General features: G+C 50.1%; 1 protein-coding gene across 1 annotated transcript; it reads right to left on the reverse strand.

Moving 5' to 3' along the window:
- Window positions 1-10,018: 10,018 nt before the first annotated feature.
- Window positions 10,019-94,134, reverse strand: septin3 (septin 3). Its single transcript, XM_060849233.1, has 9 exons — window positions 93,962-94,134; window positions 87,035-87,163; window positions 25,880-25,961; window positions 24,858-24,995; window positions 21,817-21,934; window positions 15,827-15,922; window positions 13,384-13,480; window positions 11,748-11,799; window positions 10,019-10,145 (listed from the first exon to the last, which is right to left on the reverse strand). Exons 1-9 carry the CDS (start codon window positions 94,122-94,124, stop codon window positions 10,019-10,021), a joined length of 1,002 nt encoding a protein of 333 aa, XP_060705216.1. The 5' UTR covers window positions 94,125-94,134.
- Between the last annotated feature and the right edge of the window lie 50,045 nt (window positions 94,135-144,179).

Below are 144,179 nucleotides of genomic sequence, written 5' to 3' on the forward strand. Positions count from 1 at the left end.
ACCATTTCATTACATCTTAATTTCCAAAACACCTCAAACTGGAAATTCTCCCCTCAACCCTCTTCACCTCCACCACCTTCTGTAATACTGTTCTTAAAACATTTTAGTCAGCCTTTCTAACAGCTCCTTTTTGGTTTGTTGTTGACTTGTCTGATTATAATTTTTCCAAAATACCTTATTTTTCAAAGATAACTTGCCACGTCCACATCACTTAATTCCACCAAGCCTCGAGTGTAAGCCCACCCCCATAATCTCTCATCTCTAACTCTTCACTTCATCTGGTTAACAGCTCAGTCTACATGATATCATTTCTATGCTGAGTTAGAATTGCCACAGTGCAGATAGAGGTCATTTGGCCCATCGAGTCTGCAATTAGCCTCCAAAGAGTATCTCACCCAGACTTATCTCATCCCCGTAACCCCATATATACTGTGGCTAGTCCACCTAACATGCACATTCCTGGACACTATGGGACGACTTTAGCTGGGTCAATCCACCGATGGACTGTGGGAGGAAACTGGAGCACCTGGCAGAAACCTCCACAGACATGGGAACATGCAAACTCCACACAATTGCCTGAGGCTGGAATCGAACCCAGGTGCCTGGCGTTGTGAGGTAGCAGTGCTAACCACTGAGCCACCGTGCCACCTGGATTTACCCTTCTTCTCCTTACTACTTAGCCCTACCTTCATATTTCCATCAATTTGTGATAATTATGTCTAGCCGCCATTATGAATGTCATCCATATTTAGTGAAGAAAATGGCCAGGTTTGGCTAATTTGTTGTCAGTCTCTTACCCAGTCACAGGAGCTTATCATTGCCCTCTGATTCTGGATTGCTAACAACTCAGAATAGTGAGTTATTCCCATTGCTCTGATTTAAGCTCGGGAAATCGCTCCCTACTCGTGCCTCCTTTGAGAGGCTCCTTAAAACCTACCACTTTGGCACAAGCTTTCAGTCATCGATATAACCTCACATAGTTTGCCAATGCATTTTGCTTAATAACACATAGTGAGGTGCTGTTTCTGGTTGAATCGCTGATGGCTATTAAGTCAGTGATACAGTAACTCCTGATAACCTCTAGTCTTAGTCAAGTCATTGACGAGTTTTTTGAGATTGCTAATGACTGGATGGAGCACTTCACAATATTGAAGTGTGTGTGTGTGTGTGTGTGTGTGTGTGTGTGTTTTCAGTGCAAGAATGAACAAGTTAATATCACTGATGGATGCATAGGATAAATTCCCAGAGAATAGCAGTCAAACATAGAATAATTAATTAGAGTCATCCAGCACAGAAACAGACCCTTTGGCCCAACCAGTCCATGCCGACCATAATCCCAAACTAAACTAGTCCCAGCTGCCTGCTCCTGGCCCATGTCCCTCCAAACTTTTCCTATTCACGAACTTTACCAAATGTCCTTTAAACACTGTAACTGTACCCACATCCACCACTTCCTCAGGAAGTCCATTCCGCACACAAACCACCCTCTGGGTAATAAAATTGCTGCTCATGTCCTTTTCAAATCTTACTCCTCTCACCTTAAAAATATGCCCCCGGTCTTGAAATAGTCCACCCTAGGGAAAACACACCTAACCTTCACCTTATCTTTACCTCTTTATTTTATAAACCATGATAAGATCACCCACAACCTCCTACATTCCAGTGAAGACAGTCCCAGCCCATTCAGCCTCTCCTTCTAACTTGGACCCTTCATTCTCAGCAACATCCTGCAAATCTCTTCTGAACCCTCTGCAGTTTAATAATATCCTTGCTATAACAAGGAGACCAGAACTGGGCACAGTGCCCCAGAAGAGGCCTCACCAATGTCCTGTACAACCTCAACATGACGTCCCAATCTTGTACTCAGAGGTGTGAGCAATGATGGCTTGTGTGTTAAATGCTTTCTTAACCACCCTGTCTATATATGAATGCAAACTATTTACAAGGGAGACTAGCTGAGGTGGACGACCTGAGAAAAGCAAAATTTAAGATAGGGGAAATAATCAATAAATTGCGCAAACTCATTTGCATACACAAGTATTGAAAGGTGGGACACCCTTAATTATAGAACACATTGCTGGGAAAAGGAACATTACTAAGACTGAGAAACATTAATTCCTACATTTGAAAAGACAGCAATATTAAACCCCACGTACAATAGAGTAGTTAGCTTAATGGCAGATAGGGAAGATGACAAAACCTTTATTGAAAGTATAACATCGAGAAGTGAAATATGATGCAGTCAGCACAGATTTCAAAAGGGAAGGTCATAGAATCATAGAGATGTACAGCATGGAAACAGACCCTTCAGTCCAACTTGTCCATGCCGACCAGATATCCTTATCTCGTCCCATTTGCGAACAATTGGCCCATATCCCTCCAAACCCTTCCTATTCATATACCCATCCAGATACCTTTTAAATGTTGTCATTGTACCAGCCTCCACCCACTTCCTCTGGCAGCTCATTCCATTCACGTACCACCCTCTAGTCCTTTGGTCACTTTTAAATCTTTCCCCTTCTCACCTTAAACCAGTGCCCTCTAGTTTTGGACTCCCCTACGCTAGGGAAAGGACCCTATCTGAACGCTCTGAGCAGGCAGCCGAAGAAGTGGACAGTTGTAATATTGTGATTTGAATCTTCAGTTGCACTGTGGATCAGTTGCTGCATTGCAGACTCAGGACTAAGGGCGGTAGATGTTGAGTCAGGGCAGAAGAGGCAAAGCCGAGATCAAGCTGGCTACAATGCTGATTAACAAGCAAAAAAAGTTTCAAGTAAAAGAGACTCCAGGAAGGTATGAAGTGCTGAAAGCAAAAAAGTTGCCAGAGATCACAGTGGCTCAGACAACTTCCATGGAGAGAGAGCAAGCTAACGTTTCGAATCGAGATGACTCTTCATCAGAGCTGATGTGAAGTGTGGGAGGGGGCAGCATTTATACAATGAGGGGGGAGGGGGGAGTGATAAAGTGCTGAGGGAGAAAGAGTGGTGACATGTTGTTCATGGGAAATCCTCTGACACTCGCGATTCATGTAAACGGTTCAGACTTGGGAACCCCAAGGGTGATTCCAAACCTTTGCAGGGAGAACGCCAAATTTGTGGGGGCAACGAACATTGAAGAAGACTATAACAAAATGCAGGAAGATATTGAATAATCTTACTGAATGGATGTGGAATTGAGGGTTTCTATGCTGAGAGTAATAGGGTGGGGCACATTGGTGCAAAGAACGAAGAGTCACAAACGCTTTGGAAAATAAGCAGCAAAATGGGTCACAAATCTGATGCATCTATGGATGCAGATGCTAACTTTAATATAAGTAGTAATGTCAGTGAATAGAACCATTAAATGTAAAAAAAAACCAATAGGGTTCTTCTCTAAATGGTTTGAATTGAAATAACAGTGCAGTTAGGTTGAACTTGTAGAGATCTTAGTTAGACCCCATTTGGAACACTGTGCAATAAGTCTTTGTTTTATAATAGTTAAGGTGCTGGAGGTTTTGTGGGAGGTTTCTCTATCTCTGACGGCCAAGGGATGTACGTTTCTCATGGGGCCAAACAGGTTGGCCAACAACTGCCTGCCATTGCTTCTAACACGTGCCAACAGTGGGGTGGTGGGAGTGGGAGAGACTCATTCATGGGATGAGGGTGGCACTGGCTAGGCTAACAGTTATTACCCATCTCTAATTAACCAGAGGGCAGTTCAGAGACAAGCTGAAAATGTGTTGCTGAAAAAGCGCAGCAGGTCAGGCAGCATCCAGGGAACAGGAGTTTTGACGCTTCAGGCATAAGCCCTTCTTCAGGAATCAGAGACAAGGTCAAGATTAGGGTGTTGCTGGAAAAGCACAGCAGGTCAGGCAGCATCCGAGGAGTAGGAGAGTCAACGTTTCGGGCAAAATCCCTTCATTCCTGATGAAGGGCTTTTGCCTGAAATGTCAATTTTCCTGCTCCTCGGATGCTGCCTGACCTGCTGCATTTTCCCAGCACCACTCTAATCTTGACCCTGATCTCCAGTATCTGCAATCCTCACTTTCGCCTAATTCAGAGTCAACCCCATTGCTGTGGGTCTAGAGTCACATGCCAGTCAGACCCCAGTAAGGATGGCAGTTTCCTTCCCTAAGGGGTATTAGTGAACCAGATGGGTTTTTCCCCAACAACTGACAATTGTTTTGTGGTCACCATTACACTCTCAACTTTCTGCTGAATTCAATCTCTGTCACCAGTTGTGGCGGGATTTGAACTCGGGTTCTCAGCACATTAGCTGGGGTTCTGGATTAAGCGTCTAGCAATAAAACCATTAGGTCATCACTTCCTCTGAATGGGGAGTATCAATAGAATGATGGAATTGACTTGATTTTGATTTGATTTATCGCCAGGTGCTGGCAGGTGGGACTAGATTGGGTTGGGATATCTGGTCAGCATGGAGAGGTTGGACCGAAGGGTCTGTTTCCATGCTGTACATCTCTATGACTCTATGTACCCAGATACTGTGTAAAGTATTGTTTTGCATGCTATCCAGGCAAATCACACCTGACATAACTCCAACAGATTAACAGAACAGAATGCAGAATATGGTTTTGCAGCTGTAGAGGACTGACCCAGATTTGAATCCTGCCTCCTTGCCTGACCCACAGTGGATGCCATGGAGCTGTGGGTCATCCCTGGGGTGAACTCTGGAAGAAGGATGGAGGCATCGGCAGAGGGTACGAGAGAGTTTTACAAAGCATCGCAACTGGGAAAGGAAGGAAGACAAGGGGATGACTCCATTACCGCCTCTACAATTATGAAGAGATTTGACAGGGTGGATGTAAAGATGGTTCCACTAATTGGGAGGAACAGAATTAGGGACCATAAATACAGGATCGCCACCAATCAATCCAAGTGGAAATCTGTGAATTTGCTCTGCAAAGGTAGAATCCGGTACCACATTGGCGTGAATTACCTTGTGGCCTTTAAGGGGTTCCTAGTTAAGACATAATTGGAAATAAATGCAAGGACATGTTAAGGTTGGGTGAAACTAGATGGGAGCAGGCTAGTGCAAAGCTTCAGTATTAGCATAAGCCAGTTGGGCCAAATGGCCTGTTTCTTTGCTAAAGTTCTACTTAATTTTCCGCGACATGACATTTACAATCCACAGGGTACAGAGGTTTTTCAACAAAAGTTCAACCTAGTTTATCTTGCGTGTTGAACGGCTTGCAGGTAAAGTGCAGTACATAATCTTAAACAAACCAAATCTGCTTTCTCAATGAGACCGTACGCAAAACATTGATTATCAATCCGAAACTCCCGAGCGAAGAACGAAACAGCAGTGATATCATAACAAACCATGACATGCAAACAATCCTCAGCAACTGCCTACGTTTTAACAAAAATGAAGAAAAACTCAGCAGGGCCTGGCAACACTTTAAAGAAAAGGGGGATGCAGCCATTGCTGACTAAGCCCAGCATTTACTGCCCATCCCTAATTGCCCAGAGGGCAGTTAAGATGCAACCACATTGCTGTGGGTTCGGAGTCACATGCAGACCAGACCAGGTAAGGATGGCAGATTTCCCTCCCAATGGGACCTTTGTGAACTAGATGGGTTTTCTTGTTCACAAATTATCAACGGTTACTCAGACCTTCTTTTAAACAAAAATGCAGGTGTTATTGGATTAAAGATTTCCCCAAACACCAGGCGGAGGACTGAAACCCAGCTCACGGAAACATTGAAGCCCCCAATTCCCGTTGCCGGGCGATGAGAGAAACGGAATTAACGTTTCAAGGGAAACATGATCCTCCCTCGGAACCGAAGTTCAAACTTTGAAACATTAGCTCTGTTTCTCTCTCCACGGGATGCTGCCAGACCTGCTGAGTTTCTCCAGCACCTTCCTGTTTTTATTTCCGATCTCCAGCAAACGGAGATCCCAAACTTTCGATTTCTACAGGCGGCAATCCGGGACTGCGGGAGTGAGAATTTCTTCCACAGCCGCAAGTTGGTCAAGACTTTTTGGTCACATGGTGACACTGTTCTGAGTAGACATTTGGGTTCAGACCCCTCACCTTGTGACGATGGGGCCGTGGGGGAGGGGGGGGGGAAGGGGGGAGAGGTTTAAACTTGTCCCCAATTTAGAAATTGCAGACACCAGCCATATTGCAACCAGTGGGATGCCTGGGCGTGACATAGAGTCATCCAGCATAGAAACAGATCCTTAGTCCAACCAGTGCATGCTGATCATAATTCCAAACAAACTAGTCCCACAGCCTGCGCTTTGGTCATATCCCTCCGAACCTTTCTCATTCATGTACTCGTCTAAGTGTTTTTTAAATGTTGTAACTGAACCCACGTCCACTACTTCCTCTGAAAGTTCATTCCACACACGAACCACTCTCTGTGCAAAAAAACTTTGCTCATGTCTTTTTTAGATTAGATTAGATTCAAGGTTTGTGCGAAGATTTGTAGCTCGGGTGCTCGTTGTTGTGGTTCTGTTCGCCGAGCTGGAAGTTTTTGTTGCAAACGTTTTGTCCCCTGGCTAGGAGACATCATCAGTGATGATGTCTCCTAGCCAGGGGACGAAACGTTTGCAAAAAAAACTTCCAGCTCGGCGAACAGAACCACAACAATTAGATTAGATTCCCTTCAGTGTGGAAACAGGCCCTTCAGCCCAACCAGCCCACACTGACCCTCCAAAGAGTAACCCACCCAGACCCATTTCCCTCTGACTAATGCACTTAACACTATGGGCAAATTTTAGCATGGCCAGTTCACCCTAACCTGCACATCTTTGGACTGTGGGAGGAAACCGGAGCACCCGGAGGACACCCACGCAGGTATCTCTCTCCTCTCACCTTAAAAGTATGCCCCAAGTCTTAAAATCCACCACCCTAGGAAAAAAAGCCATCTGCCATTCACCCTGCCTATACCTCTCATGACTTTATAATCTCTGTAAGGCCAAGTCTCAACCAGTCAGAAAAGCCCCAGCCTATCCAGTCTCTACTTATAACTCAAACCCTCCATTCCTGGCAATATCCTGGTAAATCTCTTCTGAACCCTCTCCAGTTTAATAATATCCTTCCTATGACAGGGCGACCAGAATTGGATACAGTACTTCAGAAGAGGCCTCACCTCACCTGGTTGACCTTGTTGACCCATCTCCCAAATGCCAATGGAGATTACTCAGAAACTCTGCTGTGGGCTCTCTAATAGGGAGCTCAGAGCTAAATACACCTAATTTGTCACCGGCAACAGTACCATTGTAAAGAGGAATGTGTGGCGGATATCCTTCTACCTGTCACTCATCAGGACACATGCAAATCCCAAATGATTACAACAATTTATACTACAGGAAAAACGGGCACTGATTGGTGGACAAATGGACTCTCAATTGATCAAGGTGTTGCTGTATATAAAGCTATGGAGACCAATGGTACAATGAGGTGATCTCATGTAAGAGTCTGCTGTCCAAAATCTCTGTGTGCACTGGTGAGTTCCCGGTATTGTCTCTGGGGAGCTGGTGTTCTGAGGGAATTTGAGTTCTGCTCGGTTTGAGATGGGGATAGGAGAATGAGGAGCCAAATCCCTCGATTGTCATCGAATCAATCCACACGAGGCCCTCATCCCGCAGTGTGTTCCCATGACAGTGGCAACGTCTGGTAACGAGCTAAGGAGAACGCGGAGATTCTCACACATTGTGGGGGTCAGTGAGTTTTTAACCAGTTCAGCGATCAAAGTGGGTAATGGGTAGCAGGTGTGTTTTTAACCAATGATTTGTTACCATTGGTTATCGAAACACAAAGAGCTGGTTTCTTATGGTCTTTTTAAAACTAAAGCTGGATTTTAAAGGAAACAGCTATGTTCATTTTTGAAAGGGAAAGCTGATGAGGGTTTTGTAATTCCTGACTGTCGGGCCTCTCTCCTGAGGTGATGTTATTTTTAGGCTGTCCTGGAGAGGGAGCTCACGCTCTCCATCAATGCCCTCGAAGGTTTTGAGTCCGGTTTCTGGTCAAGCGTCCAGATGGGAAATGTGGAAATCGGCATTTGTGTTAAATTATAGATTTACAATAAAATCCTTCTAAATCCCAGAGAGTGTTTTCTTTTCATTCTCAGGATGAGGGTGCTGCTGCCTGGTGCAGCATTTATTACCCATCCCTTAGAGAGCCAACCAATGGGTCTGGAGTTACGTGTAGGCCAGATTTCCTTCCCTGAGGAACATTAGTGAACCAGGTGGATTTTCCCCCAACAAATCCTTTCATAGTCATCATTAGACTCTTAATTCCACCAAATACCATGGTGGGATTTGAACCCAGGTGGGTCACGGATTAAGGATCCAGCAATAACACCATTAGGCTGTCACCTCCTTTGGCTAACTAACTCAACAGATGGCTATTGGTGTCAGCTTGGGTACTAGGAGACAGCTCTACCCTGCACTGGGGAGGAAGATTAAACAGAGTCCTAATAAGCATCCTGGACTTTGGATGGCACGGTGGCTCAGTGGATAACACTGCTGCCGTACAGTGCCAGGGATCTGGGTTTAATTCCAGCCTCGGGTGACTCTCTGTGTGACTCTCAGGTGACATTGTCCCCATGTCTGCATGGGTCTCCTCCCCCAGTCCAAAGAGATGCAGGTCAGGGTGGATTGGCCATGCTGTGTCCAGTGATGTGTGGGTTAGGGTGGGTTTAAAAATCCCATGCAGGTTAGGGGATGTGGTAGGATAATCTGCACATCCACTAATACCATTTATTGCATCTGTTGCTCCTAATGCAGTCTCCTCTACATTGGGGAGACTGGATACCTCCTAGCAGAGCGCTTTAGGGAACATCTCTGGGACACCCGCACCAATCAACCACACCGCCCCATGGCCCAACATTTTAACTCCCCCTCCCACTCTGCCGAGGACATGGAGGTCCTGGGCCTCCTTCACCACCGCTCCCTCACCACCAGACGCCTGGAGGAAGAACGCCTCATCTTCCGTCTCGGAACACTTCAACCCCAGGGCATCAATGTGGACTTCAACAGTTTCCTCATTTCCCCTTCCCCCACCTCACCCCAGCTCAGCACCATCCCCATGACTTGTCCAGACTTGTCCTACCTGCCTATCTCCTTTTCCACCTATCCACTCCACCCTCTCCTCCCTGACCTATCACCTTCATCCCCTCCCCCACTCACCCGTTGTACTCTATGCTACTTTCTCCCCACCCCCACCCTCCTCTACCTTATCTCTCCACCCTTCAGGCTCTCTGCCTTTATTCCTGATGAAGGGCTTTTGCCCGAAATGTCGATTTCGCTGCACTTTGGATGCTGCCTGAACTGCTGTGCTCTTCCAGCACCACTGATCCAGAATCTGGTTTCCAGCATCTGCAGTCATTGTTTTTACCTAGTTAATCTTCAGGAGGGTCAGTGCAGACTCGATAGGCTGAATGGCCTACTGCATTCCAATGTGTTAAAAGTGAATCATTCTTTCTCAGGATATGGGTATCATTGATGTCTGTTGTCCAGCCACTGTCCAGAGGCCAGTTAAGCAGAAACACATCACTGTGTGTCTGGAGTCACGAGCAGGCCAGTCTGGGGAAGGACAGCAGATAGCCTTCCCTATCGGTGTCAGCGGGCCAGGCAGACTTTCACCAAACCCAATGCTGGTTTCACCGTGATTGAGATGACGCCTCAGTTTCAGATTTACTCATTGACTGGTTTTAAATTCCAGCCATGGTGGGATTTGAACCCAGATCCCCAGAACATTAGCCAATCCTGTGGCGTGACCAACCCTCTGACAGAGTCGTATTACCGACTATGATAAAGTTGAGGTGCAATGTGGGAAAAGGAGCAAAGAATTTACCGAGATTCGAAGGTTCACAGAAACGGTGTTCAGGTGCTGAAACATAAACGTGACATAAACGCGATGTCGTGTTATATCGATGGACGTCTGACGTGAGTGAGTGGCTGACCACTCCACTCCAGCAGAGTGAGAGATCTGTGTTTGCTTTGTGTCACTTTTACAAAAATGAGATTTTACAGAAGATTGCAGGGACAGAGGGTTCCATCCGGCCAGTTCAGAGGTTACTCTCGTGCGCTTCGTCTGTGTCATGGGCAAGATTCCCATTTTCATTCAGCCTCTTGGCCCGATAGGTCTCGTAGAAAATGTTGTGTGTCACCTCCTTCAGGTCCTGGAGGTGAGTCCTGTGGAGTGACAGAGAGAGCCACAGGGAGAGTGGGCGGGGGAGAGAGGGACACAGAGAGAGGAGGCAGGGGAGAGAGGGACACAGGGAGAGGAGGCAGGGGAGAGAGGGACACAGAGAGAGGGGGCAGGGGAGTGAGGGACACAGAGAGAGGGGGCAGGGGAGAGAGGGACACAGGGAGAGGAGGCAGGGGAGAGAGGGACACAGAGAGAGGGGGCAGGGGAGAGAGGGACACAGGGAGAGGGGGCAGGGGAGTGAGGGACACAGGGAGAGAGGGGGCAGGGGAGAGAGGGACACAGAGAGAGGGGGCAGGGGAGAGAGGGACACAGGGAGAGGGGGCAGGGGAGAGAGGGACACAGAGAGAGGGGGCAGGGGAGAGAGGGACACAGGGAGAGGAGGCAGGGGAGAGAGGGACACAGAGAGAGGGGGCAGGGGAGAGAGGGACACAGGGAGAGGGGGCAGGGGAGAGAGGGACACAGAGAGAGGGGGCAGGGGAAAGAGGGACACAGAGAGAGGGGGCAGGGGAGAGAGGGACACAGGGAGAGGGGGCAGGGGAGAGAGGGACACAGAGAGAGGAGGCAGGGGAGAGAGGGACACAGAGAGAGGAGGCAGGGGAGAGAGGGACACAGAGAGAGGGGGCAGGGGAGAGAGGGACACAGGGAGAGGGGGCAGGGGAGAGAGGGGCACAGAGAGAGGGGGCAGGGGAGAGAGGACAGGGCGAGGGGGCAGGGGAGAGAGGGACACAGAGAGAGGAGGCAGGGGAGAGAGGGACACAGGGAGAGGGGGCAGGGGAAAGAGGGACACAGAGAGAGGGACAGGGGAGAGAGGGACACAGAGAGAGGAGGCAGGGGAGAGAGGGACACAGGGAGAGGGGGCAGGGGAGAGAGGGACACAGAGAGAGGGACAGGGGAGTGAGGGACACAGGGAGAGGGGGCAGGGGAGAGAGGGACACAGAGAGAGGGGGCAGGGGAGTGAGGGACACAGGGAGAGGGGGCAGGGGAGTGAGGGACACAGGGAGAGGGGGCAGGGGAGAGAGGGACACAGAGAGAGGAATTAGGTTGGAAATAGAGAAATGCAGTAGGGCAAGAGGAAAGGAGGCGGATTGGGAGGTTTGACAGAAGGGGGGAGGGAAAGGCAATTAAAAGAGAGATATAGTGACAGAAAGAGAACAAAGGAGGGAAAGGGAGTCATCACAGGAGGAGAAATCGCTTGACCAGAGAGAAGGGAGGAAAAGAGGGCTCAGAAAAAAATACAAAGTGGGAGGTTTCAATAAATGTGGACGGGAAACAGAAAAGGTGGACGATAAAAAGGAAAGGAAGATAATTAAGGAGAGACAGAGAGAGAGAGAGAGATAAAGAGGAAAACAGGAAAGAACCAGCAGAACATTGTACAAAATAGCAAGAAGATGGAGAACAGGAGGGTGAAAACATGACCAAGATAAATGTGAAAAATGTAAGATGAAACAGGGCAGAGAGGGGACGGGAACAGAGATGGAGAAGGGAATACGTGGCACAGGGTAAATAGAAAGATGTGGAGGGGGATAAAGAAAGAGGTTCATTTTCTATAATAATAATAACAAGCCAAGTGTGGGATATATCCTTACCTAACGATGAGGTCCCGGAGAAGTGGGAACTCACAATGAGTCACATTCTCAACTAGAAAGGAACAGAAAGAAACACAAATTCAGAAACAGCATGCCCTTGTTCTGGAACCTAATCTGATTTGATTTGAATTGTTATTGTCACATGCATCTGAGTACAGTGAAAAGTTTGGTTTTGAGTGCAGTACAAGCAGATCATAACATACAAAGATCACAGGGTGTTAGACCAGAGCGAGGAATGCAGTGTTACAGCTGCAAATAAGGTCCACAAACAGCGAGATCAATCTTCCTTTATTGGTCAGTGTATTGAGTACACGAGTTGGAAGATCATCTTGCGGCTGTACAGGACATTGGTTAGGCCACTTTTAAAATATTACGTCCAATTCTGGTCTCCTTCCTATTGGAAGGATGTTGTGAAACTTGAAAGGGTTCAGAAAAGATTTACAAGGATATTGCCAGGGTTGGAGGATTTGAGCTACAGGGAGAGGCCGAACAGGCTGGGGCATTTATCCCTGAGGTGTCAGAGGCTGAGGAGTGACTTTATAGAGGTTTATAAAAACATGAGGGGCACGGATAGGGTAAATAGACAAGGTCTCCTTCCCAGGGTAGGGGAGTCCAGAACTAGAGGGCACAGGTTTAAGGTGAGAGGTGCAAGATTTTAAAGGGACGTGAGGGGCAACTTTTTCATACGTGTGTATGGAATAAGCTGCCAGAGGAAATGACCATCATAACATTTAAAAGGTATTTGGATGGGTATATGAATAGGAAGGGTTTGGAGAGATATGGGCCAAGTGCTGGCAAATGGGGCTAAATTAATTTAGGATTTCTGGTCAGCATGGATGAGTTGGACTGAAGGTCTACTTCCATGCTGTACATCTCTATGACTCCATGACTCTAAGTCCTGAGGATGTGGACAACTGCGTGTCCCTCCATCCCAATGAAGGATTTGAAGCTGTTTCCCTGTGTTAGTGCTGCCTGACCAACTAAATCATTCCTCCATTACTTGTTTCCAAATTCAAGAGAAAGTAGATGTATTCGGTCTCATGGCTGTATTATAAAGAGCATTGGCATCAATTTATTTCCAGGGCGTTTGAGAGATTGATCTGTCGAGTAATTTGGGGATTGGTCAACAAACATCGGGACATTTACAACTCAATTGTGAAAGAGATTACTCTGCCTAGTCACCCTGGAAATGTATTATCCATCTCAACTCAGTGAAGATCTGTAGCAAATGAGGAACTTCAGTTCTGAGTTAGATCGGGGATGCTGGGTTTATTCTTCCATTGGGGAAGAGAAGGTTGAGAGAAGATTTGAATGAGGAGGAGTCTGGTTCAAGTCGACAGAGAGAAACTGTTTCCATGGGAGAGTGTACTGAAGGCAAAGGTCGAAGGCGATTGTCAGGAGAGGTGTATGTGAGGTGACCAGTAGCATTTTCATGTGGTGAATGGTTATAGAGGGACGAGGTCTGCCCTGTCCAGGGATGTGCAGGTTAGGAGGATTGGCCGTGGGAAAAGCAGGGTTACTGGGATCGGGTATTAGGGGGAGGTACCTACGGAGAGAGATTGGTGGAAGGGGCAGAGGTGGGGAGGGTCAATCTCTCTGACCCAACCACAGCAGGTTTGTAAGCCGCAGGACTCACCCTCAATGATGCCCCATGGGGTTTTCCTTCCTAACACCCTCTTCCCGTTGATCTGATATTCCGTGTCACTGCCAATGATGGCAAACGGCATAGTCTCCTGGGGAAAGGGCACAACTCAATCCATCAGCACAAAGATCATCGCTCCCCTCACCCTCACCCTCGCCCTCACCCTCACCCTCGCCCTCACCCTCGCCCTCACCCTCGCCCTCACCCTCACCCTCGCCCTCACCCTCACCCTCACCCTCGCCCTCACCCTCACCCTCGCCCTCACCCTCACCCTCGCCCTCACCCTCGCCCTCACCCTCACCCTCGCCCTCACCCTCACCCTCGCCCTCACCCTCGCCCTCACCCTCACCCTCGCCCTCACCCTCGCCCTCACCCTCACCCTCGCCCTCACCCTCGCCATCACCCTCGCCCTCACTCTCGCCCTCACCCTCACCCTCGCCCTCACCCTAACCCTCGCCCTCACCCTCGCCCTCGCCCTCGCCCTCACCCTCACCCTCGCCCTCACCCTCACCCTCGCCCTCACCCTCGCCATCACCCTCGCCCTCACCCTCGCCCTCACCCTCACCCTCGCCATCACCCTCGCCCTCACCCTCGCCCTCACCCTCGCCCTCACCCTCGCCCTCACCCTCACCCTCGCCATCACCCTCGCCCTCACCCTCACCCTCGCCCTCACCCTCGCCCTCACCCTCGCCCTCACCCTCACCCTCGCCCTCACCCTCGCCCTCGCCCTCGCCCTCGCCCTCACCCTCACCCTCGCCCTCACCCTCACCATCACACTCACCCTCGCCCTCACCCTCACCCTCGCCCTCGCCCTCGCCCTTGCCTCACCCTTGCCATCACCCTCGCCCTCACCCTCACCCTCGCCCTCGCCCTCACCCTCACCCTCACCCTCGCCCTCACCCTCACCCTTGCCCTCACCCTCACCCTCGCCCTCACCCTCACTCTCACTCTCACCCTCGCCCTCACCATCACCCTCGCCCTCACCCTCGTTCTCGCCCTCACCCTCACCCTCACCCTCACCCTCGCCCTCACCCTCACCCTCGCCCTCACCCTCGCCCTCACCCTCGCCCTCACCCTCGCCGTCGCCTCACCCTCGCCATAACCCTCGTCCTCGCCCTCGCCATCACCCTCACCCTCACCCTCGCCCTCACCCTCGCCCTCACCATCACCCTCGCCCTCGCCCTCGCCCTCACCCTCGCCCTCACCCTCGCCCTCACCCTCGCCCTCACCCTCACCCTCACCCTCGCCCTCGCCTCACCCTCGCCATCACCCTCGCCCTCGCCCTCGCCATCACCCTCGCCATCACCCTCGCCCTCACCCTCGCCTTCACCCTCACCCTCACTCTCACCCTCGCCCTCACCATCACCCTGTCCCTCACCCTCGTTCTCGCCCTCACCCTCGCCCTCACCCTCACCCTCGCCCTCACCCTCATCCTCACCCTCGCCCTCGCTCTCACCCTCACCCTCACCCTCGCCCTCGCCCTCACCCTCACCCTCACCAGTCCCGCCCTTGCCCTCGCCCTCACCCTCACCCTCGCCCTCACCAGTCTCTCCCTCGCCCTCACCCTCGCCCTCACCCTCGCCCGCACCAGTCCCTCCCTCGCCCTCACCCTCAACCTCATCCTCACCCTCACCCTCACCCTTAGCCTCGCCTTCGCCCTCACCCTCGCCCTCACCCTTAGCCTCGCCTTCGCCCTCACCCTCGCCCTCACCCTCGCCCTCATCCTCGGCCTCACCCTCACCTTCACCCTCCCCAGTCCCTCCCTCGTCCTCACCCTCGCCCTCACCCTCACCCTCGCCCTCACCAGTCCCTCCCTCGCCCTCACCAGTCTCTCCCTCGCCCTCACCCTCACCCACGCCCTCAGCCTTGCCCTCACCCTCACCCTCGCCAGTCCCACCCTCGCCCTTGCCCTCACCCTTGCCAGTCCCTCCCTCACCCTCCCCTCTCAGCAGCCCCTCACTCACCTTCCCCAGCCCCTCACTCACATCCCGTTCCTCACCAACTCCCCCCCTTCCAACGCACACTCGCATTGTCCCCCCCGCTGACCAGACCCATCCCTCGAGGAATGGGGAAGCGAGTGAAATGGTAGATCAGGCCTAGAGGGGTCTCTCTGGAGAACTTCCTCGTTTGGGGTGGGGTGTGGGTGGGGGGCGGTGAACAGATAAGTGCACACTTTCTGAGTGGGAGATTTATCAAAGCAATGGAGGCAGATTAATTGAAACACTCTGAGGGAGTGATATGCCGGGGGTGGGTGGGATGCTCCGATAAATCTGGATTGACCAGGAAACATGGTCGGATGCAAGAACAGCTGCCTGGGGAAGGGGTTCCTGTGCAGTGGGAACTGACACAGCCTTGTTACGCGTACATACCCAGACCCAGACCTGCCAACACTACCTCCACACGTACCCACACAGAGCTCCGACTGCATCCCACTTACCCTGATCTTGTCGTTTTCCATCTTGTCTTCCATGTCCTCATCAAACTCCCTCTGTGGGTAGAACTCAATGCCATTGCTCTCCAGCTCCTTCCGCACCTGGCAGGTCAGAGCAGAGAGCTTATAAAAAGCACACACCGGTAGCCAAGCCCCCCTCAATCGCACTGAGTCACTGACAGGAACAAAGCCGCAAAACTCAGTTTGCTAAAGAAACAGGGAGTCATGACAAACAATATTCCCCACTCTCTAGAGGGACAATTGCAGAATCAGGCAGAGACCGTTCAGCCCATCCTGTCGGTTCCAGCCCTCTGACTGAGCAATGCACCCAAGTCACACTCTCTAGCCTTCTCCCCATGTCTCCTGTCTACATTTGAGTTTAATTACCTTTTCACAACCTTGATTCAATCAGCCTCCAACACACTCCCAGGGAACGTCTCCAAGCCTGAACCACACTTCATCCTCTTTAACAATCATTTTAGATCCGTGCACTCTGATTCTCAATCCTATTGTGAACTGGAATGGTTTCTCCCCATCCCCTCTGTCCAGAGCTTCATGAGTCGGACACCTCACGAAATCTCCTCTCAGCTCATCTTTTTCTTCAAAGAGAACATTCCTAACTTTTCCAATCAATCTTCAAAACTGAAACTCCTCGCTGTTTGAACCATTCTCGGAATCAAGATGGCGCCAACTCAGGATGACTCTCTGCGAGGTCTCTACAGCAGAACTTATTCTCACATTTCTTACAACGGTTTTGCACCTCAATTCTGTTAAAATTTACGAGCACTGCTCTCTTAAATCTACTTGTAGATTTACTTAAATCTACTGTAGGGATTCTATGACTCTCTAAGTCTAATGATGTGGCATCTTCAGAAGATGCCACATCATTAGACTTAGAGAGTCATAGAATCCCTACAGTGTGGGAACAGGCCCTTTGGCCCAACAAGTCCGCACTGACCCTCCAAAGAGTATCCCACCCAGACTCATTCCCCTACCCCATTACTCTACACTTACCCCAATGCACCTAACCTACACATCCCTGAACACAACGGGCAATTTAGCATGGCCAATTCACCTGACCTGCACATCTTTGGATTGTGGGAGGAAACTAGAGCACCCGGAGGAAACCCACACAGACACGGGGGAGAATGTAGGTAAAAACAATGACTGCAGATGCTGGAAACCAGAGTCTAGATTAGAGTGGTGCTGGAAAAGTACAGCAGGTCAGGCAGCATCCGAGGAGCAGTAAAATTGACGTTTCGGGCAAAAGCCCTTCATCAGGAATACAGGCAGAGTGCCTGAAGGATGGAGACGTCGATTTTACTGCTCCTCGGATGCTGCAGTTTTCCAGCACCACTTTAATCTAGACATGGGGAGAATGTGCAAACTCCACACAGACAGTCGCCCGAGGCTGGAATCGAACCCAGGTCCCCGGTGCTGCAAGGCAGCAGTGCTAACCACTGAGCCACCGTGCTGCCCAACCTCTGCATGGACCTCTCAAATTTCAAATCTAATGTTGATCTTTCTTTCTTTTAGTGCAGATGTAACACTGTGTTCCTCACTCTGATCTATCATCCTGTGATCTTTGCCTGTACTGCACGCAAAACCAAACTTTTCACTGTGCTCAGGTACACGTGACAATAATAAATTAACTCAAATCAAACCTCATCTGCACCTCTCCAATACCTTTAAATCCTTCTCGATGTGTAGCACCGAGAGCAGGACACAGTCTTCCTGCCGAGGCTGAGAGTCTTATACAGGTGAATCAATAATGTCCTTGCTCTCATACTCAATGACCTGATTTTAAAAAAGCCCAGAATAACTAATTGAAAGAGTCCAGAGACAGTACATTCCTGTCAGGGTGAAAGGCAAGGCTAGTAGGTGTCGGGAATACTGGATGACTAGAGAAACTGAGCTTTTGATTAAGAAAAAGAAGGAAGCAGATGCCAGGTAGAGACAGCAGAGATCGAGTGAATCCTTAGAAGAGTATAAAGGCAGTAGGAGTCAACTTATGAGGGCAAAAAGGGAACATGAGATAGCTTTCGCAAACAGGGTTAAGGAGAATCCAAAGGGATTTTATAAATACATTAAGGACAAAAGGGTAACTAGGGAGAGAATAGGACCCCTCAAAGTTCAGCAAGGCAGCCTTTGTGTGGAGCTGCAGGAGATGAGGGAGATACTAAACGAATATTTTGTATCAGTATTTACTGGGGAGATGACCTGGAAGATATAGAATGTGGGGAAATAGATGGTGATATCTTGAAAATTATTTATATTACAGAGGAGGAAGTGCTGGATGTCTTGACGTGCATAAAAGTGGATAAATCCTCACGACCTGATCAGGTATACCCTAGAACTCTGTGGGAAGCTAGGGAAGTGACTTCTGGGCACTTGCTGAGATATTTGTATCATCGATAGTCACAGGTGAGGTGCCAGAAGACTGGAGATTGGCAAATGTGGTGCCACTGTTTAAGAAGGGTGGTAAGGACAGGCCAGAGAACTATAGACCGGTGAGCCTGACCTCAGTGGTGGGCAAATTGTTGGAGGGAACCCTGAGGGACAGGATGTACATGTATTTGGAAAGACAAGGACTGATTGAGGATACTCAACATGGCTTTGTGCTTGGGAAATCAGTAAGGCGTTCAACAAGGTTCCCCGTGGGAGACTGATTAGCAAGGTTAGATCTCATGGAACACAGGGAGAACTAGCCATTTGGATAAAGAACTGGCTCAAAGGTAGAAGACAGAGGTTGGTGGTGGAGGGTTGTTTTTCAGACTGGAGGCCTGTGACCAGTGGAGTGCCACAAGGATCAGTGCTTTGGATGTGAACATAGGAGGTATAGTTAGTAAGTTTGCAGATGACACCAAAATTGGAGGTGTAGTGGACAGAGAAGAGGGTTACTTCAGATTACAATGGGATCTTGATGAGATGGGCCAATGGGCTGAGAAGTGGCAGATGGAGTTTAATTCAGATAAATGCGGGGTGCTGCATTTTGGAAAGGCAAATCAGGGGAGGACTTATACACTTAATGGTAAGGTCCTGGGGAGTGTTGCTGAACAAAGAAACCTTGGAGTGCAGGTTCATAGCTCTTTGAAAGTGGTGTCACAGGTAGATAGGATAGATTTCCCATGGTATGGAAACCAGCCCTTTGCCCCAACAGGTCCACACTGACCGTCCAAAGAGAAACCCACACAGATCCATTCCCTTACCCTGACCAATGCACCTAACATACTGGGCAATTTAGCATGGCCAATTCACCTGGCCTGCACACCTTTGGACTGTGGGAGGAAACCCACGCAGACACGGGGAGAATGTGCAAACTCCACACAGACAGTTGCCCGAGGTTGGAATCAAACCCATGACCCTGGCACTGTGAGACAGCAATGCTAACCATTGAGCCAATATGCCCCCCAATAGTCAAGGATAGTGAAGAAGGCGTTTGGTATGCTTTCCTTTATTGGTCAGAGTATTGAGTACAGGAGTTGGGAGGTCATGTTGCGGCTGTACAGGACATTGGTATGCCACTTTTGGAATATTTTGTGCAATCCTCATCTTCTTCCTATCGGAAAGATGTTGTGAAACTTGAAAGGGTTCAGGAAAGATTTACAAGGATGTTGCCAGGGTTGGAGCTATAAGGAGAGGCTGAACAGGATGGGGTTGTTTTCCCTGGAGCGTCGGAGGCTGAGGGGTTACTTATATTAGATTAGACTTACAGTGTGGAAACAGGCCCTTCGGCCCAACAAGTCCACACCGACCCGCCGAAGCGCAACCCACCCATACCCCTACATTTACCCCTTACCTAACACTATGGGCAATTTAGCATGGCCAATTCACCTGACCCGCACATCTTTGTGACTGTGGGAGGAAACCGGAGCACCCGGAGGAAACCCACGCAGACACAGGGAGAACGTGCAAACTCCACACAGTCAGTCGCCTGAGGCGGGAATTGAACCCGGGTCTACAGGCGCTGTGAGGCAGCAGTGCTAACCACTGTGCCACCGTGCCACCCACAAACCTTATGTTACCTTATAGGGGTTTATAAAATCATGAGGGGCATGGATAGGGTAAATAGACAAGGTCTTTTCCCTGGAGTGGGGGTGAGGGAATAGGTTTCGGGTGAGAAGGGAAATGTTTAAAAGGGACCTAAGGGTAACCTTTTCATGCAGAAGGTGGTGCTTGTATGGAATGAGCTGCCAGAGGAAGTGATAGAGGCTTGCTCTGTCTCCATGGATACTTCCTGACTCACTGGGATCTCCAGCATTGCTGTTTTCAGTACAGATCCCAGCATCTGCAGTAAGTTGCTCCTTTCATTGGAATAATGCCCTTTATTTTATTATATCATGTTGCTGTTGTCTTGTGACCAATTTGAAATTGTTCCACACCGGACTCCACACCTGTCCGCTGACTGCACCAACACGGTTACATCTTGGAGCAATCTTCACACCAGAATTGTTTATGTGGAACGTCTTGCAAACAGGTTTGGGATATTATTAAGGGTTCCGAAGAGATTTACCAGGATGTTGCCGGGACTAGAGGGTTTGAGTTATAAGGAGAAGCTGAATATGCTGGGACTTTTATCACTGGATCGGAGGAGGTTAGGGGCTGACCTTATAGAGGTTTATAAAATCATGAGGGGTGTAGATGTGATGAATGGCAGGTGTCTTTTCCCTGGGGTGGGGGAGTTCAAGACTCTAGGGGGGATACTTTTAAGGTGAGAGGTGAAAGATTTAAAAAATACACAAGGGGCAACATTTTTAAACAGTGAGTTGTTAGCATGTGGAATGAATTTGCCGAGGAAGTGGTGGATGCGGGTACAGTTAAAACATTTAAAAGACATTTGGATAAGTATACGAATGGGAAAGGTTTGGAGGGATATGGGCCAGGAGCAGGCAGGTGGGAATAGTTTGGGATTGTGATCAGTTTGGGACAAAAGGTCTATTTCTGTGCTGTATGACTCTCTGACTCCCCTGAGTGTAACCGTGACCGATTCTGATCATGGGTTGGGTGTCAGCACGTTGATTAGAAACAATGATTAAACTAGCAGAAGTGTTAAGAGATAAGGGGTGAATATTCTGTGATCATTAACACCTGGGTCTGGGCAGATTGTTGGTAGATCGTGCATTGATACAAAACAGAAAGTTCCGCAAACACTCAGCAAATTCATTAGCCTCTGCACAGAGAGGGGAACAGAGTTCACGCTTCACACCAGAGACCTTACCTCAGATCTGGAGGATCTCAAAACTTATTGACAGGTTTGAAACGAGTGGAAAGGCAGGGAAAAGAGAGGGAAAAAGCAAAAGGAAAGCGCTGTTAAAGAACTAAAGGGTTTATAATCAGCTGAAGTTGTCATGGTAACAGGACAGATGAAGTAATTGAAGATAGTATTAGAGGCGGTGGGCGGCACGGTGGCACAGTGGTTAGCACTGCTGCCTCACAGCGCCTGAGACCCAGGTTCAATTCCCAACTCAGGCAACTGACTGTGTGGAGTTTGCACGTTCTCCCTGTGTCTGCGTGGGTTTCCTCCGGGTGCTCCGGTTTCCTCCCACAGTCCAAAGACCTGCAGGTCAGGTGAATTGGCCATGCTAAATTGCCCGTAAGGGGTAAACATAGGGGTATGTGTGGGTTGCGCTTCGGCGGGTCGGTGTGGACTTGTTGGGCCGAAGGGCCTGTTTCCACATTATAAGTAATCTAATCTAAAAAAAAAGGTGTAAATGGCAACAGCAGAATCATTAATAACAGTTGGAACTCAAAGTAAATGAGGATGGAGACCATGATCTTAAATTGTTGAACTCAGTGTTGAATCTGGAATATTTCTGTCAAGTAACAATCTCCGCGCCTCAGCCTTGTTGTGTTGAGTTTCCCCACTTTCTTTTTGAAGTGAACACCTCAATTCCCTTGAAAGGACCTCACCTCACTGCTCCATGTCTGCACTGACAGACAGATGGATGTAGGTGGGGTGGAGTGGGGGTGGGGGTGGGGGATAAGGAGTCACTCACCCTCAGTTTAAACTCATGTCTCTCCTCCAGGGTCATCGTATCGGCCTTCGCGATGACAGGAATGATGTTCATTATTTTTCCCAGGCGCTTCATAAACTCGACGTCCAGGGGGCGCAAGCTGCAAGGAGAGACACATTGGTCAGGTGGTCGTGGGGGGAGGGGTAGAGAAGGCTGTGGGGTGGTGGAGTGGGGGAGCAGGGTAATGTTTGAGGCAGGGATACGAGAGCCTTTTGGACCTCAATCTGAAGGCCATGCCAGCCTAGACAGTGACTGCCTGAAGGCCCGACACCCCTCTCTCCCCCCACCCCCCCCCCAACCCCCCCAAACACACACACAATGGAAACCTCCCCTTCGCACTTCAGCGGCGGAGGGAGAAATTTATTCTGGTCCCCTTTGGTTCTGAGGTCAGTCACCTTGACCTAGTCATGGACAGTTAGGTTCCCACCTCTCTTCTGTTCTTTTGACATTGCCCATTTGAGTTGGGGATTACCACAAGGCAGGTTGCTCAGCCTTCACCATCTCCTCCTGTCCTCACCCCAGCCACCATCCCCATTCATCTTCCAACCCTGCTGTATCATTCCATTAGACTTTAGGCCTCCCTTCATCCAAGCATCCCAATTCCATCACTCATATCACTACATTCCTCCTCTCTCTCTCTCTCTCTTCACCAAATGGGGTGGCATGGTGGCTCAGTGGTTAGCACTGCTGCCTCATGGGTGACAGTCTGTGTGGGGTTTGCACATTCTCCCCACGTTTGCGTGGGTTTCCTCCGGGTGCTCCAGTTTCCTTCCACAGTCCAAAGATGTGTAGGTTAAGGTGGACTGATCATCCCTACAGTATGGAAGCAGCGTGAGTCCATTGCTGACCCTCTGAAGAGCGACCCACACCCCTACCCCCTACCCTATCCCTGTAACCCTGCATTTCTCATGGCTAACCCACTTAACCTGCACCCTCTTTGGACTGGTTGGAAGGAAATGTTAAACTAAAATCCGTGTTTACTCTCAGGGAGAGATCAGGAGAAGAACAAGGAATTTCTCCCCAGTATTTCTCATGGAAAAAAGACACTGGAATGGGAAACTAGCCATGAAGTGTCAGAACAGGTCCTATTGGCTGACACTGCCTATCTTGCTCCCATGTTCCTAAAGTGTCCCAGGCAATAAATAACTCCTGAATGAGCATCATTAATAGAGTCATTACCTCACTGTTGTTGGCAGCTTGCTATGTCCAAGTTGGGTGCTGTGATACAGCGGCCACTGTACTTTACTAGCTGCAAAAGATCTGTGGACGTCCTAAAGTCTCAAAAGGCTTTATAATAATTGCAACTTGTTTAGTTTAGCTGTGACAGTGAGGGTGTGAACTGAGCTGGCTGCTCTCTGACCTTAGTTAGAGACTGTACGCATTAAGTTAGCATCCAATACTTCATAACTGGCAATGTATATCAACTTGCCTGTGAGGATTATACCCAGAGGAAGGGATTTCATCACAAGCCATGTGTAATTCCTGGGGGGAGAGTCAATAGGCTACGCTGTAACTAGAGTCAAGATTAGAGTGGTGCTGGAAAAGTACAGCAGGTCAGTCAGCATCTGAGGAGCAGGAAAATCGACATTTCGGGCAAAAACCCTTCATCAGGAATCTTGACTCTAATCTCCAGCATCTGCTGTACCCACTTTCGCCTCCACTGTAACTAGTAATGAACGCTGGTGGTTATGTAGGACTCTTGCTAACTTCAAGAGTGTGAATGGTTCATGGGAAATTGAATTAAAAAGTCATCTCCATGTGATCTCGAGTCTGGTAGCCCATTGTAAGTAACGTCTAACTCCCCACCTCCTCCAAAAATTGCCACCGCAAAAACAGATTATGACCACTGGCACACACCAGGTGATATTGAGTCAGGGCTAAACCGGAATGATGTGGCACGGTGGCTCACAGCACCAGGGTCCTAGGTTCAATTCCACCCTCGGGTGACAGTCTGTGTGGAACGTTAAAAATCACACAACACCAGGTTATAGTTCAACAGGTCTAATTGGAAGCACTTCCAAATTTAACCTGGTGTTGTGTGATCTTTAACTTGGCACACCCCAGACCAACACCGGCGTCTCCAAATCATGTCCATGTGGAGTTTGCACATTCTCCCCGTGTCTGCATGGGTTTCCTCCCACAGTCCAAAGATGGGCAGCTTAGGGGGGGATTGGCCATTGGGAAATTGCCCATAGTGCTCAGAGATGTGCAGGTCAGGGTGGATTGGCCATTGGGAAATGCAGGGACAGGCTAGGAGGATGGCCGTGGCTGGGATGCCCTTCAGAGGTCAGTGTGGACTCGATGGGCTGAATGGCCTGCTTCCACATGTAGATGATTCTATGACAGGTTCACTCCGTGTTGTAGACAAACGTGAGGACTGCAGATGCTGGAAACCAGAGTTTAGATCAGAGTGATGCTGGAAAAGCACAGCAGTTCAGGCAGCATCCGAGGAGCAGGAAAATCGATGTTTCGGGCAAAAGCCCTTCATCAGGAATAGAGGCAGGGAGCCTCCAGGGTGGAGAAATAATGCTCCTCGGATGCTGCCTGACCTGCTGCGCTTGTCCAGCACCACTCCGATCTAAACTCTGGTTTCCAGCACTCCCTGTTTTAGGCAGGACCTGGTGGATGAGCTGAGCATCCAGTGACACAGTACTCTGACTGAGGCCCTTTGTTTCAATATGGCACCATCACCACCTCACGCCTTGCACGTTTTCTCTCACTCTGTGGTGAAGTTAGGCGAGAGAGAGAGAGAAGGCTCTGATTGGCCATACAGAGAGTGGCGTATGACCATAAGTGGGCCATTTGGCCCATCCAGTCTGTTCCACCATTAAATGGCTGATCTGATAATACCCAACTCCAATCTCCTACCATTAACCTGGTTTCCCTTGCCTGGTTAAAAATCTGTCTCAGACTTCCTGACACCTTGTGACCCGGCCTAGAATTCCACAGATTCACTGCCCCCAGGGAAAGAGGAAATTCCTGCTCTTCTCTGTGCGGAACATTCTGGAATGCAAAATACGTACGAGTGGCCGGTGGGTGAGATGAAGTACAGGCAGCAATGCACCCGGGTGTCTGGAATCCGCTTCTTCCGAGCAATGTTCGCCTCTTCCTTCAGGAATTTTTCATATTGTTCACTGATGTATTTCTCAATGGGCTCCCAGCTGCAACAGACCAAGGGGACGTGAGAGACTGCAGCTCAGAGATTCAAGACCCACCTCACCCCTGACGCCAACCCTCTCCCCCTCCCCAATCCATGGAGTGGGGGGCGGTTATGGGGTCCGTGTATTTGGTATATCCCAACCCAAAAACCTTTCGCATTTTTAACAGACGGGTTCATCGAGGTCAACACTTTAGCCACAATTGCGGCGAGGAATTTCAGGTAACGGGCAATAAAGGTTTGTATCTTTGTGTCCCACTCTATACAGTCAGAATATTAGTCACCTGAGAGGGCTACTCTCGGAATAATGGGAGCTGTCCCTGGGAGGGAGTCACATTCGGAATAATGGGAGCTGTCCCTGGGAGGGAGTCACATTCGGAATAATGGGAGCTGTCTCTGGGAGGGAGTCACTCTCAGAATAACGGGAGCTGTCCCTGGAAGGGAGTCACTCTCGGAATAACGGGAGCTGTCCCTGGGAGGGAGTCACTCTCTGAATAACGGGAGCTGTCCCTGGGAGGCAGTCATTCTTGAAATAATGGGACCTGTCCCTGGGAGGAAGATACACTCGGAATGACGGGAGCTGTCCCTGGGAGGGAGTCACACTCGGAATAATGGGAGCTGTCTCTGGGAGGGAGTCACTCTCAGAATAACGGGAGCTGTACCTGGGAGGGAGTCACTCTTGGAATAATGGGAGCTGTTGCTGGGAGGGAGTCACACTCGGAATAATTGGAGCTGTCCCTGGGAGGGAGTTGCAATGTGAATGTAGATATTGTCCCGACCATATTCCGGGTGTACACCACAGACCTTTCCCCACAGCCGTCTGCAATTGCCAAACAGATTTCCCACTTGCCATTCCAAGAGGGGCCAGCCCTTTCGACTGTTACATACCAGTTATCATTGTTGATCTGGTCTCCGAAACCGGGCGTGTCGATAACCGTCAACTTCATCTTCACCCCCTTCTCCTCAATAACTGCAACAGAGGGAGATTATCAGGGAACACCGGGATAGGGAACGCTGTGGTTAATAACCAGGGAGATTATCAGGGCACACCGGGATAGGGAACGCTGTGGTTAATAACCAGGGAGATTATCAGGGCACACCGGGATAGGGAACGCCGTGGTTAATAACCAGGGAGATTATCAGTGCACACCGGGATAGGGAACGCTGAGGTTAATAACCAGGGAGATTATCAGTGCACACCGGGATAGGAACGCCATGGTTAATCACCAGGAGGATAATCAGTGCACACCGGGATAGGGAACGCTGTGGAAAATAACCAGGGAGATTATCAGTGCACACCGCGATAGGGAACGCTGTGGTTAATAACCAGGGAGATTATCCGTGCACACCGGGATAGGGAACGCTGTGGTTAATGAATAGGGAGATTATCAGGGCACACCGGGATAGGGAACACTGTGGTAATTAACCAGGGACATTATCAGTGCACACCGGGATAGGGAATGCTGTGGTAAATAACCAGGGAGATTATCAGTGCACACTGGGATAGGGAACGCTGTGGTTAATAACCAGGGAGATTATCAGTGCACACCGGGATAGGGAACGCTGTGGTAAATAACCAGGGAGATTATCAGGGCACACCGGGATAGGGAACGCTGTGGTAAATAACCAGGGAGATTATCAGGGCACACCGGGATAGGGAACGCTGTGGTTAATAACCAGGGAGATTGTCAGTGCACACCGCGATAGGGAACGCTGTGGTTAATAACCAGGAAGATTATCCGTGCGCACCGGGATAGGGAACGCTGTGGTTAATATACAGGGAGATTATCAGGGCACACCGGGATAAGGAACGCTGTAGTTAATAACCAGGGAGATTATCAATGCGCACCGGGATAGGGAATGCTGTGGTTAATCACCAGGGAGATTATCAGGGTACACCGGGATAGGGAACTCTGTGGCTAATAACCAGGGAGATTATCAGTACACACCGGGATAGGGAATGCTGTGGTAAATAACCAGATAGATTATCAATGCGCACCGGGATAGGGAACGCTGTGGTTAATAATCAGGTAGATTATCAGGGTACACCGGGATAGGGAACGTTGTGGTTAATAACCAGGGAGATTATCAGTGCACACCGGGATAGGGAACGCTGTGGTTAATAACCAGGGAGATTATCAGTGCGCACCGGGATAGGGAACGCTGTGGTTAATAACCAGGGAGATTATCAGTGCGCACCGGGATAGGGAACGTTGTGGTTAATAACCAGGGAGATTATCAGTGCTCACCGGGATAGGGAACGCTGTGGTTAATAATCAGGGAGATTATCAGGGTACACCGGGATAGGGAACGTTGTGGTTAATAACCAGGGAGATTATCAGTGCACACCGGGATAGGGAACGCTGTGCAAAATAACCAGGGAGATTATCAGTGCGCACCGGGATAGGGAACGCTGTGGTAAATAACCAGGGAGATTATCAGTGCGCACCGGGATAGGGAACGCTGTGGTTAATAGCCTGGGAGGTTAACAGGGTACACCGGGATAGGGAACGCTGTGGTTAATAACCACGGAGATTATCAGGGCACACTGGGATAGGGAACGCTGTGGTTAATCACCAGGGAGATTATCAGGGCACACCGGGATAGGGAACGCTGTGGTAAATAACCAGGGAGATTATCAGGGCACACCGGGATAGGGAACGCTGTGGTTAATAACCAGGGAGATTATCAGTGCACACCGGGATAGGGAACGCTGTGGAAAATAACCAGGGAGATTATCAGGGTACACCGGGATAGGGAACGCTGTGGTTAATAAACAGGGAGATTATCAGTGCACACCGGGATAGGGAACGCTGTGGTTAATAACCAGGGAGATTATCAGTGCGCACCGGGATAGGGAATGCTGTGGTTAATAACCAGGGAGATTATCAGGGCACACCGGGATAGGGAACGCTGTGGAAAATAACCAGGGAGATTATCAGTGCACACCGGGATAGGGAACGCTGTGGTGAATAACCAGGGAGGTTAACAGGGTACACCGGGATAGGGAACGCTGTGGTTAATAACCAGGGAGATTATCAGGGCACACTGGGATAGGGAACGCTGTGGTTAATCACCAGGGAGATTATCAGGGCACACCGGGATAGGGAACGCTGTGGTAAATAACCAGGGAGATTATCAGGGCACACCGGGATAGGGAACGCTGTGGTTAATAACCAGGGACATTATCAGGGCACACTGGGATAGGGAACGCTGCGGTTAATAACCAGGGAGATTATCAGTGCACACCGGGATAGGGAACGCTGTGGTTAATAACCAGGGAGATTATCAGGGTACACCGGGATAGGGAACGCTGTGGTTAATAAACAGGGAGATTATCAGTGCACACTGGGATAGGGAACGCTGTGGTTAATAACCAGGGAGATTATCAGTGCACACCGGGATAGGGAACGCTGTGGTTAATAACCAGGGAGATTATCAGGGTACACCAGGATAGGGAACGCTGTGGTTAATAAACAGGGAGATTATCAGTGCACACCGGGATAGGGAACGCTGTGGTTAATAACCAGGGAGATTATCAGGGCACACCGGGATAGGGAACGCTGTGGTTAATAAACAGGGAGATAATCAGTGCACACTGGGAAAGGGAACGCTGTGGTTAATAACCAGGGAGATTATCAGTGCACACCGGGATAGGGAACGCTGTGGTTAATAACCAGGGAGATTATCAGGGTACACCGGGATAGGGAACGCTGTGGTTAATAAACAGGGAGATTATCAGTGCACACCGGGATAGGGAACGCTGTGGTTAATAACCAGGGAGATTATCAGTGCGCACCGGGATAGGGAATGCTGTGGTTAATAACCAGGGAGATTATCAGGGCACACCGGGATAGGGAACGCTGTGGAAAATAACCAGGGAGATTATCAGTGCACACCGGGATAGGGAACGCTGTGGTTAATAACCAGGGAGATTATCAGTGCACACCGGGATAGGAACGCCGTGGTTAATCACCAGGAGGATTATCAGTGCACACCGGGATAGGGAACGCTGTGGAAAATAACCAGGGAGATTATCAGGGCACACCGCGATAGGGAACGCTGTGGAAAATACCAGGGAGATTATCAGGGAACACCGGGATAGGGAACGCTGTGGTTAATAACCAGGGAGATTATCAGGGCACACCGGGATAGGGAACGCTGTGGTTAATAACCAGGGACATTATCAGTGCACACCGGGATAGGGAACGCTGTGGTAAATAACCAGGGAGATTATCAGGGTACACCGGGATAGGGAACGCAGTGGTTAATAATCAGGGAGATTATCAGTGCACACCGGGATAGGGAACGCCGTGGTTAATAACCAGGGAGATTATCAGGGCATACCGGGATAGGGAACGCCGTGGTTAATAACCAGGGAGATTATCAGGGCACACTGGGATAGGGAACACTGTGGTTAATCACCAGGGAGATTATCAGTGCACACCGGGATAGGGAACGCTGTGGATAATCACCAGGGAGATTATCAGGGTACACCGGGATAGGGAACGCCATGGTTAATAACCAGGGAGATTATCAGGGCACACCGGGATAGGGAACGCTGTGGTTAATAACCAGGGAGATTATCAGTGCACACAGAGATTGGGAACGCTGTGGTTAATAACCAGGGACATTATCAGTGCACACCGGGATAGGGAACGCCATGGTTAATAACCAGGGAGATTATCAGGGCACACCGGGATAGGGAACGCTGTGGTAAATAACCAGGGAGATTATCAGGGCACACCGCGACAGGGAACGCTGTGGTTAATAAACAGGGAGATTATCCATGCACACCGGGATAGGGAACGCTGTGGTGAATCACCAGGGAGATTATCAGGGCACACCGGGATAGGGAACGCTGAGGTTAATAACCAGGGAGATTATCAGGGCACACCGTGACAGGGAACGCTGTGGTTAATAACCAGGGAGATTATCAGGGCACACAGAGATTGGGAACGCTGTGGTTAATAACCAGGGAGATTATTAGGGCACACCGGGATAGGGAATGCTGTGGTTAATAACCAGGGATATTATCAGGGCACACCATGACAGGGAACGCTGAGGTTAATAACCAGGGAGAATATCAGTGCACACCGGGATAGGGAACGCTGTGGTTAATAACCAGGGAGATTATCAGGGCACACCGGGATAGGGAATGCTGTGGTTAATAAACAGGGAGATTATCAGGGCACACCGGGATAGGGAACGCTGAGGTTAATAACCAGAGAGATTATCCGTGCACACCGGGATAGGGAACGCTGTGGTTAATAACCAGGGAGATTATCCGTGTACACCGGGATAGGGAATGCTGTGGTTAATAACCAGGGAGATTATCAGGGCACACCGGGATAGGGAATGCTGTGGTTAATAACCAGGGAGATTATCAGTGCGCACCGTGATAGGGAACGCCGTGGCTAATAACCAGGGAGATTATCAGGGTACACCGGGATAGGGAACGCTGAGGTTAATCACCAGGGAGATTATCAGGGTACACCGGGATAGGGAACGCTGTGGCTAATAACCAGGGAGATTATCAGGGTACACCGGGATAGGGAACGCGTGGCTAATAACCAGGGAGATTATCAGGGTACACCGGGATAGGGAACGCTGTGGTAAATAACCAGGGAGATTATCAGGGAACAACAGGATAGGGAATGCTGTGGTTAATCACCAGTGTGATTATCATTGCACACCGGGATAGGGAACGCTGTGGTTAATAACCAGGGAGATTATCTGTGCACACCGGGATAGGGAACACTGTGGTTAATTACCAGGGAGATTATCAGGGCACACCGGGATAGGGAACGCTGTGTTTAATAAACAGGGAGATTATCAGTGCACACCGGGATAGGGAACGCTGTGGTTAATAACCAGGGAGATTATCAGGGCACACCGGGATAGGGAACGCTGTGGTTAATAAACAGGGAGATTATCAGTGCACACCGGGATAGGGAACGCTGTGGTTAATCACCAGGAGGATTAACAGGGCACACCGGGATAGGGAACGCTGTGGTTAATAACCAGGGAGATTATCAGGGCACACTGGGATAGGGAACGCTGTGGTTAATAACCAGTGAGATTATCAGTGCACACCGGGATAGGGAACGCTGTGGTAAATAACCAGGGAGGTTATCAGGGCACACTAGGATAGGGAACGCTGTGGTTAATAACCAGGGACATTATCAGGGCACACTGGGATAGGGAACGCTGTGGCTAATAACCAGGGAGATTATCAGTGCACATCGGAATAGGGAACGCTGTGGTTAATCACCAGGGAGATTATCAGTGCACACCGGGATAGGGAACGCTGTGGCTAATAACCAGCAGATTATCAGGGTACACCGGGATAGGGAACGCTGAGGTTAATCACCAGGGAGATTATCAGGGTACACCGGGATAGGGAACACTGTGGCTAATAACCAGGGAGATTATCAGGGTACACCGGGATAGGGAACGCGTGGCTAATAATCAGGGAGATTATCAGGGTACACCGGGATAGGGAACGCTGAGGTAAATAACCAGGGAGATTATCAGGGAACAACAGGACAGGGAATGCTGTGGTTAATCACCAGTGTGATTATCATTGCACACCGGGATAGGGAATGCTGTGGTTAATAACCAGGGAGATTATCAGTGCACAACGGGATAGGGAACACTGTGGTTAATAACCAGAGAGATTATCAGTGCACTCCGGGATAGGGAACGCTGTGGTTAATAACCAGGGAGATTATCTGTGCACACCGGGATAGGGAACGCTGTGGTTAATAACCAGGGAGATTATCAGGGCACACCGGGATAGGGAACACTGTGGAAAATAACCAGGGAGATTATCAGGGCACACCGCGACAGGGAACACTGTGGTTAATAAACAGGGACATTATCAGTGCACACCGGGACAGGGAACGCTGTGGTTAATAACCAGGGAGATTATCAGGTCACACCGGGATAGGGAACGCCATGGTTAATAACCAGGGAGATTATCCGTGCACACCGGGATAGGGAACGCTGTGGTTAATCACCAGGGAGATTATCCGTGCACACCGGGATAGGGAATGCTGTGGTAAATAACCAGGGAGATTATCAGGGCACACCGCGACAGGGAACGCTGTGGTTAATAACCAGGGACATTATCAGTGCACACCGGGATAGGGAACGCTGTGGTTAATAACCAGGGAGATTATCAGGGCACACCGGGATAGGGAACGCTGTGGTTAATAAACAGGGAGATTATCAGGGCACACCGGGATAGGGAACGCTGTGGAAAATAACCAGGGAGATTATCAGGGCACACCGCGACAGGGAACGCTGTGGTTAATAACCAGGGACATTATCAGTGCACACCGGGATAGGGAACGCCGTGGTTAATAACCAGGGAGATTATCAGGGCACACCGGGATAGGGTACGCTGTGGTTAATAACCAGGGAGATTATCAGGGCACACCGGGATAGGGAACACTGTGGTTAATAACCAGGGAGATTATCCGTGCACACCGGGATAGGGAACACTGTGGTTAATAAACAGGGAGATTATCCGTGCACACCGGGATAGGGAACACTGTGGTTAATAACCAGGGAGATTATCAGGGCACACCGGGATAGGGAATGCTGTGGTTAATAACCAGGGAGATTATCAGTGCGCACCGGGATAGGGAACGCTGTGGTTAATCACCAGGGAGATTATCAGGGCACACTGGGATAGGGAACACTGTGGTTAATAACCAGGGAGATTATCCGTGCACACCGGGATAGGGAACACTGTGGTTAATAAACAGGGAGATTATCCGTGCACACCGGGATAGGGAACGCTGTGGTTAATAACCAGGGAGATTATCCGTGCACACCGGGATAGGGAACGCTGTGGTTAATAAACAGGGAGATTATCAGGGCACACCGGGATAGGGAACGCTGTGGTTAATAACCAGGGAGATTATCCGTGCACACCGGGATAGGGAACGCTGTGGTTAATAAACAGGGAGATTATCAGTGCACACCGGGATAGGGAACACTGTGGTTAATAAACAGGGAGATTATCCGTGCACACCGGGATAGGGAACGCTGTGGTTAATAAACAGGGAGATTATCAGGGCACACCGGGATAGGGAACGCTGTGGTTAGTAACCAGGGAGATTATCCGTGCACACCGGGATAGGGAACGCTGTGGTTAATAAACAGGGAGATTATCAGTGCACACCGGGATAGGGAACGCTGTGGTTAATAAACAGGGAGATTATCAGGGCACACCGGGATAGGGAACGCTGTGGTTAGTAACCAGGGAGATTATCCGTGCACACCGGGATCGGGAATGCTGTGGTTAATCACCAGGGAGATTACCAGGGCACACTGGGATAGGGAACACTGTTGTTAATAACCAGGGAGATTATCCGTGCACACCGGGATAGGGAACGCTGTGTTTAATAAACAGGGAGATTATCAGTGCACACCGGGATAGGGAACGCTGTGGTTAATAACCAGGGAGATTATCAGGGCACACCGGGATAGGGAACGCTGTCGAAAATAACCAGGGAGATTATCAGGGCACACAGCGACAGGGAACGCTGTGGTTAATAACCAGGGACATTATCAGTGCACACCGGGATAGGGAACGCTGTGGTTAATAACCAGGGAGATTATCAGGGCACACCGGGATAGGGAACGCTGTGGTTAATAACCAGGGAGATTATCAGTGCGCACCGGGATGGGAACGCTGTGGTTAATCACCAGGGAGATTATCAGGGCACACTGGGATAGGGAACACTGTGGTTAATAACCAGGGAGATTATCCGTGCACACCGGGATAGGGAACACTGTGGTTAATAAACAGGGAGATTATCCGTGCACACCGGGATAGGGAACGCTGTGGTTAATAACCAGGGAGATTATCAGGGCACACCGGGATAGGGAACGCTGTGGTTAATAACCAGGGAGATTTTCAGGGCACACCGGGATAGGGAACGCTGTGGTTAATAACCAGGGAGATTATCAGTGCGCACCGGGATAGGGAACGCTGTGGTTAATAACCAGGGAGATTATCAGGGCACACTGGGATAGGGAACACTGTGGTTAATAACCAGGGAGATTATCCGTGCACACCGGGATAGGGAACACTGTGGTTAATAAACAGGGAGATTATCCGTGCACACCGGGATAGGGAACGCTGTGGTTAATAACCAGGGAGATTATCAGGGCACACCGGGATAGGGAACGCTGTGGTTAGTAACCAGGGAGATTATCAGGGCACACCGGGATAGGGAACGCTGTGGTTAATAAACAGGGAGATTATCAGTGCACACCGGGATAGGGAATGCTGTGGTTAATAAACAGGGAGATTATCAGGGCACACCGGGATAGGGAACGCTCTGGTTAGTAACCAGGGAGATTATCCGTGCACACCGGGATAGGGAACGCTGTGGTGAACCACCAGGGAGATTATCAGGGCACACTGGGATAGGGAACACTGTGGTTAATAACCAGGGAGATTATCCGTGCACACCGGGATAGGGAATGCTGTGGTTAATCACCAGGGAGATTACCAGGGCACACTGGGATAGGGAACACTGTTGTTAATAAACAGGGAGATTATCCGTGCACACCGGGATAGGGAACGCTGTGTTTAATAAACAGGGAGATTATCAGTGCACACCGGGATACGGAACGCTGTGGTTAATAACCAGGGAGATTATCAGGGCACACCGGGATAGGGAACGCTGTGGTTAATAAACAGGGAGATTATCAGTGCACACCGGGATAGGGAACGCTGTGGTTAATCACCAGGAGGATTATAGGGCACACCGGGATAGGGAACGCTGTGGTTAATAACCAGGGAGATTATCAGGGCACACTGGGATAGGGAACGCTGTGGTTAATAACCAGTGAGATTATCAGTGCACACCGGGATAGGGAACGCTGTGGTAAATAACCAGGGAGGTTATCAGGGCACACTAGGATAGGGAACGCTGTGGTTAATAACCAGGGACATTATCAGGGCACACTGGGATAGGGAACGCTGTGGTTAATAACCAGGGAGATTATCAGTGCACATCGGAATAGGGAACGCTGTGGTTAATCACCAGGGAGATTATCAGTGCACACCGGGATAGGGAACGCTGTGGCTAATAACCAGGGAGATTATCAGGGTACACCGGGATAGGGAACGCTGAGGTTAATCACCAGGGAGATTATCAGGGTACACCGGGATAGGGAACGCTGTGGCTAATAACCAGGGAGATTATCAGGGTACACCGGGATATGGAACGCGTGGATAATAACCAGGGAGATTATCAGGGTACACCGGGATAGGGAACGCTGTGGAAAATAACCAGGGAGATTATCAGGGAACAACAGGATAGGGAATGCTGTGGTTAATCACCAGTGTGATTATCATTGCACACCGGGATAGGGAATGCTGTGGTTAATAACCAGGGAGATTATCTGTGCACACCGGGATAGGGAACGCTGTGGTAAATAACCAGGGAGATTATCAGGGAACAACAGGATAGGGAATGCTGTGGTTAATCACCAGTGTGATTATCATTGCACACCGGGATAGGGAATGCTGTGGTTAATAACCAGGGAGATTATCAGTGCACACCGGGATAGGGAACACTGTGGTTAATTACCAGGGAGATTATCAGGGCACACCGGGATAGGGAACGCTGTGTTTAATAAACAGGGAGATTATCAGTGCACACCGGGATAGGGAACGCTGTGGTTAATAACCAGGGAGATTATCAGGGCACACCGGGATAGGGAACGCTGTGGTTAATAACCAGGGAGATTATCAGTGCACACCGGGATAGGGAACGCTGTGGTTAATCACCAGGAGGATTAACAGGGCACACCGGGATAGGGAACGCTGTGGTTAATAACCAGGGAGATTATCAGGGCACACTGGGATAGGGAACGCTGTGGTTAATAACCAGTGAGATTATCAGTGCACACCGGGATAGGGAACGCTGTGGTAAATAACCAGGGAGGTTATCAGGGCACACTAGGATAGGGAACGCTGTGGTTAATAACCAGGGACATTATCAGGGCACACTGGGATAGGGAACGCTGTGGCTAATAACCAGGGAGATTATCAGTGCACATCGGAATAGGGAACGCTGTGGTTAATCACCAGGGAGATTATCAGTGCACACCGGGATAGGGAACGCTGTGGCTAATAACCAGCAGATTATCAGGGTACACCGGGATAGGGAACGCTGAGGTTAATCACCAGGGAGATTATCAGGGTACACCGGGATAGGGAACGCTGTGGCTAATAACCAGGGAGATTATCAGGGTACACCGGGATAGGGAACGCGTGGCTAATAATCAGGGAGATTATCAGGGTACACCGGGATAGGGAACGCTGTGGTAAATAACCAGGGAGATTATCAGGGAACAACAGGACAGGGAATGCTGTGGTTAATCACCAGTGTGATTATCATTGCACACCGGGATAGGGAATGCTGTGGTTAATAACCAGGGAGATTATCTGTGCACACCGGGATAGGGAACGCTGTGGTTAATAACCAGGGAGATTATCAGGGCACACCGCGACAGGGAACACTGTGGTTAATAAACAGGGACATTATCAGTGCACACCGGGACAGGGAACGCTGTGGTTAATAACCAGGGAGATTATCAGGTCACACCGGGATAGGGAACGCCATGGTTAATAACCAGGGAGATTATCCGTGCACACCGGGATAGGGAACGCTGTGGTTAATCACCAGGGAGATTATCCGTGCACACCGGGATAGGGAATGCTGTGGTAAATAACCAGGGAGATTATCAGGGCACACCGCGACAGGGAACGCTGTGGTTAATAACCAGGGAGATTATCAGTGCACACCGGGATAGGGAACGCTGTGGTTAATAACCAGGGAGATTATCAGGGCACACCGGGATAGGGAACGCTGTGGTTAATAAACAGGGAGATTATCAGGGCACACCGGGATAGGGAACGCTGTGGAAAATAACCAGGGAGATTATCAGGGCACACCGCGACAGGGAACGCTGTGGTTAATAACCAGGGACATTATCAGTGCACACCGGGATAGGGAACGCCGTGGTTAATAACCAGGGAGATTATCAGGGCACACCGGGATAGGGTACGCTGTGGTTAATAACCAGGGAGATTATCAGGGCACAGCGGGATAGGGAACACTGTGGTTAATAACCAGGGAGATTATCAGGGCACACCGGGATAGGGAACACTGTGGTTAATAAACAGGGAGATTATCCGTGCACACCGGGATAGGGAACGCTGTGGTTAATAACCAGGGAGATTATCAGGGCACACCGGGATAGGGAACGCTGTGGTTAATAACCAGGGAGATTATCAGTGCGCACCGGGATAGGGAACGCTGTGGTTAATCACCAGGGAGATTATCAGGGCACACTGGGATAGGGAACACTGTGGTTAATAACCAGGGAGATTATCCGTGCACACCGGGATAGGGAACACTGTGGTTAATAAACAGGGAGATTATCCGTGCACACCGGGATAGGGAACGCTGTGGTTAATAAACAGGGAGATTATCAGGGCACACCGGGATAGGGAACGCTGTGGTTAGTAACCAGGGAGATTATCCGAGCACACCGGGATAGGGAACGCTGTGGTTAATAAACAGGGAGATTATCAGTGCACACCGGGATAGGGAACACTGTGGTTAATAAACAGGGAGATTATCCGTGCACACCGGGATAGGGAACGCTGTGGTTAATAAACAGGGAGATTATCAGGGCACACCGGGATAGGGAACGCTGTGGTTAGTAACCAGGGAGATTATCCGTGCACACCGGGATAGGGAACGCTGTGGTTAATAAACAGGGAGATTATCAGTGCACACCGGGATAGGGAACGCTGTGGTTAATAACCAGGGAGATTATCAGTGCACACCGGGATAGGGAACGCTGTGGTTAATAACCAGGGAGATTATCAGGGCACACCGGGATAGGGAACGCTGTGGTTAATAACCAGGGAGATTATCAGTGCGCACCGGGATGGGAACGCTGTGGTTAATCACCAGGGAGATTATCAGGGCACACTGGGATAGGGAACACTGTGGTTAATAACCAGGGAGATTATCCGTGCACACCGGGATAGGGAACACTGTGGTTAATAAACAGGGAGATTATCCGTGCACACCGGGATAGGGAACGCTGTGGTTAATAACCAGGGAGATTATCAGGGCACACCGGGATAGGGAACGCTGTGGTTAATAACCAGGGAGATTTTCAGGGCACACCGCGACAGGGAACACTGTGGTTAATAACCAGGGAGATTATCAGTGCGCACCGGGATAGGGAACGCTGTGGTTAATAACCAGGGAGATTATCAGGGCACACTGGGATAGGGAACACTGTGGTTAATAACCAGGGAGATTATCCGTGCACACCGGGATAGGGAACACTGTGGTTAATAAACAGGGAGATTATCCGTGCACACCGGGATAGGGAACGCTGTGGTTAATAACCAGGGAGATTATCAGGGCACACCGGGATAGGGAACGCTGTGGTTAATAACCAGGGAGATTTTCAGGGCACACCGGGATAGGGAACGCTGTGGTTAATAAACAGGGAGATTATCAGTGCACACCGGGATAGGGAATGCTGTGGTTAATAAACAGGGAGATTATCAGGGCACACCGGGATAGGGAACGCTCTGGTTAGTAACCAGGGAGATTATCCGTGCACACCGGGATAGGGAACGCTGTGGTGAACCACCAGGGAGATTATCAGGGCACACTGGGATAGGGAACACTGTGGTTAATAACCAGGGAGATTATCCGTGCACACCGGGATAGGGAATGCTGTGGTTAATCACCAGGGAGATTACCAGGGCACACTGGGATAGGGAACACTGTTGTTAATAAACAGGGAGATTATCCGTGCACACCGGGATAGGGAACGCTGTGTTTAATAAACAGGGAGATTATCAGTGCACACCGGGATAGGGAACGCTGTGGTTAATAACCAGGGAGATTATCAGGGCACACCGGGATAGGGAACGCTGTGGTTAATAAACAGGGAGATTATCAGTGCACACCGGGATAGGGAACGCTGTGGTTAATCACCAGGAGGATTATAGGGCACACCGGGATAGGGAACGCTGTGGTTAATAACCAGGGAGATTATCAGGGCACACTGGGATAGGGAACGCTGTGGTTAATAACCAGTGAGATTATCAGTGCACACCGGGATAGGGAACGCTGTGGTAAATAACCAGGGATGTTATCAGGGCACACTAGGATAGGGAACGCTGTGGTTAATAACCAGGGACATTATCAGGGCACACTGGGATAGGGAACGCTGTGGTTAATAAACAGGGAGATTATCAGTGCACATCGGAATAGGGAACGCTGTGGTTAATCACCAGGGAGATTATCAGTGCACACCGGGATAGGGAACGCTGTGGCTAATAACCAGGGAGATTATCAGGGTACACCGGGATAGGGAACGCTGAGGTTAATCACCAGGGAGATTATCAGGGTACACCGGGATAGGGAACGCTGTGGCTAATAACCAGGGAGATTATCAGGGTACACCGGGATATGGAACGCGTGGCTAATAACCAGGGAGATTATCAGGGTACACCGGGATAGGGAACGCTGTGGAAAATAACCAGGGAGATTATCAGGGAACAACAGGATAGGGAATGCTGTGGTTAATCACCAGTGTGATTATCATTGCACACCGGGATAGGGAATGCTGTGGTTAATAACCAGGGAGATTATCAGGGTACACCGGGATAGGGAACGCTGTGGAAAATAACCAGGGAGATTATCAGGGAACAACAGGATAGGGAATGCTGTGGTTAATCACCAGTGTGATTATCTGTGCACACCGGGATAGGGAACGCTGTGGTAAATAACCAGGGAGATTATCAGGGAACAACAGGATAGGGAATGCTGTGGTTAATCACCAGTGTGATTATCATTGCACACCGGGATAGGGAATGCTGTGGTTAATAACCAGGGAGATTATCAGTGCACACCGGGATAGGGAACTCTGTGGTTAATTACCAGGGAGATTATCAGGGCACACAGGGATAGGGAACGCTGTGTTTAATAAACAGGGAGATTATCAGTGCACACCGGGATAGGGAACGCTGTGGTTAATAACCAGGGAGATTATCAGGGCACACCGGGATAGGGAACGCTGTGGTTAATAAACAGGGAGATTATCAGGGCACACCGGGATAGGGAACGCTGTGGTTAATCACCAGGAGGATTAACAGGGCACACCGGGATAGGGAATGCTGTGGTAAATAACCAGGGAGATCATCAGGGCACACCGCGACAGGGAACGCTGTGGTTAATAACCAGGGAGATTATCAGTGCACACCGGGATAGGGAACGCTGTGGTTAATAACCAGGGAGATTATCAGGGCACACCGGGATAGGGAACGCTGTGGTTAATAAACAGGGAGATTATCAGGGCACACCGGGATACGGAACGCTGTGGAAAATAACCAGGGAGATTATCAGGGCACACCGCGATAGGGAACGCTGTGGTTAATAACCAGGGACATTATCAGTGCACACCGGGATAGGGAACGCCGTGGTTAATAACCAGGGAGATTATCAGGGCACACCGGGATAGGGTACGCTGTGGTTAATAACCAGGGAGATTATCAGGGCACACCGGGATATGGAACGCTGTGGTTAATAACCAGGGAGATTATCAGTGCGCACCGGGATAGGGAACGCTGTGGTTAATCACCAGGGAGATTATCAGGGCACACCGGGATAGGGAACACTGTGGTTAATAACCAGGGAGATTATCCGTGCACACCGGGATAGGGAACACTGTGGTTAATAAACAGGGAGATTATCCGTGCACACCGGGATAGGGAACACTGTGGTTAATAACCAGGGAGATTATCAGGGCACACCGGGATAGGGAACGCTGTGGTTAATAACCAGGGAGATTATCAGGGCACACCGGGATAGGGAACGCTGTGGTTAATAACCAGGGAGATTATCAGTGCGCACCGGGATAGGGAACGCTGTGGTTAATCACCAGGGAGATTATCAGGGCACACTGGGATAGGGAACACTGTGGTTAATAACCAGGGAGATTATCCGTGCACACCGGGATAGGGAACACTGTGGTTAATAAACAGGGAGATTATCCGTGCACACCGGGATAGGGAACGCTGTGGTTAATAACCAGGGAGATTATCAGGGCACACCGGGATAGGGAACGCTGTGGTTAATAACCAGGGAGATTATCCGTGCACACCGGGATAGGGAACGCTGTGGTTAATAAACAGGGAGATTATCAGTGCACACCGGGATAGGGAACGCTGTGGTTAATAAACAGGGAGATTATCAGGGCACACCGGGATAGGGAACGCTGTGGTTAATAACCAGGGAGATTATCCGTGCACACCGGGATCGGGAACGCTGTGGTGAATCACCAGGGAGATTATCAGGGCACACTGGGATAGGGAACACTGTGGTTAATAACCAGGGAGATTATCCGTGCACACCGGGATAGGGAACGCTGTGGTTAATCACCAGGGAGATTATCAGGGCACACCGGGATAGGGAACACTGTGGTTAATAACCAGGGAGATTATCCGTGCACACCGGGATAGGGAACGCTGTGTTTAATAAACAGGGAGATTATCAGTGCACACCGGGATAGGGAACGCTGTGGTTAATCACCAGGGAGATTATCAGGGTACACCGGGATAGGGAACGCTGAGGTTAATCACCAGGGAGATTATCAGGGTACACCGGGATAGGGAACGCTGTGGCTAATAACCAGGGAGATTATCAGGGTACACCGGGATAGGGAACGCGTGGCTAATAATCAGGGAGATTATCAGGGTACACCGGGATAGGGAACGCTGTGGTAAATAACCAGGGAGATTATCAGGGAACAACAGGACAGGGAATGCTGTGGTTAATCACCAGTGTGATTATCATTGCACACCGGGATAGGGAATGCTGTGGTTAATAACCAGGGAGATTATCAGTGCACACCGGGATAGGGAACGCTGTGGTTAATAACCAGGGAGATTATCAGGGCACACCGCGACAGGGAAAACTGTGGTTAATAAACAGGGACATTATCAGTGCACACCGGGACAGGGAACGCTGTGGTTAATAACCAGGGAGATTATCAGGTCACACCGGGATAGGGAACGCCATGGTTAATAACCAGGGAGATTATCCGTGCACACCGGGATAGGGAACGCTGTGGTTAATCACCAGGGAGATTATCCGTGCACACCGGGATAGGGAATGCTGTGGTAAATAACCAGGGAGATTATCAGGGCACACCGCGACAGGGAACGCTGTGGTTAATAACCAGGGAGATTATCAGTGCACACCGGGATAGGGAACGCTGTGGTTAATAACCAGGGAGATTATCAGGGCACACCGGGATAGGGAACGCTGTGGTTAATAAACAGGGAGATTATCAGGGCACACCGGGATAGGGAACGCTGTGGAAAATAACCAGGGAGATTATCAGGGCACACCGCGACAGGGAACGCTGTGGTTAATAACCAGGGACATTATCAGTGCACACCGGGATAGGGAACGCCGTGGTTAATAACCAGGGAGATTATCAGGGCACACCGGGATAGGGTACGCTGTGGTTAATAACCAGGGAGATTATCAGGGCACAGCGGGATAGGGAACACTGTGGTTAATAACCAGGGAGATTATCAGGGCACACCGGGATAGGGAACACTGTGGATAATAAACAGGGAGATTATCCGTGCACACCGGGATAGGGAACGCTGTGGTTAATAACCAGGGAGATTATCAGGGCACACCGGGATAGGGAACGCTGTGGTTAATAACCAGGGAGATTATCAGTGCGCACCGGGATAGGGAACGCTGTGGTTAATCACCAGGGAGATTATCAGGGCACACAGGGATAGGGAACACTGTGGTTAATAACCAGGGAGATTATCCGTGCACACCGGGATAGGGAACACTGTGGTTAATAAACAGGGAGATTATCCGTGCACACCGGGATAGGGAACGCTGTGGTTAATAAACAGGGAGATTATCAGGGCACACCGGGATAGGGAACGCTGTGGTTAGTAACCAGGGAGATTATCCGTGCACACCGGGATAGGGAACGCTGTGGTTAATAAACAGGGAGATTATCAGTGCACACCGGGATAGGGAACACTGTGGTTAATAAACAGGGAGATTATCCGTGCACACCGGGATAGGGAACGCTGTGGTTAATAAACAGGGAGATTATCAGGGCGCACCGGGATAGGGAACGCTGTGGTTAATAACCAGGGAGATTATCCGTGCACACCGGGATAGGGAACGCTGTGGTTAATAAACAGGGAGATTATCAGTGCACACCGGGATAGGGAACGCTGTGGTTAATAACCAGGGACATTATCAGTGCACACCGGGATAGGGAACGCTGTGGTTAATAACCAGGGAGATTATCAGGGCACACCGGGATAGGGAACGCTGTGGTTAATAACCAGGGAGATTATCAGTGCGCACCGGGATGGGAACGCTGTGGTTAATCACCAGGGAGATTATCAGGGCACACTGGGATAGGGAACACTGTGGTTAATAACCAGGGAGATTATCCGTGCACACCGGGATAGGGAACACTGTGGTTAATAAACAGGGAGATTATCCGTGCACACCGGGATAGGGAACGCTGTGGTTAATAACCAGGGAGATTATCAGGGCACACCGGGATAGGGAACGCTGTGGTTAATAACCAGGGAGATTTTCAGGGCACACCGCGATAGGGAACACTGTGGTTAATAACCAGGGAGATTATCAGTGCGCACCGGGATAGGGAACGCTGTGGTTAATAACCAGGGAGATTATCAGGGCACACGGGGATAGGGAACACTGTGGTTAATAACCAGGGAGATTATCCGTGCACACCGGGATAGGGAACACTGTGGTTAATAAACAGGGAGATTATCCGTGCACACCGGGATAGGGAACGCTGTGGTTAATAACCAGGGAGATTATCAGGGCACACCGGGATAGGGAACGCTGTGGTTAGTAACCAGGGAGATTTTCAGGGCACACCGGGATAGGGAACGCTGTGGTTAATAAACAGGGAGATTATCAGTGCACACCGGGATAGGGAATGCTGTGGTTAATAAACAGGGAGATTGTCAGGGCACACCGGGATAGGGAACGCTCTGGTTAGTAACCAGGGAGATTATCCGTGCACACGGGGATAGGGAACGCTGTGGTGAACCACCAGGGAGATTATCAGGGCACACTGGGATAGGGAACACTGTGGTTAATAACCAGGGAGATTATCCGTGCACACCGGGATAGGGAATGCTGTGGTTAATCACCAGGGAGATTACCAGGGCACACTGGGATAGGGAACACTGTTGTTAATAAACAGGGAGATTATCCGTGCACACCGGGATAGGGAACGCTGTGTTTAATAAACAGGGAGATTATCAGTGCACACCGGGATACGGAACGCTGTGGTTAATAACCAGGGAGATTATCAGGGCACACCGGGATAGGGAACGCTGTGGTTAATAAACAGGGAGATTATCAGTGCACACCGGGATAGGGAACGCTGTGGTTAATCACCAGGAGGATTATAGGGCACACCGGGATAGGGAACGCTGTGGTTAATAACCAGGGAGATTATCAGGGCACACTGGGATAGGGAACGCTGTGGTTAATAACCAGTGAGATTATCAGTGCACACCGGGATAGGGAACGCTGTGGTAAATAACCAGGGAGGTTATCAGGGCACACTAGGATAGGGAACGCTGTGGTTAATAACCAGGGACATTATCAGGGCACACTGGGATAGGGAACGCTGTGGTTAATAACCAGGGAGATTATCAGTGCACATCGGAATAGGGAACGCTGTGGTTAATCACCAGGGAGATTATCAGTGCACACCGGGATAGGGAACGCTGTGGATAATAACCAGGGAGATTATCAGGGTACACCGGGATAGGGAACGCTGAGGTTAATCACCAGGGAGATTATCAGGGTACACCGGGATAGGGAACGCTGTGGCTAATAACCAGGGAGATTATCAGGGTACACCGGGATATGGAACGCGTGGCTAATAACCAGGGAGATTATCAGGGTACACCGGATAGGGAACGCTGTGGAAAATAACCAGGGAGATTATCAGGGAACAACAGGATAGGGAATGCTGTGGTTAATCACCAGTGTGATTATCATTGCACACCGGGATAGGGAATGCTGTGGTTAATAACCAGGGAGATTATCAGGGTACACCGGGATAGGGAACGCTGTGGAAAATAACCAGGGAGATTATCAGGGAACAACAGGATAGGGAATGCTGTGGTTAATCACCAGTGTGATTATCTGTGCACACCGGGATAGGGAACGCTGTGGTAAATAACCAGGGAGATTATCAGGGAACAACAGGATAGGGAATGCTGTGGTTAATCACCAGTGTGATTATCATTGCACACCGGGATAGGGAATGCTGTGGTTAATAACCAGGGAGATTATCAGTGCACACCGGGATAGGGAACTCTGTGGTTAATTACCAGGGAGATTATCAGGGCACACCGGGATAGGGAACGCTGTGTTTAATAAACAGGGAGATTATCAGTGCACACCGGGATAGGGAACGCTGTGGTTAATAACCAGGGAGATTATCAGGGCACACCGGGATAGGGAACGCTGTGGTTAATAAACAGGGAGATTATCAGTGCACACGGGGATAGGGAACGCTGTGGTTAATCACCAGGAGGATTAACAGGGCACACCGGGATAGGGAACGCTGTGGTTAATAACCAGGGAGATTATCAGGGCACACTGGGATAGGGAACGCTGTGGTTAATAACCAGTGAGATTATCAGTGCACACCGGGATAGGGAACGCTGTGGTAAATAACCAGGGAGGTTATCAGGGCACACTAGGATAGGGAACGCTGTGGTTAATAACCAGGGACATTATCAGGGCACACTGGGATAGGGAACGCTGTGGCTAATAACCAGGGAGATTATCAGTGCACATCGGAATAGGGAACGCTGTGGTTAATCACAAGGGAGATTATCAGTGCACACCGGGATAGGGAACGCTGTGGCTAATAACCAGCAGATTATCAGGGTACACCGGGATAGGGAACGCTGAGGTTAATCACCAGGGAGATTATCAGGGTACACCGGGATAGGGAACGCTGTGGCTAATAACCAGGGAGATTATCAGGGTACACCGGGATATGGAACGCGTGGCTAATAACCAGGGAGATTATCAGGGTACACCGGGATAGGGAACGCTGTGGTAAATAACCAGGGAGATTATCAGGGAACAACAGGACAGGGAATGCTGTGGGTAATCACCAGTGTGATTATCATTGCACACCGGGATAGGGAATGCTGTGGTTAATAACCAGGGAGATTATCAGTGCACAACGGGATAGGGAACACTGTGGTTAATAACCAGAGAGATTATCAGTGCACACCGGGATAGGGAACGCTGTGGTTAATAACCAGGGAGATTATCTGTGCACACCGGGATAGGGAACGCTGTGGTTAATAACCAGGGAGATTATCAGGGCACACCGCGACAGGGAACACTGTGGTTAATAAACAGGGACATTATCAGTGCACACCGGGACAGGGAACGCTGTGGTTAATAACCAGGGAGATTATCAGGTCACACCGGGATAGGGAACGCCATGGTTAATAACCAGGGAGATTATCCGTGCACACCGGGATAGGGAACGCTGTGGTTAATCACCAGGGAGATTATCCGTGCACACCGGGATAGGGAATGCTGTGGTAAATAACCAGGGAGATTATCAGGGCACACCGCGACAGGGAACGCTGTGGTTAATAACCAGGGAGATTATCAGTGCACACCGGGATAGGGAACGCTGTGGTTAATAACCAGGGAGATTATCAGGGCACACCGGGATAGGGAACGCTGTGGTTAATAAACAGGGAGATTATCAGGGCACACCGGGATACGGAACGCTGTGGAAAATAACCAGGGAGATTATCAGGGCACACCGCGACAGGGAACGCTGTGGTTAATAACCAGGGACATTATCAGTGCACACCGGGGTAGGGAACGCCGTGGTTAATAACCAGGGAGATTATCAGGGCACACCGGGATAGGGTACGCTGTGGTTAATAACCAGGGAGATTATCAGGGCACACCGGGATAGGGAACGCTGTGGTTAATAACCAGGGAGATTATCAGTGCGCACCGGGATAGGGAACGCTGTGGTTAATCACCAGGGAGATTATCAGGGCACACCGGGATAGGGAACACTGTGGTTAATAACCAGGGAGATTATCCGTGCACACCGGGATAGGGAACACTGTGGTTAATAAACAGGGAGATTATCCGTGCACACCGGGATAGGGAACGCTGTGGTTAATAACCAGGGAGATTATCAGGGCACACCGGGATAGGGAACGCTGTGGTTAATAACCAGGGAGATTATCAGGGCACACCGGGATAGGGAACGCTGTGGTTAATAACCAGGGAGATTATCAGTGCGCACCGGGATAGGGAACGCTGTGGTTAATCACCAGGGAGATTATCAGGGCACACTGGGATAGGGAACACTGTGGTTAATAACCAGGGAGATTATCCGTGCACACCGGGATAGGGAACACTGTGGTTAATAAACAGGGAGATTATCCGTGCACACCGGGATAGGGAACGCTGTGGTTAATAACCAGGGAGATTATCAGGGCACACCGGGATAGGGAACGCTGTGGTTAATAACCAGGGAGATTATCCGTGCACACCGGGATAGGGAACGCTGTGGTTTATAAACAGGGAGATTATCAGTGCACACCGGGATAGGGAACGCTGTGGTTAATAAACAGGGAGATTATCAGGGCACACCGGGATAGGGAACGCTGTGGTTAGTAACCAGGGAGATTATCCGTGCACACCGGGATCGGGAACGCTGTGGTGAATCACCAGGGAGATTATCAGGGCACACTGGGATAGGGAACACTGTGGTTAATAACCAGGGAGATTATCCGTGCACACCGGGATAGGGAATGCTGTGGTTAATCACCAGGGAGATTACCAGGGCACACCGGGATAGGGAACACTGTGGTTAATAACCAGGGAGATTATCCGTGCACACCGGGATAGGGAACGCTGTGTTTAATAAACAGGGAGATTATCAGTGCACACCGGGATAGGGAACGCTGTGGTTAATAACCAGGGAGATTATCAGGGCACACCGGGATAGGGAACGCTGTGGTTAATAAACAGGGAGATTATCAGGGCACACCGGGATAGGGAACGCTGTCGAAAATAACCAGGGAGATTATCAGGGCACACAGCGACAGGGAACGCTGTGGTTAATAACCAGGGACATTATCAGTGCACATCGGGATAGGGAACGCTTTGGTTAATAACCAGGGAGATTATCAGGGCACACCGGGATAGGGAACGCTGTGGTAAATAACCAGGGAGATTATCAGTGCGCACCGGGATGGGAACGCTGTGGTTAATCACCAGGGAGATTATCAGGGCACACTGGGATAGGGAACACTGTGGTTAATAACCAGGGAGATTATCCGTGCACACCGGGATAGGGAACACTGTGGTTAATAAACAGGGAGATTATCCGTGCACACCGGGATAGGGAACGCTGTGGTTAATAACCAGGGAGATTATCAGGGCACACCGGGATAGGGAACGCTGTGGTTAATAACCAGGGAGATTATCAGGGCACACCGGGATAGGGAACGCTGTGGTTAATAACCAGGGAGATTATCAGTGCGCACCGGGATAGGGAACGCTGTGGTTAATAACCAGGGAGATTATCAGGGCACACTGGGATAGGGAACACTGTGGTTAATAACCAGGGAGATTATCCGTGCACACCGGGATAGGGAACACTGTGGTTAATAACCAGGGAGATTATCCGTGCACACCGGGATAGGGAACGCTGTGGTTAATAACCAGGGAGATTATCAGTGCGCACCGGGATAGGGAACGCTGTGGTTAATAACCAGGGAGATTATCAGGGCACACTGGGATAGGGAACACTGTGGTTAATAACCAGGGAGATTATCCGTGCACACCGGGATAGGGAACGCTGTGGTTAATAAACAGGGAGATTATCAGGGCACACCGGGATAGGGAACGCTGTGGTTAATAACCAGGGAGATTATCCGTGCACACCGGGATAGGGAACGCTGTGGTTAATAAACAGGGAGATTATCAGTGCACACCGGGATAGGGAATGCTGTGGTTAATAAACAGGGAGATTATCAGGGCACACTGGGATAGGGAACGCTCTGGTTAGTAACCAGGGAGATTATCCGTGCACACCGGGATAGGGAACGCTGTGGTGAATCACCAGGGAGATTATCAGGGCACACTGGGATAGGGAACACTGTGGTTAATAACCAGGGAGATTATCCGTGCACACCGGTATAGGGAATGCTGTGGTTAATCACCAGGGAGATTACCAGGGCACACTGGGATAGGGAACACTGTTGTTAATAAACAGGGAGATTATCCGTGCACACCGGGATAGGGAACGCTGTGTTTAATAAACAGGGAGATTATCAGTGCACACCGGGATAGGGAACGCTGTGGTTAATAACCAGGGAGATTATCAGGGCACACCGGGATAGGGAACGCTGTGGTTAATAAACAGGGAGATTATCAGTGCACACCGGGATAGGGAACGCTGTGGTTAATCACCAGGAGGATTATAGGGCACACCGGGATAGGGAACGCTGTGGTTAATAAACAGGGAGATTATCAGGGTACACCGGGATAGGGAACGCTGTGGAAAATAACCAGGGAGATTATCAGGGAACAACAGGATAGGGAATGCTGTGGTTAATCACCAGTGTGATTATCATTGCACACCGGGATAGGGAACGCTGTGGTTAATAACCAGGGAGATTATCTGTGCACACCGGGATAGGGAACGCTGTGGTGAATCACCAGGGAGATTATCAGGGCACACTGGGATAGGGAACACTGTGGTTAATAACCAGGGAGATTATCCGTGCACACCGGGATAGGGAATGCTGTGGTTAATCACCAGGGAGATTACCAGGGCACACTGGGATAGGGAACACTGTTGTTAATAAACAGGGAGATTATCCGTGCACACCGGGATAGGGAACGCTGTGTTTAATAAACAGGGAGATTATCAGTGCACACCGGGATAGGGAACGCTGTGGTAAATAACCAGGGAGGTTATCAGGGCACACTAGGAAAGGGAACGCTGTGGTTAATAACCAGGGACATTATCAGGGCACACTGGGATAGGGAACGCTGTGGTTAATAACCAGGGAGATTATCAGTGCACATCGGAATAGGGAACGCTGTGGTTAATCACCAGGGAGATTATCAGTGCACACCGGGATAGGGAACGCTGTGGCTAATAACCAGGGAGATTATCAGGGCACACCGGGATAGGGAACGCTGAGGTTAATCACCAGGGAGATTATCAGGGTACACCGGGATAGGGAACGCTGTGGCTAATAACCAGGGAGATTATCAGGGTACACCGGGATATGGAACGCGTGGCTAATAACCAGGGAGATTATCAGGGTACACCGGGATAGGGAACGCTGTGGAAAATAACCAGGGAGATTATCAGGGAACAACAGGATAGGGAATGCTGTGGTTAATCACCAGTGTGATTATCATTGCACACCGGGATAGGGAATGCTGTGGATAATAACCAGGGAGATTATCTGTGCACACCGGGATAGGGAACGCTGTGGTTAATAACCAGGGAGATTATCAGGTCACACCGGGATAGGGAACGCCATGGTTAATAACCAGGGAGATTATCCGTGCACACCGGGATAGGGAACGCTGTGGTTAATCACCAGGGAGATTATCCGTGCACACCGGGATAGGGAATGCTGTGGTAAATAACCAGGGAGATTATCAGGGCACACCGCGACAGGGAACGCTGTGGTTAATAACCAGGGACATTATCAGTGCACACCGGGATAGGGAATGCTGTGGTTAATAACCAGGGAGATTATCAGGGCACACCGGGATAGGGAACGCTGTGGTTAATAAACAGGGAGATTATCAGGGCACACCGGGATAGGGAACGCTGTGGAAAATAACCAGAGAGATTATCAGGGCACACCGCGACAGGGAACGCTGTGGTTAATAACCAGGGACATTATCAGTGCACACCGGGATAGGGAACGTTGTGGTTAATAACCAGGGAGATTATCAGGGCACACCGGGATAGGGAACGCTGTGGTTAATAACCAGGGAGATTATCAGGGCACACCGGGTTAGGGAACGCTGTGGTTAATAAACAGGGAGATTATCAGTGCGCACCGGGATAGGGAACGTTGTGGTTAATCACCAGGGAGATTATCAGGGCACACTGGGATAGGGAACACTGTGGTTAATAACCAGGGAGATTATCAGGGCACACCGGGATAGGGAACACTGTGGTTAATAAACAGGGAGATTATCCGTACACACCGGGATAGGGAACGCTGTGGTTAATAAACAGGGAGATTATCAGGGCACACCGGGATAGGGAACGCTGTGGTTAGTAACCAGGGAGATTTTCAGTGCACACCGGGATAGGGAACGCTGTGGTTAATAAACAGGGAGATTATCAGTGCACACCGGGATAGGGAACGCTGTGGTTAATAAACAGGGAGATTATCAGGGCACACCGGGATAGGGAACGCTGTGGTTAGTAACCAGGGAGATTATCCGTGCACACCGGGATAGGGAACGCTGTGGTGAATCACCAGGGAGATTATCAGGGCACACTGGGATAGGGAACACTGTGGTTAATAACCAGGGAGATTATCCGTGCACACCGGGATAGGGAATGCTGTGGTTAATCACCAGGGAGATTACCAGGGCACACTGGGATAGGGAACACTGTTGTTAATAAACAGGGAGATTATCCGTGCACACCGGGATAGGGAACGCTGTGTTTAATAAACAGGGAGATTATCAGTGCACACCGGGATAGGGAACGCTGTGGTTAATAACCAGGGAGATTATCAGGGCACACCGGGATAGGGAACGCTGTGGTTAATAAACAGGGAGATTATCAGTGCACACCGGGATAGGGAACGCTGTGGTTAATCACCAGGAGGATTATAGGGCACACCGGGATAGGGAACGCTGTGGTTAATAAACAGGGAGATTATCAGGGTACAACAGGATAGGGAATGCTGTGGTTAATCACCAGTGTGATTATCATTGCACACCGGGATAGGGAACGCTGTGGTTAATAACCAGGGAGATTATCTGTGCACACCGGGATAGGGAACGCTGTGGTGAATCACCAGGGAGATTATCAGGGCACACTGGGATAGGGAACACTGTGGTTAATAACCAGGGAGATTATCCGTGCACACCGGGATAGGGAATGCTGTGGTTAATCACCAGGGAGATTACCAGGGCACACTGGGATAGGGAACACTGTTGTTAATAAACAGGGAGATTATCCGTGCACACCGGGATAGGGAACGCTGTGTTTAATAAACAGGGAGATTATCAGTGCACACCGGGATAGGGAACGCTGTGGTAAATAACCAGGGAGGTTATCAGGGCACACTAGGAAAGGGAACGCTGTGGTTAATAACCAGGGACATTATCAGGGCACACTGGGATAGGGAACGCTGTGGTTAATAACCAGGGAGATTATCAGTGCACATCGGAATAGGGAACGCTGTGGTTAATCACCAGGGAGATTATCAGTGCACACCGGGATAGGGAACGCTGTGGCTAATAACCAGGGAGATTATCAGGGTACACCGGGATAGGGAACGCTGTGGTTAATCACCAGGGAGATTATCAGGGTACACCGGGATAGGGAACGCTGTGGCTAATAACCAGGGAGATTATCAGGGTACACCGGGATAAGGAACGCGTGGCTAATAACCAGGGAGATTATCAGGGTACACCGGGATAGGGAACGCTGTGGAAAATAACCAGGGAGATTATCAGGGAACAACAGGATAGGGAATGCTGTGGTTAATCACCAGTGTGATTATCATTGCACACCGGGATAGGGAATGCTGTGGATAATAACCAGGGAGATTATCTGTGCACACCGGGATAGGGAACGCTGTGGTTAATAACCAGGGAGATTATCAGGTCACACCGGGATAGGGAACGCCATGGTTAATAACCAGGGAGATTATCCGTGCACACCGGGATAGGGAACGCTGTGGTTAATCACCAGGGAGATTATCCGTGCACACCGGGATAGGGAATGCTGTGGTAAATAACCAGGGAGATTATCAGGGCACACCGCGACAGGGAACGCTGTGGTTAATAACCAGGGACATTATCAGTGCACACCGGGATAGGGAACGCTGTGGTTAATAACCAGGGAGATTATCAGGGCACACCGGGATAGGGAACGCTGTGGTTAATAAACAGGGAGATTATCAGGGCACACCGGGATAGGGAACGCTGTGGAAAATAACCAGGGAGATTATCAGGGCACACCGCGACAGGGAACGCTGTGGTTAATAACCAGGGACATTATCAGTGCACACCGGGATAGGGAACGTTGTGGTTAATAACCAGGGAGATTATCAGGGCACACCGGGATAGGGAACGCTGTGGTTAATAACCAGGGAGATTATCAGGGCACACCGGGTTAGGGAACGCTGTGGTTAATAAACAGGGAGATTATCAGTGCGCACCGGGATAGGGAACGTTGTGGTTAATCACCAGGGAGATTATCAGGGCACACTGGGATAGGGAACACTGTGGTTAATAACCAGGGAGATTATCAGGGCACACCGGGATAGGGAACACTGTGGTTAATAAACAGGGAGATTATCCGTACACACCGGGATAGGGAACGCTGTGGTTAATAAACAGGGAGATTATCAGGGCACACCGGGATAGGGAACGCTGTGGTTAGTAACCAGGGAGATTTTCCGTGCACACCGGGATAGGGAACGCTGTGGTTAATAAACAGGGAGATTATCAGTGCACACCGGGATAGGGAACGCTGTGGTTAATAAACAGGGAGATTATCAGGGCACACCGGGATAGGGAACGCTGTGGTTAGTAACCAGGGAGATTATCCGTGCACACCGGGATAGGGAACGCTGTGGTGAATCACCAGGGAGATTATCAGGGCACACTGGGATAGGGAACACTGTGGTTAATAACCAGGGAGATTATCCGTGCACACCGGGATAGGGAATGCTGTGGTTAATCACCAGGGAGATTACCAGGGCACACTGGGATAGGGAATGCTGTGGTTAATAAACAGGGAGATTATCAGGGCACACCGGGATAGGGAACGCTGTGGTTAATCACCAGGGAGATTATCAGGGCACACTGGGATAGGGAACACTGTGGTTAATAACCAGGGAGATTATCAGGGCACACCGGGATAGGGAACACTGTGGTTAATAAACAGGGAGATTATCCGTACACACCGGGATAGGGAACGCTGTGGTTAATAAACAGGGAGATTATCAGGGCACACTGGGATAGGGAACACTGTGGTTAATAACCAGGGAGATTATCAGGGCACACCGGGATAGGGAACACTGTGGTTAATAAACAGGGAGATTATCCGTACACACCGGGATAGGGAACGCTGTGGTTAATAAACAGGGAGATTATCAGGGCACACCGGGATAGGGAACGCTGTGGTTAGTAACCAGGGAGATTTTCCGTGCACACCGGGATAGGGAACGCTGTGGTTAATAAACAGGGAGATTATCAGTGCACACCGGGATAGGGAACGCTGTGGTTAATAAACAGGGAGATTATCAGGGCACACCGGGATAGGGAACGCTGTGGTTAGTAACCAGGGAGATTATCCGTGCACACCGGGATAGGGAACGCTGTGGTGAATCACCAGGGAGATTATCAGGGCACACTGGGATAGGGAACACTGTGGTTAATAACCAGGGAGATTATCCGTACACACCGGGATAGGGAACGCTGTGGTTAATAAACAGGGAGATTATCAGTGCACACCGGGATAGGGAACGCTGTGGTTAATAAACAGGGAGATTATCAGGGCACACCGGGATAGGGAACGCTGTGGTTAGTAACCAGGGAGATTATCCGCGCACACCGGGATAGGGAACGCTGTGGTGAATCACCAGGGAGATTATCAGGGCACACTGGGATAGGGAACACTGTGGTTAATAACCAGGGAGATTATCCGTGCACACCGGGATAGGGAATGCTGTGGTTAATCACCAGGGAGATTACCAGGGCACACTGGGATAGGGAACACTGTTGTTAATAAACAGGGAGATTATCCGTGCACACCGGGATAGGGAACGCTGTGTTTAATAAACAGGGAGATTATCAGTGCACACCGGGATAGGGAACGCTGTGGTTAATAACCAGGGAGATTATCAGGGCACACCGGGATAGGGAACGCTGTGGTTAATAAACAGGGAGATTATCAGTGCACACCGGGATAGGGAACGCTGTGGTTAATCACCAGGAGGATTATAGGGCACACCGGGATAGGGAACGCTGTGGTTAATAAACAGGGAGATTATCAGGGTACACTGGGATAGGGAACGCTGTGGAAAATAACCAGGGAGATTATCAGGGAACAACAGGATAGGGAATGCTGTGGTTAATCACCAGTGTGATTATCATTGCACACCGGGATAGGGAACGCTGTGGTTAATAACCAGGGAGATTATCTGTGCACACCGGGATAGGGAACGCTGTGGTGAATCACCAGGGAGATTATCAGGGCACACTGGGATAGGGAACACTGTGGTTAATAACCAGGGAGATTATCCGTGCACACCGGGATAGGGAATGCTGTGGTTAATCACCAGGGAGATTACCAGGGCACACTGGGATAGGGAACACTGTTGTTAATAAACAGGGAGATTATCCGTGCACACCGGGATAGGGAACGCTGTGTTTAATAAACAGGGAGATTATCAGTGCACACCGGGATAGGGAACGCTGTGGTAAATAACCAGGGAGGTTATCAGGGCACACTAGGAAAGGGAACGCTGTGGTTAATAACCAGGGACATTATCAGGGCACACTGGGATAGGGAACGCTGTGGTTAATAACCAGGGAGATTATCAGTGCACATCGGAATAGGGAACGCTGTGGTTAATCACCAGGGAGATTATCAGTGCACACCGGGATAGGGAACGCTGTGGCTAATAACCAGGGAGATTATCAGGGTACACCGGGATAGGGAACGCTGAGGTTAATCACCAGGGAGATTATCAGGGTACACCGGGATAGGGAACGCTGTGGCTAATAACCAGGGAGATTATCAGGGTACACCGGGATAAGGAACGCGTGGCTAATAACCAGGGAGATTATCAGGGTACACCGGGATAGGGAACGCTGTGGAAAATAACCAGGGAGATTATCAGGGAACAACAGGATAGGGAATGCTGTGGTTAATCACCAGTGTGATTATCATTGCACACCGGGATAGGGAATGCTGTGGATAATAACCAGGGAGATTATCTGTGCACACCGGGATAGGGAACGCTGTGGTTAATAACCAGGGAGATTATCAGGTCACACCGGGATAGGGAACGCCATGGTTAATAACCAGGGAGATTATCCGTGCACACCGGGATAGGGAACGCTGTGGTTAATCACCAGGGAGATTATCCGTGCACACCGGGATAGGGAATGCTGTGGTAAATAACCAGGGAGATTATCAGGGCACACCGCGACAGGGAACGCTGTGGTTAATAACCAGGGACATTATCAGTGCACACCGGGATAGGGAACGCTGTGGTTAATAACCAGGGAGATTATCAGGGCACACCGGGATAGGGAACGCTGTGGTTAATAAACAGGGAGATTATCAGGGCACACCGGGATAGGGAACGCTGTGGAAAATAACCAGGGAGATTATCAGGGCACACCGCGACAGGGAACGCTGTGGTTAATAACCAGGGACATTATCAGTGCACACCGGGATAGGGAACGTTGTGGTTAATAACCAGGGAGATTATCAGGGCACACCGGGATAGGGAACGCTGTGGTTAATAACCAGGGAGATTATCAGGGCACACCGGGTTAGGGAACGCTGTGGTTAATAAACAGGGAGATTATCAGTGCGCACCGGGATAGGGAACGTTGTGGTTAATCACCAGGGAGATTATCAGGGCACACTGGGATAGGGAACACTGTGGTTAATAACCAGGGAGATTATCAGGGCACACCGGGATAGGGAACACTGTGGTTAATAAACAGGGAGATTATCCGTACACACCGGGATAGGGAACGCTGTGGTTAATAAACAGGGAGATTATCAGGGCACACCGGGATAGGGAACGCTGTGGTTAGTAACCAGGGAGATTTTCCGTGCACACCGGGATAGGGAACGCTGTGGTTAATAAACAGGGAGATTATCAGTGCACACCGGGATAGGGAACGCTGTGGTTAATAAACAGGGAGATTATCAGGGCACACCGGGATAGGGAACGCTGTGGTTAGTAACCAGGGAGATTATCCGTGCACACCGGGATAGGGAACGCTGTGGTGAATCACCAGGGAGATTATCAGGGCACACTGGGATAGGGAACACTGTGGTTAATAACCAGGGAGATTATCCGTGCACACCGGGATAGGGAATGCTGTGGTTAATCACCAGGGAGATTACCAGGGCACACTGGGATAGGGAACACTGTTGTTAATAAACAGGGAGATTATCCGTGCACACCGGGATAGGGAACGCTGTGTTTAATAAACAGGGAGATTATCAGTGCACACCGGGATAGGGAACGCTGTGGTTAATAACCAGGGAGATTATCAGGGCACACCGGGATAGGGAACGCTGTGGTTAATAAACAGGGAGATTATCAGTGCACAGCGGGATAGGGAACGCTGTGGTTAATCACCAGGAGGATTATCAGGGCACACCGGGATAGGGAACGCTGTGGTTAATAACCAGGGAGATTATCAGGGCACACCGCGACAGGGAACACTGTGGTTAATAACCAGGGACATTATCAGTGCACACCGGGATAGGGAACGCTGTGGTTAATAACCAGGGAGATTATCAGGGCACACCGGGATAGGGAACGCTGTGGTTAATAACCAGGGAGATTATCAGGGCACACCGGGATAGGGAACGCTGTGGTTAATAACCAGGGAGATTATCAGTGCGCACCGGGATAGGGAACGCTGTGGTTAATAACCAGGGAGATTATCAGGGCACACTGGGATAGGGAACACTGTGGTTAATAACCAGGGAGATTATCCGTGCACACCGGGATAGGGAACGCTGTGGTTAATAAACAGGGAGATTATCCGTGCACACCGGGATAGGGAACGCTGTGGTTAATAACCAGGGACATTATCAGGGCACACCGGGATAGGGAACGCTGTGGTTAATAACCAGGGAGATTATCAGTGCGCACCGGGATAGGGAACGCTGTGGTTAATCACCAGGGAGATTATCAGGGCACACTGGGATAGGGAACACTGTGGTTAATAACCAGGGAGATTATCAGGGCACACCGGGATAGGGAACGCTGTGGTAAATAACCAGGGAGATTATCAGGGCACACCGGGATAGGGAACGCTGTGGTTCATAACCAGGGAGATTATCAGGGCACACTGGGATAGGGAACGCTGTGGCTAATAACCAGGGAGATTATCAGTGCACACCGGGATAGGGAACGCTGTGGTTAATAACCAGGGAGATTATCAGTGCACATCGGAATAGGGAACGCTGTGGTTAATCACCAGGGAGATTATCAGTGCACACCGGGATAGGGAACGCTGTGGCTAATAACCAGGGAGATTATCAGGGTACACCGGGATAGGGAACGCTGTGGTTAATCACCAGGGAGATTATCAGGGTACACCGGGATAGCGAACGCTGTGGCTTATAACCAGGGAGATTATCAGGGTACACCGGGATAGGGAACGCGTGGCTAATAACCAGGGAGATTATCAGGGTACACCGGGATAGGGAACGCTGTGGAAAATAACCAGGGAGATTATCAGGGAACAACAGGATAGGGAATGCTGTGGTTAATCACCAGTGTGATTATCATTGCACACCGGGAGAGGGAATGCTGTGGTTAATAACCAGGGAGATTATCTGTGCACACCGGGATAGGGAACGCTGTGGTTAATAACCAGGGAGATTATCAGGTCACACCGGGATAGGGAACGCCATGGTTAATAACCAGGGAGATTATCCGTGCACACCGGGATAGGGAACGCTGTGGTTAATCACCAGGGAGATTATCCGTGCACACCGGGATAGGGAATGCTGTGGTAAATAACCAGGGAGATTATCAGGGCACACCGCGACAGGGAACGCTGTGGTTAATAACCAGGGACATTATCAGTGCACACCGGGATAGGGAACGCTGTGGTTAATAACCAGGGAGATTATCAGGGCACACCGGGATAGGGAACGCTGTGGTTAATAAACAGGGAGATTATCAGGGCACACCGGGATAGGGAACGCTGTGGAAAATAACCAGGGAGATTATCAGGGCACACCGCGACAGGGAACACTGTGGTTAATAACCAGGGACATTATCAGTGCACACCGGGATAGGGAACGTTGTGGTTAATAACCAGGGAGATTATCAGGGCACACCGGGATAGGGAACGCTGTGGTTAATAACCAGGGAGATTATCAGGGCACACCGGGATAGGGAACGCTGTGGTTAATAACCAGGGAGATTATCAGTGCGCACCGGGATAGGGAACGCTGTGGTTAATAACCAGGGAGATTATCAGGGCACACTGGGATAGGGAACACTGTGGTTAATAACCAGGGAGATTATCCGTGCACACCGGGATAGGGAACGCTGTGGTTAATAAACAGGGAGATTATCCGTGCACACCGGGATAGGGAACGCTGTGGTTAATAACCAGGGACATTATCAGGGCACACCGGGATAGGGAACGCTGTGGTTAATAACCAGGGAGATTATCAGTGCGCACCGGGATAGGGAACGCTGTGGTTAATCACCAGGGAGATTATCAGGGCACACTGGGATAGGGAACACTGTGGTTAATAACCAGGGAGATTATCAGGGCACACCGGGATAGGGAACACTGTGGTTAATAAACAGGGAGATTATCCGTGCACACCGGGATAGGGAACGCTGTGGTTAATAAACAGGGTGATTATCAGGGCACACCGGGATAGGGAACGCTGTGGTTAGTAACCAGGGAGATTATCCGTGCACACCGGGATAGGGAACGCTGTGGTTAATAAACAGGGAGATTATCAGTGCACACCGGGATAGGGAACGCTGTGGTTAATAAACAGGGAGATTATCAGGGCACACTGGGATAGGGAACGCTGTGGTTAGTAACCAGGGAGATTATCCGTGCACACCGGGATCGGGAACGCTGTGGTGAATCACCAGGGAGATTATCAGGGTACACCGGGATAGCGAACGCTGTGGCTTATAACCAGGGAGATTATCAGGGTACACCGGGATAGGGAACGCGTGGCTAATAACCAGGGAGATTATCAGGGTACACCGGGATAGGGAACGCTGTGGAAAATAACCAGGGAGATTATCAGGGAACAACAGGATAGGGAATGCTGTGGTTAATCACCAGTGTGATTATCATTGCACACCGGGATAGGGAATGCTGTGGATAATAACCAGGGAGATTATCTGTGCACACCGGGATAGGGAACGCTGTGGTTAATAACCAGGGAGATTATCAGGTCACACTGGGATAGGGAACGCCATGGTTAATAACCAGGGAGATTATCCGTGCACACCGGGATAGGGAACGCTGTGGTTAATCACCAGGGAGATTATCCGTGCACACCGGGATAGGGAATGCTGTGGTAAATAACCAGGGAGATTATCAGGGCACACCGCGACAGGGAACGCTGTGGTTAATAACCAGGGACATTATCAGTGCACACCGGGATAGGGAACGCTGTGGTTAATAACCAGGGAGATTATCAGGGCACACCGGGATAGGGAACGCTGTGGTTAATAAACAGGGAGATTATCAGGGCACACCGGGATAGGGAACGCTGTGGAAAATAACCAGGGAGATTATCAGGGCACACCGCGACAGGGAACGCTGTGGTTAATAACCAGGGACATTATCAGTGCACACCGGGATAGGGAACGTTGTGGTTAATAACCAGGGAGATTATCAGGGCACACCGGGATAGGGAACGCTGTGGTTAATAACCAGGGAGATTATCAGGGCACACCGGGTTAGGGAACGCTGTGGTTAATAAACAGGGAGATTATCAGTGCGCACCGGGATAGGGAACGTTGTGGTTAATCACCAGGGAGATTATCAGGGCACACTGGGATAGGGAACACTGTGGTTAATAACCAGGGAGATTATCAGGGCACACCGGGATAGGGAACACTGTGGTTAATAAACAGGGAGATTATCCGTACACACCGGGATAGGGAACGCTGTGGTTAATAAACAGGGAGATTATCAGGGCACACCGGGATAGGGAACGCTGTGGTTAGTAACCAGGGAGATTATCCGTGCACACCGGGATAGGGAACGCTGTGGTTAATAAACAGGGAGATTATCAGTGCACACCGGGATAGGGAACGCTGTGGTTAATAAACAGGGAGATTATCAGGGCACACCGGGATAGGGAACGCTGTGGTTAGTAACCAGGGAGATTATCCGTGCACACCGGGATAGGGAACGCTGTGGTGAATCACCAGGGAGATTATCAGGGCACACTGGGATAGGGAACACTGTGGTTAATAACCAGGGAGATTATCCGTGCACACCGGGATAGGGAATGCTGTGGTTAATCACCAGGGAGATTACCAGGGCACACTGGGATAGGGAACACTGTTGTTAATAAACAGGGAGATTATCCGTGCACACCGGGATAGGGAACGCTGTGTTTAATAAACAGGGAGATTATCAGTGCACACCGGGATAGGGAACGCTGTGGTTAATAACCAGGGAGATTATCAGGGCACACCGGGATAGGGAACGCTGTGGTTAATAAACAGGGAGATTATCAGTGCACACCGGGATAGGGAACGCTGTGGTTAATCACCAGGAGGATTATCAGGGCACACCGGGATAGGGAACGCTGTGGTTAATAACCAGGGAGATTATCAGGGCACACTGGGAGAGGGAACACTGTGGTTAATAACCAGTGAGATTATCAGTGCACACCGGGATAGGGAACGCTGTGGTAAATAACCAGGGAGGTTATCAGGGCACACCGGGATAGGGAACGCTGTGGTTAATAACCAGGGACATTATCAGGGCACACTGGGATAGGGAACGCTGTGGCAAATAACCAGGGAGATTATCAGTGCACACCGGGATAGGGAACGCTGTGGTTAATAACCAGGGAGATTATCAGTGCACATCGGAATAGGGAACGCTGTGGTTAATCACCAGGGAGATTATCAGTGCACACCGGGATACGGAACGCTGTGGCTAATAACCAGGGAGATTATCAGGGTACACCGGGATAGGGAACGCTGAGGTTAATCACCAGGGAGATTATCAGGGTACACCGGGATAGCGAAAGCTGTGGCTTATAACCAGGGAGATTATCAGGGTACACCGGGATAGGGAACGCGTGGCTAATAACCAGGGAGATTATCAGGGTACACCGGGATAGGGAACGCTGTGGAAAATAACCAGGGAGATTATCAGGGAACAACAGGATAGGGAATGCTGTGGTTAATCACCAGTGTGATTATCATTGCACACCGGGAGAGGGAATGCTGTGGTTAATAACCAGGGAGATTATCTGTGCACACCGGGACAGGGAACGCTGTGGTTAATAACCAGGGAGATTATCAGGTCACACCGGGATAGGGAACGCCATGGTTAATAACCAGGGAGATTATCCGTGCACACCGGGATAGGGAACGCTGTGGTTAATCACCAGGGAGATTATCCGTGCACACCGGGATAGGGAATGCTGTGGTAAATAACCAGGGAGATTATCAGGGCACACCGCGACAGGGAACGCTGTGGTTAATAACCAGGGACATTATCAGTGCACACCGGGATAGGGAACGCTGTGGTTAATAACCAGGGAGATTATCAGGGCACACCGGGATAGGGAACGCTGTGGTTAATAAACAGGGAGATTATCAGGGCACACCGGGATAGGGAACGCTGTGGAAAATAACCAGGGAGATTATCAGGGCACACCGCGACAGGGAATGCTGTGGTTAATAACCAGGGACATTATCAGTGCACACCGGGATAGGGAACGTTGTGGTTAATAACCAGGGAGATTATCAGGGCACACCGGGATAGGGAACGCTGTGGTTAATAACCAGGGAGATTATCAGGGCACACCGGGATAGGGAACGCTGTGGTTAATAACCAGGGAGATTATCAGTGCGCACCGGGATAGGGAACGCTGTGGTTAATAACCAGGGAGATTATCAGGGCACACTGGGATAGGGAACACTGTGGTTAATAACCAGGGAGATTATCCGTGCACACCGGGATAGGGAACGCTGTGGTTAATAAACAGGGAGATTATCCGTGCACACCGGGATAGGGAACGCTGTGGTTAATAACCAGGGACATTATCAGGGCACACCGGGATAGGGAACGCTGTGGTTAATAACCAGGGAGATTATCAGTGCGCACCGGGATAGGGAACGCTGTGGTTAATCACCAGGGAGATTATCAGGGCACACTGGGATAGGGAACACTGTGGTTAATAACCAGGGAGATTATCAGGGCACACCGGGATAGGGAACACTGTGGTTAATAAACAGGGAGATTATCCGTGCACACCGGGATAGGGAACGCTGTGGTTAATAAACAGGGTGATTATCAGGGCACACCGGGATAGGGAACGCTGTGGTTAGTAACCAGGGAGATTATCCGTGCACACCGGGATAGGGAACGCTGTGGTTAATAAACAGGGAGATTATCAGTGCACACCGGGATAGGGAACGCTGTGGTTAATAAACAGGGAGATTATCAGGGCACACTGGGATAGGGAACGCTGTGGTTAGTAACCAGGGAGATTATCCGTGCACACCGGGATCGGGAACGCTGTGGTGAATCACCAGGGAGATTATCAGGGCACACTGGGATAGGGAACACTGTGGTTAATAACCAGGGAGATTATCCGTGCACACCGGGATAGGGAATGCTGTGGTTTATCACCAGGGAGATTACCAGGGCACACTGGGATAGGGAACACTGTTGTTAATAACCAGGGAGATTATCCGTGCACACCGGGATAGGGAACGCTGTGTTTAATAAACAGGGAGATTATCAGTGCACACCGGGATAGGGAACGCTGTGGTTAATAACCAGGGAGATTATCAGGGCACACCGGGATAGGGAACGCTGTGGTTAATAAACAGGGAGATTATCAGTGCACACCGGGATAGGGAACGCTGTGGTTAATAACCAGGGAGATTATCCGTGCACACCGGTATAGGGAACGCCGTGGTTAATAACCAGGGAGATTATCAGTGCACACCGGGAAAGGAACGCTGTGGTAAATAACCAGGGAGATTATCAGGGAACAACAGAATTGGGAATGCTGTGGTTAATCACCAGTGGGATTATCATTGCACACCGGGATAGGGAATCCTGTGGTTAATAACCAGGGAGATTATCAGTGCACACCGCGATAGGGAACGCTGTGGTTAATAACCAGAGAGATTATCAGTGCACACCGGGATAGGGAACGCTGTGGTTAATAACCAGAGAGATTATCAGTGCACACCGGGATAGTGAACGCTGTGGTTAATCACCAGGAGGATTATCAGGGCACACCGGGATAGGGAACGCTGTGGTTAATAACCAGGGAGATTATCAGGGCACACTGGGATAGGGAACGCTGTGGTTAATAACCAGTGAGATTATCAGTGCACACCGGGATAGGGAACGCCGTGGTTAATAACCAGGGAGATTATCAGTGCACACTGGGATAGGGAACGCTGTGGTAAATAACCAGGGAGGTTATCAGGGCACACTAGGATAGGCAACGCTGTGGTTAATAACCAGGGACATTATCAGGGCACACTGGGATAGGGAACGCTGTGGCTAATAACCAGGGAGATTATCAGTGCACACCGGGATACGGAACGCTGTGGTTAATAACCAGGGAGATTATCAGTGCACATCGGAATAGGGAACGCTGTGGTTAATCACCAGGGAGATTATCAGTGCACACCGGGATAGGGAACGCTGTGGCTAATAAGCGGGGAGATTATCAGGGCACACCGGGATAGGGAATGCTGTGGCTAATACCAGGGAGATTATCAGTGTACACCGGGATAGGGAACGCTGTGGTTAATAACCAGGGAGATTATCAGTGCACACCGGGATAGGGAACGCTGTGGTTAATAACCAGAGAGATTATCAGTGCACACCGGGATAGGGAACGCTGTGGTTAATAACCAGGGAGATTATCAGTGCACACTGGGATAGGGAACGCCGTGGTTAATAACCAGGGACATTATCAGTGCACACCGGGATAGGGAACGCTGTGGTTAATAACCAGAGAGATTATCAGTGCACACCGGGATAGGGAACGCCGTGGTTAATAACCAGGGAGATTATCAGGGCACACTGGGATAGGGAATGCTGTGGTTAATAACCAGGGACATTATCAGGGCACACCGGGATAGGGAACGCTGTGGCTAATAACCAGGGAGATTGTCAGTGCACACCGGGATAGGGAACGCTGTGGTTAATAACCAGGGAGATTATCAGTGCACACCGGGATAGGGAACGCTGTGGCTAATAAGCGGGGAGATTATCAGTGCACACCGGGATAGGGAAAGCTGTGCTTAATAACCAGGGAGATTATCAGGGCACACCGGGATAGGGAACGCCGTGGTTAATACCAGGGAGATTATCAGGGCACACCGGGATAGGGAACGCTGTGGTAAATAACCAGGGACATTATCAGTGCACACCGGGATAGGGAACGCTGTGGTTAATAACCAGGGAGATTATCCATGCACACCGGGATAGGGAATGCTGCGCTTAATAACCAGGGAGATTATCAGTGCACACCGGGATAGGGAACGCTGTAATAAATAACCAGGGAGATTATCAGGGAACACCGGGATAGGGAACGCTGTGGTTAATAACCAGGGAGATTACCATGGCACACCGGGATAGGGAACGCTGTGGTTAATAACCAGGGAGATTATCAGGGCACACCGGGATAGGGAACGCTGTGGTAAATAACCAGGGAGATTATCAGGGCACACCGGGATAGGGAACGCTGAGGTTAATAAACAGGAGATTATCAGTGCACACCGGGATAGGGAACGCTGTGGTAAATAACCAGGGACATAATCAGTGCACACCGGGATAGGGAACGCTGTGGTTAATAACCAGGGAGATTATCCGTGTACACCAGGATAGGGAATGCTGTGGTTAATAACCAGGGAGATTATCAGTGCGCACCGGGATAGGGAACGCTGTGGTTAATCACCAGGGAGATTATCAGGGCACACCGGGATAGGGAACGCTGTGGTAAATAACCAGGGAGATTATCAATGCGCACCGGGATAGGGAACGCTGAGGTTAATAAACAGGGAGATTATCAGTGCACACCGGGATAGGGAACGCCGTGGTAAATAACCAGGGACATTATCAGTGAACACCGGGATAGGGAACGCCGTGGTTAATAACCAGGGAGATTATCAGGGCACACCGGGATAGGGAACGCTGTGGTTAATAACCAGGGAGATTATCAGGGCACACCGGGATAGGGAACGCTGAGGTTAATAACCAGGGAGATTATCAGTGCGCACCGGGATAGGGAACGCTGTGGTTAATCACCAGGGAGATTATCAGTGCACACCGGGTTAGGGAACGCTGTGGTTAATAACCAGGGAGATTATCCGTGCGCACCGGGATAGGGAACGCTGTGGTTAATAAACAGGGAGATTATCAGGGCACACCGGGATAGGGAACGCTGTGGTTCATAAACAGGGAGATTATCAGGGCACACCGGGATTGGGAATGCTGTGGTTAATAACCAGGGAGATTATCAGTGCGCACCGGGATAGGAACGCCGTGGTTAATCACCAGGAGGATTATCAGTGCACACCGGGATAGGGAACGCTGTAGTTAATAACCAGGGAGATTGTCCGTGAGCACCGGGATAGGGAACGCTGTGGTTAATAAACAGGGAGATTATCAGGGCACACTGGGATAGGGAACGCTGTGGTAAATAACCAGGGACATTATCAGTGCACACCGGGATAGGGAATGCTGTGGTTTAAAAACAGGGAGATTATCAGTGCACACCGGGATAGGGAACGCTGTGGTTAATAAACAGGGAGATTATCAGGGCACACCGGGATAGGGAACGCTGTGGTAAATAACCAGGGACATTATCAGGGCACACCGGGATAGGGAACGCTGTGGTTAATAACCAGGGAGATTATCAATGCGCACCGGGATAGGGAACGCTGTGGTTAATAACCAGGGAGATTATCAGTGCACACCGGGATAGGGAACGCTGTGGTTAATAACCAGGGTGATTATCAATGCGCACCGGGATAGGGAACGCTGTGGTTAATCACCAGGGAGATTATCAGGGCACACCGGGATAGGGAACGCTGTGGTAAATAACCAGGGAGATTATCAATGCGCACCGGGATAGGAAACGCTGAGGTTAATTAACAGGGAGATTATCAGTGCACACCGGGATAGGGAACGCCGTGGTTAATAACCAGGGAGATTATCAGGGCACACCGGGATAGGGAACGCTGTGGTTAATAAACAGGGAGATTATCAGTGCACACCGGGATAGGGAACGCTGTGGTTAATAAACAGGGAGATTATCCGTACACACCGGGATAGGGAACGCCGTGGTTAATAACAAGGGAGATTATCAGGGCTCACCGGGATAGGGAACACTGTGGTAAATAACCAGGGAGATTATCAGTGCACACCGGGATAGGGAACGCTGTGGTTAATAACCAGGGAGATTATCAGTGTACACCGGGATAGGGAATGCTGTGGTTAATAACCAGGGAGATTATCAGTGCACACCGGGATAGGGAACGCTGTGGTTAATAACCAGAGAGATTATCAGGGCACACCGGGATAGGGAACGCTGTGGTTAATAACCAGAGAGATTATCAGTGCACACCGGGATAGGGAACGCTGTGGTTAATAACCAGGGAGTTTATCAGCGTTCACCGGGATAGGGAACGCCGTGGTTTATAACCAGGGAGATTATCAGGGCACACTGGGATAGGGAACGCTGTCGTTAATAACCAGGGACATTATCAGGGCACACCGGGATAGGGAACGCTGTGGCTAATAACCAGGGAGATTGTCAGTGCACACCGGGATAGGGAACGCTGTGGTTAATAACCAGGGAGATTATCAGTGCACACCGGGATAGGGAACGCTGTGGTTAATCACCAGGGAGATTATCAGTGCACACCGGGATAGGGAAAGCTGTGGTAAATAACCAGGGAGATTATCAGTGCACACCGGGATAGGGAACGCCGTGGTTAATAACCAGGGAGATTATCAGTGCACACCGGGATAGGGAACGCTGTGGCTAATAAGCGGGGAGATTATCAGTGCACACCGGGATAGGGAAAGCTGTGCTTAATAACCAGGGAGATTATCAGGGCACACCGGGATAGGGAACGCCGTGGTTAATACCAGGGAGATTATCAGGGCACACCGGGATAGGGAACGCCGTGGTTAATCACCAGGAGGATTATCAGTGCACACCGGGATAGGGAACGCTGTGGTTAATAACCAGGGATATTATCCGTGCACACCGGGATAGGGAATGCTGTGCTTAATAACCAGGGAGATTATCAGTGCACACCGGGATAGGGAACGCTGTAATAAATAACCAGGGAGATTATCAGGGAACACCGGGATAGGGAACGCTGTGGTTAATAACCAGGGAGATTATCAGGGCACACCGGGATAGGGAACGCTGTGGTAAATAACCAGGGAGATTATCAGGGCACACCGGGATAGGGAACGCTGTGGTTAATAAACAGGGAGATTATCAGGGCACACCGGGATAGGGAACGCTGTGGTAAATAACCAGGGACATTATCAGTGCACACCGGGATAGGGAACGCTGTGGTTAATAACCAGGGAAATTATCCGTGTACACCGGGATAGGGAATGCTGTGGTAAATAACCAGGGAGATTATCAGTGCGCACCGGTATAGGGAACGCTGTGGTAAATAACCAGGGATTTATCAGGGCACACCGGGATAGGGAACGCTGTGGTTAATAACCAGGGAGATTATCAATGCGCACCGGGATAGGAAACGCTGTGGTTCATCACCAGGGAGATTATCAGTGCACACCGGGATAGGGAACGCTGTGGTAAATAACCAGGGAGATTATCAATGCGCACCGGGATAGGAAACGCTGAGGTTAATTAACAGGGAGATTATCAGTGCACACCGGGATAGGGAACGCCGTGGTAAATAACCAGGGACATTATCAGTGCACACCGGGACAGGGAACGCTGTGGTTAATAACCAGGGAGATTATCAGGGCACACCGGGATAGGGAACGCTGTGGTTAATAACCAGGGAGATTATCAAGGCACACCGGGATAGGGAACACTGAGGTTAATAACCAGTGAGATTATCAGTGCGCACCGGGATAGGGAACGCTGTGGTTAATCACCAGGGAGAGTATCAGTGCACACCGGGTTAGGGAACACTGTGGTTAATAACCAGGGAGATTATCCGTGCGCACCGGGATAGGGAACGCTGTGGTTAATAAACAGGGAGATTATCAGGGCACACCGGGATAGGGAACGCTGTGGTTCATAAACAGGGAGATTATCAGTGCACACCGGGATTGGGAACGCTGTGGTTAATAACCAGGGAGATTATCAGTGCACACCGGGATAGGAACGCCGTGGTTAATCACCAGGAGGATTATCAGTGCACACCGGGATAGGGAACGCTGTGGTTAATAACCAGGGAGATTATCCGTGAGCACCGGGATAGGGAACGCTGTGGTTAATAAACAGGGAGATTATCAGGGCACACCGGGATAGGGAACGCTGTGGTAAATAACCAGGGACATTATCAGTGCACACCGGGATAGGGAACGCTGTGGTTAATAAACAGGGAGATTATCAGGGCACACCGGGATAGGGAACGCTGTGGTTAATAAACAGGGAGATTATCAGGGTACACCGGGATAGGGAACGCTGTGGTAAATAACCAGGGACATTATCAGGGCACACCGGGATAGGGAACGCTGTGGTTAATAACCAGGGAGATTATCAGGGTGCACCGGGATAGGGAACGCTGTGGTTAATAAACAGGGAGATTATCAGGGCACACCGGGATAGGGATCGCTGTGGTAAATAACCAGGGACATTATCAGGGCACACCGGGATAGGGAACGCTGTGGTTAATAACCAGGGAGATTATCAGTGCACACCGGGAGAGGGAACGCTGTGGTTAATCACCAGGGAGATTATCAGTGCACACCGGGATAGGGAACGCCGTGGTTAATAACCAGGGAGATTATCAGTGCACACCGGTATAGGGAACTCTGTGGTAAATAACCAGGGAGATTATCCGTGCACACCGGGATAGGGAATGCTGTGGTAAATAACCAGGGAGATTATCAGGGCACACCGCGACAGGGAACGCTGTGGTTAATAACCAGGGACATTATCAGTGCACACCGGGATAGGGAACGTTGTGGTTAATAACCAGGGAGATTATCAGGGCACACCGGGATAGGGAACGCTGTGGAAAATAACCAGGGAGATTATCAGGGCACACCGCGACAGGGAATGCTGTGGTTAATAACCAGGGACATTATCAGTGCACACCGGGATAGGGAACGTTGTGGTTAATAACCAGGGAGATTATCAGGGCACACCGGGATAGGGAACGCTGTGGTTAATAACCAGGGAGATTATCAGGGCACACCGGGATAGGGAACGCTGTGGTTAATAACCAGGGAGATTATCAGTGCGCACCGGGATAGGGAACGCTGTGGTTAATAACCAGGGAGATTATCAGGGCACACTGGGATAGGGAACACTGTGGTTAATAACCAGGGAGATTATCCGTGCACACCGGGATAGGGAACGCTGTGGTTAATAACCAGGGACATTATCAGGGCACACCGGGATAGGGAACGCTGTGGTTAATAACCAGGGAGATTATCAGTGCGCACCGGGATAGGGAACGCTGTGGTTAATAACCAGGGAGATTATCAGTGCGCACCGGGATAGGGAACGCTGTGGTTAATAACCAGGGAGATTATCAGGGCACACCGGGATAGGGAACGCTGTGGTTAATAAACAGGGAGATTATCCGTGCACACCGGGATAGGGAACGCTGTGGTTAATAACCAGGGACATTATCAGGGCACACCGGGATAGGGAACGCTGTGGTTAATAACCAGGGAGATTATCAGTGCGCACCGGGATAGGGAACGCTGTGGTTAATCACCAGGGAGATTATCAGGGCACACTGGGATAGGGAACACTGTGGTTAATAACCAGGGAGATTATCAGGGCACACCGGGATAGGGAACACTGTGGTTAATAAACAGGGAGATTATCCGTGCACACCGGGATAGGGAACGCTGTGGTTAATAAACAGGGTGATTATCAGGGCACACCGGGATAGGGAACGCTGTGGTTAGTAACCAGGGAGATTATCCGTGCACACCGGGATAGGGAACGCTGTGGTTAATAAACAGGGAGATTATCAGTGCACACCGGGATAGGGAACGCTGTGGTTAATAAACAGGGAGATTATCAGGGCACACTGGGATAGGGAACGCTGTGGTTAGTAACCAGGGAGATTATCCGTGCACACCGGGATCGGGAACGCTGTGGTGAATCACCAGGGAGATTATCAGGGCACACTGGGATAGGGAACACTGTGGTTAATAACCAGGGAGATTATCCGTGCACACCGGGATAGGGAATGCTGTGGTTTATCACCAGGGAGATTACCAGGGCACACTGGGATAGGGAACACTGTTGTTAATAACCAGGGAGATTATCCGTGCACACCGGGATAGGGAACGCTGTGTTTAATAAACAGGGAGATTATCAGTGCACACCGGGATAGGGAACGCTGTGGTTAATAACCAGGGAGATTATCAGGGCACACCGGGATAGGGAACGCTGTGGTTAATAAACAGGGAGATTATCAGTGCACACCGGGATAGGGAACGCTGTGGTTAATAACCAGGGAGATTATCCGTGCACACCGGTATAGGGAACGCCGTGGTTAATAACCAGGGAGATTATCAGTGCACACCGGGAAAGGAACGCTGTGGTAAATAACCAGGGAGATTATCAGGGAACAACAGAATTGGGAATGCTGTGGTTAATCACCAGTGGGATTATCATTGCACACCGGGATAGGGAATCCTGTGGTTAATAACCAGGGAGATTATCAGTGCACACCGCGATAGGGAACGCTGTGGTTAATAACCAGAGAGATTATCAGTGCACACCGGGATAGGGAACGCTGTGGTTAATAACCAGAGAGATTATCAGTGCACACCGGGATAGTGAACGCTGTGGTTAATCACCAGGAGGATTATCAGGGCACACCGGGATAGGGAACGCTGTGGTTAATAACCAGGGAGATTATCAGGGCACACTGGGATAGGGAACGCTGTGGTTAATAACCAGTGAGATTATCAGTGCACACCGGGATAGGGAACGCCGTGGTTAATAACCAGGGAGATTATCAGTGCACACTGGGATAGGGAACGCTGTGGTAAATAACCAGGGAGGTTATCAGGGCACACTAGGATAGGCAACGCTGTGGTTAATAACCAGGGACATTATCAGGGCACACTGGGATAGGGAACGCTGTGGCTAATAACCAGGGAGATTATCAGTGCACACCGGGATACGGAACGCTGTGGTTAATAACCAGGGAGATTATCAGTGCACATCGGAATAGGGAACGCTGTGGTTAATCACCAGGGAGATTATCAGTGCACACCGGGATAGGGAACGCTGTGGCTAATAAGCGGGGAGATTATCAGGGCACACCGGGATAGGGAATGCTGTGGCTAATACCAGGGAGATTATCAGTGTACACCGGGATAGGGAACGCTGTGGTTAATAACCAGGGAGATTATCAGTGCACACCGGGATAGGGAACGCTGTGGTTAATAACCAGAGAGATTATCAGTGCACACCGGGATAGGGAACGCTGTGGTTAATAACCAGGGAGATTATCAGTGCACACTGGGATAGGGAACGCCGTGGTTAATAACCAGGGACATTATCAGTGCACACCGGGATAGGGAACGCTGTGGTTAATAACCAGAGAGATTATCAGTGCACACCGGGATAGGGAACGCCGTGGTTAATAACCAGGGAGATTATCAGGGCACACTGGGATAGGGAATGCTGTGGTTAATAACCAGGGACATTATCAGGGCACACCGGGATAGGGAACGCTGTGGCTAATAACCAGGGAGATTGTCAGTGCACACCGGGATAGGGAACGCTGTGGTTAATAACCAGGGAGATTATCAGTGCACACCGGGATAGGGAACGCTGTGGCTAATAAGCGGGGAGATTATCAGTGCACACCGGGATAGGGAAAGCTGTGCTTAATAACCAGGGAGATTATCAGGGCACACCGGGATAGGGAACGCCGTGGTTAATACCAGGGAGATTATCAGGGCACACCGGGATAGGGAACGCTGTGGTAAATAACCAGGGACATTATCAGTGCACACCGGGATAGGGAACGCTGTGGTTAATAACCAGGGAGATTATCCATGCACACCGGGATAGGGAATGCTGCGCTTAATAACCAGGGAGATTATCAGTGCACACCGGGATAGGGAACGCTGTAATAAATAACCAGGGAGATTATCAGGGAACACCGGGATAGGGAACGCTGTGGTTAATAACCAGGGAGATTACCATGGCACACCGGGATAGGGAACGCTGTGGTTAATAACCAGGGAGATTATCAGGGCACACCGGGATAGGGAACGCTGTGGTAAATAACCAGGGAGATTATCAGGGCACACCGGGATAGGGAACGCTGAGGTTAATAAACAGGAGATTATCAGTGCACACCGGGATAGGGAACGCTGTGGTAAATAACCAGGGACATAATCAGTGCACACCGGGATAGGGAACGCTGTGGTTAATAACCAGGGAGATTATCCGTGTACACCAGGATAGGGAATGCTGTGGTTAATAACCAGGGAGATTATCAGTGCGCACCGGGATAGGGAACGCTGTGGTTAATCACCAGGGAGATTATCAGGGCACACCGGGATAGGGAACGCTGTGGTAAATAACCAGGGAGATTATCAATGCGCACCGGGATAGGGAACGCTGAGGTTAATAAACAGGGAGATTATCAGTGCACACCGGGATAGGGAACGCCGTGGTAAATAACCAGGGACATTATCAGTGAACACCGGGATAGGGAACGCCGTGGTTAATAACCAGGGAGATTATCAGGGCACACCGGGATAGGGAACGCTGTGGTTAATAACCAGGGAGATTATCAGGGCACACCGGGATAGGGAACGCTGAGGTTAATAACCAGGGAGATTATCAGTGCGCACCGGGATAGGGAACGCTGTGGTTAATCACCAGGGAGATTATCAGTGCACACCGGGTTAGGGAACGCTGTGGTTAATAACCAGGGAGATTATCCGTGCGCACCGGGATAGGGAACGCTGTGGTTAATAAACAGGGAGATTATCAGGGCACACCGGGATAGGGAACGCTGTGGTTCATAAACAGGGAGATTATCAGGGCACACCGGGATTGGGAATGCTGTGGTTAATAACCAGGGAGATTATCAGTGCGCACCGGGATAGGAACGCCGTGGTTAATCACCAGGAGGATTATCAGTGCACACCGGGATAGGGAACGCTGTAGTTAATAACCAGGGAGATTGTCCGTGAGCACCGGGATAGGGAACGCTGTGGTTAATAAACAGGGAGATTATCAGGGCACACTGGGATAGGGAACGCTGTGGTAAATAACCAGGGACATTATCAGTGCACACCGGGATAGGGAATGCTGTGGTTTAAAAACAGGGAGATTATCAGTGCACACCGGGATAGGGAACGCTGTGGTTAATAAACAGGGAGATTATCAGGGCACACCGGGATAGGGAACGCTGTGGTAAATAACCAGGGACATTATCAGGGCACACCGGGATAGGGAACGCTGTGGTTAATAACCAGGGAGATTATCAATGCGCACCGGGATAGGGAACGCTGTGGTTAATAACCAGGGAGATTATCAGTGCACACCGGGATAGGGAACGCTGTGGTTAATAACCAGGGTGATTATCAATGCGCACCGGGATAGGGAACGCTGTGGTTAATCACCAGGGAGATTATCAGGGCACACCGGGATAGGGAACGCTGTGGTAAATAACCAGGGAGATTATCAATGCGCACCGGGATAGGAAACGCTGAGGTTAATTAACAGGGAGATTATCAGTGCACACCGGGATAGGGAACGCCGTGGTTAATAACCAGGGAGATTATCAGGGCACACCGGGATAGGGAACGCTGTGGTTAATAAACAGGGAGATTATCAGTGCACACCGGGATAGGGAACGCTGTGGTTAATAAACAGGGAGATTATCCGTACACACCGGGATAGGGAACGCCGTGGTTAATAACCAGGGAGATTATCAGGGCTCACCGGGATAGGGAACACTGTGGTAAATAACCAGGGAGATTATCAGTGCACACCGGGATAGGGAACGCTGTGGTTAATAACCAGGGAGATTATCAGTGTACACCGGGATAGGGAATGCTGTGGTTAATAACCAGGGAGATTATCAGTGCACACCGGGATAGGGAACGCTGTGGTTAATAACCAGAGAGATTATCAGGGCACACCGGGATAGGGAACACTGTGGTTAATAACCAGAGAGATTATCAGTGCACACCGGGATAGGGAACGCTGTGGTTAATAACCAGGGAGTTTATCAGCGTTCACCGGGATAGGGAACGCCGTGGTTTATAACCAGGGAGATTATCAGGGCACACTGGGATAGGGAACGCTGTCGTTAATAACCAGGGACATTATCAGGGCACACCGGGATAGGGAACGCTGTGGCTAATAACCAGGGAGATTGTCAGTGCACACCGGGATAGGGAACGCTGTGGTTAATAACCAGGGAGATTATCAGTGCACACCGGGATAGGGAACGCTGTGGTTAATCACCAGGGAGATTATCAGTGCACACCGGGATAGGGAAAGCTGTGGTAAATAACCAGGGAGATTATCAGTGCACACCGGGATAGGGAACGCCGTGGTTAATAACCAGGGAGATTATCAGTGCACACCGGGATAGGGAACGCTGTGGCTAATAAGCGGGGAGATTATCAGTGCACACCGGGATAGGGAAAGCTGTGCTTAATAACCAGGGAGATTATCAGGGCACACCGGGATAGGGAACGCCGTGGTTAATACCAGGGAGATTATCAGGGCACACCGGGATAGGGAACGCCGTGGTTAATCACCAGGAGGATTATCAGTGCACACCGGGATAGGGAACGCTGTGGTTAATAACCAGGGATATTATCCGTGCACACCGGGATAGGGAATGCTGTGCTTAATAACCAGGGAGATTATCAGTGCACACCGGGATAGGGAACGCTGTAATAAATAACCAGGGAGATTATCAGGGAACACCGGGATAGGGAACGCTGTGGTTAATAACCAGGGAGATTATCAGGGCACACCGGGATAGGGAACGCTGTGGTAAATAACCAGGGAGATTATCAGGGCACACCGGGATAGGGAACGCTGTGGTTAATAAACAGGGAGATTATCAGGGCACACCGGGATAGGGAACGCTGTGGTAAATAACCAGGGACATTATCAGTGCACACCGGGATAGGGAACGCTGTGGTTAATAACCAGGGAAATTATCCGTGTACACCGGGATAGGGAATGCTGTGGTTAATAACCAGGGAGATTATCAGTGCGCACCGGTATAGGGAACGCTGTGGTAAATAACCAGGGATTTATCAGGGCACACCGGGATAGGGAACGCTGTGGTTAATAACCAGGGAGATTATCAATGCGCACCGGGATAGGAAACGCTGTGGTTCATCACTAGGGAGATTATCAGTGCACACCGGGATAGGGAACGCTGTGGTAAATAACCAGGGAGATTATCAATGCGCACCGGGATAGGAAACGCTGAGGTTAATTAACAGGGAGATTATCAGTGCACACCGGGATAGGGAACGCCGTGGTAAATAACCAGGGACATTATCAGTGCACACCGGGACAGGGAACGCTGTGGTTAATAACCAGGGAGATTATCAGGGCACACCGGGATAGGGAACGCTGTGGTTAATAACCAGGGAGATTATCAAGGCACACCGGGATAGGGAACACTGAGGTTAATAACCAGTGAGATTATCAGTGCGCACCGGGATAGGGAACGCTGTGGTTAATCACCAGGGAGAGTATCAGTGCACACCGGGTTAGGGAACACTGTGGTTAATAACCAGGGAGATTATCCGTGCGCACCGGGATAGGGAACGCTGTGGTTAATAAACAGGGAGATTATCAGTGCACACCGGGATAGGGAACGCTGTGGTTCATAAACAGGGAGATTATCAGTGCACACCGGGATTGGGAACGCTGTGGTTAATAACCAGGGAGATTATCAGTGCACACCGGGATAGGAACGCCGTGGTTAATCACCAGGAGGATTATCAGTGCACACCGGGATAGGGAACGCTGTGGTTAATAACCAGGGAGATTATCCGTGAGCACCGGGATAGGGAACGCTGTGGTTAATAAACAGGGAGATTATCAGGGCACACCGGGATAGGGAACGCTGTGGTAAATAACCAGGGACATTATCAGTGCACACCGGGATAGGGAACGCTGTGGTTAATAAACAGGGAGATTATCAGGGCACACCGGGATAGGGAACGCTGTGGTTAATAAACAGGGAGATTATCAGGGTACACCGGGATAGGGAACGCTGTGGTAAATAACCAGGGACATTATCAGGGCACACCGGGATAGGGAACGCTGTGGTTAATAACCAGGGAGATTATCAGGGTGCACCGGGATAGGGAACGCTGTGGTTAATAAACAGGGAGATTATCAGGGCACACCGGGATAGGGATCGCTGTGGTAAATAACCAGGGACATTATCAGGGCACACCGGGATAGGGAACGCTGTGGTTAATAACCAGGGAGATTATCAGTGCACACCGGGAGAGGGAACGCTGTGGTTAATCACCAGGGAGATTATCAGTGCACACCGGGATAGGGAACGCCGTGGTTAATAACCAGGGAGATTATCAGTGCACACCGGTATAGGGAACTCTGTGGTAAATAACCAGGGAGATTATCAGGGCACACTGGGATAGGGAACGCTGCGGTTAATAAACAGGGAGATTATCAGGGTACACCGGGATAGGGAACGCTGTGGTTAATAACCAGGGAGATTATCAGTGCACACCGGGATAGGGAACGCTGTGGTTAATAAACAGGGAGATTATCAGGGCACACCGGGATAGGGAACGCCGTGGTTAATAACCAGGGAGATTATCAGTGCACACCGGGATAGGGAACGCTGTGGTAAATAACCAGGGAGATTGTGAATGCGCACCGGGATAGGAAACGCTGAGGTTAATTAACAGGGAGATTATCAGTGCACACCGGGATAGGGAACGCCGTGGTAAATAACCAGGGACATTATCAGTGCACACCGGGACAGGGAACGCTGTGGTTAATAACCAGGGAGATTATCAGGGCACACCGGGATAGGGAACGCTGTGGTTAATAACCAGGGAGATTATCAGGGCACACCGGGATAGGGAACACTGAGGTTAATAACCAGTGAGATTATCAGTGCGCACCGGGATAGGGAACGCTGTGGTTAATCACCAGGGAGATTATCAGTGCACACCGGGTTAGGGAACACTGTGGTTAATAACCAGGGAGATTATCCGTGCGCACCGGGATAGGGAACGCTGTGGTTAATAAACAGGGAGATTATCAGGGCACACCGGGATAGGGAACGCTGTGGTTCATAAACAGGGAGATTATCAGGGCACACCGGGATTGGGAACGCTGTGGTTAATAACCAGGGAGATTATCCGTGTACACCGGGATAGGGAATGCTGTGGTTAATAACCAGGGAGATTATCAGTGCGCACCGGTATAGGGAACGCTGTGGTAAATAACCAGGGAGATTATCAGGGCACACCGGGATAGGGAACGCTGTGGTTAATAACCAGGGAGATTATCAATGCGCACCGGGATAGGGAACGCTGTGGTTAATAACCAGGGAGATTATCAGTGCACACCGGGATAGGGAACGCTGTGGTTAATAACCAGGGAGATTATCAATGCGCACCGGGATAGGGAACGCTGTGGTTAATAAACAGGGAGATTATCAGGGTACACCGGGATAGGGAACGCTGTGGTAAATAACCAGGGACATTATCAGGGCACACCGGGATAGGGAACGCTGTGGTTAATAACCAGGGAGATTATCAGGGTGCACCGGGATAGGGAACGCTGTGGTTAATAAACAGGGAGATTATCAGGGCACACCGGGATAGGGATCGCTGTGGTAAATAACCAGGGACATTATCAGGGCACAGCGGGATAGGGAACGCTGTGGTTAATAACCAGGGAGATTATCAGTGCACACCGGGTGAGGGAACGCTGTGGTTAATCACCAGGGAGATTATCAGTGCACACCGGGATAGGGAACGCCGTGGTTAATAACCAGGGAGATTATCAGTGCACACCGGCATAGGGAACTCTGTGGTAAATAACCAGGGAGATTATCAGGGCACACTGGGATAGGGAACGCTGCGGTTAATAAACAGGGAGATTATCAGGGTACACCGGGATAGGGAACGCTGTGGTTAATAACCAGGGAGATTATCAGTGCACACCGGGATAGGGAACGCTGTGGTTAATAAACAGGGAGATTATCAGGGCACACCGGGATAGGGAACGCCGTGGTTAATAACCAGGGAGATTATCAGTGCACACCGGGACAGGGAACGCTGTGGTTAATAACCAGGGAGATTATCAGGGCACACCGGGATAGGGAACGCTGTGGTTAATAACCAGGGAGATTATGAGGGCACACCGGGATAGGGAACACTGAGGTTAATAACCAGTGAGATTATCAGTGCGCACCGGGATAGGGAACGCTGTGGTTAATCACCAGGGAGATTATCAGTGCACACCGGGTTAGGGAACACTGTGGTTAATAACCAGGGAGATTATCCGTGCGCACCGGGATAGGGAACGCTGTGGTTAATAAACAGGGAGATTATCAGGGCACACCGGGATAGGGAACGCTGTGGTTCATAAACAGGGAGATTATCAGGGCACACCGGGATTGGGAACGCTGTGGTTAATAACCAGGGAGATTATCCGTGTACACCGGGATAGGGAATGCTGTGGTTAATAACCAGGGAGATTATCAGTGCGCACCGGTATAGGGAACGCTGTGGTAAATAACCAGGGAGATTATCAGGGCACACCGGGATAGGGAACGCTGTGGTTAATAACCAGGGAGATTATCAATGCGCACCGGGATAGGGAACGCTGTGGTTAATAACCAGGGAGATTATCAGTGCACACCGGGATAGGGAACGCTGTGGTTAATAACCAGGGAGATTATCAATGCGCACCGGGATAGGAAACGCTGTGGTTAATCACCAGGGAGATTATCAGTGCACACCGGGATAGGGAACGCTGTGGTAAATAACCAGGGAGATTATCAATGCGCACCGGGATAGGAAACGCTGAGGTTAATTAACAGGGAGATTATCAGTGCACACCGGGATAGGGAACGCCGTGGTAAATAACCAGGGACATTATCCGTGCACACCGGGACAGGGAACGCTGTGGTTAATAACCAGGGAGATTATCAGGGCACACCGGGATAGGGAACGCTGTGGTTAATAACCAGGGAGATTATCAGGGCACACCGGGATAGGGAACACTGAGGTTAATAACCAGTGAGATTATCAGTGCGCACCGGGATAGGGAACGCTGTGGTTAATCACCAGGGAGATTATCAGTGCACACCGGGTTAGGGAACACTGTGGTTAATAACCAGGGAGATTACCCGTGCGCACCGGGATAGGGAACGCTGTGGTTAATAAACAGGGAGATTATCAGGGCACACCGGGATAGGGAACGCTGTGGTTCATAAACAGGGAGATTATCAGGGCACACCGGGATTGGGAACGCTGTGGTTAATAACCAGGGAGATTATCAGTGCACACCGGGATAGGAACGCCGTGGTTAATCACCAGGAGGATTATCAGTGCACACCGGGATAGGGAACGCTGTGGTTAATAACCAGGGAGATTATCCGTGAGCACCGGGATAGGGAACGCTGTGGTTAATAAACAGGGAGATTATCAGGGCACACCGGGATAGGGAACGCTGTGGTAAATAACCAGGGACATTATCAGTGCACACCGGGATAGGGAACGCTGTGGTTAATAAACAGGGAGATTATCAGGGCACACCGGGATAGGGAACGCTGTGGTTAATAAACAGGGAGATTATCAGGGTACACCGGGATAGGGAACGCTGTGGTAAATAACCAGGGACATTATCAGGGCACACCGGGATAGGGAACGCTGTGGTTAATAACCAGGGAGATTATCAGGGTGCACCGGGATAGGGAATGCTGTGGTTAATAAACAGGGAGATTATCAGGGCACACCGGGATAGGGATCGCTGTGGTAAATAACCAGGGACATTATCAGGGCACACCGGGATAGGGAACGCTGTGGTTAATAACCAGGGAGATTATCAGTGCACACCGGGTGAGGGAACGCTGTGGTTAATCACCAGGGAGATTATCAGTGCACACCGGGATAGGGAACGCCGTGGTTAATAACCAGGGAGATTATCAGTGCACACCGGTATAGGGAACGCTGTGGTAAATAACCAGGGAGATTATCAGGGCACACTGGGATAGGGAACGCTGTGGTTAATAAACAGGGAGATTATCAGGGTACACCGGGATAGGGAACGCTGTGGTTAATAACCAGGGAGATTATCAGGGCACACCGGGATAGGGAACGCTGTGGTTAATAAACAGGGAGATTATCAGGGTACACCGGGATAGGGAACGCTGTGGTTAATAACCAGGGAGATTATCAGGGCACACCGGGATAGGGAACGCTGTGGTTAATAAACAGGGAGATTATCAGGGCACACCGGGATAGGGAACGCTGTGGTTAATCACCAGGGAGATTATCAGGGTACACCGGGATAGGGAACACTGTGGCTAATAACCAGGGAGATTATCAGTGCACACCGGGATAGGGAACGCTGTGGTTAATAAACAGGGAGATTATCAATGCACACCGGGATAGGGAACGCTGTGGTTAATAACCAGGGAAATTATCCGTGTACACCGGGATAGGGAATGCTGTGGTTAATAACCAGGGAGATTATCAGTGCGCACCGGTATAGGGAACGCTGTGGTAAATAACCAGGGAGATTATCAGGGCACACCGGGATAGGGAACGCTGTGGTTAATAACCAGGGAGATTATCAATGCGCACCGGGATAGGGAACGCTGTGGTTAATAACCAGGGAGATTATCAGTGCACACCGGGATAGGGAACGCTGTGGTTAATAACCAGGGAGATTATCAATGCGCACCGGGATAGGAAACGCTGTGGTTAATCACCAGGGAGATTATCAGTGCACACCGGGATAGGGAACGCTGTGGTAAATAACCAGGGAGATTATCAATGCGCACCGGGATAGGAAACGCTGAGGTTAATTAACAGGGAGATTATCAGTGCACACCGGGATAGGGAACGCCGTGGTAAATAACCAGGGACATTATCAGTGCACACCGGGACAGGGAACGCTGTGGTTAATAACCAGGGAGATTATCAGGGCACACCGGGATAGGGAACGCTGTGGTTAATAACCAGGGAGATTATCAGGGCACACCGGGATAGGGAACACTGAGGTTAATAACCAGTGAGATTATCAGTGCGCACCGTGATAGGGAACGCTGTGGTTAATCACCAGGGAGATTATCAGTGCACACCGGGTTAGGGAACACTGTGGTTAATAACCAGGGAGATTATCCGTGCGCACCGGGATAGGGAACGCTGTGGTTAATAAACAGGGAGATTATCAGGGCACACCGGGATAGGGAACGCTGTGGTTCATAAACAGGGAGATTATCAGGGCACACCCGGATTGGGAACGCTGTGGTTAATAACCAGGGAGATTATCAGTGCACACCGGGATAGGAACGCCGTGGTTAATCACCAGGAGGATTATCAGTGCACACCGGGATAGGGAACGCTGTGGTTAATAACCAGGGAGATTATCCATGAGCACCGGGATAGGGAACGCTGTGGTTAATAAACAGGGAGATTATCAGGGCACACCGGGATAGGGAACGCTGTGGTAAATAACCAGGGACATTATCAGTGCACACCGGGATAGGGAACGCTGTGGCTAATAACCAGGGAGATTATCAGTGCACACCGGGATAGGGAACGCTGTGGTTAATAAACAGGGAGATTATCAATGCACACCGGGATAGGGAACGCTGTGGTTAATAACCAGGGAAATTATCCGTGTACACCGGGATAGGGAATGCTGTGGTTAATAACCAGGGAGATTATCAGTGCGCACCGGTATAGGGAACGCTGTGGTAAATAACCAGGGAGATTATCAGTGCACACCGGGATAGGGAACGCTGTGGTTAATAACCAGGGAGATTATCAATGCGCACCGGGATAGGGAACGCTGTGGTTAATAACCAGGGAGATTATCAGTGCACACCGGGATAGGGAACGCTGTGGTTAATAACCAGGGAGATTATCAATGCGCACCGGGATAGGAAACGCTGTGGTTAATCACCAGGGAGATTATCAGTGCACACCGGGATAGGGAACGCTGTGGTAAATAACCAGGGAGATTATCAATGCGCACCGGGATAGGAAACGCTGAGGTTAATTAACAGGGAGATTATCAGTGCACACCGGGATAGGGAACGCCGTGGTAAATAACCAGGGACATTATCAGTGCACACCGGGACAGGGAACGCTGTGGTTAATAACCAGGGAGATTATCAGGGCACACCGGGATAGGGAACGCTGTGGTTAATAACCAGGGAGATTATCAGGGCACACCGGGATAGGGAACACTGAGGTTAATAACCAGTGAGATTATCAGTGCGCACCGGGATAGGGAACGCTGTGGTTAATCACCAGGGAGATTATCAGTGCACACCGGGTTAGGGAACACTGTGGTTAATAACCAGGGAGATTATCCGTGCGCACCGGGATAGGGAACGCTGTGGTTAATAAACAGGGAGATTATCAGGGCACACCGGGATAGGGAACGCTGTGGTTCATAAACAGGGAGATTATCAGGGCACACCGGGATTGGGAACGCTGTGGTTAATAACCAGGGAGATTATCAGTGCACACCGGGATACGAACGCCGTGGTTAATCACCAGGAGGATTATCAGTGCACACCGGGATAGGGAACGCTGTGGTTAATAACCAGGGAGATTATCCGTGAGCACCGGGATAGGGAACGCTGTGGTTAATAAACAGGGAGATTATCAGGGCACACCGGGATAGGGAACGCTGTAGTAAATAACCAGGGACATTATCAGTGCACACCGGGATAGGGAACGCTGTGGTTAATAAACAGGGAGATTATCAGGGCACACCGGGATAGGGAACGCTGTGGTTAATAAACAGGGAGATTATCAGGGTACACCGGGATAGGGAACGCTGTGGTAAATAACCAGGGACATTATCAGGGCACACCGGGATAGGGAACGCTGTGGTTAATAACCAGGGAGATTATCAGGGTGCACCGGGATAGGGAACGCTGTGGTTAAAAAACAGGGAGATTATCAGGGCACACCGGGATAGGGATCGCTGTGGTAAATAACCAGGGACATTATGAGGGCACACCGGGATAGGGAACGCTGTGGTTAATAACCAGGGAGATTATCAGTGCACACCGGGAGAGGGAACGCTGTGGTTAATCACCAGGGAGATTATCAGTGCACACCGGGATAGGGAACGCCGTGGTTAATAACCAGGGAGATTATCAGTGCACACCGGTATAGGGAACGCTGTGGTTAATAAACAGGGAGATTATCAGGGCACACCGGGATAGGGAACGCTGTGGTTAATAACCAGGGAGATTATCAGGGCACACCGGGATAGGGAACGCTGTGGTTAATAAACAGGGAGATTATCAGGGCACACCGGGATAGGGAACGCTGTGGTTAATCACCAGGGAGATTATCAGGGTACACCGGGATAGGGAACGCTGTGGCTAATAACCAGGGAGATTATCCGTGCACACCGGGATAGGGAACGCTGTGGCTAATAACCAGGGAGATTATCAGTGCACACCGGGATAGGGAACGCTGTGGTTAATAACCAGGGAGATTATCAGTGCGCACCGGGATAGGGAACGCTGTGGTTAATATCCAGGGAGATTATCAGTGCGCACCGGGATAGGGAACGCTGTGGTTAATAACCAGTCAGATTACAGAGCCTGCGGTAAGGTTTGACACAGTTAGAGTGGGTACCTAATGTTGATTCATCACATCAAGAAGATTAGAGTTACATATGAATTCAGATATTGTGATTATTTCCATGGAAGCAGGGAAAGGGAAGGTGATTGTTAAATCATGAATGAAGGTAGTTTTTCCGCTAGGTATCAGAATCTCTTTTGTTTTCTGTGATTTGAACAGAATTCCTCTTCCTGACTGAGCACAATCACTCTTCAGGATTGCTGGATATCTGTTGTCATGGCAACACACTAATTGGCTGCACCATCTGCCACCTGACCCCAAATCTATTACACACTCGCACACTTGCACACTCACACATACTACCTCTCTCATGTGCACAAACAGTCTTTTACACAAACACACACAGACCCATGCACTCTCATACACACACACAAACACTCTCCCTCACACACACATTCTATCTCACACTCACACAGACACACTCTCTCACACACACATTCACGCTCAAATACACACACTCACAACAGACACACATACATCCCCCCCACACACAGACTCTTACACACAGAGCCATACATAGACATACATACACTCCCTCACACACACACACACACTCATACAGGCACACACACGCGAACTCTCTTTCACATACACACTGACCCACACACACATAGACACATACTCTGACACATGTACACACAATCACACACACACTTACGCACATACTCATTCACTCACACACACTCACACACACCGTCTCACACAGACACACTCTCTCACACACACACTCTCACGCACACGCAACCTCTCACAGATACAAACACACATCCTCTCTCAAACACAGACACACACACACACACACACACTGTCACACACACACACACACACACACACACACACACACACACACTCTCTCTCACACACACAATGCATTTTCACAGAGACACACTCAGACACACATACACACACAAACATCGCACATTATGAAAGTAAAGCTCGTGGAGATTGTCAACAAAAAGCATCTTGAGAAAGTGCTCAGTGCAGTTTTTATCTGAGAAGTATCTGTGCTGAATATCCGGCAACTTGTAATTCCTGCTTTTTATAGGAAGATGGAAATATGAACCTGAAATCCTGGATTGCTCGGGGAAATACAGAATGTATTTCAACAACAAAAAACATGCAACTGTCAGTGCTGGCCCAAGTCAGAAGGAAGGTTAACAAAATGATAGAAAATCTTATTGCTTCTGATTGTTGGGATTAGAGAGCGTGCTGGTGAAGTTTGCTGTTCCGTGGCAAGATACTAGGGATGCCTTCTTCCAGAACAAGTGCCTTCTCAAAAACTCTGAGAACTAGTCAGAAATAAAATATCAGTAAGCAGTGCAGAGCGTTCCAAAACTGTGATTTTACAGGGATTTCAGAATAAGACATGGTTCAGCCAGGTTCTCAAGGATAGCTTTACCGACCAGCAGTTAACATCACCCCTTGTGCCTGCCATTCTCAACATTCACAGGTCAAACCGACCTGAGCTAATGTTAGATGTTGAACATTTGTTTTTCCATCTCGGTTTACTTTCTGCGCTTGCAATTAGGGAGAAAGGATAGTTTGTAAGTGACCTCACCGTGACTAACTGTTCGGATCTCCACAGTTTTAGGAACCTTCTCTTCCCGATTCCTGCCGCAGGATTTCCGACTGACTTGAGATTTGAACAATGTGTTCACCAGCGTTGATTTTCCCAAACCGCTCTGACCTACACAGCAGGCGTTAGGTGGTTAGCATTTTAAAAACAAACAGCGGATTGCAAATGAATGCCAATATCGATAAAAGTGAAACATGTTGGAGGAAGGATGAAGGAAGTTCACCTGTACCTCCACACACATCATCTATTGCATCCGCTGCACCCGATGTGGCCTCCTCTATATTGGGGAGACAGGCCGCTTACTTGCGGAACGCTTCAGAGAACACCTCAGGGACGCCCGGACCAACCAACCCAACCACCCCGTGGCTCAACACTTTAACTCTCCCTCCCACTCCACCGAGGACATGCAGGTCCTTGGACTCCTCCACCGGCAGAACATAACAACACGACGGCTGGAGGAGGAGCGCCTCATCTTCCGCCTGGGAACCCTCCAACCACAAGGGATGAATTCAGATTTCTCCAGTTTCCTCATTTCCCCTCCCCCCACCTTGTCTCAGTCGGTTCCCTCGACTCAGCACCGCCCTCCTAACCTGCAATCCTCTTCCTGACCTCTCCGCCCCCACCCCACTCCGGCCTATCACCCTCACCTTGACCTCCTTCCACCTATCACATCTCCATCGCCCCTCCCCCAAGTCCCTCCTCCCTACCTTTTATCTTAGCCTGCTTGGCTACTCTCTCTCATTCCTGATGAAGGGCTTATGCTCGAAACGTCGAATTCTCTATTCCTGAGATGCTGCCTGGCCTGCTGTGCTTTGACCAGCAACACATTTTCAGCTGTGATCTCCAGCATCTGCAGACCTCATTTTTTACAGGAAGGATGAAGGAGATAGTATTGACCATGCTGTCAAAATGGTTAGGGGTGGCGTGGTGGCTCAGTGGTTAGCACTGCTGCCTCACAGCACCAGGGTCCCAGGTTGGATTCCAGTCTCAGGTGACTGTCTGTGTGGGTTTACATGTTGTCCTTGTGTCTGTGAGGATTTCCTCCCACAATCCAAAGATGTGCAGGTCAGGTGAATTGGCCGTGCTAAATTGCCCGTAGTGTTAGGTGCATCATTCAGAGGGAAATGGGTCTGGGTGGGTTACTCTTCGAAGGGTCAGTTGTTGGGCCGAAGGGCCTGTTTCCACAGTTGAGGGAATCTTAAAACAAACAAGCACAATATGGTGGCTCAGTGGTTAGCACTGTGCCTCATGGCACCAGGGACCTGGGTTCGATTCCAGCCTCGATGACTGTCTGTGTGGCATTCTCATGTTTTATAGGGTGGGGGTCATGAAGGAGGGGGTACAAAATAACAAGAGAACTGGCTTTCTTCCTAATGCCAAGTTAGATTGATAAATTCTTAATCTCACAAGGAATTAAGGGATACAGGGAGAGTGTGGGTAAGTGGTGTTGAAATGCCCATCAGCCATGATTGAATGGCGGAGTGGGCTCGATGGGACGAATGGCCTTACTTCCACTCCTATGTCTTATATTCTTATGGCCTAAGTCCATTGACCAGGCAATGAAACTTATTATAGTGGTACAGGCTGTCTTAAAGGACATCCGAATACTCATTATTTTCATCAAACTGACCGATAACAACTGTACCTGCAAGGGCATCCCTCCCACAGTCCAACGATGTGCAGGTGAGGTGGGTTAGCCATGCTTAAACCCAGGGTTATGGGGATAGGGTCTGGGTGGGATGCTCTCAGGAGGGTAGTGTGGACATGATGGGTTGAATAGTCTGCTCCCACACTGTAGAGAGTTTAATGAGGTCCAGGCATTGATCTCGATTCCCGAATCATTCTGTGGTTCCAGTTGTGAACAAGATGAAAAAATTACAAATAAAATTGTCCGCTTGGCTTCCAGAACAATAGAATTCCACCATGGGGAGTCTGGGCTGTCAAATTCGTCAATGTCCTGATATCTGTGCCCAGTTTCTGAGGTTATGAGGGGTAATGTAAACATTTGTACCTCAGATGAAGCAACCAATAGGAAGAGAGCTCCTTTACCAGAGGGGCAGGTTTTTACAGGGTGGGGGTCATGAAGGCGAAGGTTGGGGTGGGGAGGGGTGCTAGAGAAAGGCCAATTTTGACGGTATTAGGCAAGAACTTTCAAAAGCTGATTGGAGGCAGATGTTCGCAGGTAAAGGGACGGCTGGAAAATGGGAAGCCTTCAGGAATAAGATAACAAGAATCCAGAGAAAGTATATTCCTGTCAGGGTGAAAGGGAAGGCTGGTAACTATAAGGAATGCTGGATGACTAAAGAAATTGAGGGTTTGGTTAAGAAAAAGAAGGAAGCATATGTAGGGTATAGACAGGATAGATCGAGTGAATCCTTAGAAGAGTATAAAGTAGGAGTATACTTAAGAGGGAAATCAGGAGGGCAAAACGGGGACATGAGATAGCTTTGGCAATAGAATTAAGGAGAATCCAAAGGGTTTTTGCAAATACATTAAGGACAAAAGGGTAAGTAGGGAGAGAATAGGGCCCCTCAATGATCAGCAAGGCAGCCTTTGTGTGGAGCTGCAGAAAATGGGGGCGATACTAAATGAATATTTTGCATCAGTATTTACTGTGGAAAAGGATATGGAAGATATAGACTGTAGGGAAATAGATGGTGACATCTTGCAAAATGTCCAGATTACAGAGGAGGAAGTGCTGGATGTCTTGAAACGGTTAAAGGTGGATAAATCCCCAGGACCTGATCAGGTGTACCCTAGAACTCTGGGAAGCTAGAAAAGTGATTGCTGAGCCTCTTGCTGAGATATTTGTATCATCGATAGTCACAGGTGAGGTGCCAGAAGACTGGAGGTTGGCAAAAGTGGTGCCACTGTTTAAGAAGGGTGGTAAGGACAAGCCAGGGAACTATAGACCAGTGAGCCTGACCTCGGTGGTGGGTAAGTTGTTGGAGGGAATCCTGAGGGACAGGATGTACATGTATTTGGAAAGGCAAGGACTGATTCGGGATAGTCAGCATGGTTTTGTGCGTGGGAAATCATGTCTCACAAACTTGATTGAGTTTTATGAAGAAGTAACAAATAGGATTGATGAGGGCAGAGTAGTAGATGTGATCTATATGGACTTCAGTAAGGCGTTCAACAAGGTTCCCCATGGGAGACTGATTAGCAAGGTTAGATCTTATGGAATACAGGGAGAACTTGCCATTTGGATACAGAACTGGCTCAAAGGTAGAAGACAGAGTGTGGTGATGGAAAGTTGATTGTCAGACTGGAGGTCTGTGACCAGTGGAGTGTCACAAGGATCGGTGCTGGGTCCTCTACTTTTTGTCATTTACATAAATGATTTGGATGCGAGCATAAGAGGGAAGTTAGTAAGTTTGCAGATGACACCAAAATTGGAGGTGTAGTGGACAGTGAAGAGGGTTACCTCAGATTACAACAGGATCTGGACCAGATGACCCAATGGGCTGAGAAGTGGCAGATGGAGTTTAATTCAGATAAATGCGAGGTGCTGCATTTTGGGAAAGCAAATCTTAGCAGGACTTATACACTTAATGGTAAGGTCCTAGGGAGTGTTGCTGAACAAAGAGACCTTGGAGTGCAGGTTCATAGCTCCTTGAAAGTGGAGTCGCAGGTAGATAGGATAGTGAAGAAGGCGTTTGGTATGCTTTCCTTTATTGGTCAGAGTATTGAGTACAGGAGTTGGGAGGTCATGTTGTGGCTGTACAGGACATTGGTTAGGGCACTGTTGGAATATTGCGTGCAATTCTGGTCTCCTTCCTATTGGAAAGATGTTGTGAAACTTAAAAGGGTTCAGAAAAGATTTACAAGGATGTTGCCAGGGTTGGAGGATTTGAACTATTGGGAGAGGCCAAACAGGCTGGGGCTGTTTTCCCTGGAGCGCAGAGGCTGAGGGGAGACCTTATAGAGGTTTATAAAATTATGAGGGGCATGGATAGGATAAATAGACAAAGTGGGAGTGCAGAACTAGCAGGGATAGGTTTAGGGTGAGAGGGGAAGGATATCAAAGAGACCTAAGGGACAACATTTTCACACAGAGGATGGTACGTGTATGGAATGAGCTGCCAGAGGAAGTAGTGGAGGCTGGTACAATTGCAACATTTAAGAAGCATTTGGATGGGTATATGAATAGGAAGGGTTTGGAGGGATATGGGCCGGGTGCAGGCAGGTGGGACTAGATTGGGTTGGGATATCTGGTCAGCATGGACGTGTTGGACCGAAGGGTCAGTTTCCGTGCTGTACATCTCTATGACTCTATGACTAACTGTAAAAGAGTCCCTCCCTTCTAATCGGTTATAGAAAGTAAGGACTGCAGATGCTGGCGATTAGAGTCTTAGAGGATATGGAAGGATCCTTTACGGCCTCAGATGGACGTGAGGGGGGATGTGTTGGCACAGGTTTTGCACTTCCTGCGTTGACAGGGGAAGGTGTCAGGAGTGGAGTGTGGCTGGTGAGGGGCATGGACCTGACAAGGCAGTCATGGTGAGAATGGTCTCTCCGGAACGCAGATAGGGGTGGGCAGGGATATATATCTCTGGTGTTGAGGTCCGATTGTAGGTGGTGGATGTGGAAGAGGATGATGTGGAGGTTGGTGGGTGTGAGGCGAGGACTGGGGATGGGCGGGTTCTGTCCTTGTTGCGTTGGGAGGGGTGGGGTTCATGGGTGGGGGTGTGGGAAACGGAGGAGATGCGCTGGAGGGCATTGTCGACCACGTGGGAAGGAGCCATCTGGGACTTTCTGAGATGGAATTGGGAACAGATGCTGTGGAGGCAGAGGGATGGGGAATAAAGGATGGCGTTTTACAGGAGGCAGGGTGGGAGGAGGTGTCGTCCTGGTAACTGTGGGAGTCAGTGGGTTTGTAGTAAATGTCCCTCCCTTCTGATGCCAAGTCCATCGATCAGGCAATGAAACTCACCATGGAGGTAGACGTTGTGTTAAAGGACACCCGATTACTCATTATTTTCATCCAACTAACCAATAACAACCTTTTTTTTCACTTAATCAAGTTTCCACAATCTGAATCTAACTTGCAACTTTACCCTTGTTCACTCATGAAGTCAGGAGTGTGGTGGAATACTCTGCACCTGCCTGAATGGGGGCAGCCCCAAGAATACTCAAGAAGCTCAACACCATCCAGGACAAAGCAGCCCACTCGATTGACACCACATCCACAAACATCCCCTCCCTCCCCCACCGACGCTCAGTAGCAGCAGCGTGTACCATCTCCAAGATGCACTGCAGATATTCACCACAGATCCTCAGGTAACACCTTCCAAACCCTTGACCACTTCCATCTCGAAGGACATGGGGAAGCAGGTACATGGGAACATCACCCCCCCTGCAAGTTCCCCTCCAAGCCCCATCCCCATCCTGACATGGAAATATCTCACCGTTTCTTTACTGTCACTGGGTCAGAATCCTGGAATTCCCTCCCTCAGGGTCAACCCACCGCAGGTGGACTGCAGCGATTCAAGATGGCAGCTCACCCCCACCTTCTCAAGGGGCAACTAGGGATGGGCAATAAGTACCGGACCCAGCCCAGAGACGCTCACAACGCACAAAAATGAATCAATAAAAGAGGTTGACCCACGGAACAATGGAGCACAAAAGGAGCCCATTCCACCCATTGTGTCTGTGCCAGCTCTTTCAAAGCTGGTTTGTCCCAGTCCCTTGGCTTTGCCCAATCCCCCGGAATCTCTCAGTCCTGCGGATTCTCCCAGTCACTCAGCTTTTCCCAGGCCCCCCAGTTTGGCCCAGTTCCCCCGGATTCTCCCAGTCACTTGGCTTTTCCCAGTCCCCCGGATTCTCCCAGGACCCCAGTTCTCCCAGTCCCCCCAGTTTGCCCCAGTCCCTCCGGATTCTCCCCATCCCCTGGATTCTCCCAGTTACTCCAGTTTGCTCCAGTCCCCCCGGATTCTCCCATGCGCCCCCCAGATTTTCCCAGTCCCATGGATTCTCCTAGCCCCTCAGTTTGCCCCAGTCCCCCTGGATTCTCCCAGTCTCTCCGGATTCTCCCAGTTCCCCTGGATTCTCCCAGTCCCCCCCCAGATTTTCCCAGTCCCATGGATTCTCCCAGTCCCCCCGGATTCTCCCAGTCCCTCGGGATTCTCCCAGTCCCCCCAGATTCTCCCAGTCCCTCTGGATTCTCCCAGTCCTCCCAGATTCTCCCAGTCCCCCCGGATTCTCCCAGTTACCCCAGTTTTCCCCAGTCTCCCTGGATCCTCCCAGCCCCCTCCAGATTCTCCTAGTCTCACCAGTTTGCCCCAGATCCCCTGGATTCTCCCAGGCCACCAGTTCTCCCAGTTTGCCCCAGTTCCCTTGGATTCTCTCAGTCCCTTGGATTCTCCCAGGCCCCCAGATTCTCCCAGCTCCCCCGGACTCTCCCCATCCCCTGGATTTTCCCAGCTCCCCTGGACTCTCCCAGCTCTCCCGGATTCTCCCAGCCTCCCAAGTTTGCCCCAGTCCACCCAGATTCTCCCAGCACACCCTGGATTCTCCCGATTTCCCGGATTTACCCAGCTCCCCCGGACTCTCCCAGTCCCCTGGATTCTCCTGTCTCCCCAGTTTGCCCCAGTCTCCCCGGATTCTCCCAGTCCCCCGGTTTGCCTCAGATCCCCTGGATTCTCCCAGTCATCCGGATTCTCCCAGTCATCCGGATTCTCCCTGATAGCCCTACATTCTTCATTAAGTCCATTCGAAAGCTTCTGCTGAGTTTGCTTCCCTTATAGAACAGCTCTCTGTAGCTTATGGCCTTCACTGTGTTCAGAGGATGCTCTCCAGGGCTTAGCAGAATTTCGGGAATTCTGTCCTCTGTCATATGAGCAGGTAAAGAGAGGGAGCTTTGGGGAAGGTTAAAGGCAGTGTAGAGTACAATATCTCAGTTCTCACCCACGACCATGATGTTAAAGTCAAAGCCAGTCTTCATGGTCTTCCGCCTCATTTGCTCAATGATGGTGTCGATTCCCACGTAGCCAAGGAGCTGGGATCCCATCGCTGATGGTTTCATGGGAACGGCTGGCTTGGGTTTAGGATCCTGAACCACGTCCGACATCCCAGATCCAACTTTTTTATCCTCTTCCAAACCTAAGGAAAAATTGGAAATTGTGTGAATTCCACATCTCCACAAGGTTTTATTGATAATCCACCCTCTCTTGGAATGCTCTGTTAAGAATTCCTTGAATCTTAGAATCTGGGGGCCTGGGACAATCCGGGTGACTGGGAGAATCCGGACGACTGGGAGACACCAGGGGCCTGGGAGACACCAGGGGCCTGGGAGAATCCCAGGGATTGGCAGCTAAGATTGAACCACAGCCAATTCTACTCCGGAAACCCCTTAAAATGATTTTTTTCTCTAAATCTCTCTGCGGTTTCACTGCTCCCAACCTCCATCACTTCCTCCAGCCCCTACACCCTTCTCAATCTCTGTATCCCCCTCCAGCCCCTACACTCCCTGTGATTTGTGTAACCCCTCCAGCCCCTACTCCCCCAGCCTATCTCTGTAACCTCCTCCAGCCCCTACACCCCCTCCCTATCTCTGTAACCTCCTCCAGACACTACATCCCTCCCTATCTCTGTCACCCCCTCCAGCCCCTACAACCCCTCCTTATCTCTGTAACCCCCTCAGCCCCTACACCCCCTCCCTATCTCTGTAACCCCCTTCAGTCTGTATTAGAACAGAGAACATAGAAAAGTACAGCACAGAACAGACCCTGAGGTCCACAATGTTGTGCTGAGACTTAATCCTAATGTAAAATATAGTAACTTAACCTACACACCCCTCAACTCACTGCTCTCCATGTGCATGTCCAGCAGTCACTTAAATGACCCTATTGACTCTGCTTCCACCACCACCGCTGGCAACGCATTCCATGTATTCACAACTCTCTGCGTAAAGAACCTTCCTCTCATGTCTCCTCTATACCTTCCTCCTAATATCTTATATCTATGATCCCCTCATACCAGTCAATCCTGCCCTGGGGAAAAGTCTCAGGCTATTGACTCTATCCATGCCTCTCATTATCTTGTACACCTCGATCAGGTCTCCTCTCTTCCTCCTTTTCTCTAGAAAGAAAAGTCCGAGTTTAGTCAACCTTTCTTCCTAAGACAAGCCCTCCAGTCCAGGCAGCATCCTGATAAACCTTCTTTGCACCCTCTCCTAAGCCTCTGTATCTTTCCTATAGTAGGGTGACCAGAACTGGACACAATATTCCAAGTGTGGTCTCACCAGGGACTTGTAGAGCTGTAGCAAAACCTCGCGGCTCTTACACCCGATCCCTCTGTTAATGAAAACCAAAACACCATGTGCTTTCTTAACAACCCTATCCACTTGGGTGGCAACTGTGAGGGATCTATGTACTTGCACACCAAGATCCCTCTTTTCCTCCACACTGCCAAAAATCCTGCCTTTAATCCTATATTCAGCATTTGAGTTTGACCTTCCAAAATGCATCACTTCACATCTATCCAGGTTGAACTCCATCTGCCATTTCTCAGCCCAGCTCTGCATCCTGTCTATGTCACGCTGCAGCCTGAAATAGTCCTTGATACTATCAACGACACCTCCAACCTTTGTGTCATCTACAAATTTACTAACCCACCCCTCAACCTCCTCATCCAAGTCATTTATAAAGACTACAAAGAGCAGAAGCCCAAGAACAGAGCCCTGTGGGACCCCACTCAACACTGACCTCCAGGCAGAATACTCTCCATCTACAACCACTCTCTGCCTTCTGTCAGCCAACCAATTCTGAATCCAGATAGCCAAATCTCCCTGTATCCCATACTTCCTGACTTTATGAATGAGCCTACCATGGGGAACCCTATCAACTGCCTTGCTGAAGTCCATATACACCACATCTACTGCTTGACCATCATCGACCTGTCTTGTCACCTCCTCAAAGAATTCAATCAGATTTGTGAGGCACGACCTGCCCCTCACAAAGCCATGCTGACTGCCTTTAATCACACTATGCTTTTCCAAATAGTCATAAATCCTATCCCTCAGAATTCTTTCCAAAACTTTGCTGACCACAGACGTAAGACTGACTGGTGTGTAATTGCCAGGGATTTCCCTATTACCCTTCTTGAAAAGAGGAACAACATTCGCCTCCTTCCAACCTTCCGGTACGACTCCCGTGGAGCGTGAGGAGGCAAATATCCTCGCCAGCAGCTTAGCAACCTCCTTTCTCACTTCTCGGAGCAGCCTGGGATAAACCTGGTCTGGCCCTGGGGACTTATCAATGTTTGCCAAAATTTCCAGCGCATCAACTTCATCAATCTTGATCTGGTCAAGCCTGTGTCCCAGCTCCTCTATGTTCTCATTTACAACAAGGTCCCTTTCCTTGGTGAAAACCGAAGCAAAAAACCCATTTAGGGCTTCCCCTATCTGCTCAGACTCCACGCACAAGTTCCCTACACTATCCCTGATTGGCCCTACCTTCTCCCTGATCATTCTCTTATTCCTCACATATGAGTGAAATGCCTGCGGGCTCTCCCTAATCCTCCCCGTCAAGCCTTTCTCATGCCCCCTCTTGACTTTCCTCAGTCCATCCCTGAGCTCCTTTCTAGTAAGCCTGTAATCCTCTGAAGCTGTGCTAGATCCTTGCCTCCTCCATCTTACGTAAGCTGCCTTCTTCCTTTTGCTGAGAAGCTCCTCTGTTCTCATCATCCAAGGTTCCTTGATCTTACCCCTTCTTACCTGTCTCAGAGGAACACATTTGTGCATCACTCGCAACAACTGCTCCTTAAACAGTCTCCACATGTCTGCTGTGCCCTTTCTGTGGAACAATTGTTCCCAGTCTGTACTTCCCAACTCCTGTCTGGTAGCGTCATAATTTCCTTTTCCCCAATTAAATATCTTCCCTCGGTAACTGCTCCTTTCCCTCTCTAAGGCTATGGTAAAATGTGAGGCAGCTGTGGTCACTGCCACCAAAGTTCTCCCACTGCGAGATCTGACACCTGCCCCAGCTCGTTGCCGAACACCAAATCCAAAATGGCCTCTCCCCTCGTCGGCCTGTCTACATACTGCATAAGGAATCCCTCCTGAAGATACCTGACAAAATTGGCTCCATCCAAATCATCTACACTTAGGAAGTTCCAGTCGATATTGGGAAAGTTGAAATTACCGATGCATTCCCTCACTATCTCTGTAACCTCCTCTAGCGCCTACATCCCTCCCTATTTCCTTAACCTCCCCCAGCCCCTACACCCCTTCCCTATCTCTGTAACCTCACCCAGCCCCTAATCCCCTCCCTATCTCTGTTACCTCCTCCAACCCTTACACCACCTCCCTATCTCTGTAACCTCACCCAGCCCCTAATCCCCCTCCCTACCTCTGTTACCTCCTCCAACCCCTACACCACCTCCCTATCTCTGTAACGTCCTTCAGCCCCTAATCCCCCTCCCTTTCTCTGTAACCCCCTCCAGCCCGTAGATCCCCTTCCTATCTCTGTAACCCCCTCCAGCCTCTAATTCCCCCTCCCTGTCTCTGTAACATCCTCCAGCCCCTACACCCCCTCCATATCTCTGTACCCTCCTCCAGCCCCTACAGTAGACAATAGGTGCAGGAGTAGGCCATTCTGCCCTTCGAGCCTGCACCACCATTGAATATGATCATGGCTGATCATCCCCAATCAGTATCCTGTTCCTGCCTTATCTCCATAACCCTTGATTCCACTATCCTTGAGCGCTCTATCCAACTCTTTCTTAAACTTATCCAGAGACTGGGCCTCCACTGCCCTCTGGGGCAGAGCATTCCACACAGCCACCACTCTCTGGGTGAAGAAGTTTCTCCTCATCTCTGTCCTAAATGGTCTACCCCGTATTTTTAAGCTGTGTCCTCTGGTTCAGCACTCACCCATCAGCGGAAACATGTTTCCTGCCTCCAGAGTGTCCGATCCTCTAATAATCTTATAAGTCTCAATCAGATCCCCTCTCAGTCTTCTACATTCAAGGGTATACAAGCCCAGTCGCTCCAGTCTTTCACCCCCTCCCTATCTCTGTACCCTCCTCCAGCCCCTGCACCCCCTCCCTATCTCTGTACCCTCCTCCAGCCCTTATTCCCCCTCCCTATCTCTGTAACCTCCTCCAGCCCCTACACCCCCTCCCTATCTCTGTAACCTCCTCCAGCCCTTACTCCCCCTCCCTATCTTTGTAACCCCCTCCAGCCCCTACACCCCCTCCCTATCTCTGTAACCTCCTCCAGCCCCTGCACCCCCTCCCTATCTCTGTAACCTCCTCCAGCCCTTACTCCCCCTCCCTATCTTTGTAACCCCCTCCAGCCCCTACACCCCCTCCCTATCTCTGTACCCTCCTGCAGCCCCTACACCCCCTCCCTATCTCTGTACCCTCCTGCAGCCCCTACACCCCCTCCCTATCTCTGTACCCTCCTGCAGCCCCTACACCCCCTCCCTATCTCTGTACCCTCCTGCAGCCCCTACACCCCCTCCCTATCTCTGTACCCTCCTCCAGCCCTTACACCCCCTCCCTATCTCTGTTCCGTCCTCCAGCCCCTATACCCCTCCCTAACTCTGTACCCTCCTGCAGCCCCTACACCCCCTCCCTATCGCTGTACCCTCCTGCAGCCCCTACACTCCCTCCCTATCTCTGTACCCTCCTGCAGCCCCTACACCCCCTCCCTATCTCTGTACCCTCCTGCAGCCCCTACACCCCCTCCCTATCTCTGTACCCTCCTGCAGCCCCTACACCCCCTCCCTATCTCTGTACCCTCCTGCAGCCCCTACACCCCCTCCCTATCTCTGTACCCTCCTGCAGCCCCTACACCCCCTCCCTATCTCTGTACCCTCCTGCAGCCCCTACACCCCCTCCCTATCTCTGTACCCTCCTCCAGCCCCTACACCCCTCCCAATCTCTGTACCCTCCTCCAGCCCCTACACTCCCTCCCTATCTCAGTACCCTCCTCCAGCCCCTACATCCCTCCCTATCTCTGTCACCTCCTCCAGCCCCTACATCCCTCCCTATCTCTGTACCCTCCTCCAGCCCCTACACCCTTCCCTATCTCTGTCACCTCCTCCAGCCCCTACACTCCCTCCCTATCTCTGTACCCTCCTGCAGCCCTGACACGCCCTCCCTATCTCTGTACCCTCCTGCAGCCCCTACACTCCCTCCCTATCTCTGTACCCTCCTGCAGCCCCTACACCCCCTCCCTATCTCTGTACCCTCCTGCAGTTCGGAAACGCTCTGACACCTGGTTGAAATATAACCGATATCGGGGGTGATGTGACGTGGTGGAGGCTGAGATGGCATTTCCCCTCAGGGAGTGAATCCATAACCAGGGGTCACGGTTCAGAAAAATGAGGGACTGCGCCCTTTGAGGCAGATGTGATGGAAATTCCTCTTTCCGAAGGTTATTAATCTATTCCCCAGTGAGCAACACGGGCTGGATCATGGAATATAGTCAGGTCTGTGTCAGATAGATCTTTGGTTGAGAGGGTGAGGGGGTTGAAAAGGCAGGGGAGCAGAATCAAAGATGAGATCCGAACAGCCCTGATCTTCTGCGATGGTGGAGCAGACGGGGGGACTGTGTGGCCTACTCCTGCTCCCATTTCGTATGACCCTGCGACCTCTGTAATCCGCCCATTCCAGGCTCTTGCACGTTTATAGTCATTGAGCCATAGAGATGTACTGCAGAGAAACAGACCCTTCGGCCCAACCCATCCACGCCGACCAGATATCCCAACCCAATCTAGTCCCACCTGCCAGCACCCGGCCCATATCCCTCCAAACCCTTCCTATTCATGTACACATCCAGATGCCTCTTAAATGTTGCAATTGGACCAGCCTCCACCACATCCTCTGGCAGCTCATTCCATACACGTACCACCCTCTGCATTTCTCTCCATCCTTGGCCAGTCTACACCATATAAACTCTGCGGTTTTCTCCCTTACACCTCTCTGCCCCCTCCATCAAACTCCTGCTGCTCACGATCCCTTTATCTCACTCGTCAGGGTGTGCCTGATGTAACTTCCTGCAAAGCAGCCTGGGACATGCCACTCTCCTGTACATTTCATTATGGGTGGCACGGTGGCTCAGTGGTTAGCACTGCCCCCTCACAGCGCCAGGGACCCAGGTTCAATTCCAGCCTCAGGTAACTGTCTGTGTAGAGTTTGCACATTCTCCCTGTGACTGGGTGTTCTGGTTTCCTCCTACAATGAGGACTGGAGATCAGAGCTGAAAAATGTGTTGCTGGAAAAGCGCAGCATCCAAGGAGCAGGAGAATTGACATTTCCGGCATGAGCCCTTCTTCAGCCCATTTTCCTGAAGAGGGGCTCATGCCCGAAACGTCGATTCTCCTGCTCCTTGGATGCTGCCTGACCTGCTGCGCCTTTCCAGCAACACATTTTCAGCTCTTTGCTCCTACAATCCAAAGATGTACAGACTAGGTGGATTTCCCATGGGAAACACAGGGCTACAGGGATAGAGGAAGGGGATGAATCTGGGTGGGATGCTCTTTGGAGGGTTAGAGTGGACTTGATGGGCCAAATAGCCTTCTTCCACACTGTAGGGATTCTATGGTTAAGCCTTCTATAACAATGCAAGTGGTTGTTGTTGTAGTAATTAGACTACCATATCCACAGGAAGCACCATTCCCATAAGCAGTGGTCTGTTCAGTAGAAGCGCTCATTGTGGAATCCAATCTCATTGATCTCTCTGCTCTGTTGTGACTCAGAGCTTCCAAAGTAAGCGAAGGTGACAGAAGGCGTTTTGGGCTGATCAAATTCATTCACCCAGTGTTACGGCTCAGCTAACCTGCCCTGTCAAATATCTAATCCAGGCAGCCATGTGTCCAGCACAAACGATCCAACATCCAACTCTCCTATGACACCATCAAGAGTACAGTTGGAACATTAAAGATCCCTGCAGCTTCTGGGGAAAGAGATTAATATTGGGAGGTCATGTTGTGGCTGTACAAGACATTGGTTAGGCCACTGTTGGAATATTGTGTGCAATTTTTGGTTTCCCTCTGATTGGAAGGTTGTTGTTAAACTTGAAAGGGTTCAGAAAAGATTTACAAGGATGTTGCCAGGGTTGGGGGGGGAGGAGGGGAGAGGGGTTGATCGATAGGGAGAGGCTGAACAGGCTGGGGCTCTTATCTCTAGAGCATCGGGGAATGAGGGGTGACCTTATAGAGGTTTATAAAATTATGAGGGCATGGATAGGGTAAATAGACAAAGTCTTTTCCCTGGGGTGGGGGAGTCCAGAACTAGAGGGCATAGGTTTAGGGTGAGAGGGGAAAGATATAAAAGAGACCTAAGGTGCAACTTTTTCATGCAGAGGGTGGTACGTGTATGGAATGAGCTGCCAGAGGAAGTGGTGGAGGCTGGTACAATTACAACATTTAAAAGGCATCTGGATGGGTATATGAATTGGAGGGATATGAACCAAGTGCTGGCAAATGGGGCTAGGCTAATTTAGGATATCTGGTCAGCATGGACAAGATGGACTGAAGGGTCTCATCCCTGAGATGTGGGCATTGCTGGTGAGGCTGAGATTTGTTGGCTCCATCCCTAATTGCCCTTGAACGGAGTGACAGCTCGCCCGTCCGAGGGCAGGTGAGAGACAAGCCCAGCGCTGTTTCTTCCTTTGTCAATCAAAGCTCATTGTAGAATGCCCTTTCCTTTCCCAGGGTCAACTCGATGACCCTCATTAACAGACCGAACTTGGAGCAATTATCAGTACAAACACCTTTCATGTGGGACTGATCGAGGGGGGGGGGGAAGGGATCTGCATCAAATGGGACTGATCATGAAATTCCGTGCTCTCGTACATTTGGGACCGTCGCACTCATAGACTGCCAGATCGTCACAAAATGAAAGTGATCAGCATGTAGTCAGCAGACTGTGACTAAATCAGTCAGTGACAGCACACAGCGTTCCAATGTCCTCCAGCAGAGGAGTTCTCGAAACAGTTGGCACTCGATGAGAGGGGAGCGACTCTCCCCTGTAACAACATTCTCTCCCCTCCACCCACAAACCTCTCCCAATACACACACTCACACTCACACACACACACACGCACACTCACACACACACTCATACACACTCACTCACACACAGACACACTCACACACACAGATACACTCACACACACACTCACATACGCTCACTCACACACTCACTCACACACAGACACACTCACACACACTCACTCACACACACACAGACACACTCACACACATTCACTCACACATTCACTCACACACAGACACACTCTCACACATACCCACACACACCCACACACATACACACACACTCACACATGCAGACACACACACACACTCACACACACTCACTCACACATTCACACGCACACACTCACACATGCAGACACACACACACACTCACATACACTCACTCACACATGCACACAGACACACACACACCTACACATACACACACATACAAACACACACCTATACACGTACATACACACACACTCACACGCATTCACTCACACACACACAGACACACTCTCACACATACACAGACACAGACACACTCACACATTCACACACATACACTCACTCAGACACACACACTCACACATGCACACACACATACACACACACTCACACACACTCACACAGACACACAGACACACACACTCACACTGACACACACACACCGACACACACTCACACAGACACACTCACACTCAGTCACACACACACATACACACACATACACAGACACACACACATTCACACAGACACACACACAGATAGACACAGACAGACAGACACACACACACTTACACAGACACACAGAGACACAGACACACACACATAGGCATACACAGATACAGACACACATAGATACACACAGACACACACACATAGACACACGCAAACACATAGACACACACAGGCACTCACACACATACACAAACACACACACACACACACACACACACACACACACACACACACACACACACACACACACACACACACACACACACACCCTCCCCTCCTCCCCTGTCCCTTCTTGGAAGCTGCCAGACCATTTCAAAGAGGAAACAAAGCATTAACAATGAATGAGAAAGGAGGTGGGCACAACAGCACAAAGGGATACGACAGGCTGGAAAGCAAGACAGGGGAAGGAATCGGCTGCTTTGATTTGTAAGCTGGCTAAGACTGCTCTTTTCCAGCTCACCAGATCTGAAGAGCAATTCCTCCCGGGGCTCATTGCCAGGCGGAGATGTCCATACACTCTGAGTAACACTGCACATGCCTCACCACGGTTGAGTTCCTCTTCACCGCTGAGCTCTCCGTCAGGGGACTGCCTCACTCCGAGCTTTCTCAAACCCCGGCCTTGGTTCCCAGTTGACTGTAAGCCAACATTCTGAGGCATGACGTTGTTTCTACCCTTTCACAGCATTACTCGCAAGGCCTGCATTTAATACCCATCCCTAACTGCCCTTGAGGGACTGGCTATTTCAGAGGGCAGTGCAGAGTCAACCACATTGCTGCGGGGCTGGAGTCACTTGTAGGCCAGACCGGGTGAGGATGGCAGTTTTACTCCCTGAAGGGCATTACTGAACAAGAGGTTTTGTTAAAGACAATACCAGATTCAATCAATTACATTCAAACTCAAGAGTCATAGAGACATAAAGCATAGAAACAGGCCCTTCGACCCAACTCATCCACATCGAGCACGTTTTGCACTCCCCTACCCTGAGGAATTGGCTATTCACCGTATCTATGGTCCTCATGATTTTATTGACCTCTATAAGGTCGCAGCCTCCTACACTGGCATTACCATCTACATCTGACCCCAGACCCACAGCATTGAGCTTCTGAGGGCAGTTAGGGCTGGGCAGTAAGACCAGGCAGTGGAGTCCTCATGCCCTGAGGAATTTTAAAAACATAAGAGGGAGGAAGTTATGGTTCAGTTCTAGAAGCCCCCGGTGAGGCCACACCTGGTGGGCAATTCTGAGCCCAACCCTCCATCAAAGAGAGATGAAATGGTCCCTGAACTCTGAGAATTAAACCACAGGGAGAGAGGGGACAATCAAGGATCCTATTCCTCAGAATTTTATAGATGTTTCCAAGATATTAAGGAGGTAATAAATACATAAGCCAAACAGAGAGATTATTTCCATGTGTTGCAGACTATAGGTCGAGGGGTGGAGACTACATATTAGACTCAGAGCTTTCAGTAGCAAAGTGAGGAATCACTTCTACACACAACTATCCCCCATAAGCAACAACTGATGCTAAATCAGAGGTAACTTGGAAATAAACGCTGATAGACTGATACTAATTAAACGGGTTTAGATATGCTCTATATATAGAATATGCTGACAATGTGCTGAGCAGAGGGTGAGGTATTGGTGTTTGAGTTATAGCTTAATAATGCTATGGAGTTAGGTCAGCGTGCAAGATCACTGTAAACTGAGGGTTCTTGTAGCACAATCGCAGTGTCCCCATCTCTGGGCCAGACGATCCAGGTCAGTTGCCTTCTGCATCTTATAATGGGCTGATTAAGAAAAGGTTATCACTGAAAACTGGAACATGTGGTTTCCTGTTCCTATGTTCTAAATATTGCTTAAACCCTCACCGTGACTCAGACACAGCCTCATCGTTACAGAGACTCACCCTCACCGTTACAGAGACACACCCTCACCGTTACAGAGACACGCCCTCATCGTTACTGAGACACACCCTCATCGTTACTGAGACACAGCCTCACCGTTACTGAGACACACCCTCATCATTACAGAGACACACCCTCATCGTTACTGAGACACACCCTCATCGTTACAGAGACACACCCTCACCGTTACAGAGACACACCCTCACCGTTACTGAGACACACCCTCATCGTTACAGAGACATACCCTCATCGTTACTGAGACACATCCTCACCGTTACAGAGGCACACCCTCACCGTTACTGAGACACACCCTCACCGTTACAGAGACACACCCTCACTGTTACAGAGACACAGCCTCATCGTTACTGAGACACACCCTCACCGTTACTGAGACACAGCCTCATCGTTACAGAGACACACCCTCATCGTTACTGCGACACACCCTCACCGTTACAGAGACATACCCTCATCGTTACTGAGACACACCCTCATCGTTACAGAGACACACCCTCATCGTTACTGAGACACACCCTCACTGTTACAGAGACACACCCTCATCGTTACAGAGACACACCCTCATCGTTACTGCGACACACCCTCACCGTTACAGAGACACACCCTCATCGTTACTGAGACATACCCTCATCGTTACTGAGACACACCCTCACCGTTACTGAGACACACCCTCACTGTTACAGAGACACAGCCTCACCGTTACAGAGACACACCCTCACCGTTACTGAGACACATCCTCATCGTTACTGAGACATACCCTCATCGTTACTGAGACATACCCTCACCGTTACAGAGACACACCCTCACCGTTACTGAGACACACCCTCACCGTTACAGAGACACACCCTCATCGTTACAGAGACACACCCTCACCGTTACAGAGACACACCCTCATCATTACTGCGACACACCCTCACCGTTACAGAGACACACCCTCATCGTTACTGCGACACACCCTCACCGTTACAGAGACACACCCTCACCGTTACTGAGACACACCCTCACCGTTACTGAGACACAGCCTCACCGTTACTGAGACACACCCTCATCGTTACTGCGACACACCCTCACCGTTACAGAGACACACCCTCACTGTTACAGAGACACACCCTCACTGTTACAGAGACACAGCCTCATTGTTACTGAGACACACTCTCACCGTTACTGAGACACACCCTCATCGTTACTGAGACATAGCCTCGTCGTTACAGAGACACACCCTCACTGTTACAGAGACACAGCCTCATTGTTACTGAGACACACTCTCACCGTTACTGAGACACACCCTCATCGTTACAGAGACACAGCCTCATCGTTACAGAGACACACCCTCACCGTTACTGAGACACACCCTCACCGTTACAGAGACACAGCCTCACCGTTACAGAGACACACCCTCATCGTTACTGCGACACACCCTCACCGTTACAGAGACACACCCTCACTGTTACAGAGACACACCCTCACTGTTACAGAGACACAGCCTCATTGTTACTGAGACACACTCTCACCGTTACTGAGACACACCCTCATCGTTACTGAGACATAGCCTCGTCGTTACAGAGACACACCCTCACTGTTACAGAGACACAGCCTCATTGTTACTGAGACACACTCTCACCGTTACTGAGACACACCCTCATCGTTACAGAGACACAGCCTCATCGTTACAGAGACACACCCTCACCGTTACTGAGACACACCCTCACCGTTACTGAGACACACCCTCATCGTTACTGAGACACAGCCTCATCGTTACAGAGACACAGTCTCATCGTTAAAGAGACACACCCTCACCGTTACTGAGACACACCCTCACCGTGACTGAGACACAGCCTTACCGTTATTGAGACACACCCTCATCGTTACTGAGACACAGCCTTACCGTTACAGAGACACAGCCTCATCGTTACTGAGACACACCCTCATCGTTACAGAGACACACCCTCACCGTTACTGAGACACACCCTCACCGTTACAGAGACACAGCCTTACCGTTATTGAGACACACCCTCACCGTGACTGAGACACAGCCTTACCGTTATTGAGACACACCCTCATCGTTACTGAGACACAGCCTTACCGTTACAGAGACACAGCCTCATCGTTACTGAGACACACCCTCATCGTTACAGAGACACACCCTCACCGTTACTGAGACACACCCTCACCGTTACAGAGACACAGCCTTACCGTTATTGAGACACACCCTCATCGTTACTGAGACACAGCCTTACCGTTACAGAGACACAGCCTCATCGTTACTGAGACACACCCTCATCGTTACAGAGACACACCCTCACCGTTACTGAGACACACCCTCACCGTTACAGAGACACAGCCTTACCGTTATTGAGACACACCCTCATCGTTACTGAGACACAGCCTTACCGTTACAGAGACACAGCCTCATCGTTACAGAGACACACCCTCATCGTTACAGAGACACACCCTCACCGTTACTGAGACACACCCTCATCGTTACTGAGACACAGCCTTACCGTTACAGAGACACAGCCTCATCGTTACAGAGACACACCCTCATCGTTACTGAGACACATCCTCACCGTTACTGAGACACACCCTCATCGTTACAGAGACACACCCTCACCGTTACTGAGACACACCATCGTTACAGAGACACTCCTTCATCGTTACTGAGACACACCCTCACCGTTACAGAGACACAGCCTCACCGTTACAGAGACACACCCTCACCGTTACAGAGACACTCCCTCACCGTTACAGAGACACACCCTCACCATTACTGAGTCACACCCTTATCGTTACTGAGACACACCCTCACCGTTACTGAGACACACCCTCACCGTTACAGAGACACTCCCTCATCGTTACAGAGACACGCCCTCATCGTTACTGAGACACACCCTCATCGTTACTGAGACACACCCTCATCGTTACTGAGACACACCCTCATCATTACAGAGACACACCCTCATCGTTACTGAGACACACCCTCATCGTTACTGAGACACACCCTCACCGTTACAGAGACACACCCTCACCGTTACTGAGACACACCCTCATCGTTACTGAGACACACCCTCATCATTACAGAGACACACCCTCACTGTTACAGAGACACACCCTCATCGTTACTGAGACACAGACTCATCGTTACTGAGACACAGACTCACCGTTACAGAGACACACCCTCATTGTTACAGAGACACACCCTCACCGTTACAGAGACACACCCTCACCGTTACTGAGACATAACCTCACCGTTACAGAGACACACCCTCACCGTTACTGAGACACAACTTGATCTTACTGAGACACAGACTCATTAACACTGAGACACAACTTCATCGTTACTGGTCAGCACTGCTGCCTCACAGCGCCAGAGACCTGGGTTCAATTCTCCCCTCAGGCGACCGACTGTGTGGAGTATGTACATTCTCCCCGTGTCTGTGTGGGTTTCCTCCCGCAGTCCAAAAATGTGCAGGTTAGGTGAGTTGGTCATGATAAATCGCCCGTAGTGTTAGATGCAGGGGCAAACGTTAGGCAATGGGTCTGGGTGGGTTGCTCTTCGGCGGGTTGGTGTAGACTTGTTGGGCCGAAGGGCCTGTTTCCACACTGTAAGTAATCTAATCTAATCATTACTGAGACACAACATCATGGGTACTGAGATACGCCTCATCGTTATTGAGCCATGGCTGATCTTACTGAGATACAATCTCATTGAGACACCGTCTCACTGAGATTGAGCCTGATCATTACAATGATGAGAAAATTCTGATGAGAATTGTTCTGACGGAACAAATCAGGGCAGTTTGAAACCTGTCTCGATTAGAGAGGATGAGAATGAAGAGTGGTGCTAGGGGAGTTACTCAGCGATGTGGGTGCCAGTGACTGTGAAATGTTGCAGTACTGGATGAAATTCAGAAGCCTGGCAATCAAGAAATTTGAATCATAGAGTCCCTCCAGTATGGAATAAGGCCATTCAGCCCACCCCAACCCTCCAGAGTGCATCTCACCCAAACCCATTCTCCTCAGCCCTGCATTTCCCCTGGCTAACCCACCTAGCCTGCATATCCCCAGACACTGTGAGCAATTTAGCAAAGTCAGTCAAGTCAACCTGCACATCTTTGGACAATAGGAAGAGATGCCCAAAGATATGTGGAGAATATGCAAACTCCACACAGACAGTCGCCCGAGGCTGGAATCAAACCCAGGTCCCTAGTGCTATGAGGCAGTAGTGCTAACCACTGAGCCACCCATGGAGAGAAGGGGAGACATCCTTTCAACATTCACCCTGTCAAGTCCCCCCCAGAATCTTAGTTTTCCAGTAAGATCACTGCTCATTCTTCTAAATTCTAACGAGTACACGTCTAATGTCCTTGATTATACTCTGATCTCAAGAACACTAATGTAAGTACACAATTTTCGAGAAGAAAGTGAGGTCTGCAGATGCTGGAGATCAGAGCTGAAAATGTGTTGCTGGAAAAGCGCAGCAGGTCAGGCAGCATCCAAGGAGCAGGAGAATCGACGTTCCTGAAGAAGGGCTTATGCCCGAAACATCGAATTTCCTGTTCCTTGGATGCTGCCTGACCTGCTGCGCTTTTCCAGCAACACATTTTCAGCTAAGTACACAATTTCCCTGTTTCCTATAAGGTAAAACATGATGTCACTTCCTTTGGCCCACCTTTCATCTTAGGGAGTTATTTTGTTCTTTTTGCTCATTGGTCTGAGATGTTATCAGTAGAAATGTAGTCTTCAATCTGGTGAGATCCAGCAAGCTTGCAGATGACACCAGAATTGGAGGTGGAGTGGACAGCGAGAAAGGTTACCTCAGATTACAATGGGACCTTGATCATAGAATCATAGAATCCCTACAGTCATTCAGCTCAACAAGTCCACACTGACCCTCTGAAGAGTAACCCACCCAGACCCATTCCCCTACCCTATAACTCTACATTTACCCCTTACTAACGCATAAACCTACATATCCCTGAACACTATGGGCAATTTAATATGGCCAATTCATGTGACCTGCACAGCTTAGACAGGCCACTGGGTTGAGGAGGGGTAGATGAAGTTTAATTTTCGATAACTGTGAGGTGTTGCATTTTGGAAAGGCAAATTAGGGCAGGACTTATACACTTAATGATAAGGTCCTAGGGAGTGTTGCTGAACAGAGAGATCTTGGAGTGCAGGTTCATAGCTCCTTGAAAGTGAAGGTAGATAGGATAGTGAAGAAGGTGTTTGGCATATTTGCCTTTATTAGTCAGAGCATTGAGCACAGGAGTTGGGAGGTCATGTTGTGGCCGTACAGGACATTGGTTAGGCCACTTGTGGAGTATTGTTTGCAATTCTGGTCTCCCTTCTATAGGAAGGATGTTGTGAAACTTGGTAGGGTTCAGAAAAGATTTACAAGGATGTTGCCAGGGTTGGAGGGTTTGAGATGTAGGGAGAGGCTGAACAGGCTGGGGCTGTTTTCCCTGGAGCGTCGGAGGCTGAGGGGTGACCCTACAGTGGTTTGTAAGGGCATGGATAGGATAAATTGGAAAGATCTTTTCCCTGGGGTGGGGGGAGTCCAAATTTAAAGGGCATAGGTTTAAAATGAGAGGAGAGAGATATAAAAGGAACCTGAGGGGCAACTTTTTCACACAGAGGGTGGTACGTGTATGGAATGAGCTGCCAGAGGATGTGGTGGAGGCCGGTACAATTACATTTAAAAAGCTTTAGATGGGTATATGAATAGGAAGGGTTTAAGAGGGATGTGGGCCAAATGCTGGCAAATGGGATTAGATTTATATAGGATATCTGGTTGGCAGAAATGAGTTGGACTGAAAGTCTGTTTCTGTGCTGTATATCTCCGTGACTCTCATGGTGACGGCTCAACAGTTACGTTAAGAATTCATCTCTCAGTCAGAAATCAACCACGGGATTTGGGTAAACACTCACAATGGTGTTAAACAGAACAGTGCAAAATAAAAAACCATAAAATGCATGAGCAGCAGGAAGCCATTCAGCCCATTGCTCTGCTATTGAACGAGATCATGGCAGATTTGATAACCCTTAATTCTACTTTCATCCCTTTATCCCATCACACTCTCTATTCCTTTACTGAGTCAAAAAATCTGTCTTTCTCAGCCTTGGATAGACTGAGTGACCCAGGCGTGGCGGGAAAGATTCTAACAGGTTCACTACTCTTTGAGGGAGGAGAATCCTCCTCATCTCTGTCTGAACTGGATGGTCCCTTATCCTGAGATTAATCCCTCTGATTCTAGACATTCCTACAAGGAGAAGTCATCTCTCCACATCTTTTATGTCATTGTTTCAAATAAGGTCGCCTCTCATTTCTCTGAACTCCAGGCCTAACCTACCCCACATCTCCTCTGAAGACAATGCCTCCCTGTTTATCTTTAGGACAGGCATAGGCCTAGTGGTACCATCAGTGTTAATCCAGAGACTCAGGAATGTTTGGGACAAGGCCTCCACTACCTTTGGAGAGATCTGGTAGAATTTTGTTTCCTAACCCGTTGCTCCCGTATCATCAGGTCGGAGGTTCCGGTGTGAAAATGGGAGAAACTCCAGTGGAGTGTTACATCAGAGTTGCAGCCATTGACCGGTCCATCCCCCCACTAAGGTGTTGGCTTCATCGTTGGGGTCTTAAGGTTCTTCCTTTGTGAGCAGTGACACCATGTGACCATTCATAGGCTGGATCACAGGCCAACAGCTTGTGTCAGGAACATGATTAGATCAGATTCCCTACAGTGTGGAAACAGGCCCTTCGGCCCAACAAGTCCACAGTGACCCTCCGAAGAGTAACCCACCCAGATCCATTTCCCTCTGCCTAATGCACCTAACACTATGGGCAATTTAGCATGGCCAATCTACCATAACCTACACAGATTTGGACTGTGGGAAGAAACCAGAGCACCCGGAGGAAACCCACGCAGACACGGGGAGAACGTGCAAACTCCATAGTCAGTCGCCTGCGGTGGGAATTGAACCCTGGTCTCTGGCGCTGTGAGGCAGCAGTGCTAACCACCGTGCCGCCCACTGTGTCATCGGGCCTGTACAGACGTGATGGGCTGAAGGGTCTTTTCTGCATTCGATGACTCTACAATATTCCTGAGGCCACATTTGGATTCTGAGGGAAAGCAACTCTCAATGTAGAAAACATTTTGCAGGAATCTAGGAGCATCATGATGGCTCAGTGGTTAGCGCTGCTGCCTCACAGTTCCAAGGGATGCAATTCCAGCCTCGGGCGACTGTCTGTGTGGAGCTTGTACCTTCTCCTCGTGTCTGCGTGGGTTTGCTCCGGTTTCCTCCCACAGTCCAAAGGAGCACAGGTTAGGTGGATTGGCCTTGCTAAATTGTCCAGGGTTGTGCCATGGGAGATGCAGGGTTATAGGGCAGGGGGTTGGGATGCTGTTCAGAGGCTCAGTGTGGACCCGATGGGCTGAATGGCCAAACTGTAGGGATTCCGCATATTCACGCTTCGGGGCCTCGACAAACTCCAAACAAAAAGGCTTTTTTAAAAAAATTGTGGCAGTGATGGGGGTCCTGACCATGTCCCAGCTTGCATTGGAAGATAGGGAGGTGCAGTCACCCACCCCAGTCACGGTGGGGAGTCACATGGAGAAGGAGCAGGGGCTCTGGGGTGACGGGGGCACCCCTCAGCAGGAACCTGCCCTCAACGGAGGCAATCTGTTTGTTCACAGGTAGCGCCCATCGGTGCTTGGCTGCCCACGGATGGGGTTCCCTGTGCGATCACAGGTTCGTCCATGGCTTGTCAGTCACGTTGTGAGATGCTGAGACAGCCCATAATCATTGTTCAAGAGCCAGCTGTCCATTGTAGACAATGCTTTCAAATCAGCAACAGACTGTGAGCACTGACGACAGTCTCTGTTATACAGAATGCCTCATAATATCTGCTCCCGCACCTTGAAACACAATCTTAAACATCGTGATGTCAAGATTACAAGCCCCCCCCCCCAATAGTTCATTATGAAACACAATTTATTTCCAACAGTAGGATTTGTCTTTCTCTCCCCCCTCCCTGGGCCAGCAAGCGTTTCACTGAGCAAATGGATTAGCTGCTTAGGGAAAATATTACACAACAGCACCCACCACGAAAGCTGCAGGATCAGATTTGGGAGCTGGGAGACAGAGAAGCCAGGCTGGATATACACCCCGAGTCAGCAGGCAAGGCACAGAGAGAGAGAGAGAACATGACAAAGAAATGGAGGAAAGCGATTGCTTACCTTTCCACATCTAGGAATGCTGCTCACACCTAAAAAGGTTTGAGTGTGTGTGGTTTCCTTTTTCAACACCGAGATTGCCTTCTCAGCGTCCAAACCTTTCAGATGTTATATCGACATAAACCTGATATTATATTGTTGTGCTTCCTGGACCACAAGAGATGTTGTCTGACACTGGGTTTCACGTGACCAGAATATTAATTGATTCTGGCTCCGTCCTTGCATCTCTCTCTCTCTCTCTCTCTCTCTCTGTACCCTCCCCTCCCTTCCCTTCAGAGACACCGACTCCCTGGAACAGATGAGACCCCCAGCCTGAATCTGCTGTGAGTGAGCAGACTCAGTACAGAGCAGGAGTTGGTGCTGTATCATTCAGCAGTGAGCTGCAATTTTCAGACATCATTAACTCTCCAGGAGCAGTCGCCTCACTGCAAATCTTTTTTCCTCTTCCTTCTATGTAATGTTACTGCACATTTTATTTCTCTATTGTGTGCGTTCCTCCCCCTGCTTTCAGCTCCCCGTTGGAGCTGAGGCCACTCTCGCAGCCCGGTGGCAGATCAGAAGCCGGCTATTTGACTGTTGTGGCATCACCCAATGCCCCCTTCCCTCCTGATGTCACTGGGCCAGGGGTTGGGGATTCCCCGGGTAATGGCACACAGTGATGATTTCTTTATTCTTTCATGGGTGGCTCAGTGGTTAGCACTGCTGCCTCACGGCGCCTGGGACCCGGGTTCAGTCCCAGACTCAGGCGGCCATCTGTGTGGGGTTTGCACGTTCTCCCCGCGTCTGCGTGGGTTTCCTCCCACAATCCAAAGATGCGCAGGTTAGGGTGGATCGGCCTTGCTAGATTGCCCCATAGTGTTAGCTGCAATAGGAGAAAGTGGGGACTGCAGATGCTGGAGATCAGAGTCAAAGAGTGTGGTGCTGGAAAAACACAGCAGGTCAGGCAGCATCCGAGGAGCGGGAGAGTCGATGTTTCGGGCCAGAGCTCTTCATCAGGAATGAGGCTGGGAGCCTCGGGGATGGAGAGATAAATGGGAGGGGGGGATGGGGTGGGGCTGGGGGGAAGGTAGCTGAGAGTGCAATCGGTGGATGGAGGTGGGGATGAAGGTGATAGGTCGGAGAGGAGGGTGGCGCCGGATAGGTGGGAAGGGAGATTGACAGGTGGGACAGGTCATGAGGATGGCGCTGAGCTGGAAGTTTGGAGCTGGGCTAAGGTGGGGGGAGGGGAAATGAGGAAACTGGTGAAGTCCACATTGATGCCGTGGGGCAGAGTGGGAGGGGGACACCCGCACTAATCAACCCCACTGCCCCGTGGCTGAACATTTCAACTCCTCCTCTCACTCTGCCAAGGACATAGAGGTCCTGGGCCTCCTTCACCGCCGCTCCCTCACCACCAGACGCCTGGAGGAAGTACGTGTCAACTTCTGCCTCGGAACACTTCAACCCCAGGGCATCAATGTGGACTTCACCAGTTTCCTTATTTCCCCTCCCCCAACCGTACCCAGTTCCAACCTCCCAGCTCAGCACCGCCCTCATGACCTGTCCAACCTGCCAATCTCCCTTCCCACCTATCCACTCCATCGTCTCCTCTGACCTATCACCTTTACCCCCCACCTCCATCCACCTATTGTACTCTTGGCTACCTTCTCCCCAGCTCCACCCCCCTCCCATTTATCTCTCTACCCTCGAGGCATCCAGCCACATTCCTGATGAAGGGCTCCTGCCCGAAAAATCAATTTCCCTGCTCCTCAGATGCTGCCTGACCTGTTATATTCATTAGTCAGGGGTAAAGATAGGGTAGGGGAATGGGTCTGGGTGGGTTACTCTTTGGAGGGTCAGTGTGGACTTGTTGGGCCGAAGGGCCTGTTTCCATACTGTAGGGAATCTAATCAGGTTGCATTGGCCATGGGAAATTACCCATGGTATCTGGGGGTGTGACGGTTAGGTAGACTGGCCATGGGAAATGCAAGGTTAAAGGGACAGGGTTGGAGGGTGGATCTGGGTGGGATGTTCTTTGAAGGGTCAGTGTGGACTTGAGGGGCCGAATGGCCTGCTTCCACACTATAGAGATTCAATGGGATGTGGGAATTACTGGCAAGGGGCCAGCATTTGTTGCTTCTACTTTATCCCTAGTTGCCCCTGGACTGAGTGGCTGGCTCAGCCATTTTGGGGGGGGGGGCGCAGTTAGGAGTCAGCGCATTTGGACTGGAGTCACATGTAGGCCCAGACTGGGTAAGGATGGGCTGTTTCTTTCCCAGAAAGAGACCAGATGGGTTTCTATGACAATGGATAGCTTCATCGTCATGACGACTTGAGACTGAAGTTCAATTGCGGTTCTGTTAACTGATCTTAAATTCCACTAACGACTGTGGTGGGATTTTAAGTCACGGACTCAAGCATTAGGCTAGGCCGCTGGATCACGAGACCAGTGACATTACCATCATACCACCTTCTCCCCTTCCCGAATGGGGCAGTGGATAAATCATTGGCTTTACTCAGCACATGACTCAACCTGAGTCGAGAGTGTGGTGCTGGAAAAGCGCAGCAGGTCAGGCAGCATCCGAGGAGCAGGAGAATCGACGTTTCAGGCATAAGCCCTTCTTCAGGATTCCATTCCAGATGAAGGGCTTATGCCCGAAACGTCGACTCTCCTGCTCCTCGGATGCTGCCTGACCGGCTGTGCTTTTCCAGCAACACGCTCTCGACTCTGATCTCCAGCATCTGCAGTTCCCCACTTTCTCCATAGTACTCAAACCAATGGGTTTCGGCCCAGCCCATAGGCTAATGGTATCCATTATTTACCAGTGAAGCTCTGAACCTAGTCTGGGCCGCGTGTATGGATCTACCGACCTGCATCAACAAGATAAAATCGAACCTTTGTTACAGAAGCATGTTATTAAACTGGAGCGGGTTCAGAGATGTTGCTGGGAATGGAGAGCTTGAGCAATAAGGAGAGGCTAGAGAGACTGAGGCCTTTTCCCACCAGCACATAGGAGATTGAGGGGTGACCTTTTAGAGATTTATAAAATCATGAGGGGTATAGAGGGAATAGTAAGCGTGGGGAAATTCAAAATTAATGTGACAGGAGAAAGATATCAAGAGACCCGAGGGGCAACCTTTTCACACGGAGAGTGTTTTGTGTGTTGAGTGAACGGCCACAGGAAGTGGTGGAGGCTGCAGGCGGGTACAATTACAAAATTGAAAAGACATTTGGACAGGCACATGAATAGGAAAGGTTGGGAGGGATAAGAAGGGCTTATGCCCGAAATGTCGATTCTCCTGTTCCTTGGATGCTGCCTGACCTGCTGCGCTTTTCCAACAACACATTTTTAGCTAGGAGGGATATGGGCCAAACACAGGCAAGTGGAACCAGTTTAGTTTGGGAACATGGTCGGCATGAACGAGTTGGGCCGAAGGGTCTGTTTCCGTGCTGTACGACTCTATGTTCCTATGGTTCCCCTTGCAAACTGGGAGAGCAGATGCAAGCCTGTTTTCTTGCTGTCCTGCATTAAAGTGTAATGGGGGGGGGTCTTCATTATGTTGCCATTCCATCAACACGGACCCTACTCAACTACACGTATGACGGGATGATACCATTGCCCACACCACAACGTGTCAGCCTCACTCGTTACTCACTGATACTCTAACGTAGGAGACCAAAGCAGAATGAATGACCACACTGTGTAAGGCAATAGCACCTACAGTCAGTTACTTCTGCAAATAAACATACTCTGTGCTCCAAAGATGTGCAAGTTAGGCGGACTGGCCTTGATAAATTGCCCATAGTGTCCAGGGATGTGCAGGCTAGGTGGATTAGCCATGGGAAATGCAGAGTTACAGGGATAGGATAGGTAGGTGAGTCTGGATGGAATGCTCTTTGGTGGGTCGGTGTGGACTCAATGGGCTGAATGGCCTGCTTCCTCACTATGGGGATTCTATGAGGGATCAATACTAAGGACAACGTTCCTGATCTCTTTCAACTGCTGCAAAGGATTCTTTGAACTGAATTGAATTGAATTTATTGTACCGAGGCACAGTGAAAAGCTGTGTCTTGTGAGCAATACAGGCAGACCACAGAGTTAAGGAGCATAGATAAATAAATAATAGGGAAACACGGCAAAAACAAAAACACAGGTACAGGCGAATGTTAAGAGTTTGCGAGTTCTTTCGATATTCTAACAACAGTAGGATAGAAACTGTTTCGAAACCGTCTGCTGCGTGTTCAGGCTTCTGTACCGTCTCCCCGTTGGTAGGGCTTGTAGAAAAACATTGCCAGGGTGGGATGGATCTTTGAGAGCGCTGGCGGCCCTTCCTTTACAACGGGCCTGGTAGATGGATTCTATAGATTGGCCTTGCGTCCGTTTCAGGACACAAAGCCAGCACTCCATCACACTGTGCCACCTAGCCACAGCGTAACGCCTCAGGTGGCACCTCCAGTGCTGAGCCAGATTGAAATACCAGTCAGAATGCCACGGTCAGGGACTTTTTTTTAATGATTCGCATTATGAGGGCATCGCTAGCTAAGGCAGCGTTTATTGCCCATCCCGAATTGCGCAGAGGGCAGTAAAGAGTCAACCACATTGGCTGTGGGTCTGAAGTCACATGTAGGCCAGACCAGGTGAGGATGGCAGCTTCCCTTCTTCAAGGACATTAGTGAACCAGGAGGGGTTTTTCCTGACAAACAGGTCATCATTAGACTCTTAATTCCAGAATTTCAAAAAAATGAATTCAAATTCTACCATCTGCTGTGTTGGGATTCAAACCCCAGTTCCCAGCACATGTCCTGGATCTCTGGACTAACAAACTACTGATAACACCACTAGAGCATTGCCTTCCCCAGCGGGGCCTCAGTTGCTGACCTTTGCACTCTGAGGTAGGAGTCATGACCCACTCATGGTCAGTACGTAATGCTGCTGCAATGTTTGAGTCACTCAGTCATTAGAGACAAGCCAGGTTATGACTCAGACATAACGGGCAACATCTCTTACACAGAAAGCAAGAAACAGTCTCTGTAGATGAATGAGATTGCGATGTGCACCATAATCTATCAGTGACAGTGATGGTCATGTGCTCGAGTCTGTGAAGAGAGAAAGAACAGTATGTTCTGTACTCAGAGTTTTGAATATATTCTCCTGTTAGTAAAAGGAATTTGCTGTAATCTACTACAGTTAAATCATAGTTTCTCTTCGATAAAAGAAATTTACCAAATATATGGACAAATGATGTGACGTAATACAGCTGTCTGGTTGGTATATATTTTAATATCATTTATTTTAGGTTTGGGTTTTCTATGTGTTTGAAGATAATAATTACTTGTAAGTATTTCTGTAGCCATGATGATTTCTTTTACAACAATTTGCGAGAGCTTCTTTGGCTCAGGTGTGGTTTTCTTTGGATATTTTACAACATACCAAGGCAAACCATAAGGGTGGCACAGTGGCACAGTGGTTAGCACTGCTGCCTCACAGTGCCAGAGACCCAGGTTCAATTCCCACCTCAGGTGACTGTCTGTGTGGCGTTTGCACATTCTCCTCGTGTCTGCGTGGGTTTAAAATTCCTGAAGATGGGCTCATGCCTGAAACGTTGACTCTCCTGCTCCTTGGATGCTGCGCTTTTCCAGCAATACATTTTTCAGCTCTGATCTCCAGCATCTGCAGTCCTCACTTTCTCCCTAACCTTTAGCAAGGTTCCTTAGCTCTTAACTGCACTCTGGGTAATAATACTGGCCAAGCTGGTGATACCCATTATGGGTGGTGTGGTGGCTCAGTGGTTAGCACTGCTGCCTCACAGCACCAGGGTCCCAGGTTCAATTCCAGCCTCAGGTGACTGTCTGTGTGGGGTTTGCACGTTCTCCTTGTATCTCTGGGGGTTTCCTCCCACAGTCTAAAAATGTGCTGCAGGCCAGGTGAATTGGCCCTAGCGATAGGTGCATTAGTCAGAGGGGGTGGGTTACTCTTCGGAGGGTCAGTGTGGACTGGTTGGGCCGAAGGGCCTGTTTCCACACTGTAGGCAATCTAATTCATTGGAAATTTCTAGACTTTTAAGTTTAGGGCAAACACCCATAACTTGGAGGGAGAGAGACTTTTTTTTAAGTGTTGAGGCAGGTTGTGAAGTCCTTGATTGAGATGGTTTTGTCAAACAGTTCTGTCTCCAATTTCCCTCCAGTTCTGCATGGAGCAGTTACACAGATGCAGAATGACATCTGTTGCTTCATTGGATGTCCCGTAGATCTGGCTTCTCATTGTCACTGCCTCCCCCATTTCAAAATGAGAGTCCCTTTGTCTTTCCTAAATTAGACTAGTCCCGTTCATCTGTGCTTGGCCTATTTCCCTCTAAACCTTTCCTCTAATGTACCTGAGCAGATGCCCATTAAATGTAACTGTATTTGCCTCTACCTTCTTAACAGAATCCCTGAAAGTAAAACACAGGTCACAGGAAAATAAATTGTCAACTTAAAGACCAAAGCTGGCAATAGGAATTCATAATCCAATGCTTCGGTTCCTATCCAAGATGTGTTATTCACATCTTGCCATCCAATAGCCTCAAGAGTTTTCCCCCAAATAAATCATCATGGCTACAGAGATATTTACAAGTAATTATTATCTTCAAACACGTAGAAGATTAGATTAGATTCCCTACAGTGTGGAAACAGGCCCTTCGGCCCAACCAGTCCACACCAACCCTCCGAAGAGCAACCCACCCGGACTCATTCCCCTGCCTAATGCACCTATCACTCTGGGCAATTTGGCATAGCCAGTTGACGCTAACCTGCACATCTTTGGACTGTGGGAGGAAACCGGAGCAAACCCACACAGACACTGGGAGAATGTGCAAACTCCACACAGTCACCCAGGGCTAGAATCAAACCTGGGTCCCTGGCGCTGTGAGGCAGCAATGCTAACCACTGAGCCACCGTACAACCCCAATTTCAATAGATAAACAACAGATTGATGATATTAAAGTAAATATAAACCAGACAGCTATATTACATCATGTCATTTGTGTGTGTGTATATATATATATATTTGGTAAAATTCTTCTATCGAAGCGAAACTATGATTTAACAGTGGTAGATTACAACAAACTCCTTTTACTAACACGAGAATATTTTGTAAACTCTAGTACAGAACATACTGTTCTTTCTCTCTTCACAGACTCGAGCACATGACTATCACTGTCACTGGTAGATTATCGTGCACATCGCAATCTCAAGAGTTTTTGGCTTTGCCATCCAATCCTGAGCTTATTCTGAAACGCAAATGACTGATTTGCATCCAGGTTCTCATGTCCAGCTGGAATGATGCAAGTTAAAATAGGTGGAGGATCACATTTTTAATCAACATTACGGGACAAGAGGCCATTTGGCCCATCTGTACCGGCAAGAGTCATCCAATTAGTTCAAGCCCTTTGTCCTTCCACCGAGGCCGTTTATATTTATATTTCTACTTTCTTAACTACTTATCCAACTTCCTTGAGAAAGTTATGAACAGGTCTACCCATTTCAGGCAGTGCGCTGTAAATTGTTTTAACTTATTATTCTCATTGTGCCTAATTGTACCCACATTAGCTTCTCACTCCAGCAGCTATAACCTCCCATTGTTATGACGTTGATATAGATCACCCCGATTTGCTCCATGTTCCAGTCACAGTATGAAACTCTCCGTGTCCACAATGACTCTGGTTGGGAAACGTTGGGCCTGATACACTTGCCTTTCCCTTCATGACACCACTCTTCCATTGCCCACGTCGACGCAAAACTGAATCAAAACGTCTGCTTCATATCTCTAGTGCAATAATCTGAAGTGATTTCAATGCTCAGTGTCCTGTTAAATTGATTTTCCAAAAAGATCTTTCACTTTAGTGGGGAAAAAACAGCTTTTTTTTCTGTTTTCAACAGATGCACTGTTGACATTTCCCACGGCTGAGCTCATTATGAATGCTTTGGGAATTGCTCAAATTACAGAGACACAGAACCTGAGGAGGGAACCTGCGTCGCATTTTGATTATCAGTTTTAAGAGGCTATAAAAGGATTACCTGTTTTTTAATGTAGTTAGTGATATACTTTTTCTTTCAACAGTTTAGCCACTTGAGGTGATTTTTTTTATGAAGGATTCCTCAGTATGAATCGTGTTTTAATCAGAGCATTATTAGATTAGTAGAAGTTGAATTTTGTTCTCATCTCCAATGTGATGTTATGTCCCTGATGTCTGCCCACTGGGCGAGAGACTCAGGGCGTGAAGAGGGCTTGGGGTATGCGGAGCGTGGAGAATGTGGGGTGCATGGAGGGGGCATTGGTGACAGGGTGGCACGAGAGTAACAGGGGAAGGAGGAACAATAGGGGGCATGGGGAATATGATGGAGGCATATAGGGTGACCCGGGTGGTGAGAGAGGTGAAGGGTCACAGGCCTGTACTGACCATTAACACTGGAAATGGAAGCGGGACTCCCAACTCTCTGTTGCCTTCCCTTGCTGTGTCAGGACTACATCCAGGTCAGAGTTGAGAGTATTTTGCTGGAGAAGCATAACTGGACAGACAGCATCTGAGGAGCAGGAGAATTTATGTTTCCGCCACAAACCCTTCATCGGGAATGACACGTTGATTCTCCTGCTCCTCGGATGCTGCCTGACCCTCTGTGCCTCTCCAGCATCACACTCTCGACCCTGATCTCCAGCATCTGCAGTCCTCACTTTCTTCTATATCCAGGTCAGCACAGTGGCTCAGTGGTTAGTATTGTTGCTTCAGAGACCCAGGTTCGACTCCAGCCTTGGGTGACTATCTGTGTGGAATTTGTGCATTTTCCCTGTGTCTGCGTGGGTTTCCTCCCACTGTCCAGAGATGTGCAGGTTAGATAGATTGGCCATGGAAAATTGCCTATAGTGTCCAAGGATCTGCTGGTTAGATAGGGTAAAATTGGATTACAGGGATAGTGTTGGACTGGATGGGATGTTTTCCGGTGGTTAGGTACAGACCTGATGGGCTGAATGGCCTCTTTTTCACTGTAGGGTGTCTAAGGCCTACTTCCATTTGGCTTGCCCCTTCCTGGACTGAAAGCATGGCAAATGGAGGCCCATTTAATGGAGAGTGGTCTGCTGTGTACAGGAACCCTATGTATGGAGTTTTACGCAATGATTTAAAATACCTACACCATCGTTTCTGCTCGTAGCTTCTCACAGCTTCTGTGGATCTGCTTACTGTTCCCTGAGTCCACACCCAGGCATGATCAAATGAGCAAAGTGAGCATAGACTAGTAACCAGGTGCACATAATCTAACACAGAACAATTCAACACTACATTTCCAGAATGTAAGACCCTCACGTGGTTCAAACAGATCGGGACCATGTTACAATGGAGGAAATGGGCTGGGAAATTTCCAGAATAATAAAAAAACAGGTTGAGATGGTCAATATTGTAACCAAAGGGGAGGTATTTTAAAATCAACCTGTTCAGAGATGTTATTACACACCTCCGGAGCAGGTGGGACTTGAACCCAAGCCTCCTGGTTCAGAAGTAAGGACACTACCACCGTGTCCCAAGGCTGACCAGGGCAAGATGTCCCTGATTCTGAAACAGAACTGAGTGAGAGTGGATGAGACTCAGTTATAACACGGTGGGGAAATAGGGAACATGAAGAGGGTGAAGGTAAGGGGAAGATGGAGACTTCTCAGGGTGAGCATCTTGAGAGACGTCATCTTCAGACTTTACAACAAAAGACGAGACAGCCAGGGAGCAGTCTACATTTGAATACAGCGGAGTAAGAGAAAGCACACACTAATTGACAGAGAGGAGTGTTTAATGTTCGCGTGGCCTAACCTTCATGAAAATGTCTTCTCTTCGTCTCTCTTGGTGTTCGTGAACACTCAATGGGTTTTGAGTTGGCCTGTTGCTTCCTTCGATTGGTGCCCAGACCCAGTGGTGGCCCAGCCTCGTTTAGGCTCGGAGCGACCCTTGACCTTCCTCGTTGCAGTCTTCTTTGGAGATTGGTGTACAGTGTTGGCGTGGGAAGTTCATCGTCCTGTTTGGCGCATTGAGACAAATCCGGTGATTGAGTGGGGCTCGGCTTGAGGTGATCGCTCAACCCCAATGTCCCTTCTGGCTGTGGAACCCTGATGCGCTGAGTGGGAATGAGGTGGTTGCATTTGAACTGGACACTTGTTGAGTGGTTAGCCTTATCTAATGATCCATGGCCGCTTGGAGGTACCCTTGTCTCTCTTAAGGTTCCTTTCAGATCTAACCTTGGAATGCCACTTTCAATCCTTGCGGATTGAGTTGGAATAAGGCTACAGGACTGCAATCCCACAATCCCACTATGCGGCCATTCATCATCTTGAGATGGCTTCCCATCCAGCGGACCTCTTGGATGGGGGTTCTGCAAGCTGTTTTGAGCTTTGGTCTCCTGACCAGGCTGTAAGCTGTAACAGGGTGTTGAGTTCCATGGTGGAGAGGTGAAAGGTCCCCCTGGATCCTGGGTCGATGTTGGGACTCGGCTGTTGGGAAGGACAGAGCCCAACCAGAAATGAGAGTTTAGGCATTCCAACACCGTGGGTAGCCCCTCCGAGCGGCCATCTGAATTGTCAGCCTGCTGGGAGATCTCCGTACGCTGTTCGGAGATGGTGACCGTCTGCACAGGATGAAGCTTCAAGGCCACGTGCGGGTCCACGCGCCCGACCGGGCTGTGACGCAAGAGGGCCGAGGCTTTCTTCAGCAGCTCGTCCAGGTCCCTGTCTCGCCTCCGCGCGTCCCTAACGGTGAGATCCTTGTACCCGAGCACAGAGCTGGGCGCTCCCCCGTTGGCGGGTTGGCCAGAAAGTGGTCGGCCAACTGTCTCCCGTTGCGGCGGGCTCGGAGATCGCATCAGCCACTCGGCTCGGCTCGGGGGCGAGCTGTTGGGTGGGGTCGGATTCGGGGGTTGACTGGGCGCGGTCTTTTCCTTCAAAGCGGGCCCTGGGCGTCGGCTGGCACCGCGCTGAGTGAAGCAGCTGACCGTGAACTTGCGCTTCAGAATAGGACTGAGGGGGCACTGTCCCATCCTCAAACCTCGCCACGGCAGGCTCTGTAACAGCCTGGGCGATGAGGCTCCCTCAGACAGCGGCAGGGATGGGACACTGGCGCTCATGGCCTGCTTCCTCACAAATGGCGGCGAAAATCCACAACGTTGCTCCATCACAGCCGGAACATCCCGTCACTTCTACAGGAAGGAAACAAAATGTTAAACAAAACATTATCCCCTGCTTTTCGAAAGCTCGCTTTACGCCACCTCACTTTTACATTTCTCGCGAAGTGGAAGAAATCCGAAGAGGATTTTACGAAGAAAGGCAACATTTCTCCCGTATAAGTTTACGTTGCTTCGCTTTTCACCATTACAAAAGGTTTCGTAGGAATGCTCTGCTTTCGGATGGATAGCGGGGGATACCTGGACTGCGGAGGATTCAAAACCGTCCGCATTTCGTACCAGACACAGAAGGTCAGAGGTCAGGGCGTGACGGCATTTTTGGTCTGGGATATGAATTCACCTCAACTCCCCCCCAACCCCATGTCACCTCAATCCCCCGTGCTGCAGCTGTACAAAACCCTGGTGTGGCCGCACTTGGGGTAGTGCGTACAGTTCTGGTCACTACACTATAGGAAGGATGTGGAAGCTTTGGAAAGGGTTCAGAGGAGATTTACTGGGATGTTGCCTGGTATGGAGGGAAGGCCTTATGGGGAAATGCTGAGGGACTTGAGGTTGTTTTCATTGGAGAGAAGAAGGTTGAGAAGTGACTTAATTGAGACAAAAAAGATAACTATATGGTGGACAGTGAGAAACTTTTTCCTCAGATGGTGATGAATAGAACAGGGGAACATAGCTTTAAATTGGGGGGTGATAGATACAGGATAGATGTCAGATGTAGTTTCTTTACCCAGAGAGTGGTAGGGGCATGGAGTGCCCTGCCTGCCTCACCAACTTTCAGGGCATTTAAATGGTCATTAGATAATCATGTGGATGAAAATGGAATAGTGTAGGATAGATAGGCTTCAGAGTGGTCCCACAGGTCAGCTCAACATCGAGGGCCAAAGGGCCTGTATTGTGCTGTAATGTTCTATGTTCTAAAACAACACAGTCTCTTCATAGGCTCAGGAAGGCAGCTCACCATCACCCTCTCCAGGGCACCTAGGAATGCGTAATAAATGCTGGACCTACCCAGCAACACCCACAACCTGTCAGTGAGTTTTTAAAAAGCCTGATGGAGGCAAGAGAAAGTCACCGTTCCTGGTGGAGGATGGGAGAGAATGGACTGGGTTATGTTTGGTTTCCTGCCTCTCCTGCTAAGATTGAGAGGAATTTTACCTCGTGCATGATCTGGGCCCAATCCCTTCCGCACACTCCTGGGGAAATCCAACCAGCTCATAACCCAGACTGGCATCACATCCCCCCAATGGACACTGCTGTGATGTTCCTTCTGAACTGATTCGCTGATTAAAGTCAGAATTGCTTTTCAAATCCCCCTCCATCCCCATCATCATAGAATCCCCATAATGCAGAAAGAGGCCATTCAGCCCATTGAGTCTCCACCAACCCCATGAAGAGAATCCCATCCCTACTCTATAGCTGTAAACCCATATTTCCCATATAGCCTGCACATCCCTGGACAATTTAGCATGGCCAAATCACCCAATCTGCACATCTTTGGACAGTGGGAGGAAACCACAAAGACACGGGGAGAATGTGCAAACTCCAGGCAGACTGGAATTGAACCCGGGCCCCTGGTGCTGTGAGGCAGTAGTGCTAACCACTGAGCCACTCTCCAGATCATCCTTTTCCAAAAACTAATATTTAATTTTCCTAAATGGGCTTTTACCAGGTTCAAATATTATTGCACTGAAAGAAAATGCTATTGGTTTTACGTAAGATTTTCCTCAGAGCTGTGCAGAGACGACACTAGATTCTGAGAGTACAGAAACCCAATTTACAGAGTTATACACAATGCTTTAAAGTGTCCACACCATCCTCTCAGCCTCTCACACCATCTGTCTCATCTGCTCACTTTTACCCAAGTCCACACCCAGGCTTGATCAAATGAGCACAGATTAGTAACCAGGTTGACACAATCAAACACAGAACAATTGAACACTGCGTTTCCAGAAAGATCTCGGCTGGTCAGGACCGTGTTACAGTGGAGGATACGGGAGAGGGACGGTGTGATCGAGGAAGAAAGCAAGAGAGAGAGAGAGAGAGAGAGGACACACTGCTAAGGTGTTGGGGTTTTTTAACTTGATTTGATTTACTGTTGTCACATGTACTGAGATACCGTGAAAAGTGTTCTTTTACGGATTGTACCATACAAAGTTCAGCAGGGTAGCAGACCCGTGGTGATTGGAACCAGGTTAACCTCATTAACTATGAGGTTTCTGACTGTGGTTGTTAACCTGGAATAAACAGGAAAGTCCTGGCTGACCAATATAACCAGGAGATTAGAATCCCCTCAATTGAGGACTGACACTGAGCTGGCTGGTCACAGCTAGTGCACTGTGCACGAGTAACTAAAGGGTGACATGATGAAAGGACCCAGCCTCTGTGCATTTATTTCAAGAGCAGAGTTCAGTGTTACAGCTGCAAAGAAATTGCAGAAAGAGAGACAGGGACCAGAATGAACATTTGAGAGGTCTGTTCAAATGTCTGATAAAATATGTGGGCGGCACAGTGGTTAGCACTGCTGCCTCACAGTGCCTGAGACCCGGGTTCAATTCCTGCCTCAGGCGACTGACTGTGTGGAGTTTGCATGTTCTCCCCGTGTCTGTGTGAGTTTCCTCCCACAGTCCAAAGATGTGCAGGTCAGGTGAATTGGCCATACTAAAAATTGCCCGTATTGTTAGTTAAGGGGTAAATGTAGAGGTGTGGGTCGGTGTGGACTTGTTGGGCCGAAGGGCCTGTTTCCACACTGTAATGTAATCTAAACAGTGGGGAAGAAGCTGTTTTGAATTTGATTGTATGCAAAGCTTTATATGTTCAGCTCTTACTGCGACTGAGGTCCAGTTTAGGAAGAGGAAATATTTTTTGATGAGTCAGGCAAGAGGGGGCCCTATACACTCAGTTCAGGGTAAGCGCTGGTTGTATGGGGCTTGGAGCTTGGAATGCGTGTTGTACATGAGGGCCCGAATGGTCATTGCAAGACAAATGGTGGGGAATTCCTGGCCTGCAGCTGGACAGTTTGGCCAGGATATTGGATGAGCCAGGGGTAAGATGGGAATTCACGTCAGCGTCAGAGGCCGTTCAGCCCCCTAATATGCAGGTCAGGTGAATTGGCCGTGCTAAATTGTCTGTAGTGTTAGGTAAAGGGGTAAATGTAGGGGAATGGGTGGGTTGCGCTTCGGCGGGTCGGTGTGGACTTGTTGGGCCGAAGGGCCTGTTTCCACACTGTAAGTAATCTAAACTAATCTAATCCGCTCTGCCATTCAATAGGATCATGGCTGATCTTCAGCCAGAAGTGCTGAGTGGATGACTCGTCACAGCATCCTCATGAGTTCCCCAGATCAACCGTCTTCAACAGATTTGATTCAGTCCACCTGAAATGAAGAAGCAGATGAAGATACTGGATACTGCAAAGGGAACTGACAAGGTCCAGGCTGTGCTACTGAAGACTCACGTTCCTGAACCAGCCGTGCTCCTGTGTTCACGTTTAGTTATAACTCTGCCTGAAAATGTGGAAACTCGCCAATGTGAATCCTGCCCCAACAACAAAAAAAACCAGAACAAATCCAATCAACCAATTCCCCATCAGCCTACAGTCTATTCTGGGTGGACTGAGGGCATATGTCATTGACGGTGCTGTCAAGATTACTTACAGTGTGGAAACAGGCCCTTCGGCCCAACAAGTCCATACCGACCCGCCACCCACCCATACATTTACCCCTTATCTAACACTACAGGCAATTTTTAGTATGGCCAATTCACCTGACCTGCACATCTTTGGACTGTGGGAGGAAACCCACACAGACACGGGGAGAATGTGCAAACTCCACACAGTCAGTCGCCTGAGTCAGGAATTGAACCCGGGTCTCAGGCGCTGTGAGGCAGCAGTGCAAACCACTGTGCCACCGTGCCGCTTACTCAGCAATAGCCAGCCCTTTGATGCTCAGTTTGGTTTCTCTCAGGGCCCCTCAGCTCCTGACCTCATTACAATCTCTGTCCAGACATGAACATCAGAGGTTGATCTCCAGAGGTGACATGGGAATGACTGCTTTTGATATTGAGGCTGAAGAGTCATAGAGATGTACAGCCCGGATACAGACCGTTCGGTCCAACCCGTCCATGCTGACCAGATTTCCCAACCCAATCTAGTCCCACCTGCCAGCACCCGGCCCATATCCCTCCAAACCCTTCCTATTCATATACCCATCCAAATGCCTCTTAAATGTTGCAATTGTACCAGCCTCCACCACTTCCTCTGGCAGCTCATTCCATACACGTACCACCCTCTGTGTGAAAATGTTGCCCCGTAGGTCTCTTTTATATCCTTCCCCTCTCATCCTAAACCTATCCCCTCTAGTTCTGCTCTCCCACTTTGTCTATTTATCCTATCCATGCCCCTCATAATTTTGTAAACATCTATAAGGTCTCCCCTCAGCCTCCGATGCTCCAGGGTAAACAGCCCCAGTCTGTTCAGCCTCTCCCTGTAGCTCAAACCCTCCAACCCTGGTAACATCTTTGTAAATCTTTTCTGTACCCTTTCAAGTTTCACAACATCCTTCCTACAGCAGGAAGACCAATATTCCTAAAGTGGCCTAACCAATGTCCTGTGCAGCTGCAATATGACATCCCAACCCCTGTACTCAATGCTCTAACCAATAAAGAAAAGCGTGCCAAACACTATCCTCAAACCTTTGAGGAAGCGGGCATCGAGGAGCCCAGCAAAAGTCAATCAGTAAAACTCCCCTCTTGTTGGAGTCTATAAAAAGATGGTTATGGTGGTTGGAGGTCAGTAATCTCAGCTCCAGGATATCCCTGCAGGAGTTCCTCAGAGGAGAGTCCTCGGGCCAACCATCTTCAGTTGCTTCATCAATGACCTTCCCTCCATCGACAGGTCAGAAGCTGGGATGTTTGTTGATGATTGCACAATGTTCACCACCATTTCCAGACCCTCAGACACAGAAGCAGCTAAACCTTGCTCAACGTCCAGGCTTGGTTTGATAAGTGGCAAGTAACAATCACACCACACAAGTGACAGATAACGACCACTTCTTACAGGGAAGAGTTTCTCTATCTCTCCTCGACAGTCAATAGCATTACCATCACTGAATCTGCCAGTATCAGCGCCCTGTGGTTACGTCATCATAACCGCACTAGTCTTACAAATGCAGAGTCTCCAAATTCGAATCAGGGGTTTGGAATCCTGCAGTGAGTAACTCATCCCACGACTCCCCAGAACCCACGCATCATCTGCAAGGTACAAATCAGGAATACTCCCCCCTGACCTGGATGGGGGCAGCTCCAACAGCACTCAAGAAGCTCCACATCATCCAGGACACAATAGCCTGCTCCGTTGGTACCAAAACCTTGAGTCTACTCCACCAAAGCTCAGTCAGGGCGACGTACACCATCGAGAGGGCACACTGCATCAACTCAAGCAGCTGCCTTCACCAGCAACTTCCGAACCCTCGTCCCATATCATGTCAAAGGACAAGGCCAGCAGCCTCATGGGAAATCTGCACGTGTGTTGCATTTTATCACGGCATCCCCTACAGTGTGGAAACAGGCCATTCGGCCCATGGAGACATCACCAGCCCTTTGAAGAGCATCCCACCCCAGACCCACCCTTTACCCTATATTTCCCCATAGCCAACCCACAAATCCCTGAACACGATGGGGCAATTTCCCATGGCCAAATCCACCCGAACCTGCACATCTTCAGATTGTGGGAGGAAACCAGAGCACCCAGAGGGAATCCACGCAGACACGGAGAGAATATTCAAACTCCACACAGACAGTCGCCTGAGGGGGGAATCGAACCTGGATCCCTGGCACCCCGTGAGGCAGCAGTGCTAACCAATGAGCTACTGTGTTGTCCATTGCATGAGAGAGAGTAAGACAGAGAGAAATGGAGATGGAGAGGGATAGAAAGGAAAAGTAGGAACTTACATTTCCATAGCACCTTTCACAACCACCCCACTGCAGGATGTCCCGAAACAACTGATTTGTGCACAGCAAGATCCCACTAAAGGTAACAATGCAAATGGCATGTTTATTTTAACATAGGGTCAACTGCAGGATAAATATTGAGCAGGATGCCGGGGAGAATACAGTCATTCCTGACCCCCATCTCATTGGGCCATTTTATATCTGCCCAGGTAGGGTTTAATGGCTCACCAGTGAGGTGGCACCTCCAACAATGTGGCACTCCCTCAGCAGTGACCATCCGATAATGCCCATTCCCTCAGTACTGACGCTCCGAAAATGTGATACTCCCTCAGCACTGACCCTCCGACAGTGTGGCACTCTCTCAGCACTGACCATCCAACAGTTCCCACCCCCCTCAGCACTGACCCTCCGACAATGTAGCACCCCCTCAGCACTGACCCTCCGACAATGTAGCACCCCCTCAGCACTGACCCTCCAACAGTGTGGCACTCTCTCAGCACTGACCATCCAACAGTTCCCACCCCCCTCAGCACTGACCCTCCGACAATGTAGCACCCCCTCAGCACTGACTTTCTGACAGTGCCCACTGCCTCAGCACTGACCCTCTAACAGTGTGGCGTTCTGTCAGTACTGACCCTCCAACACGCAACACTCACTTAGCACTGATCCATCAACAGTGCCCACTCCCTCAGCTCTGACCCACCGACAGTGTGGCGCTCCCTCTGCACTGACTCACCATCAGTCCTTGCTCCCTCTGCACTGACACTCTGACAGTGCATCACTCCCTCAGCTCTGACCCTCCGACAGTGCAGCACTCCCTCAGTACTGACCCACTGATATTATGGCGCTCTCTCAGTACTGACCCTCTGACAGTGCGGCACTCCCTCAGCACTGACCCTCCGACAGTGCAGCACTCCCTCAGCACTGACCCTCCGACAGTGCGGCACTCCCTCAGCACTGACCCTCCGACAGTGCGGCCCTCCCTCAGCACTGACGCTCCGACAGTGCACCACTCCCTCAGCACTGACCCTCTGACAGTGCGGCACTCCCTCAGCACTGACTGTCCGACAGTGCGGCACTTCCTCAGCTCTGATCCTCCGACAGTGCAGCACTCCCTCAGTACTGACCCACTGATATTATGGCGCTCTCTCAGTACTGACCCTCTGACAGTGCGGCATTCCCTCAGCACTAACCCTCCGACAGTGCGGCACTCCCTCAGCACTGACTCTCCGACAGTGTGGCGCTCCCTAAGTGCTGAACCTCCAATAGTGTGGCATGCCATCAATACTGACCCTCCGACTGAGCAGCACTCCTTCAGTAATAACACTCCTTCAGTGCAGTGCTCCTTCAGCATTGAATCTCTGACAGTGCTGCACTCCCTCAGTACTGACCCTCCAACAATGCGGCACTTGTTTAGTAATGACCCTACGACAGTGTAGCACTCTCTCAGCACTGTCCCTCCGATAATGCGGCAGTGGCTCTGCACTGACCCTCCGACAGTGCGGCACTGACTCAGCACTCACCGTCCGACAGTGCAGCACTCCCTTAGTACTAACCTTCCAACAGTGCAGTGCTCCCTCAGTACTGACCCTCTGACAGTGCTGCAGTCCCTGACCACTGACCCTCCAACAGTGCGGCACTTGTGTAGTAATGACCCTACGACAGTGTAGCACTCTCTCAATACTGACCCTCCAACAATGCGGCAGTGGCTCTGCATTGACCCTCCGACAGTGCGGCACTGACTCAGCACTGACTCTCCGACAGTGCGGCCCTCACTCAGCACTGACCATCCGACTGTGACGCGCCCTAAGTGCTGACCCTCCAATAGTGCGGCATGCCATCAGTACTGACCCTCCGACAGTGCGGCACTCCCTCAGCTCTGACCCTCCAACAGTGCGACACTCCCTCAGCTCTGACCCTCCGACAGTGGGGCGCTCCCTCAGCACTGACTCTCCGACAGTGTGGCACTCCCTAAGTGCTGAATCTCCAATAGTGCGGCATGCCATCAGTACTGACCCTCTGACAGAGCAGCACTCCTTCAGTAATAACACTCCTTCAGTGCGGTGCTCCTTCAGCATTGAACCTCTGACAGTGCTGCACTCCCTCAGTACTGACCCTCCAACAGTGCAGCACTTGTTTAGTAATGTCCCTAAGACAGTGTAGCACTCTCTCAACACTGGCCCTCCAACAATGCCCACTACCTCAGTACTGACCCTCCAACAATGCGGCAGTGGCTCTGCACTGACCCTCCGACAGTGTGGCACTGACTCAGCACTGACCCCCTGACAGTGCGGCACTCCCTCAGCACTGACCCACTGACAGAGCGGCACTAACTCAGCACTGACCCAATGACAGTGCGGCACTCCTTCAGCACTGACCCAATGACAGTGCGGCACTCACTCAGCACTGACCCAACGACAGTGCGGCACTCCCTCAGCACTGACCCTCCGACAGTGCACCACTCCCTCAGCACTGACCCTCCGACAGTGCACCACTCCCTCAGCACTGACCCTCCGACAGTGCACCACTCCCTCAGCACTGACCCTCCGACAGTGCAGCACTCCTTTAGTACTGCATTCAGTCAGCCTGGATTCTGTGGTCTGCTCTGTAGCCTGGTGACTCCAAGCGGTGATATTCCGAGACAAAGACAAGGCTGTGGCCACAACAATAGGTGAGAGGATGGAACAGGATGGGCTGAAGTGGCTTGAGAAACATACACACACACGTACGCGCGCGCGTGCACATACACACACACACACACTCACACACACAGTCGCACACTCACACACACAGACACACTCTCACACACACACACTCACGTGTACACACTCACTCACACTCACACACATACACATAAACTCCCTCACACACTTACACACACTCTTTCTCACACACTTACAATTACACACACACACTCTCTCACACACATTTCCACACTCTCTCTGTCACACACACACTCACACACACACATACACACACATTTGCACACTCACACACTTACACATACACGCTTACACTTACACACTGTCACAATTACACTTACACATGCACACTCTCTCTTATGCACACACACACACACTCTTTTACTCACACACACATATACACAAACACTTACATACTCTCTCTCACACACTTACATTTATGCACACACACACACACTCACGCAAACATACACACACACTCACACACACAGTCTCACACTCACACACTCTCACACACCCAGACACACTCTCACACACACACATACACACACACTCACACACACAGTCTCACACTCACACACTCTCACACACACAGACACACTCTCACACACACACATACACACACACTCACATGCACACACTCACACTCTCACACTCTCACACACACAGACACACTCTCACACACACACATACACACACACTCACATGCACACACTCACACTCACACACATACACACACACAGAATTACACACTCACACACATACAGATAAACTCCCTCACACACTTACACATACACACTCTCACACACATTTCCACACTCTGTCTCACACACACACACTCACACACAGTCTCTCTCACAACACATACACACTCACACACTTACACATACACACTTACACTTACACACTGTCACAATTACACTTACACATGCACACTCTCTCTTATGCACACATACACACTCTTTTACTCACACACACATTTACACACACTTGCACACTCTCTCTCACACATTTACACTTATGCGTGCACACACACTCTCTCAGACTCTTACACTTACACACACACTCTCTCTCACACATACTCACACTCACCCCCTCTCACTCACACATTCACACACACACACACTCTCACACACATGCACATACTCTCTCTCACACACTCACATACACACACACACACACGCTCTCTCTTGCACACACACTCACACTCACCCACTCTTACTCATAAAATCATACTCACACATACTCACACACTCACACGCAGACACACACTCACACACACACACTCTCACACACACAGACACTCACGCACACACACAAATACACTTTCACTCACACTTACACATTAACACACTCCCACACATGCACACACAGATACACTCTCACACACACTTACACACCCACACACTCAACACACTTTCACACACATACACACACACTCACGCACTCACTCACACTTACAGGCCTACACTCTCACATACATATTCACACCGACACACTTACATACACACAAACTCTTTCACACACTCACACTTACACAGACATACACACACACTCACACATTCTCTCACACACGCACTAACATAGTCACACACTTCCTGACATGCTTACACTTACACATACACTCTCTCTCATGCTCACACGTATACACACACACACACACACACACACACACACACACACACACACACACACACACACACACACACACACACACACACACACCCCCCTCAGTATGGACTGTGACTGACTTCAGGACCACAGACCGTGACAGCAGCTCAATCACAGGCCACTCACGGTGCATCGCATGAAGACTGTACAAAGAGCATTGCTGCAGAACAGAGTCACCGCAAATGGCATGGCACACCCACCTGCTTTTCAGCACGATCCCCCCTGCTTGGGAGAGATCCCTCCAACAGGCAGATCCCTCCATGAGGTCAATCCCATTGCCAGATGCTCAGAGCGCTGTCAGCTCAGGGATGACAGAGAGAGGGCAGCAGCAACAGTGAGCAGCACTTTCACCAGCCAGTGCCAGCCCTCCCAGCAGCCAAGGGACTGAAAGCCTTCATTATGAAGTGACCTGACTCCTCAGCATCTTCTGTCCTGGGAAAGCAGCAGCAACAGCAGCCCCCGCACTCCCCAAGCCAATGTCCCAAAAGAGATCATTCGCATAAACATCCGCACAATCTCTCTCGCTTCTCGTACTTGTTGCTTTCTGATTCCATTCGCTTTGCCCGCCTTCCCACCCACTCCCCTGGCCAGCCGTTCCTGTTCCTGGGTTCCCACGGTGGGACAGGGTAATTCCTGCTGTCAAACTGGTCAGTGAGTGTGCCGGCAAGACAAAAAAACTACTGGGTGGGAAACAAGGAGCTATCTCGCAAAGGGATGAGAATAAGAAGGAAATCAATCGCAGACCAAGAGGACAATTTGTGAATGAGGCCAGAGCACATTGTCAGAGTGTTACATGGGTATTTCACACATCGAGGGATGTGCAGGTTAGATGCTGAACTGCCCATAGTGCCCAGGGATGGGCAGGTTAAATACTGAACTGTCCATAGTGCCCAGGGATGTGCAGGTTAGATGTTGAACTGCCCATAGTGCCCAGGAATATGCAGGTTAGATGTTGAACTGCCCATAGTGCCCAGGGATGTGCAGGTTAGATGCTGAACTGACCATAGTGCCCAGGGATATGCAGGTTAGATGCTGAACTGCCCATAGTGCCCAGGGATATGCAGGTTAGATGTTGAACTGCCCATAGTGCCCAGGGATGTGCAGGTTAGATGCTGAACTGCTCATAGTGCCCAGGGATGTGCAGGTTAGATGCTGAACTGCCCATAGTGCCCAGGGATGTGCAGGTTAGATGCTGAACTGCCCATAGTGCCCAGGGATGTGCAGGTTAGATGCTGAACTGCGCATAGTGTCCAGGGATGTGCAGGTTAGATGCTGAACTGCGCATAGTGTCCAGGGATGTGCAGGTTAGATGCTGAACTGCCCATAGTGCCCAGGGATGTGCAGGTTAGATGCTGAACTGCGCATAGTGTCCAGGGATGTGCAGGTTAGATGCTGAACTGCCCATAGTGCCCAGGGATGTGCAGGTTCGCAGCTGAACTGCCCATAGTGCCCAGGGATGTGCAGGTTAGATGCTGAACTGCCCATAGTGCCCAGGAATGTGCAGGTTCGCAGCTGAACTGCCCATAGTGCCCAGGGATGTGCAGGTTAAATACTGAATTGCCCATAGTGCCCAGGGATGTACAGGTTAAATACTGAATTGCCCATAGTGCGCAGGGATGTACAGGTTAGATGCTGAACTGTCCATAGTGCCCAGGGACGTGCAGGGTAGATGCTGAACTGTCCATAGTGCCCAGGGATGTGCAGGTTCGCAGCTGATCTGTCCATAGTGCCCAGGGATGTGCAGGTTAGATGCTGAACTGCCCATAGTGCCCAGGGATGTGCAGGTTCGCAGCTGAACTGCCCATAGTGCCCAGGGATGTGCAGGTTCGCAGCTGAACTGTCCATAGTGCCCAGGGATGTGCAGGATAGATGCTGAACTGCCCATAGTGCCCAGGGATGTGCAGGTTCGCAGCTGAACTGTCCATAGTGCCCAGAGATGTGCAGGTTCGCAGCTGAACTGCCCATAGTGCCCAGGGATGTGCAGGTTCGCAGCTGAACTGCCCATAGTGCCCAGGGATGTGCAGGTTCGCAGCTGAACTGTCCGTAGTGCCCAGGGATGTGCAGGGGAGATGCTGAACTGTCCATAGTGCCCAGGGATGTGCAGGTTAAATACTGAACTGCCCATAGTGCCCAGGGATGTGCAGGTTAGATGCTGAACTGCCCATAGTGCCCAGGGATGTGCAGGTTAGATGCTGAACTGCCCATAGTGTCCAGGGAAGTGCAGGTTAGATGCTGAACTGCCCATAGTGCCCAGGGATGTGCAGGTTAAATACTGAACTGCCCATAGTGCCCAGGGATATGCAGGTTATCTGTTGAACTGTCCATAGTGCCCAGAGATGTGCAGGATAGATGCTGAACTGCGCATAGTGCCCAGGGATGTGCAGGTTAAATACTGAACTGCCCATAGTGCCCAGGAATGTGCGGGTTCGCAGCTGAACTGCCCATAGTGCCCAGGGATGTGCAGGTTAAATACTGAATTGCCCACAGTGCCCAGGGATGTGCAGGTTAAATACTGAATTGCCCATAGTGCCCAGGGATGTGCAGGTTAGATGCTGAACTGTCCATAGTGCCCAGGGATGTGCAGGGTAGATGCTGAACTGTCCATAGTGCCCAGAGATGTGCAGGTTAAATACTGAACTGTCCATAGTGCCCTGGGATGTGCAGGTTAGATTCTGAACTGCCCATAGTGCCCAGGGATGTGCAGGTTAAATACTGAACTGCCCATAGTGCCCAGGGATGTGCAGGTTAAATACTGAATTGCCCATAGTGCCCAGGGATGTGCAGGTTAAATACTGAATTGCCCATAGTGCCCAGGGATGTGCAGGTTAGATGCTGAACTGTCCATAGTGCCCAGGGATGTGCAGGGTAGATGCTGAACTGTCCATAGTGCCCAGAGATGTGCAGGCTAAATACTGAACTGCCCATAGTGCCCTGGGATGTGCAGGTTAGATGCTGAACTGTCCATAGTGCCCAGGGATGTGCAGGTTAAATACTGAACTGCCCATAGTGCCCAGCGATGTGCAGGTTAGCTGTTGAACTGTCCATAGTGCCCAGGAATGTGCAGGGTAGATGCTGAACTGCCCATAGTGTCCAGGGATGTGCAGGTTAGATGCTGAACTGCCCATAGTGCCCAGGGATATGCAGGTTAGCTGTTGAACTGTCCATAGTGCCCAGGGATGTGCGGGTTAGATGCTGAACTGCCCATAGTGCCCAGGGATGTGCAGGTTAGATGCTGAACTGTCCATAGTGCCCAGGGATGTGCAGGGTAGATGCTGAACTGTCCATAGTGCCCAGAGATGTGCCGGTTAAATACTGAACTGCCCATAGTGCCCTGGGATGTGCAGGTTAGATTCTGAACTGCCCATAGTGCCCAGGGATGTGCAGGTTAAATACTGAACTGCCCATAGTGCCCAGGGATGTGCAGGTTAAATACTGAATTGCCCATAGTGCCCAGGGATGTGCAGGTTAAATACTGAATTGCCCATAGTGCCCAGGGATGTGCAGGTTAGATGCTGAACTGTCCATAGTGCCCAGGGATGTGCAGGGTAGATGCTGAACTGTCCATAGTGCCCAGAGATGTGCAGGTTAAATACTGAACTGTCCATAGTGCCCAGGAATGTGCAGGGTAGATGCTGAACTGCCCATAGTGTCCAGGGATGTGCAGGTTAGATGCTGAACTGCCCATAGTGCCCAGGGATATGCAGGTTAGCTGTTGAACTGTCCATAGTGCCCAGGGATGTGCGGGTTAGATGCTGAACTGCCCATAGTGCCCAGAGATGTGCAGGTTAGATGCTGATCTGCTCATAGTGCCCAGGGATGTGCAGGTTAGATGCTGAACTGCCCATAGTGCCCAGGGATGCGCAGGTTAGATGCTGCTCATAGTGCCCAGGGATGTGCAGGTTAGATGCTGAACTGCCCATAGTGCCCAGGGATGTGCAGGTTAGATGCTGTTCATAGTGCCCTGGGATGTGCAGGTTAGATGCAGAACTGCCCATAGTGCCCAGGGATGTGCAGGGTCGCTACTGAACTTCCCATAGTGCCCACGGATGTGCAGTTTAGATGCTGAACTGCCCATGGTGTTCAGAATGTGCAGGTTAGTTGCTGAACTGCCCATCGTGCCCAGGGATGTGCAGGTTAGATGCTGAACTGCCCATAGTGCCCAGGGATGTGCAGGTTAGATGCTGAACTGCCCATAGTGCCCAGGGATGTGCAGGTTCGCAGCTGAACTGTCCATAGTGCCCAGGAATGTGCAGGTTAGATGCTGAACTGTCCATAGTGCCCAGGGATGTGCAGGGGAGATGCTGAACTGTCCATAGTGCCCAGGGATGTGCAGGTTAAATACTGAACTGCCCATAGTGCCCAGGGATGTGCAGGTTAGATGCTGAACTGTCCATAGTGCCCAGGGATGTGCAGGTTAGATGCTGAACTGCCCATAGTGTCCAGGGAAGTGCAGGTTAGATGCTGAACTGCCCATAGTGCCCAGGGATGTGCAGGTTAAATACTGAACTGCCCATAGTGCCCAAGGATATGCAGGTTAGCTGTTGAACTGTCCATAGTGCCCAGAGATGTGCAGGTTAGATACTGAACTGCCCATAGTGACCAGGGATGTGCAGGTTAGATGCTGAACTGCGCATAGTGCCCAGGGATGTGCAGGTTAGATGCTGAACTGCCCATAGTGCCCAAGGATATGCAGGTTAGCTGTTGAACTGTCCATAGTGCCCAGGGATGTGCAGGTTAGATGCTGAACTGCCCATAGTGCCCAGGGATATGCAGGTTCGCAGCTGAACTGCCCATAGTGCCCAGGGATGTGCAGGTTAAATACTGAACTGCCCATAGTGCCCTGGGATGTGCAGGTTAGATGCTGAACTGCCCATAGTGCCCAGGGATGTGCAGGTTAAATACTGAATTGCCCATAGTGCCCAGGGATGTGCAGGGTAGATGCTGAACTGTCCATAGTGCCCAGGGATGTGCAGGTTAAATACTGAACTGCCCATAGTGCCCAGGGATGTGCAGGTTAGATGCTGAACTGCCCATAGTGCCCAGGGATGTGCAGGTTAAATACTGAACTGCCCATAGTGCCCAGGGATGTGCAGGTTCGCAGCTGAACTGCCCATAGTGCCCAGGGATGTGCAGGTTAGATGCTGAACTGTCCATAGTGCCCAGGGATGTGCAGGTTAAATACTGAACTGCCCATAGTGCCCTGGGATGTGCAGGTTAGATGCTCAACTGCCCATAGTGCCCAGGGATGTGCAGGTTAGATGCTGAACTGCCCATAGTGCCCAGGGATGTGCAGGTTAAATACTGAACTGCCCATAGTGTCCAGGAATGTGCAGGTTAGATGCTGAACTGCCCATAGTGCCCAGGGATATGCAGGTTAGCTGTTGAACTGTCCATAGTGCCCAGAGATGTGCAGGGTAGATGCTGAACTGCCCATAGTGCCCAGAGATGTGCAGGTTAGATGCTGATCTGCTCATAGTGCCCAGGGATGTGCAGGTTAGATGCTGAACTGCCCATAGTGCCCAGGGATGTGCAGGTTAGATGCTGCTCATAGTGCCCAGGGATGTGCAGGTTAGATGCTGAACTGCCCATAGTGCCCAGGGATGTGCAGGTTCGCTACTGAACTGCCCATAGTGCCCAGGGATGTGCAGGGTAGATGCTGAACTGCCCATAGTGCCCAGGGATGTGCAGGTTAGATGCTGCTCATAGTGCCCTGGGATGTGCAGGTTAGATGCAGAACTGCCCATAGTGCCCAGGGATGTGCAGGGTCGCTACTGAACTGACCATAGTGCCCACGGATGTGCAGGTTAGATGCTGAACTGCCCATGGTGTTCAGAATGTGCAGGTTAGTTGCTGAACTGCCCATAGTGCCCAGGGATGTGCAGGTTAGATGCTGAACTGTCCACAGTGCCCAGGGATGTGCAGGGGAGACGCTGAACTGTCCATAGTGCCCAGGGATGTGCAGGTTAAATACTGAACTGCCCATAGTGCCCAGGGATGTGCAGGTTAGATTCTGAACTGCCCATAGTGCCCAGGGATGTGCAGGTTAGATGCTGAACTGCCCATAGTGTCCAGGGAAGTGCAGGTTAGATGCTGAACTGCCCATAGTGCCCAGGGATGTGCAGGTTAAATACTGAACTGCCCATAGTGCCCAAGGATTTGGAGGTTAGCTGTTGAACTGTCCATAGTGCCCAGAGACGTGCAGGTTAGATACTGACCTGCCCATAGTGTCCAGGGATGTGCAGGTTAGATGCTGAACTGCGCATAGTGCCCAGGGATGTGCAGGTTAGATGCTGAACTGCCCATAGTGCCCAGGGATGTGCAGGTTAGATGCTGAACTGCCCATAGTGCCCAAGGATATGCAGGTTAGCTGTTGAACTGTCCATAGTGCCCAGGGATGTGCAGGTTAGATGCTGAACTGCCCATAGTGCCCAGGGATATGCAGGTTCGCAGCTGAACTGACCATAGTGCCCAGGGATGTGCAGGTTAAATACTGAATTGCCCATAGTGCCCAGGGATGTGCAGGTTAAATACTGAATTGCCCATAGTGCCCAGGGATGTGCAGGTTAGATGCTGAACTGTCCATAGTGCCCAGGGATGTGCAGGGTAGATGCTGAACTGCCCACAGTGCCCAGGGATGTGCAGGTTAAATACTGAACTGCCCATAGTGCCCTGGGATGTGCAGGTTAGATGCTGAACTGCCCATAGTGCCCAGGGATGTGCAGGTTAAATACTGAACTGCCCATAGTGCCCAGGGATGTGCAGGTTAGATGCTGAACTGTCCATAGTGCCCAGGGATGTGCAGGTTAAATACTGAACTGCCAAAGTGCCCTGGGATGTGCAGGTTAGATGCTCAACTGCCCATAGTGCCCAGGGATGTGCAGGTTAAATACTGAACTGCCCATAGTGCCCAGGGATGTGCAGGTTAGCTGTTGAACTGTCCATAGTGCCCAGGAATGTGCAGGGTAGATGCTGAACTGCCCATAGTGTCCAGGGATGTGCAGGTTAGATGCTGAACTGCCCATAGTGCCCAGGGATATGCAGGTTAGCTGTTGAACTGTCCATAGTGCCCAGGGATGTGCGGGTTAGATGCTGAACTGCCCATAGTGCCCAGGGATGTGCAGGTTAGATGCTGAACTGTCCATAGTGCCCAGGGATGTGCAGGGTAGATGCTGAACTGTCCATAGTGCCCAGAGATGTGCCGGTTAAATACTGAACTGCCCATAGTGCCCTGGGATGTGCAGGTTAGATTCTGAACTGCCCATAGTGCCCAGGGATGTGCAGGTTAAATACTGAACTGCCCATAGTGCCCAGGGATGTGCAGGTTAAATACTGAATTGCCCATAGTCCCCAGGGATGTGCAGGTTAAATACTGAATTGCCCATAGTGCCCAGGGATGTGCAGGTTAGATGCTGAACTGTCCATAGTGCCCAGGGATGTGCAGGGTAGATGCTGAACTGTCCATAGTGCCCAGAGATGTGCAGGTTAAATACTGAACTGTCCATAGTGCCCTGGGATGTGCAGGTTAGATGCTGAACTGTCCATAGTGCCCAGGGATGTGCAGGTTAAATACTGAACTGCCCATAGTGCCCAGCGATGTGCAGGTTAGCTGTTGAACTGTCCATAGTGCCCAGGAATGTGCAGGGTAGATGCTGAACTGCCCATAGTGCCCAGGGATGTGCAGGTTAGATGCTGAACTGCCCATAGTGCCCAGGGATATGCAGGTTAGCTGTTGAACTGTCCATAGTGCCCAGGGATGTGCGGGTTAGATGCTGAACTGCCCATAGTGCCCAGAGATGTGCAGGTTAGATGCTGATCTGCTCATAGTGCCCAGGGATGTGCAGGTTAGATGCTGAACTGCCCATAGTGCCCAGGGATGCGCAGGTTAGATGCTGCTCATAGTGCCCAGGGATGTGCAGGTTAGATGCTGAACTGCCCATAGTGCCCAGGGATGTGCAGGTTAGATGCTGTTCATAGTGCCCTGGGATGTGCAGGTTAGATGCAGAACTGCCCATAGTGCCCAGGGATGTGCAGGGTCGCTACTGAACTTCCCATAGTGCCCACGGATGTGCAGTTTAGATGCTGAACTGCCCATGGTGTTCAGAATGTGCAGGTTAGTTGCTGAACTGCCCATCGTGCCCAGGGATGTGCAGGTTAGATGCTGAACTGCCCATAGTGCCCAGGGATGTGCAGGTTAGATGCTGAACTGCCCATAGTGCCCAGGGATGTGCAGGTTCGCAGCTGAACTGTCCATAGTGCCCAGGAATGTGCAGGTTAGATGCTGAACTGTCCATAGTGCCCAGGGATGTGCAGGGGAGATGCTGAACTGTCCATAGTGCCCAGGGATGTGCAGGTTAAATACTGAACTGCCCATAGTGCCCAGGGATGTGCAGGTTAGATGCTGAACTGTCCATAGTGCCCAGGGATGTGCAGGTTAGATGCTGAACTGCCCATAGTGTCCAGGGAAGTGCAGGTTAGATGCTGAACTGCCCATAGTGCCCAGGGATGTGCAGGTTAAATACTGAACTGCCCATAGTGCCCAAGGATATGCAGGTTAGCTGTTGAACTGTCCATAGTGCCCAGAGATGTGCAGGTTAGATACTGAACTGCCCATAGTGTCCAGGGATGTGCAGGTTAGATGCTGAACTGCGCATAGTGCCCAGGGATGTGCAGGTTAGATGCTGAACTGCCCATAGTGCCCAAGGATATGCAGGTTAGCTGTTGAACTGTCCATAGTGCCCAGGGATGTGCAGGTTAGATGCTGAACTGCCCATAGTGCCCAGGGATATGCAGGTTCGCAGCTGAACTGCCCATAGTGCCCAGGGATGTGCAGGTTAAATACTGAACTGCCCATAGTGCCCTGGGATGTGCAGGTTAGATGCTGAACTGCCCATAGTGCCCAGGGATGTGCAGGTTAAATACTGAACTGCCCATAGTGCCCAGGGATGTGCAGGTTCGCAGCTGAACTGTCCATAGTGCCCAGGGATGTGCAGGTTAGATGCTGAACTGTCCATAGTGCCCAGAGATGTGCAGGTTAGTTGCTGAACTGCCCATAGTGCCCAGGGATGTGCAGGTTAGATGCTCAACTGCCCATAGTGCCCAGGGATGTGCAGGTTAAATACTGAACTGCCCATAGTGCCCAGAGATGTGCAGGTCAAATACTGAACTGCCCATAGTGCCCAGGGATGTGCAGGGTAGATGCTGAACTGCCCAGAGTGTCCAGGGATGTGCAGGTTAGATGCTGGACTGCGCATAGTGCCCAGGGATGTGCAGGTTAGCTGTTGAACTGTCCATAGTGCCCAGAGATGTGCAGGGTAGATGCTGAACTGCCCATAGTGCCCAGGGATGTGCAGGTTAGATGCTGAACTGCCCATAGTGCCCAGGGATGTGCAGGTTAGCTGTTGAACTGTCCATAGTGCCCAGAGATGTGCAGGTTAGATGCTGAACTGTCCAAAGTGCCCAGAGATGTGCAGGGTAGATGCTGAACTGTCCATAGTGTCCAGGGATGTGCGGGTTAGATGCTGAACTGCCCATAGTGCCCAGAGATGTGCAGGTTAGATGCTGATCTGCTCATAGTGCCCAGGGATGTGCCGGTTAGATGCTGAACTGCCCATAGTGCCCAGGGATGTGCAGGTTAGATGCTGCTCATAGTGCCCAGGGATGTGCAGGTTAGATGCTGCCCATAGTGCCCAGGGATGTGCAGGTTAGATGCTGCTCATACTGCCCTGGGATGTGCAGGTTAGATGCTGAAC

Source organism: Hemiscyllium ocellatum, chromosome 33 (genome assembly GCF_020745735.1).
Source record: "Hemiscyllium ocellatum isolate sHemOce1 chromosome 33, sHemOce1.pat.X.cur, whole genome shotgun sequence".
NCBI lineage: Eukaryota > Metazoa > Chordata > Chondrichthyes > Orectolobiformes > Hemiscylliidae > Hemiscyllium > Hemiscyllium ocellatum.

Excerpts from the sequence above, each read along its gene's own strand:
- septin3 (XM_060849233.1), bottom strand. The coding sequence starts at position 94,124 with ATGTCGGACGTGGTTCAGGATCCTAAACCCAAGCCAGCCGTTCCCATG. Across the intron at positions 21,935-24,857 it reads ATCTCACCCACCGGCCACTC|CTTGCGCCCCCTGGACGTCG; the intron begins GTACGTATTTTG and ends CTCTCCTTGCAG. Across the intron at positions 10,146-11,747 it reads CTCCGGGACCTCATCGTTAG|GACTCACCTCCAGGACCTGA; the intron begins GTAAGGATATAT and ends GTCACTCCACAG.